Genomic DNA, 144,179 nt, shown 5'->3' on the forward strand with positions numbered 1-144,179 from the left:
TACTGAAGAACTCGAAAGCATCCAACTCGTACTCCGGTGAGGCAGAGCGGCGGTGGCTGCTTCCCCCCATCTCTGATAAGCAGCAGAAGAGACCAATTAGTACCAGGATTATACATCGACTAATTATACATCTGACCCAATTTATAAAACATGCGATGTATTCCACAATACAAAGAACAACTACCATTAATAGGTTGTTGTTTAGAAGGTTTCCCACATGTGTATCAGAGAACAAACATATGATCTAAGGTGAAACATTAGTGCCATGGTTAGTGGTAATTGGTAAATGCTATTTCTTTCTTTAGTCGATTTCATTTGCCTTGGTCTGAGAAAAAAATGCTACAGTTAGGAAATGCAAACATCAGATTAGAAATTATGTAGAATAGATAATCAACTTTGCTGATTCCTAATAATAGACTTATTGATTGACATTTAGGATCAGAATGCAACCAATGAAAAAAGAAAACAGAGGATCAGAGACAAGCCATGTCTTGCATTGTTTTCTATTTTTGTGTTTACGGAAGTACCTAATGGTATTTTTATGATGTTTTGCAGCTGGTGAAAACGTATGAAATTGCATTGTTTTGCAGCTGGTGAAAGAAGCACCTAATTGCATTAACACATGTCCAGTTCCAATAGAAATCTTGGGGTACATTCATGCTTGAGACCCATAACAGGAGCTTACTAGCATTAACACATGCATTAACACATGCATCAAGCACCAGCTGCATTGTTTTGCAGCTGGTGAAAGAAGCACCTAAACTACAATACCTTACATGTAAGCAGTGCAAAAGGAGATGAAGAAGATATCAGTTGCTAAACCCGACAACAATTGTTACACCGCTTTAATATCTCTCAACACTTTCTAGTAGCAACTAACAACCTGTATCATCACATAAGGTTTGCCCTATTGAAGTTTTGCACGATTTGGAATATATAACAGTTAATGATGTAATATGGCAATGAAGCAATTGCATTAAAAAAACTAAGACATGTGGAAGAGTGGACATTGTACCTGTCAAGGGAGAGGATTGCTCTGCGACACCACCACTTCTCAAACTTGGCCTTCACAACACACTACATAGACAGATGTAAACTAAAATATGAATTCCTTTGCACTGGGATCATAAAACAAAATATTTAGAACTGAATCATATAGTAATTAATCACAATCTACAGGGCTGCTGCACTCTAATCTTTGCAACAGAACAAAAAAATAACATTGTTTTAACCTAAACAGAAGTGCCAAATACTAAACAATGACCATTGTTGTTATACTAGTGAACTATCTGCTAGAGATTCTACACCCATACTGAAAGCAATGTACGAGGCTACGAGCTGCCACCTTTTTGGCGCACCAGGGAGCTGGAGTGGCTGGAGGTCGAGCTGGGCTGCTAGACGTCGACGGGGTGGATCTCGACTGCGAGGGAGTCAGTCCATGGTGATGGACTCGGCGCTGGACAGGTGGGAGGGAATGGGGAATGGTGGAGAGAGGGAGGAAGGAGGAAGGAGGAGAGGTATCTGGTCGCCGGAGGGGTCGGGGTCGGGGTCGGCGAAGGGGTCGCGGTCGGGATCCGAGCTCTTCCGGGTCCTCGCTCGCCGCGGTCGAAGGAGAGCAGGGGCCGGTGGCGGAGCACGGCAGGGGCAAGCGGGATGGGCGCGTCGGGGCCGCGCTCGCCGGCGTGCAGGCGCGGCGGACGGAGGGGGCGGAGCAAGGGGGCGGCGGCGTACGGTTGGGGTCGAGGAGTGGGGGATCTGGCGAGCGAGGGAGGGAGGGAGGCGACAGTGCGAGGGGAACAAGTATAAAAATTCTAATGGCGCACCTCCCCCTGGTGCGCCATAAGTACGTCGATTCTAATGGCGCACCTCCCCCTGGTGCGCCATTAGAATTTTGTTTTACTTACTAGCCCGACTGGTCACGTTATATCCCACCTAACCCTATCTCCATCAGAACACGCCCACTACCCCGACTGGTCAGCACGCAGCACACACACTAGGAGGTCCTGGGTTCGATTCCCAGGCTCCCCAATTATTTTTTATGCATTTAAAATGCTGTTTGATTTTATTTGTGTTTAAATATGTTCAAACTTGTTTAAATCATAACAGTAATATTTTTTAATAAAAACAGTACTAATTTTTATAAAAAATGCATTTAAAATGCTGTTTGATATTTATTTGTGTTTAAATATGTTGAAACTTGTTTAAATCATAACAGTAATATTTTTTATAAAAACAGCAATAATTTTTATAAAAACAGGGTGCGGGGGGCGCTCGGCGGCGGTGGAGCGGGGGAGGGTGCGGCGGGTCGTCGGGGGTTGCGGGGGGTGCTCTGTCCTTGTCGTTACCGGTGTAGGATTCCATCGTTACCCCGGAGTTCTGATAACCATCGCTCTTCATGTCCTTGTCCTCGGTGTAGAATGTGTAGCTGTTGAATGCGAGGCGGAGGTTGCGGCGCGCGCGGGCGAGGGCGAGGTTGGTGTCGGCCCTGCGGCGCTGCTTCGGCGAGAGTGGGGTGGGGTCGGAGGGGAGGATGGGGAGAGGGAGGCGGCGGGGGCGCGGATTGGGAGCGGACGGAGAGGAACTGGCGCGGGGGAGAGGGACGAAGGGGAACTGGCGAGGGAGAGGGAGGAATTAGCTATAGCATTCATTTGTGACGGTGGAGCAGGCCGGAGAGGGTGCAGGGGGTCGTCGGCGGCGGTGGAGCGGGCCGGGGAGGGTGCGGTGGGTCATCGGCGCCGGTGGAGCAGGGGAGCTAGGGTGCGGTGGGTCGTCGGCGGCGGTGGAGCGGGGGAGGGTGCGGTGGGTCGTCGGCGGCGGCGGTGGAGCAGGGAAGGGTGCGGTGGGTCGTCGGCGGCGGTGGAGCGGGGGAGGGTGCGAGGGGTCGGCGGCGGCGCCCGGTGGAGCGGGGTAGAGGGTGCGGGGGGTGCTCGGCGGCGAGGGGGGCCGGATCTGGCGAGGTGGGATAGCGATCGAGATGGAGGGGGATCGCTAGTAATGGTGCACTGTTCCCTGGTGTGCCATTAGTAGTTTTGCAAAAAAAAAAAAAAAAAAAAATATAGTAGTGGCGCACTATGTGGCTAGTGCGCCATTACTAGTTAGAACTAGTAATGGCGCACTGTGTCCTGGTGCGCCATTAGTATGTTTGGAAAAAAAATTAAATTTTTTTTTGTTACTAATGGCGCACCGTTTGTCTGGTGCGCCATTTGTGTTTTTCACACTAATGGCGCACCACATGTCTGGTGCGCCATTCCATCTATAGCCCTTTTCCTAGTAGTGGGTACACTATAGGTATCTCCGAAAGTGTCTGTTGGGTTGGCACGAATCCAGAATGGGATTTGTCACTCCGTGTGACGGAGAGGTATCTCTGGGCCCACTCGGTAATGCATCATCATAATGAGCTCAATGTGACTAATGAGTTATTCACGGGATCATGCGTTACGGAACGAGTAAAGAGACTTGCCGGTAACGAGATTGAACGAGGTATTGGGATACCGATGATCGAATCTCGGGCAAGTAACATACCGATTGACAAAGGGAATTGCATACGGGATTGATTGAATCCCCGACATCATGGTTCATCCGATGAGATCATCGTGGAACATGTGGGAGCCAATATGGGTATCCAGATCCCGCTATTGGTTATTGGCCGGAGAGGTGTCTCGGTCATGTCTGCATGGTTCCCGAACCCGTAGAGTCTACACACTTAAGGTTCGGTGACGCTAGAGTTGTTATGGGAAATAGTATGTGGTTAGCGAAGGTTGTTAGGAGTCCCGGATGAGATCCCGGACATCACGAGGAGTTCCGGAATGGTCCGGCGGTGAAGATCGATATATTGGACGAAGGGTATTGGAGTTCGGAAGTGTTCCGGGGGTACCAGGCTATGGCCAGCATGACCGAAAGGTGTTTCGGGAGGCCCGACAAGTGTTCGAGGGCCTCATGGGCCAAAGGGGAAGGGGCAAACCAGCCCACTAAGGGGTGGTGCGCCCCCCATACCCTTTCCCACGTTACTTGGGGAGGTGGGGCGCCTCCACCTGGCTTGGGAGGCAAGCCTCCACCTGCTTGGCCTGGGGGGCAAGTCTCCCTAGGATTTTCCCTAGGGAGATCCAATCTGCTTGGCCGCCGCCCCCTAGGGGAAACCCTAGGGCGCCTCCCCCTCTCCCCTTGCCCCTATATATAGTGGAGGGGTGGGAGGGCAGCTGTACCTCTTCCCTGGAGCAGCCCTCCCTCCTCATACACCTCCTCCTCCTCCTCCGTATTGCTTAGCGAAGCTCTACCGGAGAACCACGAGCTCCATTGCCACCACGCCGTCGTGCTGCTGGAGTTCTCCCTCAACTTCTCCTATCCCCTTGCTGTATCAAGAAGGAGGAGGCGTCCGCGGGCTGTACGTGTGTTGAACGCGGAGGCGCCGTCCGTTCGGCGCTAGATCGGATCTTCCGTGATTTGAATCGCTGCGAGTACGACTCCATCAACCGCGTTCTTGTAACGCTTCCGCTTAGCGATCTTCAAGGGTATGAAGATGCAATCCGTCTTTCTCGTTGCTAGCACCTCCTAGATTGATCTTGGTGACACGTAGGAAAATTTTGAATTATCGCTACGTTCCCCAACAGTGGTATCAGAGCTAGGTCTATGCGTAGATTCTATGCACGAGTAGAACACAAAGTAGTTGTGGGCGATGATTTGTTTAATTTGCTTGCCGTTACTAGTCTTATCTTGATTCGGCGGCATTGTGGGATGAAGCGGCCTGGACCGACCTTACACGTACTCTTACGTGAGACAGGTTCCACCGACTGACATGCACTTGATGCATAAGGTGGCTAGCGGGTGTCTGTCTCTCCCACTTTAGTCGGATCGGATTCGATGAAGAGGGTCCTTATGAAGGGTAAATAGCAATTGGCATATCACCGTTGTGGCTTTTGCGTAGGTAAGAAACGTTCTTGCTAGAAACCCATAGCAGTCACGTAAAACATGCAACAACAATTAGAGGATGTCTAACTTGTTTTTGCAGGGTATGCTATGTGATGTGATATGGCCAAAAGGATGTGATGAATTATATATATGTGATGTATGAGATTGATCATGTTCTTGTAATAGGAATCACGACTTGCATGTCCATGAGTATGACAACCGGCAGGAGCCATAGGAGTTGTCTTAATTTATTGTATGACCTGCGTGTCAATGAAAAACGCCATGTAATTACTTTACTTTATTCCTAACTGTTAGCCATAGTAGTAGAAGTAATAGTTGGCGAGACAACTTCATGATGACACGATGATGGAGATCATGGTGTCATGTCAGTGATGAAGGTGATCATGCCGCGCCTCGAAGATGGAGATCAAAGGCGCAAGATGATATTGGCCATATCATGTCACTTTATGATTTGCATGTGATGTTTGTCATGTTTACATCTTATTTGCTTAGAACGACGGTAGCATAAATAAGATGATCCCTCACTAAAATTTCAAGAGATGTGTTCCCCCTAACTGTGCACTGTTGCGAAGGTTCGTTGTTTCGAAGCACCATGTGATGATCGGGTGTGATAGATTCTAACGTTCGCATACAACGGGTGTAAGCCAGATTTACACATGCGAATCACTTAGGTTGACTTGACGAGCCTAGCATGTACAGACATGGCCTCGGAATGCAAGAGACCGAAAGGTCGAACATGAGTCGTATAGTAGATACGATCAACATGGAGATGTTCACCGTTGATGACTAGTCCGTCTCACGTAATGATCGGACACGGTCTAGTCGATTCGGATCATGTATCACTTAGATGACTAGAGGGATGTATATCTAAGTAGGAGTTCATTAAATAATCAGATGAACTTAATTATCATGAACATAGTCAAAAGGTCTTTGCAAATTATGTCATAGCTTACGCTTTAGTTGTACTGTTTAAAATATGTTCCTAGAGAAAATTTAGTTGAAATTTGATAGTAGCAATTATGCGGACTGGGTCCATATACTGAGGATTGTCCTCATTGCTGCACAAAAGGCTTATGTCCTTAATGCACCACTCGGTGTGTGAACCTCGAGCGTCGTCTGTGGATGTTGCGAACATCTGACATACACGTTTTGACGACTACGTGATAGTTCAGTGCGTAATGTTAAACGGTATAGAATTGAGGCACCGAAGACGTTTTGAAACGTCGCGAAACATATGAGATGTTTCAAGGGCTGAAATCGGGATTTCAGGCTTGTGCCCACGTCAAGAGGTGTGAGACCTCCGACAAGTTTCTTAAGCCTACAAACTAAGGGAGAAAAAGCTCAATCGTTGAGCATGTGCTCAGATTGTCTGAGTACTACAATCGCTTGAATCGAGTGGGAGTTGTCTTCCAGATGAGATAGTGATGGTTCTCGAAAGTCACTGCCACCAAGCTACTGGAGCTTCGTGATGAACTATAACATATCAGGGATAGATATGATGATCCTTGAGCTATTCGCGATGTTTGACACCGCGAAAGTGGAAATCAAGTAGGAGCATCAATTCTTGATGGTTAGTAAAACCACTAGTTTCAAGAAGGGCAAGGCAAGAAGGGATACTTCATGAAACGGCAAATCAGTTGCAGCTCTAGTTAAGAAACCCAAGGTTGAAGCCAAACCCGAGACTAAGTGCTTCTGAGATGAGGGGAACGGTCACTGAAGCAGAACTACCCTAGATACTTCGTAGATGAGAAGGCTGGCAAGGTCGACAGAAGTATATTGGATATACATTATATTAATGTGTACTTTACTAGTACTCCTAGTAGCACCAGGGTATTAGATACCGGTTTGGTTGCTAAGTGTTGGTAACTCGAAATAAAAGGCTACGGAATAAACGGAGACTAGCTAAAGGTGAGATGACGATATGTGTTGGAAGTGTTTCCAAGGTTGATGTGATCAAGCATCGCATGCTCCCTCTACCATCGAGATTGGTGTTAAACCTAAATAATTGTTATTTGGTGTTTGCGTTGAGCGTAGACATGATTGGATTATGTTTATCGCAATACGATAATTCATTTAAGGAGAATAATGGTTACTCTGTTTATTTGAGTAATACCTTCAATGGTCTTGCACCTAAAATGAATGGTTTATTGAATCTCGATCGTAGTGATACACATGTTCATGCCAAAAGATATAAGATAGTAATGATAGTACCACATACTTGTGGCACTGCCACTTGAGTCATATTGGTATAAAACGCATGAAGAAGCTCCATGTTGATGGATCTTTGGACTCACTCGCTTTTGAAAAGATTGAGACATGCGAACCATGTCTATTGGTAGATATGCATGAAGAAACTCCATACAGATGGATCGTTTGAACTCACTTGATTTTGAATCACTTGAGACATGCAAATCATACCACATGGGCAAGATGACTGAAAGGCCTTGTTTTCAGTAAGATGGAACAAGAAAGGAACTTGTTGGAAGTAATACATTTTGATGTGCGCAGTCCAATGAGTGCTGAGGCATGCAGTGGATATCGTTATGTTCTTACTTCACAGATGATTTGAGTAGATGCTGAGTGTATTTACTTGATGAAACACAAGTCTGAATTATTGAAAGGTTCAAGTAATTTCAGAGTGAAGTTGAAGATCGTCGTGACAAGAGGATGAAATGTCTATGATATGATCATAGAGATGAATATCTGAGTTACGAGTTTGGCACACAATTAAGAAATTGTGGAAATTGTTTCACGACTAATACCGCCTGGAACACCATAGTGTGATGGTGTGTCCGAACATCAGAACTGCACCCTATTGGATATGGTGCATACCATGATGTCTCTTATCGAATTACACTATCGTTTATGGGTTAGGCATTAGAGACAACCGCATTCACTTTAAATAGGGCACCACGCAATTCCGTTGAGACGACACCGTATGAACTATGGTTTAGAGAAACCGAAGCTGTCGTTTCTTAAAAGTTTGAGGCTGCGACGCTTATGTGAAAAAGTTTCAGGATGATAAGCTCGAACCCAAAGCGGATAAATGCATCTTCATAGAATACCCAAAACAGTTGGGTATACCTCCTATTTCAGATCTGCAAGCAAAAGCGATTGTTTCTAGAAACGAGTCTTTTCTCGAGGAAAAGTTTCTCTCGAAAGAATTGAGTGGGAGGATGGTGGTGTAGGGGAACGCAACAGAAAACGAAAATTTTCGGTATAGCGAGCACGCCCAGGACCACTATGGAGACTGCATACAAGGTTTGATCTAATCCGTACCGACTCGAAGCGCAGCGGAAGAAGAGTTGGTGTAGATCGTCGGTGCAGATCCCCGCAGCTAGGATTTACAACCTCCCAACCGCGAGGATGTACTCCCTCTCCGGACAGCTCTTGGGGAGGCGGTCGGACAGTCCCCCGGACGATGTCACGGACAGCCCTTCGGGAGGACCCTCGAAACTCAGACGGAGACTCGGACAGCCCTTCGGGAGGACACTCGAACAGCCCCTCGGGCAAAAGATCGAAACTAAAATCTCTCTACGGGGTTGCACACATACGGTGTCAGCTATCCTGCAGGGCTTCGCCGTCCAGAACTAGTTCCTGCCGGAACCCAGACAGCCTTACGGCTCTAGAAACTCTTTTCGTGGGAGGGAGAGAAGAAGCCAGATAATGCATGGCATGTGTATGAGAGCAAGGGATGAAGAGATGGCAGCCCCCACCTCCTCTATTTATAGGAAAACCAAGGGGTAGTGTGCCTCCACAAATTACCAAAAACCCCCATGCATTAGGTCACACATGAGGGTGTTAAGGACAAAATGGGATGCCATGTGGAGCTCCAAGGATCTCCACCACCCATGGCCGGCCACCCCTAGGGGCCCCCCCCAAATGGGGTTCCTTCCCTTGTAAGCCACTTCCTTCTAGAACTTTGACCAAGTCCAAAAAGGTGGCTCTCCAAAAATATCCCAAAAAGCACTTTCACTATTCACGACGACATTTTTCAGTGTCCGTTCGAACTGAAAATATTTATGTGGGCTCAGAACATTTCCAGTACCCACTAAAATAATTTTCAACGCGTTCCGAAACAATTCCGGTTTAGTGATTTTCATCTGCGAAACGCATCTGAAGTGGTTCCGGCAGCTCTGGAACATTTCCGGTTTTTATCTCAGAAAATTCCAAAAAGCTTCCAGAATGATTCTGGCACCCTCCAAGAATTATCAGGCATGTGCCAAAACCAATTTGACTTAACGGTATATCCCGAAACAACTTTTCGGTATCATCGAAACTTATCCGATGACCTCTCTCTGCGGTACGATTCCGCTGTCCGAAACCTTTCCGGTGTCCGAAACTTTTTCGGTGATTTTCTCTCATACTCCCTGTCTAGTATTCAGCAGATAGATGACCCTTAAGCGTGTGACCCTATAGGTTCGGTGAAGTATAGACATGACCCGGAACCCCTTCCGATCAATGATCAACATCGGAGCCGTGGACACCCATATTGACCCCTATACCCACACGAATGAATATTCGAGTGAACCTCCCGTTGCAGTGAGCTATTCCTTTTGCTTTGCGATATGTTACAAATACCTGAGGTGAGACATGTTGGCATACCCATGGATCAACAACTTGTCCACTATGCTAGTTACCTCGTTACCGGTATTGTTCTCTTTTCTCGTTATCGTGTTCCGGCATCCCCATGATCAAATCACAAAGTGTCTGGCCAGACGATGATGGATACCGTAACACCGAGAGGGCCCAGAGATATCTCTCCATCGTCGGAGGAGAAAATCCCAATCTTGAGCTATTAAGTTACTTGCCATACTTTTCCATGAACCCGTAAGCCGTCGTAATAGCCACCCATTTACGGATGACGTTTAACAAGCCCCAAAGTTCATGAAGCAAGCATGAAGGAACTCGATACTCTCATGGTCTAAGGAATTATGCAAACATTAAATTCTCTGTGTTATTAACCATAAACTTGTGACGAAAAGAATCTCATAGCATAACATCAATTTGGGTCGATTCAACACAAGTGTTCTACCAACATCGCGCCCTCAGAATTGCCAGCATAGACATGCCCATGATCAGGAAAACAGGATCATCATGCAATACATGAGCCAGTCTTAGAGGCAAGACTAGGAATACATTTTACCGTTTAGTATACCACATGTGCACATGAGTTTCCCTCCGAGCCTCGTGGATATTGCAGACTCGAGAATCATTGCAGTAATAGCATGGAAGCTAAACATTTATTACAAACTTTGGAGATACAAAATAACTGTTATTACTGCCTCTAGGGCATATCTCCTACAGGTGGAGACTTGATGAGGTTATTGAACCATGACTTCAACTAGTGTGTAGCAAGGCACAGGAAGTTATTCCTGTGGCACTTACACCAATTGAAGTGGAAGCTTATGATAGTGATCATGAAACTTCGGATCAAGTCACTACCAAACCTCGTAGGATGACAAGGATGCGTACTACTTCAGAGTGGTACGTAATCCTGTCTTGGAAGTCATGTTGCTAGACAACAATGAACCTACGAGCTATGCAGAAGCGATGGTGGGCCCGGATTCCGACAAATGGCTCGAGGCCATAAAATCCGAGAGAGGATCCATGTATAAAACAAAGTATAGACTTTGGAAGAACTACTTGATGGTCGTAAGGCTGTTGGGTGCAGATGGATTTTAAAAGGAAGACGGACAATGATGGTAAGTCTCACCATTAAGAAAGCTCGACTTGTCGTTAAGATGTTTTTCGACAAGTTCAAGGAGTTGACTACGATGAGATTTTCTCACTCGTAGCGATGCTAAGAGTCTGTTGGAATTATATTAGCAGTTACTGCATTATTTATGAAATCTTGCAGATAGGATGTCAAAAGAACCATTGTTTCCTCGACGATTTTCTTGAGGAAAGGTTGTATGTGATACAACCTGAAGGTTTTGTCAATCCTGAAATATGTTAACAAGTATGCAAAGCTCCAGCAATCCTTCTAAGGACTGGAGTAAGCATCTCGGAGATGGAATGTACGCTTTGATGAGATGATCAAAGATTTTGGTTTTATACAAAGTTTATGAGAAACTTGTATTTCCAAAGAAGTGAGTGGGAGCACTATAGAATTTTTGATGAGTATATGTTGTTAACATATTGTTGATCAGAAATGATGTAGAATTTCTGGAAAGCATACAGGGTTATTTGAAAAGTGTTTTTCAATGGAAAACCTGGATTAAGCTACTTGAACATTGAGCATCAAGATCAATAAGGATAGATCAAAAACGCTTAATAGTACTTTCAAATGAGTACATAACGTGACAAGATTTTGAAGGAGTTCAAAATAGATCAGCAAAGAAGGAGTTCTTGGCTATGTTACAAGGTGTGAGTATTGAGTAAGACTCAAGACCTGACCACGGCAGAAGAGAGAGCAAGGACGAAGGTCGTCCCCTATACTTTAGACGCGGGCTCTGTAGTATGCTATGCTGTGTACCGCACCTGAAGTGTGCCTTGCCATGAATTAGTCAAGGGGTACAAGAGTGATCCAGGAATGGATCACATGACAGCGGTCGAACTTATCCTTAGTAATTAGTGGACTAAGGAATTTTCTCGATTATGGAGGTGGTAAAAGAGTTCGTCGTAAGGGGTTACGTCGATACAAACTTTGACACTAATCCGGATGACTCTGAGTAGTAAACTGGATTCGTATAGTAGAGCAGTTATTTGGAATAGCTCCAAGTAGCGCGTGGTAGCTGCATCTACAAGATGACATAGAGATTTGTAAAGCACACACGGATCTGAATGTTGCAGACCCGTTGACTAGTAACCTCTCTCACAAGCGAGATATGAACAAACCCCATGGGTGTTGGATTCATTACAATCACATAGTGATGTGAACTAGATTATTGACTCTAGTGCAAGTGGGCGACCGTTGGAAATATGCCCTAGAGGCAATAATAAAATGGTTATTATTGTATTTCCTTGTTCATGATAATTGTCTATTGTTCATGCTATAATTGTATTAACTGGAAACCGTAATACATGTGTGAATACGTAGACCACAACATGTCCCTAGTAAGCCTCTAGTTGACTAGCTCGTTGATCAATAGATGGTTATGGTTTCCTGACCATGGACATTGGATGTCATTGATAACGGGATCACATCATTAGGAGAATGATGTGATGGACAAGAGCCAATCCTAAGCATAGCACAAGATCATGTAGTTCTAATGTCAAGTATCGTTTCCTTAGACCATGAGATTGTGCAACTCCCGGATACCGTAGGAATGCTTTGGGTGTACCAAACGTCACAACGTAACTGGGTGGCTATAAAGGTACACTACAGGTATCTCCGAAAGTGTCTGTTGGGTTGGCACGAATCGAGAATGGGATTTGTCACTCCGTGTGACGGAGAGGTATCTCTGGGCCCACTCGGTAATGCATCATCATAATGAGCTCAATGTGACTAATGAGTTAGTCACGGAACGAGTAAAGAGACTTGCCGATAACGAGATTGAACAAGGTATTGGGATACCGATGATCGAATCTCGGGCAAGTAACATACCGATTCACAAAGGGAATTGCATACGGGATTGATTGACTCCCCGACATCGTGGTTCATCCGATGAGATCATCGTGGAACCTGTGGGAGCCAATATGGGTATCCAGATCCCGCTATTGGTTATTGGCCGGAGAGGTGTCTCGGTCATGTCTGCATGGTTCCCGAACCCGTAGGGTCTACACACTTAAGGTTTGGTGACGCTAGAGTTGTTATGGGAAATAGTATGTGGTTACCGAAGGTTGTTCGGAGTCCCGGATGAGATCCCGGACATCACGAGGAGTTCCGGAATGGTCCGGCGGTGAAGATCGATACATTGGACGAAGGGTATTGGAGTCCGGAAGTGTTCCGGGGGTACCAGGCTATGGCCAGCATGACAGGTGTTTCGGGAGCCCCGGCAAGTGTTGGAGGGCCTCATGGGCCAAAGGGGAAGGGGCAAACCAGCCCACTAAGGGGTGGTGCGCCCCCCACACCCTTTCCCACGTTACTTGGGGAGGTGGGGCGCCTCCACCTGGCTTGCGAGGCAAGCCTCCACCTGCTTGGCTTGGGGGGCAAGTCTCCCTAGGATTTTCCCTAGGGAGATCCAATATGCTTGGCCGCCGCCCCTTAGGGGAAACCCTAGGGCGCCTCCCCCTCTCCCCTTGCCCCTATATATAGTGGAGGGGTGGGAGGGCAGCCGCACCTCTTCCCTGGCGCAGCCCTCCCTCCTCATACACCTCCTCCTCCTCCTCCGTAGTGCTTAGCGAAGCTCTGCCGGAGAACCACGAGCTCCATTGCCACCACGCCGTCGTGTTGCTGGAGTTCTCCCTCAACTTCTCCTCTCCCCTTGCTGGATCAAGAAGGAGGAGACGTCCCCTGGCTGTACGTGTGTTGAACGCGGAGGCGCCGTCCGTTCGGCGCTAGATCGGATCTTCCGCGATTTGAATCGCTGCGAGTACGACTCCATCAACCGCGTTCTTGTAACGCTTCCGCTTAGCGATCTTCAAGGGTATGAAGATGCACTCCCTCTCTCTCATTGCTAGCATCTCCTAGATTGATCTTGGTGACACGTAGGAAAATTTTGAATTATCGCTACGTTCCCCAACATGATGTGCATTACCGAGAGGGCCCAGAGATACCTCTCCGACAATCGGAGTGACAAATCCTAATCTCGATCTATGCCAACTCAACAAGTATCATCGGAGACACCTGTAGAGCACCTTTATAATCACCCAGTTACGTTGTGACGTTTGGTAGCACACAAAGTGTTCCTCCGGTATTCGGGAGTTGCATAATCTCATAGTCATAGGAACATGTATAAGTCATGAAGAAAGCAATAGCAATATACTAAACGATCGAGTGCTAAGCTAACGGAATGGGTCAAGTCAATCACATCATTCTCCAATGATGTGGTCTCATTAATAAAATGACAACTCATGTCTATGGCCTGGAAACTTAACCGTCTTTGATTCAACGAGCTAGTCAAGTAGAGGCATACTAGTGACACTCTGTTTGTCTATGTATTCACACATGTACTAAGTTTCCGGTTAATACAATTCTAGCATGAATAATAAACATTTATCATGATATAAGGAAATATAAATAACAACTTTATTATTGCCTCTAGGGCATATTTCCTTCATTCAATCGTTCTCTTCTTCATTTCTCCTGTCCTGTACACATAACTAGGCTTCCATATGCTATATAAATCCATATAAGAGCTTATACACTTACTCATTTTTTGCAACAAAAAAAAAATTGGGTATGCATTGCATGCCCTTGAATTAGCCTAGTTGTTTCCCTTCTTCATTATGCCTCACATGCCTATTGTTCTCTGATGCTCCTTCGTCATCCTTTGGACTTGTGCGATATTGATTTTGGAGATAACAAAAGATACCAAGTCATATACTTAGCAAATATGGCTTTGAGGATGAATCAGGGAGATGAAAAACAAAAGGTCTACAAGCGGACAAGCAGTGACCATGGGACAGAGGAAAGCATAAAAAGTTCCAACTAAGATTAGAGGCTGAGGTTATTATTTTCTTGCACAATATCCTTGGCAGACAAACAAGAGCCAACTTCAGTGTTTAGTTGATCTTTTTGGCTTGCACGATTTCTTGGCCCATTGAATAAAAGGCTGTTTCAATTGTTAGGGTTCAGTTTGTTTGTCGCTCTTTTTACAGTATGGAAAGTAAGTACTATGTGTTATTTATTCATTGGCATGCACGAAGCCCTGCATATGCTATTCCTGGATCAATAACTTGAGTTAGTAGCTATTAAGTAGTGGCACAATGGCCCATGAATGATGACGCCCTATCTTGGAAATATATGAAATAGTGAAATAAATTACAGGATGGGTAAGATGCCAACCAGTAGTCAACCCTAATTGTTTTTTACCCGGACGTGTAGGAATTTCTTGCAATATTGTACTTCTATAAAGTTTTCAAATAGTTATGTACAAAATGGAAAAACAGCCATCCCTAGTGAGATTTTTTTTAAATAAAAAGGCATAATGTATTAGAAATTGGAACATATGCAAGGGTACACTCTAATGCTGACTGTAAGGTGTTAAATTCAAATGTATTGCAGATTACTTATGAAAGGTGCAAAAGGTACATTGGTAAACAAAGTTCAGCAGGAATCACCATCGTAAACAAGTGTGGTGCCTACGCAATATGAATGAACATTGTCACATGATAAATGCACATATAAGAATACCAGGAAGATATTACAACATTGATACTCTAGAGCTACTTGATACTAAGGCCCTGTTCGGAGTCACTCCAGCTCCTAAAAATACGAGGAGCTGGAGCATCTGTTTCCCAGCTCCGTGCCTTTTGACTCCAGCTCTAGGAGCGGAGTGGTGGAGTGGCGGGTCTCCGAACAGGGCCTAAGAGAGCAAGTAATACACATGCTCGAACAAACCGTGGAAGGGAATATGAAAACATAACACGAACATGTAAGAGTTGCAATATTCGGGATGACTAGACTAACTTATAGGCTGAATCCCGATGAATAGATTCTTCATCAAAATAAGAACGCACATACAATTTCTTAGCAGTGAGCTAACATGTTCTCAAAAGAAGACAACTCAAGGTGATGCTACAGAGATGAATGATGAGGCCTTCAGGTGCCTGAAGCTAACTTGTTCTGGATCTAAATGCAGGCCAAGCATTAGACAAACCCGTTTTGGAGAAAAACATCGCTAGTCTAATGCGACCTCGATTAATATCAGATAGTTCACGGTCCTACTACTATTGAGTTTTGAAGAATAGAACTATCAACCACTTAAGAAGACAAACCATCACGTAGCTAACATATCAATCTCGTGACAAACTAACAATTGGCTTGAGAGTTGAGAGCACCCTACAATTGTTTCCATGTCAAATATAGAGTTGACTTGGACTATTTGGTTGGCGGATTTGGTATGTGCTCTTTTTGTATTTATCTTTCTTAGCATGTTAATGTTTATATGATCTCCCAGCATAATAAAGGTGCCTTTTGGTTCCTCCTTGCCCTCGTGACCCCCGCGGTTCCTCCACATTGTCATCACTCAGTGGTTTCCCGGTGTGGCGCGGTTCCTCCCTACGATCCACCTCGTCCATCCACCCAACCTGACCTCCGGCAGTCTGGCGTCCTCTCGACGGTGGAGCCTCATCCTAGCAAAGCCTCGTCCTCTCGGGCTGGTCATGGGGATGCTGATGGTGGTAGATTCGGGCCTCCCCTTGCCAGATCTGGCATGAGGCCGTTGGTGGCAGTTGTCGGTGGTGGAGCCACTACTATAGGCTAGTGCTATTAATCCCCCCTATCGCACACAAGAGAAAAAAATGTGTGTGATTGATGCATCACATACAATATATAAATAAAACTGTGTCGAAAACAAAAAATGTGTGCGAAGCTGGAATCGTCACAAGGGAGAGGAAGGAACTACCTGTTGATGGGCATGGCGAAGTCAGAAGCTAAGGGAGAGAGCAGATCGCTAGTGAGGTAGCTAACATGCGCCGAGCAAGACCTGAGAATAGGAATCCATGGAGGACTTGACCGCAACGCTAGAGGACTCCATGGAGTTCAAATTTGCACCAAGATCCGTGTTATATATATATATATATATATATATATATATATATATATATATATATATATATATATATATATATATATATATATATATATATATATATAATCACACGTTCCTGAGATCGTGAAACCCACCGGACCGATAAAAAAAAACACCACACCCCACCCGCTACCCCGATCCCCGCCTCCTCCCTCGATCCACTCCCCCCCGAATGCCAGATCTCGCCGCCGCCTCCTCCCCAAACCGCCGCCGGGGCCGCCTCCTTCCCCAACCGCAACCTCTGCTCCCCCGAGGTAAAAGAACAGAAAAAGATAAAAAAATCAATTGTGTGGCAGGATTGATCATAAACTAACATTATTACTATAGTAATATTGACAGGTACGTACCCCCTCAAGATGGAATATAAGTCTGTCATGCGAATTTAGGTCATCAATTAGCTAGCAAAACATATATAATATGCCACAAAAAATATATGTTAGAAACTTCATTCGATGAAGAATCTAAAAATATATGTTTTATGAAATACAACATATTTTTTGCTAATAAAGTAAAAGACCTAAGAACTAGTGTCCGGCTTATATTCCATTCAGAGGGAGTACATGATTAATGCATAAATTACATATGTTAAATCTCAATGGAAAAAACCAAACATCTCTCAGAGAAAACTATGTTTGCAAAGGGAAATTTTTGTAAATGTCATGATATTTAGCTCCAAATTTTTTAGCAAATCAAATAATATGTTCTAATGATAAAAGATGAATACTGGCTACGTACTTAACTTTGTAAAATTATAGCCCACGCGTTGTGCTGGCCACTTTGCTAGTTATCTTACTATCTCCAATTATGTTCCTGTCTTGTTGTGGATGCGAGTATATACTCTCAAATGTTAATATTTGATGTCACTGTGATATCAGAAAACTTTCATAAAGGTAATGCTACCATGTTAGCTTTGCAGGAACACCAAGGAAAGAAATAACACACTATCATTATTATATCTAGTGCATGAAGAGCCAAAACAACGTTGATATTTGTACAATGTTGCAAGCAAAAGGAAGTGGAAGGGGAGGCATTCGGAAAATTTGAAGCAAAGTTGCCTCCTCTACTGTTAAGAGGTAAGAAACAACTCACATGTGGTTTTATTCATGAAACCATTGCTACAACTCTTAGACCCTCTTTTCTTCCTATTTCTTGCCTATTATCAAGATTCTACCATCTAAATTTATACATAGATTGTTTGATGTGGAAGCCAAAAGGAAGGGGAAGGAGCACCCAAGAACAATAGGAATGGGAGGCATCGGAAAAACACAGAGCAAGATCTCTCCATTGTAAGGAGAGGAAATCTAGAAAGCTCACACTTTCCTCGATGTTCCCATTCATATTACTCTTGGACCCTCTCATTCTTCCTCTTCCCGGCCCACCCTCCACAACTAACTCCAGAAACATGAGAACTGGAAATTACATCTTGTGTTCTTGCACGGTAGCACTAGGGTATAAATAGATAGAAAGGTGCATAGTTGTTGGTGTAGGTCTGTATATGAGTTTAGCACACACTTACTACACGTCACGGCATGGGACAATAGTAAGTGATAGTGGGGCCATGGAATTGTTCTCAGGACACATGGAACTTGTGTTGTAATTGTGGACCATCACTTGTATTTGTAGCGAGTTGATCTTTTTCAACTGCTTACATATTATTGTATCAAAAAATCAAACAATTTAGCCAAGCCATGATGTGAGACTTTAGGAAAGGGAAAATATGAGGAGGCAACATTCATTATTCTTGTATGGGAAATGTAGATTGGCAAATCTGAGGTGGCGACCATTATCATTACATTGGCATCTGAAACACAAATACCCCATGTACTCTAATAACAATGATGCTCAATCTTTCTGTACACACTACCCAATAAATTGTTCAAAAAGCAAAACTCTATCGAATAGTTAACATGATAGAAAAACTGGACAACTAAGCAAAGTGTACTATCAGGAAGTATCATGTCCAAATAAAATCCCATGTAGGAACCTAAATTTCTGGTACTGTTTAATCCATGCTAAAATCTTTCATGCTTGTTCAGCATGCTTGAAGATAGGCATCTTCTCCTAATAAATTAGCCTAGAGAGAACATAAGAGCCAAATATGTCTTCCTGGTGCCTCTTAATTTTTTTGTGACGTATATAATTTCTTATTTGCACACACGGTGATGATAACAGTGTCACGACATTCCTTTATGTAGCTCGAGGACGTTGTGAGGGAAGTATTAATTATGTTTGGAGTTGAATGAAGTTAGATGATGTCAACCACGTGTTTTGACTTTCCTTTACATCATTGTATATCTCCTTTTTTTGGAAAAGGAAGAGTTTACTACACTGTAATATCTGCATCCAAAGCACATAGTGTAGATTATCTAACTTAATGGAATGTAAATAAGCTCATTTGTTTAGTAGGATTAATATTTTGGTACGACGGGTCCATTTGGAACTAATTAAGGAAGGTGAATGCAATTTATGACTTCTTTTGATGGGTTCACTTGACACTGTTATTGAAAACCCTTAGTACAAATATAAAGAGGTTGTGCATGTATATATGTAGGACAACGGAAAAATTAGAGAGCATATAAGAACAATATCAAAATTGGTTCACAGATACAGTCTAAGTCGGTTTGAATTCAAAGCAAGGACATTGTAGCTCATTTCTTTTAGTTTGGTGGTTTTGTTTTTGGAATTAATGAAGGAAGTTGGATCCTACTTACAACTGATTTCCATGGGTTTACTGAAAACCAGTATTGAACACCCTTAGCGCAAATGTAAAGATGTTGTGCATGTATATGTGCAAGCCAAAAGGAAGAGAAGGGACATATGTAAGAACATTATGAATGTGACATGCGCTAGTAAAAAACAATGTTATATCTCAATCCCAAATTTGAGTGGCGTAAAAAGAATTATAGTTTTTCTTGTATTTGTTTATTCTAAAATGTTTCTCTTTCTGACTACCTACTGAGACTCCTCATGACCATCAAAGTAGGATTTTTGTTTTCTTCTTATGTTTTGTAGGGAGGGTTGTTTGTTTTCTTCACCAAGTAAATTGTATAAGGAAAAAGTAAGAGGAAGGAGAACCTAAGATCCATAGGAATGGGAGGCACCAGAAACTTTAGACTAAGGCCCAGTTCTTTTGCAGGATTCTCCCAGAATCTGCCCCTCTCTAGCTTCTCCTAGAATCTTTGACCCCCTTTTGTTTTACAATCCTACCTAATTAGACCCTAATTGATAGGATTGTAAAACAAATGGGGCTCAAAGATTCTGGGAGAAATCTGGGTAGGGGTCAGATTCTTGGAGAATCTGGCAAAAGAACTGGGCCTAATTCTCCCCTCCAATAGATGAGAAGGCATCACAGTTGATTTTATTCATGTTCCATTCCTACACCTCTTAGGCCAGCTCCTTCCTCTTCCCAGCTCGCGCTGCTTGTGTACAACTACTAGATTTTCTAATTTGGAAGTCCGGACCATCGAATAATTTAGAAATTCGGGTACCACATATGGACATCCATTGTCCTAGTGCAGTATTGTGAACATTGAATTTCCCCGGATTAAAATACAAATGGATGTACCTAGAACTAACATACATCTAGATACATCCATTCCCCCGACAAGTATTTCCGGACGCAGGGAGTAGTATTTAGAAAGTTTAGTAGATATACTGTCTCACTTTGGTTTACATCCATAAATCTCAGCCATCTTCACTAGTAGAAAAAGGGTCATCTGTCCCGGTTGGTAAGGGCCTTTTGTCCCGGTTTTTGAACCGGGACTTCACTTCGACTCGCACGATCTTCGTGGTTTCCACCTCGGTCCTCTCGTATGGTAACTTCTTTGGAGTCTTCGGAGAAGGACCGAATCTGTATTGCCTCCCGCCTCTGGCTGTACTGCTAGACGCCGGCAGAGCAGACGGAGCGGCTGCGGCTGTCTTCTTTCCTTGCTTACGAGGCGGAGGAGAAGGACTACGATGCGCCGAAGCAGCCGGAGTGGCGGCGGGTCTCTTCCGCCCTTGCTGACGAGGCGCAGAAGGAGGAGGCTGGCTGCTTCGGCACGCCGGCGGAGGCGGAGTGCCGCCACGCGCCGGAGAAAGAGGCTGAGTGCCCTGATCACTCGCCGGAGGAGGAGGCGGAGTGCCGCCACGCGCCGGAGAAGGAGGCTGAGTGCCCTGATCACTCGCCGGAGGAGGAGGCGGAGTGCCCTTACTCGCCGGAGGCGTCCAGTTCGGAAGGTTGATGAGCTCCTTCCGCCAAAGGCATGGAGTCTTCAGAGTAGAACCCAGCCGAGTCTCCCCTTCATCGGTAGGGTGGTCAAGCTGGAGGTCCTCAAATCCCTCAGTTATTTTGTCCACTGTCACCCTAGCATATCCTTCTGGAATCGGACGACAGTGAAAAGTTGCGCCGGGTTCAGGAGGTCGAACAGAGCCGACAGCCGCCTTGACTTTGAAGTTCTCCCATCGCGTCATAAGGTGGCAATGTTGAGACTCCGTGATAGCATCCACGGGGTAGCTACCAGGAGCTGTCAAGACATGCTGCGGCTGAAGCAGCTCGGTGGAAGCCACACTGCTTCTCCGCTGAGATGGCGGGGTAGCTTCGGGGGTAGTTTCGGCAGGTCGATTGCTGCGAGGTACGTCTCGTTCCTCTAGCGCTTGAACCCTTTCGTGCAACTTCTGAATTTGGGTCTGCTCCACTTTTTTCCTCCTCTCCTGGCTTTTGTAACCGCCTGCGTCCGGAAAACCAGCCTTCCACGGAACGGAGCCTGGCGTGCCTCATGTCTGTCCAGGGTGCTCAGGATTCCTGAGGGCCATTGTGAGCTTGTCGTTCTCTCTGTCTGGAACGAACGTCCCTTGGTGCGCTACATCGATATAGTGCTGAAGCCTCTTGACTGATATTCTCATTTGCTCGTTCGTCCAAACGCACTTCCCTGATACAGGGTCCAAGGTTCCGCCAGCCCCGAAGAACCAAGTCCGGCAACGGTCTGGCCTGTTCATTGTCTCTGGTTCGATCCCTTTATCAAGCAGATCATTCTCATCCTTGGCCCACTTAGGCCGGGCTTTGAGGTAGCCACCTGACCCCGTGCGATGGTGAAGCTTCTTCTTCGTAGCATTTTTCTTGTTTGTCGCTGACAACTTCTTACTCTTTTCTGATGTCTTGTGGGCCATAAATGCGGGCCAGTAATCTCTGATCTTCTCATATTTGCCTATGAATTCTGGTGTCTCTTCTTTGTCGACAAACGTTTTCAGCTCATTCTTCCACCTCCTGAATAGGTCTGACATCTTCTTGAGAGCATGAGACTTGATTAATTGCTCTTTAACTGGCTTCTCCGGATCCTCCTCTGGCGGTAGGGTGAAATTTGCCTTCAACTCAGTCCAAAGATCACCTTTCTGCATATCATTGACATAAGACACCTCAGGGTCTTCCTTCTTAGGCTTATACCATTGGTGGATGCTGATCGAGATCTTGTCCCTAACAAGAACCCCGCACTGAGCAGCAAATGCTTCCTTTGTGTGGATGGGTTCAATCGGTTGGCCGTCGCGCGCGATTGCTGTGATCTCAAACCTTTCATCCGAGCGCAACTTTCTCTTCGGGCCTCGTCTCTTTACCGAAGTTGTGCTCGATCCGGAGGGCTAGAAAAAAGAAGAAAGACGAGAGTTAATTAATATGTGTACATACCAAAACAATGAATGCATCAATTAGCTAGTCAGCACAGGCTTAACTAATATATTTACCTGGCCGGACTCTGTTCGGTCACCGGAGCCGTCACCACGGGCTCCTTCTTGCACCAGCATTGGGTCACCGGAGCCATCATAATCATGTCTTTCCTCCTCCACTCTTCGATCACCGTAGCCTGCTTCTTCACCCTGTTCTTTCAGACCATCATTGTCGTTAAGATACGACAAGACATCACCTCCGGCTAAGATTATGTCCCCCAACACCTCTTCTGCTTCCTCATCTCGTCCGTGCTCCATTGTTTCTGCAAATATTACAACATGGCAATTATTACACAAACATGACAGCAGGTGGATATATTAGTGCAAACGTACACCTAGCTTATTCCGGGTTTGGGGTGGCCTCGGCAACGCTTCAAGGGTAGGGGCGCGGCGGGAGGGGGTAGGAGACCGACATCATTTTTTTCTAGGGTTTGGGTGTCCTCGAGAGTTTTGGTCGAGCGAGAGGGCCGGGGGGTGCTCCCGTGGTATAAGTTATCACGGTCGAAGTTATCCGGGAGGGGGTTATATCGACAACGACGACATACATACATGGGAAAATAATGTTATCGGGGAGGGGGCAGGTCGAACCCCCCTTCGTGTTGAAGTTATCGGGACACGGGGTATATCGACAACGACATATCCGATAAAAAAATAAGAAGATGAAGAAGAAATAAAAAGAGGAGAAGAAGATATTAATAGAGGAGAAGATTGAAGAAAAAAAAGAAGAAAAAGAAGAGGAGAAGAAGAAAGGAATAGAGGAGAAGAAGGGAAAATAGAATATTCTATTTTCCCTTCTTCTCCTCTATTCCTTTCTTCTTCTCCTCTTCTTTTTCTTCTTTTTTCTTCTTCTTATTTATTTCTCCTCTTCTTCCTTTCCTCTTCTTCTCCTTTCTTCCTCTTCTTATTTTCCTTTTTCCTCTCATTCTTTTTCTTCTTCTTCCTTTCCTAGCTAGATATATAAAACTTTTCTAAAAATGTAACTTTTGCATATATACATGGAAAAAAATGTTATCGGGGAGGGGGTATATCGACCACCCCCCTCGACCCTCTTTTCCTTCTTCTTCCTTCTTCCTTCTTCCTCTTTTCTTCTCCAACACAAAACACATCTCATCTCATCTCATTTCATCCAAAAATAATTCTTTGCATATGAACATACATACATTTACTTTTTTTCTTAAATGTTACATATGAACATTTTCTTAAATGAGCATATACAGCATATACAGAGCATTATACAGTGAACATACATACATACATACATCGTAAGAAAAAAAAATTGAAAAATAGGCCGGTGGTCGGCGACGACGACGATGGTTGGCGGTGGCGCGCGCTTACGGATGGCGTGCGGGGACGGCAACGAGAAGGAAAGGGGAGGAGGCAGGGGCTCACAGCGTGGGGAGGGGTCGAGGTCGCCGGCCAGAATCCGTGCGGCGCCGGACGAACGGCCTCGGGGATGAACGGGTCGCGGGAGCCGACGTGGTGCTTCCCCGCAGCGACGGCGACGACGGGCGCGGGCGACGGCGGGCGCGGGCGACCACGATGGCGTCGGCGGGGGCGGCGGGCGGCGTCGGGGCAGCCTGGCGGCGACGGGGCAGGGGCGACGACGGGGGCGCGCGGACGGCGTCGGGGCGGCGCGCGGACGGCGTCCGGGCGGCGGGCGGCGTCGGGGCAGCGGACGGCGTCGATCTGGGCAGCCTGGCGGCGTCGATGAGCTCGGCGTCGTCGGGGCAACTAGCGATGAGTTCGTCAAATTTTCCTAAGTGCTACTTATATACCCAGGCCTTTGGTCCCGGTTCATAGCAGCAACCCGGGACCAAAGACACCCTTTAGTCCCGGTTGGTGCCACCAACAGGGACCAAAGGCCTCTTTTCAGCAGCCCAAAGGGCGGGAAGCGGCGGCCTTTGGTCCCGGTTGGTGGCACCAACCGGGACCAAAGGCCCCCTTTAGTCCCGGTTGGTGCCACCAACCGGGACGGAAAGCCTTGCACAGCGGCGTGGTGGTGGGAGTTTAGTGCCACCTCGCTAGCTGAGAGAGAGCCGCAACTGTTTATAAGGTGCGGTGCGCCTGAGCTGTTGAGCTCCTCTCTAAAGCAGGCTTACGGGCCTAACCTCTCTCTACATGCCTGTGGGCCTACTGGGCCTTCTGCGGGCCTGAATCCTGGCCCATGGATGGGTTTCTAGTCGTATTCAGGCCGTGGTGGCCCAGTAGGTGGCATAATTTTTATTTTTTGCCTTTTTTGGTTTTCTTTTTGCTTTATTTTTTTTTGTTTCTACTTACAACAAAAAACTTATTTATTTTGTTTCAAAATACTTATTTATTTTACTTTATGAAAATTCTTTTTGCTATTAAAGTTTCTAACAAAAAATGTTCTTTATGAAAATTCTTTTTGCTTTCAATGATTTTGAACAGAAAATACTTCGATAACTTCAGTTGCATCAATTTTATATAATTTTAGTTTCAATAATACTAGAGGTTGCTTATAATGTTTTGAACAGAAAATACTTTGATAATTTTAGTTTCATAAATTTTATTTATGTTATTAAAGTTTATTTTATTCTGTTTCTACTTATATATTTTATTAAAGTTTATATTATTTTGTTTCTAATTACTTATTTATTTTATTTGTTATTTTTCATGCACAATTTTTCATGCATTTACTGATTATTTTGAGCTATAAGACCCTAAAATTGAAAAGCATTTCAAATAAACTCTGAAAAGGTTGAAAGTTGGCATGGTATCATCATTTTATCCACATAGCATGTGCAAGAAAGTTGAGAGGGTTACGGCAAAAACTGGATGCACTTCGTGTACAAAACGGACAATCTCTTTCGAAGTATCAGGATTTCATACGGAAACTCGTCTGTTACAAAGGGATTTCCTTTTTAAAAACTTATTTGAACTCCTGACTTTTTGTGTGTTCAAAATGCACCATCCAAAGCCACATCATCAATTTTCAACCCTTTCTGACTTCATTTGTTATTTTTCATGCATTTATTGATTATTTTGAGCTATAAGACCCTGAAATTGAAAAGCATCTCAAATGAACTCTGAAAAGGTTGAAATTTGGCATGGTATCATCATTTCATCCACATAGCATGTGCAAGAAAGTTGAGAGGGTTACGGCAAAAACTGGATGCACTTCATGTATAACACGGACAATGGTATCATACTCGTCTGTTACAAAGTTGGCATGGTATCATCATAATAGTTGCGGGGAAAGTCTTCACTTTTTCTTCGCTTGTGTCATTTGCTTATTGCGCCGTAACCATGGATAATCTTCATCATTTATCAGGATGCTTGGGTCAGCCTTGACTTTGAAGGGAGGAATTTCATGAAAGTTTTCATAATCTTCAGACATGTCTGTCTTGCCCTCCACTCCCACAATGTCCCTTTTTCCTAAAAGAACTATGTGGCGCTTTGGCTCATCGTATGATGTATTCGCTTTCTTATCTTTTCTTTCTCTAGGTCCGGTAGACATGTCCTTCACATAGATAACCTGTGCCACATCATTGGCTAGGACGAACGGTTCGTCAGTGTACCCAAGATTGTTCAGATCCACTGTTGTCATTCCTGAAAGGTTACTGAGTGGTATCCCTTGTTTGTCTGTCCTGAAAGGTTACTGAGAGCGGGCCAATCGTTGATGGTTACAAACAGCAACGCGTGCAGGTTAAATTCGTCCTGTTTGTGCTCATCCCACGTACGTACACCGTTTCCATTCCACAGCTGTAAAAGTTCTTCAACTAATGGCCTTAGGTACACATCAATGTCATTGCCGGGTTGCTTAGGGCCTTGGATGAGAACTGGCATCATAATGAACTTCCGCTTCATGCATATCCAAGGAGGAAGGTTATACATACATAGAGTCACGGGCCAGGTGCTGTGATTGCTGCTCTGCTCCCCGAAAGGATTAATGCCATCCGCGCTTAAACCAAACCATACGTTCCTTGGGTCACCTGCAAACTCAGCCCAGTACTTTCTCTTGATTTTTCTCCACTGCGACCCGTCAGCGGGTGCTCTCAACTTCCCGTCTTTCTTACGGTCCTCACTGTGCCATCGCATCAACTTGGCATGCTCTTCGTTTCTGAAAAGACGTTTCAACCGTGATATTATAGGAGCATACCACATCACCTTCGCAGTCAACATCACCAGGGTCATCTCGTCTGATCTTATACCGCAATGCACCGCATACCGGGCATGCGTTCAGATCCTTGTACGCACCGCGGTAGAGGATGCAGTCATTAGGGCATGCATGTATCTTCTGCACCTCCAATCCTAGAGGGCATACGACCTTCTTTGCTGCGTATGTACTGTCGGGCAATTCGTTATCCTTTGGAAGCTTCTTCTTCAATATTTTCAATACCTTCTTAAATCCTTTGTCAGGCACAGGATTCTCTGCCTTCCACTGCAGCAATTCTAGTACGGTACCGAGCTTTGTGTTGCCATCTTCGCAATTGGGGTACAACCCTTTTTTGTGATCCTCTAACATGCGATCGAACTTCAGCTTCTCCTTTTGACTTTCGCATTGCGTCCTTCCATCGACAATGACCCGGCGGAGATCATCATCATCGGGCACTGGTTCCTCTTGATCTTCAGTAGCTTCCCCCGTTGCAGCATCATTGGGCACATCGTCTGGTTCCTCTTGATCTTCAGCAGCTTCCCCCGTTGCAGCATCACCGTATTCAGGGGGCACATAGTTGTCATCGTCCTCTTCTTCTTCGCCGTCTCCCATCATAACCCCTATTTCTCCGTGCCTCGTCCAAACATTATAGTGTGGCATGAAACCCTTGTAAAGTAAGTGGGTGTGAAGGATTTTCCGGTCAGAGTAAGACTTCGTATTCCCACATTTAGGGCATGGACAACACATAAAACCATTCTGCTTGTTTGCCTCCGCCACTTCGAGAAAATCATGCACGCCCTTAATGTACTCGGAGGTGTGTCTGTCACCGTACATCCATTGCCGGTTCATCTGCGTGCATTATATATAATTAAGTGTGTCAAAAACCATTACAGAACATCATAAATAGATAATTAAGTGACCAAATTAATAGAAGTTCATCATCACATTAAAACCAAAGTACATACATAGTACTCATCTAACAACATATAGCTCTCCAGAGCATCTAATTAATTAAACCATACATTGAAACTATGTAAAATATTTCAATGCGAAAACAAATGCGATCATAATCGCAACCAAGGTAACAATTGATCCAACGGCATAATGATACCAAGCCTTTCTAATCTTCAAGCACATTGCATCCATCTTGATCTTGTGATCATCGACGACATCCGCAACATGCAACTCCAATATCATCTTCTCCTCCTCAATTTTTTTATTTTTTCCTTCAAGAAATTGTTTTCTTCTTCAACTAAATTTAACCTCTCGACAATAGGGTCGGTTGAAATTTCCGGTCCACATACCTCCTAGATAAATAAAATCTATGTCACGTTGGTCGGCATAATTTTCATAAACAATAAATGAACCAATAGTTATAAAAATAATATATACCACATCCGAATCATAGACAGGACGAGGGCCGACGGCGGCGGATACCAAAACCATCGCACTATATAATAACAATCAATAAAATAGTAAGAAAATTAGACAAGTATCTATCTAAAGTAAGAAATTTTTTTCTTTTAGAAAGAAGATAAGAACAAGAGGCTCACCATAGTGGTGCCGGTGACGAGATCGGCGCGGGCGATCGACGGCGGTGAAGACGGGAATGGGACGTGACGGGCCGCTAAACCTAGACAAATCTCGAGGAAAATGGAGCTTTGAGGTCGAGCTTCGAGAGGAGAAAGCTTAACTAGTGTAGCTCGGGCATTTCATCGAACACCTCATGTGCATAGGAGGTGAGCTAGAGCACCACAAAGCCCTCCCCTCGCCGGCCAGAGAAAAACAGAGCACTGGAGTGCTCTGCTCGCGGGCGAGGGGTATATATAGGAACCTCATTGGTCCCGGTTCGTGGCATGAATCGGGACTAAAGGGCAGCCTGTGGTCCCGGTTCAAGCCACCAACCGGGACCAATGATGGTGGGCCAGGAGCGAGGCCCATTGGTCCCGGTTTGTCCCACCAACCGGGACCAAAGGGGCCAGACGAACTGGGACCAATGCCCCCACGAGGCCCGGCAGGCCCCTGGCCTCACGAACCGGGACCAGTGCCCCCATTGGTCTCGGTTCTGGACTGAACCGGGACTAATGGGCTGACCCGGCCTGAACCAAAGCCCTCTTTTCTACTAGTGCTTGGTCATTTCACTGAAAATTAGCATGTAGAAAGGGTACGTAGTGTGAGACGCTATCTGATGGGGCTATACCACCGTAGACTGCTTTTCTTAATCGACGAAGTCATAGAGGAATTCATTTTGTTTTGCTCGACAGAAGCCCGCTATATAACTGGGGCAGCTCAATGGGTACATGTGACCGAAGAGCCCTATACAATGTAATAAGAATAACTCAAAGAAATGAAATATCTAAAAATTCAAAAATGATATTTCTGTGTCATTAATAAGGTAAATGGATATTTTTGCTTGCAATGCGTGTTCGATCACCACCTAGGCTGCCGCCGACTCAGCTCTTGGTCCCAGTGAGTCCTAGGCGGTGGTATGTATGATGATGGGGGCTCATTTTGACTGTTGACGCACACATTAGGTAATACTTCCTCCGTTCGGAATTACTTGTCTCGGAAATGGATGTATCTAGAACTAAAATACGTCTAGATACATTCATTTCTGCGACAAGTAATTCCGAACGGAGGGAGTATTTGTTGTGTGCGCTATCTCGATTCGGTGGAGAAAAAGAAGGCTGGGAACCAGATCCCTACTATGATAGTACTTCTTTAGCTTATATCTACGATTTGTGTTGCTGATTTCACCACATGACATGATTTTTTTACTCCACTAACTTTAGGAGATTGGCTAGGTGCGTCCACCGTTAGTGGAGTAAAATTTTACTCCACTAACTTTACTCGACGGTTCACTCTATTTTTTAGGAGATCGGCTAGAGATGCCCTAACCTGGAGTAGCAGTCATTCCTCCTCACTCACCCACTCCACGCGAAGGAGTAGCCGATATGGCAAGACCAGGGCGAATGTGTGTGAGGGGGGGGGGGGGCGTGGAAGTGGAATTCATGGGGTATGGTATATGGCGTTGCCACCATAGTTCTACATGGGCGGAGAAGGTGGCGGATTGACTTTGTGCCATGAGTTCCCTTCTTCATTTGTTCCTCTTTGTCTTTTACAGTTATAATGGGTTGTATCCATTTCTATGATTATATGTGATGCGCTTTCTGTTATTAAAGTCACTTCATTGTAATTGTTAATGTTCATGCCTTGGGTTAATTTCTGTTAAATCATCATAGGTCAAATTATTTATGAGAAACCATATGACGCAGTTTGATGGCAACTTGGCAAGTGTATCGAGTTATCGGTTGCATATGATTAACTATGAGACCAAGCATCGTACGGTGCATGTCCTTTTTCTAGAACACGCACCAAAATGATTGTTGTTTTATGATAAAGGAAGATGTCACGATGACACAAAGTATACAAAAAAGTCCAATAAAAACTGAAAAGAAACCTAAGTTATCCAAACAAATAGTGTAAGGACCAAAGCAATAGAACGAAAACAGAAGCACAACCAGAAACTAAAACTGATGCCACGAAGATGTCTATTTTCACTCCATTCACAACATTTTTTGCATCTATCTACTACCCCTATAAAAGCATGAGAGGGCAGATCCAAATCACAATCTCAGTCGTCTAATCACACAATCAGTGGTCTAAGATCTCCGTTAACGAAAAAATGAAGTCTTCGTTAACGCTAATCCACACGTCCTATTCGCCAACGGCCCGCCCGCTCGCAGCCACAGTTTTCCCCGCCTTTGCCCAGCCTCGCCCCCGCCCGCAGTCTCGCCTCCGCCTCCGCCTAGCGATTGTGACGAGTGACGACCACGAGAATCCCCTCGGCATCCCCGACGGCTGCACCCGCCGAGCCGTCCTCGGGATCATCCGCCTGGTCGAGCTCTCCAACCTACCAAGTCCGAAGCCCAGACCTAGCACCCGCAGCAGCATCACCTCATTCCACCTCCCGATTGAGGAAGACCGGCAAGAGGAGGCAGGGAGAGACGGGAATGGGAGGTCTGTCCCGTGGTAAAGGAAGAAGAAGGCGCGGGAGCCGACGCCCGCGGAGCGGCTGCTGGACCCCGCCGAGCTGGAGCGACTGCAGCAGGCGGCACGCGGGATGGGAACGGGTGGGTGCGGGCCAAGAAGTCCGGGGTGACGGACGAGGTGGTGGAGGACGTCCGCAGGGCGTGGGCCGGCGGCCAGGATCTCATCACCGGCTGGGTCATCTAGCCGCTCCGGCGGTGCATGGACAGAGCAAGGGAGATCCTTGAGGTAGGTACGTCTTGTTACCGGATCTTTGACGTGAGTGTTTAATTATTTGCGATTTGACGCAAGAGATGCTTCATAATTTGTTTTCAGTTTTGTCATCCATCTAATTGTGTATATATGTGGCAGGGAAATATGAAATCCTGATGTAAATGGTCATTAATCGGGACTGACAGTGCTGGATGCATGGGTGAGAGTGGAGGCCGCCTGAGGAAGATGACGCCACTGAAGGGGATGCAATTCATATTGCAGCCTATCAAATGGTAAAATCTCACCCCTTTCATTTTCTATCCTCTCAGATATCAATCTTCACCAGAATAAAGCATTGCGCTTTATTCTGATGACCATAATTTACCTTCAAAGCGCAGGAGGTGCCGTGGTCACCGTTCATGCCGTCCTCCAGCTGGGCCGTCGAGGACCTCCTGCAGTTCTCCATACGTGCACCGTTGAGGGCACCGAAGGTCTATCACAAATCAATCAGGTGAACTTTTAATTCGATCCGTGCGACACCTCTTATCCATACTTGCACCGTTGAACGCGGATTTATAAAGCACGGGCTTCTAGACACCTCTTATCCATACCCTTCAATATTGCTTTGAGATCCGTGCGACACAACTAACTTATAACACGATTTTTTCTCTTTTTTGTTCCTTCAAAACAAAACAACATATGAACTTCAAACTTTGCAGGACAACAAAACATTCTTACTATAATGTGAGAAAAAACTTTCAGATTTTTTTGTCCGACATAAATGTACAAAATGAGATTTTTTGAGTAAAAAACAATATTTTTTTCTATACATGATCCACGAAAAAATCTGAAAGTTTTTTCCCACATTCTAGTTAGAATGTTTTGTCGTCCTACAAAGTTTCAAGTTCATATGTTGTTCTATTTAGGAGAAACAAAAAAGACAAAAGTTGCTCGCACGAATCGCGATGTAAGAATGAATGGCTAGATAAGGGGGTGTAGGAAAGCCTGTGCTTTCTCAAATATTAACCTATTCTGCGCTTGGTTGTGAGTCAGAGATTTTTGATCTGCAATTTCATCTACCAACCAATCCTCCTCTGATACATACTAGGAACATTTTTTGGGACATGAAGAAGTTGCTATTCCGGAGTTTAAGTAATCATTTGATAATTCCTTTAGGAAATACATGTGATCTGAACATGAAAATCATTCTCATATATAGATATAGCAGGAAATGGGACTGATGTAAGAGTGTGTTTGTTTAGAGCAAGATTAGAATTTAACTACATGCATAAGTTTGGCTTGTTGAGAAATTTGAATTGACTATCCCTCATAAGGTGTATGGTCAGTGGTGCACGTGCAAATCAGATTAAATAAGAATCGTGGGGCTACAAGCAATCTAGAATTCTACCTTAGGGATTATCTTAGGTTTGCCGATTACTATACTGGAATGTGTAATTAGATATGACAGGTACATTAGAATTGTGCAGCAATCTTGTCTTACAAAGTAGGATCAAGAGCAATACTGAAGAACGAAGATGCAGACTTCCTACCACCAGATGCATTAAACTGGATGGTATCAAGAGGTAATAACATCCCCTTGATTAGAATTGCCTTATTTGTGCTATTTGGTCAGATTTATTTTGTTTCACGACAGAGAAATCATATACCTTTTGCTATTTTGGCACATAGATTTATTCTTATTTACTTGTGCAGTTTCGAATGATCCAACATATCTGCAGTCATCAAACTTGAAGACATACTGTTGAAGGCCTTATTTACAGGTTATTTGCACCGCCTCTCTTTCTTTGTCTGCCTTTTCTTTCCTCCAATAATAATAGTGAACAACTTTTTCCGGATCAGGTATTGCATTGTTACAAATGTATGCTGAAGCTACTCCTTGCAGCAAGGAAAAAGTCTTTACCTATTATCACAATTATCGGTTCTGATTCTGTTTTGTTGCGACCTGTACAAAGATTCCTAACTAATTTACATTAAATTGTAATATAAAAAAGAGGTAGTATTAATACGTTGGTTGGTATCAGTAATATTCAGTCACACAAAGCATTCTTGGAGTACGTGGGGGACAAAATATGCACTATAATGATAGACTTAAGCGCACTAAGAAAATCCAAAAGTTCATGTGTCACTATTACCTAAATTATTTACACTTTAGTCATACTGTTTGAAAAAATTATGTGTCAATTGCAGAATTTTTTATGTTTATTGTAAGATGCACATTCTTTTATTTATGGTTCTGGCTTCTTAGTTATAAAAGAAATTTACATCTTATAGTAAATGATATTTGTTCAGTTGATAACAAGATTCAAGGATAGTTAGTACAAGTTTTCTTCTAATGTACTTTTATTGATCCTTTCCTGGTAGTCTGTGTTAGATGTGTATAGTCCCTTTTTCGGTATATCCCCATTGTATAAGGGGTTTCTTACACTTTACCACACATGTATATGTAATGGCCTTTGGCCCTCAGTTAATACTAGTTGCTCATTATCCAACATGGTATCAGATGCTAGGCTAGCCCCTTTCTCCCGCATGATGCAACTCTGTGCGTCTTGTTCCTAGTCTACCTGGCTCCGGCCGTCCGGTCGCTGCATCTCTGGCCGTCTCCTCCCCAGTTCGGCCGCTGTCTCGTACGGCTACTGCCGCCTCCGTCCTGTTCGGCAGCGCCCCATCCACTACCGCTCCGCCCGGCCAACACCCACTCCGCCCGGCCGCCGCCGTCTGGCCCGCTCCGCCCGGCCACCGCCCCGTCCGGCCTGCTCCGCCCGGCCACCGCCCAGTCCGGCCCGTCTGGTCGCCGCTTAGTCTGCCCACCCAGTCCGGCCGCTGCGGCTGCTGCTTCGTTTGGCCCCGCGCGTGAGCTGCCCAGGCTGGCTGCTCCTGATCCGCAGCTCAGGCTGCTGGTGCTCGGTCCTGCCTCGCGAGTGAGCGCGAGCTCGCTTGCCGACCTCTCTCGATACAGATTAGGTCCTTGGGGCAGTTGACTTCCAAAAAAAAGAGAGTGTGTGGCAGAGATCTCATCATGTCTTCTTCGGGCTACGTCGCTGTTCCTCGGTGCTCGGTGATCTTCGATGGCACCAACTATGCTGAGTTTGCGGGTTTCATGCGTATCCACATGCGCAGACTTCTGCTGTGGGGCGTTTTCTCTGGCGAGGTCCCTTGTCCGCCATGCCCTGCTGCTCGAGTGGCTCCTACCCCGCCGGCACCGCCGGTTCTTGCTGCTGATGCATCTCAGACTGATCAGGATGCGGCCAAGGCTCTCGATGATGCAGCTGTGGATGCTTATGAAAAGCAGATGTCAGCTTATTAAGATGCTCTTTATGTCTACCGGGATGATCTGTCTGCTTACACTCAGTGGTGCAATGATGATGCTCGTGCTGCTGCTGTTCTCACTGCGAGTGTCCTCCCTCAGTTTGCCTCGGAGTTCATGGGTCTGGGCACCGTGGCCGCAATGTGGTCTTATCTCTGTCAGCGCTATCAGCCATCTGGTGATGCTCTCTACTTATCTGTGGTGCGTCAGGAGCACGCTCTTCAACAGGGTCACTCCTCTGTTGACGAGTTCTACATGCAGAGTTCTGCCATCTGGCGCCAGCTTGACTCTCTTCGGATAGTTGTTTGTGGATCTTGCCGTTGCTGCCAGACTATGCGGTCTGACTTGGAGTTTCAGCGTGTCCATGAGTTCTTATCTCGCCTCCGCTCCGAGTTTGAGCCTCGACGTGCTCACTTGCTTGCTCGTGATCGTGTTCCTATCTCGGAGGTCCTTGCTGAGCTTTGTGCTGAGGAGACCCACCTTCGTTCTGCTGGGTTGCTTGTGGTTCCTTTAGTGTTGGCTACCAGAGCTCCGGTGTCGTCTGCTCGTCTCACAGCTCCACCACTCCTGCGCACACCTTCAGGGGGGTGGGTCGCCCTCCTTATGTTGAGAAGGGCCGGTTGCGCCGTGACACCTTCTGTGACTACTACTCCAGACCAGGTCACCCCCAGTCTAATTATCGCCAGAAGCAGTGCAACCAAAGGCGCTCCTCTTCCAGTGGGACTCCTGTGTCGTCATCAACTCCGTCACTCACTGACCAGGACATTGTGCGCCTCAAGCGCCTTCTGGCTTCCTCTAGTTCTTCATCGACGGGCTCTGCTGCTGCTGTGACTGCTTTCACCACTTCATCACCGCCGGCATCTACACCGTCAGGTACATCTTCGTGGGTTCTGGACTCTGGAGCTTCCTTTCATATGTCCTCTGATTCTTCAGTACTGTCTTCTCTTCGCCCTCTTGATTCTCCTATTAATGTTCTTACTGCCGATGGCACATCTCTTCCTATTTCTAGTCGTGGTCTTCTTTCCACTCCGTCCTTTTTCGTTCCTAGTGTTTCTCATGTTCCTCGCCTTACCATGAATCTTTTCTCCGCTGCCCAACTTACTGATTCTGGTTGTCTTGTCATTCTTGATACCGACTCTTGCTCCATTCAGGATCGTCGCACCAAGGCTTTGGTTGGTGCTGGCCCCCGGCGCCATGAGTCAGAGGGCCTTTGGGAGGTTGACTGGCTTTGTGTTCCTTCCGCTGCCACCACTTCTGCCAGCTCTCATGCTCTTGCTGCCTCTTCGTCTGCGTCCTTCCAGCAGTGGCATCATCGCCTTGGTCACATCTGTGGCTCTCGCTTGTCATCTTTAGTGCGTCAGGGCCTCTTAGGGTCTATATCTGGAGATGTTTCTTTACATTATAATGGTTGTAGACTTGGCAAACAGACCCAGTTACCTTATCCTACCAGTGAGTCGGTCTCTCAGCATCCTTTTGACATAGTTCATTCTGATGTCTAGGGTCCTACTCCTTTTGATTCGAAAGGTGGTCATCGCTACTATGTGTTGTTTATTGATGATTTCTCTCGCTACACTTGGCTTTACTTCATGAAATCTCGTAGCGAGGTTCTCTCTATATACAAACGATTTGCTGCCATGGTTCACACCTAGTTTTCCACGCACATTCGTACTTTTTGTGCTGACTCCGCTGGAGAGTATATCTCCCAGCTGTTGCGTGGTTTTCTCGAGGAACAGGGTACTCTTGCCTAGTTCTCATGTCCTGGTGCTCATGCTCAGAATGGCGTTGCTGAACGTAAGCACCATCATCTGCTTGAGACGGCTCGTGCGCTGACGATTGCCGCTTCCCTTCCACCCCATTTTTGGGCTGAGGCTGTTTCTACATCCACCTATCTCATCAACACTCAGCCATCGACTGCTCTGTAGGGTGGTATTCCTATGGAGTGTCTCACTGGTCGTTCTCCTGACTACTCAGCTCTTCGTATGTTTGGATGTGTGTGCTATGTCCTTCTTGCCCCACGAGAACGCACCAAATTGACTGCTCATTCGGTTGAGTGTGTTTTCCTTGGCTATAGTGATGAGCACAAGGGCTATCGCTGCTGGGATTTTGTTGGTCGTCGCTTACGCATCTCACGTGATGTGACTTTTGACGAGTCTCGTTCTTACTACCCACGTCCTTCTTCCCCGAGCTTCCCTGTGGATGATATTTCCTTTCTTCTTCTCCCCGATACACCCTGCTATGTGCCTCCTGTTTCACCTCTTCCACCGGCACCTCTCATTCCTTCTCCCTCACCATCGACCCCCTCTTCTCCATCCCCCTCCTCTACCTCTCCATCGTCGTCTCCAGTCCGCCGCCCTCTCTCACCGTTTCCTCTCCACTATACTCGCTGCCCTCGCACCGAGGATGCTTCCCCTGATTCGCCTGGACGCGCCTTCCACCTCTGGTACACCTCCGTTCACGCCTCCCCTGGTTCATAACCTCCGTGCTCGGCCTCGCCCCCCGCCTGATCGCTATTCTCCTGATCGGGACGGTCTCTCTGTTATTGCTGAGCCCACTTCCTATCGGACTGCCATGACTCAGCCTGAGTGGTATCTTGCGATGGCCGAAGAGCTTGCTGCCCTTGAGCGCTCGGGCACATGGGATCTGGTTTCCCTCCCTTCCGGTGTTCGTTCCATCACCTGCAAGTGGGTCTACAAGATTAAGACTCGCACTGATGATTCTCTTAAGCGCTACAAAGCTCGTCTTGTGGCCCGTGGTTTTCAGCAGGAGTAGGGACGTGATTATGACGAGACATTCGCTCACGTGGCTCACATGACCATTGTCCGCACTCTCCTTGCTGCGGCTTCTGTTCGTCATTGGTCTATCTCTCAACTTGATGTCCAGAACGCTTTTCTCAATGGCGAGTTGCGTGAGGAGGTTTATATGCAGCCACCACCGGGGTACTATGCTCCTGATGGTATGGTCTTTAGACTTCGCCACTCCCTCTACGGTCTTAAACAGGCCCCTCGCGCCCGGTTTGAGCGTTTCGCCTCTGTGGTGACTGCCGCTAGTTTCTTGCCCAGTGATCATGATCCTGTGTTGTTTGTTCACACGTCTCCTCGTGGTCGGACTCTTCTCCTTCTCTATGTCGATGACATGATCATCACTGGTGACGACTCTGACTACATTGTCTTTGTTAAGGCTCGCCTTCGCGATCAGTTTCTCATGACTGATCTTGGTCCACTTCGCTATTTTCTTGGGATTGAGATCTCCTCGACCCCTGATGGCTTCTACATCTCCCAAGAAAAATATATTCAGGATCTTCTTGCTCGCGCTGCTCTCGGTGATGAGCGCACAATTGTGACTCCGATGGAGCTCAACGTTCAGCTTCGTGCCTCTGATGGTGACCCTCTTCCTAATCCCACTCGCTATCGTCACCTTGTTGGCAGCCTTGTCTATCTTGGTATTACGCGTCCTGACATCTCCTGTCCTGTCCACATCCTGAGTTAGTTTGTTTCAGCCCCACCTCTGTCCACTATAGTCACCTCCTCCGTGTTCTACGATATCTTCGTGGCACGATCTCTCAGCGCCTTTTCTTTCCCCGCTCCAGTTCTCTTGAGCTCCAGGCCTACTCTGATGCTACATGGGCTAGTGATCCCTCTGATCGACGCTCGCTGCCTGCTTACTGTGTCTTTCTTGGTGGCTCTCTTATTGCCTGGAAGACAAAGAAACAGACTGCAGTTTCTCGCTCGAGTACAGAGGCTGAGTTGCGAGCCATGGCTATGTTGACGGCTGAGGTGATCTGGTTACGGTGGTTCCTTGAGGATTTTGGTGTGTCGGCTACTACCTCGACTCCCTTACTGTCAGACAGTACCGGTGTTATCAATATTGCGCGTGACCCGGTGAAGCATGAGCTCACCAAGCACATCGGTGTGGATGCCCACTTTATGCATGCTGCTGTGCAGGATCAAACACTCGCTCTCCACTATGTGCCCTCTGAGTTACATTTGGCGGACTTCTTCACGAAGGCACAGACTCGAGCGCAGCATGGTTTCCTTCTCTCCAAACTCAGTGTTGTTGATCCACCATGAGTTTGAGGGGGGGGGGGTGTGGTGGTGTTAGATGTGTATAGTCCCTTTTCGGTATATCCCCATTGTATAAGGGGTTTCATACACTTTACCACACATGTATATGTAATGGCTTTTGGCCCTCAATGAATACTAGTTGCTCATTATCCAACAGTTGGCACCAACTGCCTCAATACTATTAGTACAGATTGATTGGTTAATTTATACAAGGAATGAATGTCTTTGCACAGCGTTGATGCTATTCGATTGATTTGCTACATGTAGGAGTCATGCCTGTCCAGTTATATTTTCATTCATCCGTTTTCCTGGATCAACACTCCTAAACACCAGGAGCTTCACTCCACCCTTAATCCTCTACGTCAAAGCCTTCTAGCCTCGATCACCCACCACTGTCAGGTTCAAGTGTTCTGAGGTGTAAGCACAAGCCTTATAAAGTATCAGTGTATAGGTCAATGCCGTATTTTTCACCACAAAAACATAAGTATTTAGTAGTTCCAGAAATTGAGACACGAGCAAAAATTGCTGCCTGGTAGGAGAATTATGCAGCTCTTTACTTGAAGTTTTTAATCTCGATGTCTTGCGCGAATGCTGAGCGGCTCGAACGGAAGGAAATTCGCCATTCCCAGACTGTGGCACTGCCAACGTCAATATTAGAACTGTTCTATACATGAGATTTATTTGTGTATATCTTCTATTCACAAATAAGGGCCACTTATCACTAGCAGTTTGAGGTAACTCCACTAATTAACTTCTATGTCTCCAATATTAGCCTGCAACTTAGCAACAAATGGCACAACTGTGAGGAGGCTATGTTATCCTCCCTGCTTACTATTTTGGTGATCACAGGGTATGTGGAACGCACCCCTTTGTCTACTTCTTTCCCTGGGAAGCGAAGATTTATGGTATTTAATGTCATGTGAACTGCATTTTGTTTTTTGTTAAGAGAATATTAGAAGTGGACTATTTTTTTGGACAAAAACGACGGGGAATCTTCTTATTGTGTAGATACAAACTATGGTAGTAAAAATACAAAAAAGTGACCCACAAGATCTAAGTAGTAACATGGAATATGTGTAAAATGTAAGACTGTTTTCCCCGAACTCCATGCCGACCAACTCCGCCCGGATGCCACATCCTAGACAACAGCAGCTACATGGCGTCCTAGGATTTAGATTCTGGTAATGGAAATCCCCATGTGCCTCCTCTGTTCTGAGTCATTGTTCTGGCACCATAAGTTTATAGTAAGCTCCCCTTGTAATGGTATCTCAAGTATATCATCAAAGTAGGTAAATTGTACTCCCTACTCTATTCTGAGTTACTTTGTTTGCAGTGGGGCTTCGGTATGTAAAACTCTTTCCAGGAATCACAAAGACATTGCAGCTAAAGTGCACCAGCGATGCCGGTGAATGGCATGAATACAAGGAGTAGATTGTCACTAATGGATTCATCTATAAGCTATGGCTTGTCAAGACTACAGTAGTAATTATAAGTAATCTAATACTAAAATTATTTGTAACAGTTGTATTTATTTCAAGTCATATAGATCATGGTTATAGAAAGAGAGAGAATATTTTCATGTAGTTTTCTGAAACTTCAAATATGGTGTCAAAACCAAGTGTGTGGCATAATTTAAGATTTCCTTGTATGGTTAGAAGATTCACGTGTTTCACTTTTTAGGACTCTAAAATGTGTTTTTGTTTTTCAGGCGTTTAATTTCTGCTAAATTTGGGTCGATCGATGCTTAGCAGAACTAGCTTATGAATTAAAGATCGGTTGATTTGGTAATTTTTATCTGGCTGGCAATCCCTGACAAGTGAACTTAATACTGCTTGCATGGTCTGCACACTTTATCTATGACTCAAAGTGAGTAAACTCTTCTTTGTTTCTTTTTCCTCACCAACTTAATGCAATAGATTTCCTCTGTCATTTCAGTGATTCAGATATTAAGTGATTCTTCCTACGGCAGTCTAAACCCTTCTTTGTTTCTTTTTCTTCACCAATTTGATGCAAGAGAGTTCCTCTTCCATTTATAGGGATTCAGAGGTTAAGTGATTCTTTCTGTTAGAATACAACTTGTAATAGGATTAGGACTCCTACTCGGTTTGTAATAGGGCTAGGTTAGGTGCGGCTTGGCTCTTATATATACCTCTTGTACTGGCACAATATTGCATCAACAATTATTCAATACAATTCTACATGGTATCAGACTTTCGATCCTAGGGTATGGCTAACCCGCCAGCCCCGCCACCGCCGCCGCCGCCCGGCTACTTCGAGCTGCGCGCCGCCATCGTTGCCGCCAAGGTCGCCGCGGCCATGGCCTTCTCCGCCTCTACCTCTACTCTAGCTTTAGCCCCACCAATACCCCCTTCCATCTCCTTCACCGACACCATCTCCGATATTAGCCCCTACATCCCCATAACCCTAGACCGTGCTGCTCACAACTACTACCATTGGCGTCACCTCTTCGACGTCCACCTTGGGCGATGCAATCTCCGCTCTCACGTTGCCGACGACTCTCTACCTCAACTTCATGATCCGCAATGGGTCAAGGATGATCTCGCCATTATTCAATGGATCTACATGCGAGTCTCCACAGAGATCTTCAGTCTCGTCTACTGTGACGGTGCCTCCGCCGCCGATCTATGGGAGGCCCTTCGTCAGCTCTTCCAGGACAACGTCGACACTCTCGCCAACAATCTCCACACCGAGCCTCGAAATACGGTGCAAGGTGATTCACCAGTCGGCGTCTACTGCCAACGCCTCAAGGCGATCGCGGATGAACTCCGCGAACTTGGTGATCTGATCGACGATCGACAGCTCATCAACGTCCTCCTCGTCGGCCTCAGCGAGCGGTTCGAGAAGCAGGCCTCCTTCATCCCTATGATGCGTCCGCGTCCCTCCTTCGCCGAGGTTCGCTCGATGCTCCAATGGGCCGATCGTGCCCTAACTACGAAGGACTCCTGTCCTCAGGTCTTCACTGCTTCTCCTCGCCCGCCTGCGTCGATGCCGCCACCGCCACCTCCACTAACAGCACCTCCTCAACCATCCGGCTGGCGTCCAAGTCCTAACTACCAGGGCAAAAACCCTAGGCCGCCGTAGTTCCGCACGGCGCCCGCTCCTGCCCCCCCCCCCGGCTCCACCAACTGCACCACTACCGCCCCCGGCTTCATCAACTGCACCACCACCGCCGCCCGGATGGCGCCCATCTCCTGATCCATGGACAGGGCTAGTCCAGGCGTGTCCTATGCCCTGGTCCGGCCCTACACCATATGGTGCCCCGCCTACCTATACCGGTGGCTGGCAGCCCGGTGCTCGCCCTCACACCGGCGCGCCCGTCCTCGCACCTCGACAGCCGACGGCCGCGTACCACGCTGCTCCCGCCTACGCGCCACCGATCTACAACACCAGTCCTTAGGCATCCTATGGCGCTCCATCCTCCACCTACATGCAGCAGTACAATGATGGTGCCTCTCTCTTTACGCCGATGCCGACCCTACTGCCGACGCCACCACACCCGCAAGCTCCCATGACTACACCGGCCTCTACTTCGACTTCGAGCTGGGACCAAGCTACTTTTCTACAAGCCATGAACAACTTTGCTGCACAAGGGAACTCAGGTACGGATTGGATTTTTGATTCTGGTGCTTCTCGTCATATGTCTACATCGAGTAATTTGCTTTCTTCTTGCACACCTTCGCCTTTTCCCTCCATTACTCTCGGTGATGGATCGTCTATTCCTATTTACTGTGTCGGTCAGGCTCAAATCCAATCCCCAACTAAGCCTTTGCTTCTTCATGATGTTCTTGTAGCTCCTGCTCTTATTAAAAATCTGATTTCTGTTCGCCGTTTCTGTTGAGTTTGACCCCTTTGGTTTGTCTGTGAAGGACTAGCCGACCAAGGCCGAGATCGCTCGATTCAATAGCTCCGGTGATTTATATTCTCTCCATGGTGCTCCGGTCGGTGCTCCTCCAACATCTATGGTGGCCTCTGTTGATCTATGGCACCAACGTCTCGGCCATCCCAATAAAAATGTGTTATCCACACTTCTTAGTGAATTTTCAATACCTTGTAATAGATATTCTCATAATTCTTCTATGTGTCAGTCATGTCAATTGGGCAAACATGTTTGCCCTCCCTTTAGTTCCTATCAATCCTCTAGTACTTTTCCTTTTGAATTACTTCATTGTGATCTCTGGACATCACCAATAGAAAGTGTATCTGGTTTTAAGTATTATCTCGTGATTCTTGATGATTTTACTCATTATGTTTGGACTTTTCCTTTACGAAACAAATCCGATGTTCATAATATATTCCTTAACTTTCAACGCTATGTCTCGGTCCACTTTTTCCTCCCTATAAGATCATACAATGTGATAATGGTCGTGACAACTTTAAAAATCGAAATTTCTTTCTACAATATGGAATTCTCTTATGTTTCTCCTGTCCTTATACCTCCCCTCAAAACGGCAAAGCCGAGCGTTCTCTTCGTACTCTTAATGATATCATTCGCACTGTGCTTATTCAATCTTCTATGCCGTCGATGTTCTGGGCAGAGGCACTCCACACGGCCACATATTTACTCAATATTCGTCCATCTAAAGTTAACCCACAAACTACTCCTTACTTCTCTTTATTTCTCTCTCATCCAAATTACTCTGACTTTCGCGTCTTCGGTTGTCTTTGTTTTCCAAACCCCTACTCCACTTCTCCTAACAAACTTTCCCCGCGCTCTATCCCGTGTGTCCATCTAGGTTTTTTTGACGAGCACAAGGGTTATCATTGTCTAGATATTGTTAGTGGTCGTGTTCATGTGTCTCGTCATGTAACATTTGCTGAAAACATTTTCCCCTTTTCCGAGCGTCAACAATTAGATTCCAACTCACCCGTGCCGTCCACTAGTCCCTCTCGTCGCAATCATCTTCCCTTTTTTCACCCGCCGACCAATCCAGTGAAACCAGCCGCAGTAGCAAATCCTGCCACCACCACTTCTGTCATCACCTCTGTCCCGGCAGAAGAAAACACATTACACTCTGACGTGGCAGACTTCCTGCAGCCGCAGTCTTCACCACCATCCCCCGCGTCCGCTTCCTCCGCTGCACCGGACGCGTCCACCACATCTTCCCCCACCCCTCCTGCTCGTGCTATTCCCGTTCCAGCTACTACTAACGATCATACCATGTGCACACGTGCCAAGTCCGGGTTTCGTTTACCTGCAAAAGATCGTCTCAATCTTCATGCATCTTTATCTCCTTCCTCTCTACCCAAATCTTACAAATCAGCTCTCCGAGATCCTAATTGGGCCGCAGCTATGAAAGATGAATATGATGCCCTTCTACAGAATAACACGTGCCAGTTAGTTCCTCGTCCTTCCAATACAAATATCGTTTCGGGAAAATGGGTTTTTCGCCATAAATTTAATTCTGATGGGAGTCTTGCACGTTATAAGGCTCGATGGGTATGTCGTGGTTACACTCAGCAACACGGCATCGATTATGATGAGACTTTCTCTCCAGTTGTCAAGCCGAGCACTATTCGCACTGTCCTTAGCATCGCCGTCTCTTCTTCCTGGCCAATTCATCAACTAGATGTCAAAAATGCTTTCCTTCATGGCTCTCTTCAAGAAACAGTCTATTGTCAACAACCTCTTGGCTTCGAACATTCCTCCTATCCTAATCATGCTTGTCTTCTTCAAAAATCTTTTTATGGTCTTAAACAAGCACCACGTGCCTGGTTCCAACGTTTTTCTACTTATGCTCAAATAATTGGTTTTACCCCTTCCCATACTTCACTCTTCACCTTTCATCACAACAACACTGCTTACCTTCTTTTATATGTTGATGATATTATCCTCACAGCTTCCTCACAACAATTTTTAGATCATATTATCTCTCTTCTTCGCCATGAATTCTCTATGACAGATTTAGGTCTTCTTCACCACTTCTTAGGTATTGCTGTTATCCGTAACTCCTCTGGTCTTTTCTTGTCTCAACGTCAGTACACTCTGGATCTTCTTTCTCGTGCTGGTATGCTTGATTGTCAAACTTCTCGTACCCCTGTTGATACAGGTTCCAAACTCTCTGCCGACGGTGATCCTTTCTCTGATCCTTCTCTTTATCGTAGTCTTACCGGTGCACTTCAGTATCTTACTCTCACTCGCCCTGAAATTTCTTTTGCTGTCCAACAAGCTTGTTTATACATGCATGATCCTCGTATTCCACACTACAGTCATGTCAAACGTATTCTTCGATATCTCAAAGGCACACTAGACTTAGGTCTTCATATCAACAAATCCTCTCCCACCTCCTTGACAGCTTACTCTGATGCAGACTGGGCTGGTTGTCCAAATACTCGTAGGTCCACATCCGGATTTTGTGTTTTTCTTGGTAACAGTTTGGTTTCTTGGTCCCCCAATGCTCGTCTGCTGAAGCTGAGTACCGCGCTGTGGGTCACGTGATTGCTGAAATGGTTTGGTTGCGCCAGTTGCTGTCGGAGCTGCACCGTCCTATTGAGCAAGCTACCATTGTTTACTGTGATAATATTTCAGCTGTCTACATGTCAGGGAATCCGGTTCAACACCGTCGCACCAAGCATATTGAGATCGACATTCATTTTGTTCGAGAGAAGGTGGCTCTCGGTCAAGTTTGCCTTCTCCACGTGCCTACTTCTGCTCAGTTCGCTGATATCTTTACTAAAGGCCTGGCGACTACTCCATTTCAAGACATTTGTTTCAGTCTCAACGTAGGCTGTCGTCGAGCCTACCGTTGACACTGCGGGGTGATGTTAGAATACAACTTGTAATAGGATTAGGACTCCTACTCGGTATGTAATAGGGCTAGGTCAGGTGCGGCTTGGCTCTTATATATACCTCTTGTACTGGCACAATATTGCATCAACAATTATTCAATACAATTCTACACTTTCTGCTGCAGTCGCTACAACATGTCATCTACCCCAAGCTAACATTTTCTAATCCAACTTCCGAGCTTTCTTGTTCATAATTAGATTATACAAGTGTGCTTGCTACATATTATTCTTTACGAAAGGGACATGCTTGTCATGAAGCAACATATTGTATCGGTATATGTGCTTGGTAGATATTATTTTTCTTTGTATACCTTCTGTCTTTTTATTTGAGAAGAAGTTGAGATGTTGTACTTGGACTAATGCATTGCATGTTTTATGTGTTTTAACCAGAGGCCAAAGGCACTTTAATATATGATTTGAGCTCTGAAACTATATAATTGTAACCAATGTTCGTTTATTCCTTTGAATACTTGTCCTTTTTCTCAGCTCTTGTTTTTTATTGTTCTCTGCTCGCAGCTTCAATAGTGAAATGAGATAATACAAAGCATGTTGTAAATTATAGCAGCTCTGTCCTTTTGTTGTAATGGGCTACTGGCTAATGCCTTCAGAGCATTGTAGCGAAAGTACAAGCATCAGATCACTTGGGCATGAAATAGTTCCAGAAACCAAAAGCCTGTTGTAAATTATAGCAGCTCTCTGTCTTTTTGTGTAATGCCTAATGCCTTCAGATCCTATTTGAATCACAGTAAAAATGTAGCGGAAATAGAAGTATCAGATCACCAGGGCATGAAAATGTTCAGTGTACCCCACTGTACTATTTTGTAATGCTTGAATGCTTATAATACAGATATTTGTTGTAACGTTTGAATGCTTCTCAATAGTACATGTGTGATTCCCTAGGGAAGGAAAGATGCCCTAGAGGCAATAATAAAGTTATTATTTATTTCCATATATCATGATAAATGTTTATTATTCATGCTAGAATTGTATTAACCGGAAACATAATACATGTGTGAATACATAGACAAACGGAGTGTAACTAGTATGCCTCTACTTGACTAGCTCGTTAATCAAAGATGGTTATGTTTCCTAGCCATAGACATAAGTTGTCATTTGATTAACGAGATCACCTCATTAGGAGAATGACGTGATTGACTTGACCCATTCCGTTAGCTTAGCACTCGATCATTTAGTATGTTGCTATTGCTTTCTTCATGACTTATACATGTTCCTATGACTATGAGATTATGCAACTCCGGTTTACCGGAGGAACACTTTGTGTGCTACCAAACGTCACAACGTAAATGGGTGATTATAAAGGTGCTCTACAGGTGTCTCCAAAGGTACTTGTTGGGTTGGCGTATTTCGAGATTAGGATTTGTCACTCCGATTGTCGGAGAGGTATCTCTGGGCCCACTTGGTAATGCACATCACTATAAGCCTTGCAAGCATTGTGACTAATGAGTTAGTTGCGGGATGATGTGTTACGGAACGAGTAAAGAGACTTGCCGGTAACGAGATTGAAGTAGGTATCGAGATACCGACGATCGAATCTCGGGCAAGTAACATACCGATGACAAAGGGAACAACGTATGTTGTTATGCGGTCTGACCGATAAAGATCTTCGTAGAATATGTGGGAGCCAATATGGGCATCCAGGTCCCGCTATTGGTTATTGACCGGAGACGTGTCTCGGTCATGTCTACATAGTGCTCGAACCCGTAGGGTCCGCACGCTTAACGTTACGATGACAGTTTTATTGAGTTTTGATGTACCGAAGGAGTTCGAAGTCCCGGATGAGATCGGGGACATGACGATGAGTCTTGAAATGGTCGAGACGTAAAGATCGATATATTGGACGACTATATTCGGACTTCGGAAAGGTTCCGAGTGATTCGGGTATTTTTCGGAGTACCGGAGAGTTACGGGAATACGTATTGGGCCTTATTGGGCCATACGGGAAAGAAGGAAAAGGTCCTCAAGGGTGGCCGCACCCCTCCCCTTGGTCTGGTCCGAATTGGACTAGGGAAGGGGGGCGCCCCCTTCCTTCCTTCTCTTTTTCCCTTCCTCTTTTCCTATTCCATATGGGAGGTGGAATCCTACTAGGACTAGGGAGTCCTAATAGGACTCCACACTTGGTGCGCCCCCTCCTAGGGCCGGCCTCCTCCTCTCTTGCTCCTTTATATACGGGGGCAGGGGGGCACCCCATAGACACAACAATTGATCCTTGAGATCTCTTAGCCATGTGCGGTGCCCCCCTCCACCATATTACACCTCGAGAATACCGTTGCGGAGCTTAGGCGAAGCCCTGCGTCGGTGGAACATCATCATCGTCACCACGCCATCGTGCTGACGAAACTCTCCCTCAACACTCGGCTGGATCGGAGTTCGAGGGACGTCATCGTGCTGAACGTGTGTAGAACTCGGAGGTGTCGTGCGTTCGGTACTTGATTGGTCGGATCGTGAAGACGTACGACTACATCAACCGCGTTGTGATAACGCTTCCGCTTTCGGTCTACGAGGGTACGTGGACAACACTCTCCCCTCTCGTTGCTATGCATCACCATGATCTTGCGTGTGCGTAGAATTTTTTTTGAAATTACTACGTTCCCCAACAGTGGCATCCGAGCCTAGTTTTATGCGTTGATGCTATGCACGAGTAGAACACAAGTGAGTTGTGGGCGATATAAGTCATACTGCTTACCAGCATGTCATACTTTGGTTCAGCGGTATTGTGAGATGAAGCGGCCCGGACCGACATTACGCGTACGCTTACGCGAGACTGGTTTCACCGTTGGGAGCACTCGTTGCTTAAAGGTGACTGGCGGGTGTCTGTCTCTGTCACTTTAGTTGAACCGAGTGTGGCTACGCTCAGTCCTTGCGAAGGTTAAAACAGCACCAACTTGACAAACTATCGTTGTGGTTTTGATGCGTAGGTAAGAACGGTTCTTGCTAAGCCCGTAGCAGCCACGTAAAACTTGCAAGAACAAAGTAGAGGACGTCTAACTTGTTTTTGCAGGGCATGTTGTGATGTGATATGGTCAAGACATGATGTGATATGATTTGTTGTACGAGATGATCATGTTTTGTAACCGAGTTATCGGCAACTTGCAGGAGCCATATGGTTGTCGCTTTATTGTATGAAATGCAATCGCCATGTAATAGTTTTACTTTATCACTAAGAGGTAGCGATAGTAGTAAAAGCAATAAGTTGGCGAGACGACAACAATACTACGATGGAGATCAAGGTGTCGCGCCGGTGACGATGGTGATCATGACGGTGCTTCGGAGATGGAGATCACAAGCACGGTGCTTCGGAGATGGAGATCACAAGCACGGTGCTTCGGAGATGGAGATCACAAGCACAAGATGATGATGGCCATATCATATCACTTATATTGATTGCATGTGATGTTAATCCTTTATGCATCTTATCTTGCTTTGTTTGACGGTAGCATTATGAGATGATCCTTCACTAAATTATCAAAGTATAAGTGTTCTCCCTGAGTATGCACCGTTGCGAAAGTTCTTCGTGCTGAGACACCACGTGATGATCGGGTGTGATAGGCTCTACGTTCAAATACAACGGGTGCAAAACAGTTGCACACGCGGAATACTCAGGTTAAACTTGACGAGCCTAGCATATAACAGATATGGCCTCGGAACACGGAGACCGAAAGGTCGAGCGTGAATCATATAGTAGATATGATCAACATAGTGATGTTCACCGTTGAAACTACTCCATCTCACGTGATGATCGGACATGGTTTAGTTGATATGGATCACGTGATCACTTAGAGGATTAGAGCGATGTCTATCTAAGTGGGAGTTCTTAAGTAATATGATTAATTGAACTTAAATTTATCATGAACTTAGTCCTGATAGTATTTTGCAAATTATGTTGTAGATCAATAGCTCGCGTTGTTGCTTCCCTGCTTTATTTTTGATATGTTCCTAGAGAAATATTATGTTGAAAAATGTTAGTAGCAAAGATGCGGATTGGATCCGTGATCTGAGGATTATCCTCATTGCTGCACAGAAAAATTATGTCCTTGATGCACCGCTAGGTGACAGACCTATTGCAGGAGCAGATGCAGACGTTATGAACGTTTGGCTAGCTCAATATGATGACTACTTGATAGTTTAGTGCACCATGCTTAACGGCTTAGAATCGGGACTTCAAAGACGTTTTGAACGTCATGGACCATATGAGATGTTCCAGGAGTTGAAGTTAATATTTCAAGCAAATACCCGAGTTGAGAGATATGAAGTCTCCAACAAGTTCTATAGCTAAAAGATGGAGGAGAATCGCTCAACTAGTGAGCATGTGCTCAGATTGTCTGGGTACTACAATCGCTTGAATCAAGTGGGAGTTTATCTTCCAGATAAAATAGTGATTGACAGAATTCTCTAGTCACCATCACCAAGTTAGTAGAACTTTGTGATGAACTATAGTATGCAAGGGATGACGAAAGTAATTCCTGAGCTCTTCGTGATGCTGAAATCGACGAAGGTAGAAATCAAGAAAAACTTCAAGTGTTGATGGTTGACGAGACCACTAGTTTCAAGAAAAGGGCAAAGGGATAGAAGGGGAACTTCAAGAAGAACGGCAAGCAAGTGGCTGCTCAAGTGAAGAAGCCTAAGTCTGGTCCTAAGCCTGAGACTAAGTGCTTCTACTTCAAAGGGACTGGTCACTAGAAGCAGAACTACCCCAACTATTTGGTGGATAAGAAGGATGGCAAAGTGAACAAAGGTATATTTGATATACAGATTATTGATGCGTACTTTACTAGTGTTTATAGCAACCCCTCGGTAATTGATACTGGTTCAGTTGCTAAGAGTAGTAACTCGAAACGGGAGTTGCAGAATAAACAGAGACTAGTAAAAGTGAACAAAGGTATATTTGATATACAGATTATTGATGTGTACTTTACTAGTGTTTATAGCAACCCCTCGGTAATTGATACTGGTTCAGTTGCTAAAGAGTAGTAACTCGAAAACGGGAGTTGCAGAATAAACAGAGACTAGTAAAAGGCGAGGTGACGATGTGTGTTGGAAGTAGTTCCAAGATTGATATGATTATCATCACACACTCCCTGTACTTTCGGGATTAGTGTTGAAACTAAATAAGTGTTATTTGGTGTTTGCGTTGAGCATGAATATGATTTGATCATGTTTATTGCAATACGGTTATTCATTTAAGTTAGAGAACAATTTTTGTTCTGTTTACATGAATAAAAACCTTCTATGGTCATACACACCAACGAAAATGGTTTGTTGGATCTCGATCATAGTGATACACATATTCATAATATTGAAGCCAAAAGATGCAAAGTTAATAATGATAGTGCAACTTATTTGCGGCACTGTCGTTTACGTCATATTGGTGTAAAGCGCATGAAGAAACTCCATACTGATGGGATTTTGGAATCACTTGATTATGAATCACTTGATGCTTGCGAACCGTGCCTCATGGGCAAGATGACTAAAACGCCGTTTTCCGGAACTATGGAGAGAGCAACAGATTTGTTGGAAATCATACATACAGATGTATGTGGTCCGATGAATATTGAGGCTCGTAGCAGGTATCATTATTTTCTGACCTTCACAGATGATTTGAGCAGATATGGGTATATCTACTTGATGAAACATAAGTCTGAAGCATTTGAAAAGTTCAAAGAATTTCAGAGTGAAGTAGAAAATCATCGTGACGAGAAAATAAGGTTTCTATGATTTGATCACGGAGACAAATATTTGAGTTACGAGTTTGGTCTTCAGTTAAAACAATGTGGAATAGTTTCACAAATTCGTGCCACCTGGAACACCACAGCATAATGGTGTGTCCGAACGTCATAACCGTACTTTATTGGATATAGTGCAATCTATGATGTCTCTAACCAATTTACCACTATCGTTTTGGGGTTATGCATTAGAGACAGCTACATTCACGTTACATAGGGCACAATCAAAATCCGTTGAGACGTCGCCTTATGAACTGAGGTTTAGCAAGAAACCGAAGTTGTCGTTTCTTAAAATTTTAGGGTTGCGATGCTTATGTGAAAAAAGTTTCATCCTGATAAGCTCAAACCCAAATCGGAGAAATGTGTCTTCATAGGATACCCAAAGGAGACAGTTGGGTACACCTTCTATCACAGATCCGAAGGCAAGACATTCGTTGCTAAAAATGGATCCTTTCTAGAGAAGGAGTTTCTCTCGAAAGAAGTGAGTGGGAGGAAAGTAGAACTTGATGAGGTAACTGTACCTGCTCCCTTATTGGAAAGTAGTTCATCACAGAAATCTGTTCCTGTGACTCCTACACCAATTTGTGAGGAAGTTAATGATGATGATCATTTAACTTCAGATCAAGTTACTACCAAACCTCGTAGGTAAACCAGAGTAAGATCCGCACCAGAGTGGTACGGTAATCCTGTTCTGGAGGTTATGTTACTAGACCATGACGAACCTACGAACTATGAAGAAGCGATGGTGAGCCCAGATTCCGCAAAATGGCTTGAGGCCATGAAATCTGAGATGGGATCCATGTATGAGAACAAAGTGTGGACTTTGGTTGACTTGCGCGATGATCGGCAAGCCATAGAAAATAAATGGTTCTTCAAGAGGAAGACGGACGCTGATAGTAGTGTCACTATCTACAAAGCTAGAATTGTCGCAAAAAGGTTTTCGACAAGTTCAAGATGTTGACTACGATGAGAGTTTCTCACTTGTATCCATGCTTAAGTCTGTCCGAACCATGTTAGCAATTGTCGCATTTTATGAAATCTGGCAAATGGACAAACAAAACTGCATTCCTTAATTGATTTATTAAAGAAGAGTTGTATATGATGCAACCAGAAGGTTTTGTCAATCCTAAAGGTGCTAACAAAATATGCAAGCTCCAGCGATCCATCTATGGACTGGTGCAAGCATCTCGGAGTAGGAATATACGCTTTGATAAGTTGATCAAAGGATATAGTTTTATACAGACTTGCGGTGAAGCCTGTATTTACAAGAAAGTGAGTGGGAGCACTACAACATTTCTGATAAGTATATGTAAGTGACATATTGTTGATAGGAAATAATGTAGAATTATTCTGCAAAGCATAAAGGAGTTTTTCAAAGAAAGACCTCGGTGAAGCTGCTTACATATTGAGCATCAAGATCTATGGAGATAGATCAAGACGTTTGATAAGTTTTTTCAATGAGTACATACCTTAACAAGATTTTGAAGTGGTTCAAAATGGAACAGTCAAAGAAAGAGTTTCTTGCCTGTGTTACAAGGTGTGAAATTGAGTAAGACTCAAAACCCGACCACGGCAGAAGATAGAAAAAATGAAAGTCATTCCCTATGCCTCGGCCATAGGTTCTATAAAGTATGCCATGCTGTGTACCAGATCTATTGTATACCCTACGCTGATTTTGGCAAGGGAGTACAATAGTGATCTAGGAGTAGATCACTGGACAGCAGTCAAAATTATCCTTACTGGAATAAGGATATGTTTCTCGATTATGGAAGTGACAAAAGGCTCGTCGTAAAAGGTTACGTCGATGCAAGTTTTGACACTAATCTAGATGACTCTAAGTCTCGGTCTAGATACATATTGAAAGTGGGAGCAATTAGCTAGAGTAGCTCCATGCAGAGCATTGTAGACATAGAAATTTGCAAAATACTTACGGATCTGAATGTGACAGACCCGTTGACTAAAATTATCTCACAAGCAAAACATGATCACACCTTAGTACTCTTTGGGTGTTAATCACATAGCGATGTGAACTAGATTACTGACTCTAGTAAACCCTTTGGGTGATGGTCACATGACGATGTGAACCATGGGTGTTAATCACATGGTGATGTGAACTATTCATGTTAAATCACATGGCGATGTGAACTAGATTATTGACTCTAGTGCAAGTGGGAGACTGAAGGAAATATGCCCTAGAGGCAATAATAAAGTTATTATTTATTTCCTTATATCATGATAAATGTTTATTATTCATGCTAGAATTGTATTAACCGGAAACATAATACATGTGTGAATACATAGACAAACGGAGTGTAACTAGTATGCCTCTACTTGACTAGCTCGTTAATCAAAGATGGTTATGTTTCCTAGCCATAGACATAAGTTGTCATTTGATTAACGAGATCACCTCATTAGGAGAATGACGTGATTGACTTGACCCATTCCGTTAGCTTAGCACTCGATCGTTTAGTATGTTGCTATTGCTTTCTTCATGACTTATACATGTTCCTATGACTATGAGATTATGCAACTCCGGTTTACCGGAGGAACACTTTGTGTGCTACCAAACGTCACAACGTAAATGGGTGATTATAAAGGTGCTCTACAGGTGTCTCCAAAGGTACTTGTTGGGTTGGCGTATTTCGAGATTAGGATTTGTCACTCCGATTGTCGGAGAGGTATCTCTGGGCCCACTTGGTAATGCACATCACTATAAGCCTTGCAAGCATTGTGACTAATGAGTTAGTTGCGGGATGATGTGTTACGGAACGAGTAAAGAGACTTGCCGGTAACGAGATTGAACTAGGTATCGAGATACCGACGATCGAATCTCGGGCAAGTAACATACCGATGACAAAGGGAACAACGTATGTTGTTATGCGGTCTGACCGATAAAGATCTTCGTAGAATATGTGGGAGCCAATATGGGCATCCAGGTCCCGCTATTGGTTATTGACCGGAGACGTGTCTCGGTCATGTCTACATAGTTCTCGAACCCGTAGGGTCCGCACGCTTAACGTTACGATGACAGTTTTATTGAGTTTTGATGTACCGAAGGAGTTCGGAGTCCCGGATGAGATCGGGGACATGACGAGGAGTCTCGAAATGGTCGAGACGTAAAGATCGATATATTGGACGACTATATTCGGACTTCGAAAAGGTTCCGAGTGATTCGGGTATTTTTCGGAGTACCGGAGAGTTACGGGAATACGTATTGGGCCTTATTGGGCCATACGGGAAAGAAGGAAAAGGGCATCAAGGGTGGCCGCACCCCTCCCCTTGGTCTGGTCCGAATTGGACTAGGGAAGGGGGGCGCCCCCTTCCTTCCTTCTCTTTTTCCCTTCCTCTTTTCCTATTCCATATGGGAGGTGGAATCCTACTAGGACTAGGGAGTCCTAATAGGACTCCACACTTGGTGCGCCCCCTCCTAGGGCCGGCCTCCTCCTCTCTTGCTCCTTTATATACGGGGGCAGGGGCACCCCATAGACACAACAATTGATCCTTGAGATCTCTTAGCCGTGTGCGGTGCCCCCCTCCACCATATTACACCTCGAGAAAACCGTTGCGGAGCTTAGGCGAAGCCCTGTATCGGTGGAACATCATCATCGTCACCACGCCGTCGTGCTGACGAAACTCTCCCTCAAACACTCGGCTGGATCGGAGTTCGAGGGACGTCATCGAGCTGAACGTGTGTAGAACTCGGAGGTGCCGTGCGTTCGGTACTTGATCGGTCGGATCGTGAAGACGTACGACTACATAAACCGCGTTGTGATAACGCTTCCGCTTTCGGTCTACGAGGGTACGTGGACAACACTCTCCCCTCTCGTTGCTATGCATCACCATGATCTTGCGTGTGCGTAGGAATTTTTTTGAAATTACTACGTTTCCCAACACTAACCTAATTAACAAGTAGATGAGATTAGAAGGAAAGGGAATTATGTATGGTGAGCGAGTAACAGGAGGGGATAGGAGAACAGAATAAAGCCAAGGTGAATGTAATTAATTAGATACTTATTTAATTATGTTTGCAAACAAGTAGATCCCATCAGCATTTGATCTCTCCAAATTGTTGCACATGTAGGATTGCAACACAAGTAACTACACGTGAATTGAAACTTACAAGATATGTGTATTCAAATTTTAAATTCTATTAAGACGTGCATTGGGGGACTCGCTACCACATTGAACGTTTTTGTTCGATCTGGAGTCACTACCACATTGAACGTTTTCGTTTGATCAATTTGATCGATGGTTTGCAGGGAACATTTAATCCTGAGAGCTACCTAGATCGAATGTCCGTTCGTTATTAGGGTCCAGAAGGTCGCATGCATGGAGTACTAGTAACATTATTCGTTAGTCTATCTAGTTTAGTTTTGTTAGATAAGAGGATCCTATGTAATCAACGTGGCCGAATCAATAATTAGTAAAATCTTGATTAGTTTGGATACAAGAGAGAAACAGAGTCTTTTGTAGTCAGATTTCCTATGTTTGGGTCGCCTCTAAAAGAGGCTGGGTACGACCGTGTAAGGCACAATTTTGTTCTGATCGGAGCTGAGGAAAATATCAGAAAAGTACCATGTTTGGGCATGCCAAATATCCGTGTTTGTTTGCTAATATCTGAGAGATTTAGTTGCTGCTACGCGCATGGTTCGATCTGATCGATTCCGTTCGTAAGTTGTATTCTTTGGTCTTCTTGCATATTGTGAATCCGAAGAATCCTTCTACTACTTTCGCATACGCTGGTGTTGTGACGACCGTTCGTCGACGTGTTCTTCCTATTTCATTGAGTAATGTTAAAGATCGTGCCAACAAAAGACTCAACGCCAAGTCAAGTCACATCACACAGGTAAGTGCTATTGATAAATTCCTATGGAAAATAATAAGCAAAGCATGTGCCATGTTTACTCCAAGGAACAATAGTTCCAACAAGAAATGAAATCTTGACAAGCAAATCAACACATTCATTTACGTTAGAACATGCTTAATTTAGAGGCATGTGAGGCATCAGGAAAACACAAAACAATCTTGGCCCCTAGATTTAGAGGCCAAGAAGTCTAGGCTTTCCTCCATGTTCTCATGCCCATTGCTTGAAAAAGGAACCTAAGTTATCACAAAAACAGTGAAAGGAACAAAGCAATAGAAGTAAAACAGAAGCCCAAACAGAACTAAAACTGAAGCCTCGAAGATGTATATTGTCACTCTGTTCACAACATTTTTGTCATAAGGGAGAGGAAGGAACACCTAAGAACAATAGGCATGAGAAGCATCGGGAAAATTCCAAAACAAATGTTGGACCCTAGTTGGACAGGGACACACTAGTTTAGGCCTTCCTCCATGTTCCCATGCCTAATGCTCTTAGATGGTCATTTTCTTCCTATTCCTGATTTCCCATCACTTCCCCATCATCTAAATCCAAATGCGCACATTTGTTAAAATAATTACACAAGCAACTAGGAAAAGGAAGGAATACCTAAGAACAATAGGCATGGGAGGCATCAGGAAAACACAAAACAATCTTTGCCCCTAAATTAAGAGACCAAGAAATCTAGGCTTTCCTCCATGTTCCCATGCCCACCGCTCTGAGATACTCATGGCTTCCTTTTCCCTACTATCTCTCAAGGCCTCATGATCTAAACTTTACAATTTATTAAGCATTCATCATGGAAACAGTTCCTCATGAGGTAAAATGAAGGGGAAGGACGAATGAGAACCTAAGAAAAATTGGAATGGTAGGCAAGGGGAAACACTGAGTAAGATATCCACCACTGTTTCTAGAGGTGTAGGTGGATAGCTCAGAGTTTCCTCCGTGTTCCTCTTCGCCTATTTCTTCCTCTTCCTAGCTCACATTGAAGGAATATTACACTGAAAGAAGCTTTAAGTTGTGAGGTATATATAGGCCTCTTATGAAGTGCTCTAGAGTGTAAACTGTGCTCAAACTTGTAAGCGAATGCTGAAATCAATGAAAACACATGCATATCTCCAATGTGCACCATAGTGTATCATTGAATGACACTGGGCCATCTAACATCTATTGCTAATATGGGCACATGGAGGGAGATCTTTTTCTCATGCATAGCTAAAGAGAAAGAGTTTTTCTTGACCCTGAACTTGCATTTACAACAAGTTGGAAGGTAATAAACCATATGGTCCTTCAGTATATTTTAAGAGGGCAACATAGACGAAGAGAGAATAATCCATGTGATGGAAATCACCAGAATCAAGAAAATAAATGTCAAAATTACAGACCAGTATGGAATGCTTTGAACTAGGCACTAGTACAAGAACCCCCAATTATCACCACGCGTAAGTGCCTACCAGCAGTGTTTGGCCGGCGCGCTGCTAGTACGACGCCGCTCATAACAGGATACTAGCAGTGCTCGGGCCGAACAGTGCTGGTAAGGTACAAACTAGCACCGTTTGACGAGCGCATGCCGCTGTTAGGTCTCGATCTAATAGAGTAGCAATGGTTTTCCGCAATGAGGGAAAGGAGGCTCTGCTTATTAGATCATACGCCGAGGCGGTTGCCCATTGGATCGTGCATGCATGCCTTGTGTAGGATGAGGCGTTCAACGACTCTTCTCGTTATTCTTGCCAAAGCTTTCTTTTGCTCTATCGTACGACGATGCCCCAGGTACCCGAACCTTCCTTCTTGGCAGCCCTTGCTAGCCGGGCATGCCTTGGCAGTCCGTGCCGGCCTCAGACCAAGTCATCAACATCATCACTGACACGTATCTAGCATGTGAGTATCCATCTCTATTTCTAGAGAGTTGGTCACGACGATGCCCCATCTGCGCCATCACACCTGTCCATCATCACAACAAAGGCAGCATGGGGTCCATCCATTTCATAGGACGTACTATGGTACTCACAAGAGAAAAGTACCTGGAATATGTCCGCTATACACCCATTGATGCAAACATGAAGCAGGTGCCCGACACGATCCAACCCGGCCCACGCAAACATTCGAATAATTTGCGAAGCCAGACAACTAAATTTAGACGACGCATGGGTTGATCGTTGCCCATGTCCTTCTTTGTCCGAGCAGAGCAACCCAATAGCCAAGTAGCACACCTCGACTCAAACCACACAGAAGACAAAGAATAAAGAACCGAGCGAACGATCAACCGATCAAGGAGAAGAGCACTATCAAAGGGCACACGCAGAACAAAACGATGGAGAGGCAGAACACAGTGTCCAAATGCGAGTCAGGCATTCCAAAACACGACATCCGGGCAGGGGCCGCAACGGTAGCAGACCGGATGCCAAAGGCAACTCCACTTCCGCAATGCAAGCACCAACATAGCGCAGGCTGACCACAAGCGTCATCCGGGAAGGCATCGTGAAGTAACACCCATTCCATCTTCACCGTGGGATTTCTGCAACCCGAGGTGGGTCCCGTGGCTGCAATCACTTTCTCGTCACGTGCCATCCCGTGTCCGGGCAGCGTGATCGTCATTGTTACGTCTAACTGCGTCGGCTGTACCCGGTGCTCATTGAGCTCTCTCATGGCCGTTGAATGTGAAAAATCAACACGGGCAACAAATCGAAAAGCTTCAGTTTTGTTCCAATGAACGCAAGCCGCAAATCTACTGCGCTGCGACTTACATTCATAGAACATGTAAAACTAATTACAACCATGAGCACATCGGAGACCATGAATAACAGTGTCCACGACCACTTCGACCTCCACTTGGATCCCACGGACACCATCAACGTTCCGGCCACCGGCACGGACACGGCCAACGCCACGGGCATGGCCCTGGGAATCCGCATGGGCATGGCCAATGCCCTCTATGAACACGTTTATGGCGTGGTGATGCTCATCCTCCAGCTCCAATAACCGCTGGGTAGGCTTCATGAGCAAGTCCACCTACACAGCCTCCACAATGGCCAGCTCCATCTCTGCCCACGAGCAAGCGAGAGGATCAACCTGGGGCTGTTCCACCGGCTATGCTATCGACGGGGAGGCAAAGAATGGATCTAAGAGTCGTGCGGTAGTGGACCAAGGAAGTACCCCACCAGACGCTGTGTTTATAGGCCAACGCCGCACCAATTAAAAGGCAAATGCAGAAGTGCCCGTCAAAAGGTGAGCCTACCCGCAGGCCAAAGAACCCGGCGCGAACCAGACAGTCACCATGCAAGAGACGCCCATGCTACAAACCTCACCCGCGGGCACGACAGGAACCGTGCAATGACGGTGGCCCTCGGCACGCTGGACGGTCCACCCATCATGAACCGCCCAACCGCAACGCCTGGGTCTGAGCCGTCCGAGTAGATCAGACGGCTCAGAGCACCCCCCCCCCCCCCCCCCCCCAAGTAGCCCCCACAGCACGCCATGGAGCAACGGACGGCTCGGAGGTGCTCTTCGCTCGCGGAGAGCCCATGGAGGCAATCCTACAAAAATCTGCAATATCTAACAGTCTATTTGATACAACAGTAAGTCACAACCAATTGATCTTATTAATAGAAATAGAAATTTGGGCCAATTACCCATCTTTGCCATCACGTAACATAAACATTTTCGTTTTTCTCATCCTCTGACAACAACCTTCAAAAAAATAAAAAATCTACAAAAAACCTTACCTATAAAAATATGCCTATTAAAATAAAATAAAAGTTTCGGGTTCCTTTTTGATGTGGCTCTGTGATCTGCAGGGGATGCCCTTATGATGTCCTTAATGCATGCAACCACCAACCTCTACTGATTCTCTACTTCCCACCCCATCACCTGCTGCCTTCGTTGATCTTCAGGAACTGCAAGGATCCGAGTTTTAATCTGGGAAAGTTGTGCTTCTGTTACCATGCAACCACACCTTCTATCCTCACCGTTCATTTTTGCGTCAAAGTTTGTGCACGCAAACTTCTATTTTTTTGTTTCTTTGAAATAAAAGAACATTTGAACTTAAACTTTGCAGATCAACATCACAATTGTACTACCATGTGCAGAAATGTTTTCAGAATTTTGGTGCAACAAAAATATTTTAAAACAATGAAATTTATTTGAAATTTTGAATTTATAAATTTATGTATGATCAAAAAATGAAACATTTTATGCACAAGACTGGCACTTGTGTATCATTGACCTGCAAAGTTTCAAGGTCAAATCAAGAAAGAGAAATTTTTATGTAAAGATAACACGGATCTTGGTGCATGTATGGCCTAGATAGAAGATGTAGCTACATGGGAGTATGGAAAATCCACTCTCGGTTATGGGGTTGCATGGCTGAGGCGAACTTGAACTCCATGGAGTCCTCCATCGTTGCGGCCAAGTCCCCCATGGAGTCCTATTCTTAGGTCTTCCTATGTACATGATAGCTACCTCGCCAGCGATCTGCTCTCCCCCTTAGCGTCTGACTTCGCCATACTGATCAACATATAGTGCATGCCATCAGCTTCATTGGATAGAGTCCTTGTAAGTATGATTTTAGTCAAGTTGTGTTCGACTATGATGTAGCCGAGATTAGGACTTGGTTTGTTTGGGGTTGCATAGGCTCTGACCCTAGCCCCAAAGCATTTGTTTGGACACTTGAACAATAATTTCCCCATTACTTTAGATTTTGTGTAGTAATAAAACCTAGGCTTGGAATAACTTTGTGACTTTGAAGATGAAGGAAATGAAATTAAGTAGAAGAAGTTCTTGAAACTTGGTTTAGTATTAAGGTTCTTCTTTGCTATTATTTAGTATTAAGGTCCCCCTTCTAGCCCCTAGCCCTAACCACTTTCTGATAGCAAAAGTATTCAAAACGAAAAGGAAATGTGAAATATGGTTTGATGGTTCTTCTCCAGTAACCACAAGGATATTAGTATGCTATATTTCATTTTCGGGGCCATTGCAGAAGTGATGGTATATAATTAGCTAATTATGCTATAAAGCCCATACTAAATACCAGAAAATGAAAAAAATCAATTTCTCCATAGGATTGATCATAAACTAACATTATTACTATAGTAGTATTAACAAGTACGTACCCCCTTAAGATGGGAATAGAAGTCTGTCATGCAAATTTAGTTCATCAATTAACTAGCAAAACATGTATGCTATGCCTCCAAAAACATATGTTAGAAACTTCATTTGACAAAGAATCTTAAATTATATGTTTTATGACATACAACAGATTTAATCAAATTGAAGACCTAAGAACCCATGTCAGATTCATATTTCCATTCAAAGGGAGTACATGATTAATGCATAAATTGTATATGTTAAATAGCATTGGAAAAAACCAGACATCTCTAAGACAAAACTATGTTTGCAAAGGGAAAATATTTAAAAATTTCATGATATTTGGATCCATTTTTTAGCAAATGAAATAATATATTCTAATTATAAAAGTTGAATACTACATATGTATTTAACTTTGTAAAATTCAAGCCAACGGCTAGCCACTTTGCTACTTATCTTAATATCTCACAATTATGCTCCGGCCTTGTTGTGAATGTGAGTTGTATACTCTCAAATTTTAATATTTCATGTAACCGTGAAAAAAATTCATTAAGGTAATGCCACCATATTACCTATGCAGACACATCAAGGAAAGAAAAAAACGCTATCATTATCATATTCAATGGATGAAACAACATTGGTATTTGTACACTATTGCAATCAAAAGGAAGAGGACAAGGAAGCATTGGGAAAAAATTGAAGTAAGAAAAAAAATCGCTTGTGGTTTCATCCATGACCCCATTGCTGCAAGTCTTAGACTCTCTTTTCTTCCTCTTCCTTGCCTAGCTACTATCATGATCCTAACAGCTAAATTTATACATAGACTATTTGCTTCCCGTATTTAAAGTAAATGTGCAAGCCAAAAGCAAGGGGAAGGAGCACCCAAGAATAATAGGAATGGGAGGCATCGGAAAAACACAGAGCCAAATCTCTCCTTTGTTGGGAGAGGGAATCTAGAAAGCTTATGCTTTCCTCGATGTTCCCATTCATACTACTCTTGGGCCCACTCATTCTTCCTCTTCCTGGGCCACCCTCGACAACAAACACGGGAAACTAGAGAACTCGAAACAACATCTTGAGTAGTTGCACGATAGCACTAGGGTATAAATAGATAGAGAGGTGCATATTTATTGGTGTAGGTATGTTATGAGGACTAGGGTCACCATTCATGAGCCATTGTGCCACTACTTAATAGCTATTAACTCAAGTTATTGATCCAGGAATAGCATATGCAGGGCTTCATGCATGCCGATGAATAAAAAACACCTAGTACTTACTTTCCATACTGCAAAAAAAGCGACAAACCAACTGAACCCTAATAGTTGAAACTACCTTTTATTCAATGGGCTAAGAAATCGTGCAAGCCAAAAAGATCAACTAAACACTGAAGTTGTCTCTTGTTTGTCTACCACGGATATTGTGCAAGAAAATAAGAGAAAATAATAACCTCAGCCTCTAATTTTATTTGGAACCTTTTATGCTTTCCTCTGTTCCCATGGTCACTGCTTGTCTGCTTGTAGACCCTTTGTTTTTCATCTCCCTGATTCATCCTCAAAGCCATATTTGCTAAGTATATGACTTGATATCTTTTGTTCTCTCCAAAATCAATATCGCATGTCCAAAGGATGAGGAAGGAGCATCAGAGAACAATAGGCATGTGAGGAATCATGAAGAAGGGAAACAACTAGGCTAATTCAAGGGCATGCAATGCATACCCAATGTTTTTTTGCAAAAATAAATAAGTGTATAAGCTCTTATATATTTATATGGCAAATGGAAGCCTAGTTATATGTACAGGAAAGGAGAAATGAAGAAGAGAACGATTGAAGCCGAGGAGACAACTCAGACTAGATGCCGATGTGTCCAGCTGATGTGCGATTCCGCTGATTGAACTGCCGCATCGTAAAACTAGGCTGCCACCTTCCAACAATTGATGAACCATCCACATCCACCGCAGTACGCACTCGGCAGTGACACAACATGCGATCGTATCCACTGTCTAGCAGGCAAGTCACAAACGGTGGGGTATGCAATTTCGCCCATCGTTTGATTTTAATTTAAGATTGTTATGTATGTTTATTTATTTAATTTAATTTAATATTCCTTTCTTGGAATTGTTAATCAAGAATAGATGTTTTCTTCATTCCTTAATATTTTTTATTAATATTTTTCTTTAATGAATTATGTGAGGAATAAGATATAACAAACAAAATGGGGTAACAATACTTAAATAATTGCTTGCTTCATTACTTGAGCGTAAGTTCTTCATGCAAGTAAAGGAAGATGCTATCATTTCTCGTTTTAAAATGGGCGATTGTAAAACTATATTATGATTCTTCTTGTTCTTGCAATGTAACTAAATTATTGGAGGCATTGTTGCTACAAAAAATAATGTATAATTTTATTGTCATTATTACGAATTTATTATATCTTACAAGGTTGTGCATAAACATTGTACTCCACATACCAACGTCGGAACTCCTAGCTCCGCCATTGGGAAAGAATTTTGGATTTCTCCATTTTCCCATGACCACATCCGGCTCTCAGACCCTCTTTTCCTCCTCTCCCTGACTCACTTCCACCGCTTTATCACCTGAAACATCATAGGCATTCGTACTTCCCACCTTCTCCTGTCAAAATATTTAGGCAAACCAAAAGGAAGAGGAAGAGTGCCTAAGATCGATAGGAATATGAGGCATCGGGAAAATACAAAGCAAATTTGTACCTCTGACACTAAAGGAGAAATCGAGCTCTAGAATTTCCTCTATGATCCTATTCCCAGTGCTCTTAGAGTTTCCCTCGTCCTCTTCTCGGCTCGTTCTTGAGCCCTTGAACTACACACCTTTAACAATAGACATCGTATACTATTGAACAATGTTCTGAAGTAGGCCTCTACTGCATTGCTCTATGATGCACAAATACTCTGTCAGTAAAGCAACTAAATTAATGCACCTAGCTACTGCATGTTGCACCATATAGCATTGGAGTCAATGATGTCAAGCACACATAATACTCATTGTAAAACAGTCTAACCCCGGGTGGTTCATTTATAAGAAGGGTAAGGAAAGCGAACCACTCTATTGGATTCTTATTAGGAGTTAGCAGGGAGAGTGGAGAACATGATACATCATATATGTGCACAAAATATCCACAAGCATCGCACTTCACGACCCGGTTGACAAGGAATCTCCAACTAACATCTCATGGATTTTCATTCTAATCACAAACAAGCATAGTGATATGACCATAGACCATACTAATCCATATACATTGCAGGTTGGAGCTTTTTGTATCGATCCCCCATCAACAATTCATATTGCTTCATGTGTGCAGTCAAGTTTATCGGGTCCTGGTGTTTTTAATGTGTGGAGTTTAATCCATAAGACTTTGATCTGATAGGTCCAAGAGGCAAAATTTTCGTTCGATCTGGAGTCTGTACCACATCAAACGTTTTTGTTCGATCAATTCGATGGTTCGCAAGGGACGTTTCGTTTGATCTGAGAGCTACCCGGATCAAATGTCTGTTCGTTATTGGGGTCCTGTAGTTTTTGGAGCCAGAAGGTCGCATGCTTGGAGTACTAGTCACATTATTCGTTAGTCTCTCTAGTTTTGTTAGGTAAGATAAGAGAATCCTATGTAATCAACATGGCCGAATCGTTAATTAGTAAAAATCTTGATTAGTTTGGATAGAAGAGAGAAGGAGAGTGTTTCGTTGTTGGTTTGCTTATGTTTGGGTCGCCTCTAGAAGAGGCTGGGTACGACCATGTAAGGCATGAATTTGTTCTAATCAGAGTTGAGAAAAATATCAGAAAGTACCATATTCGGGTACACCAAATATCTGTGTACATTTGCTACTGTCTGAGAGATTTAGTTGCTGCTATGCATGCGGTTCGTTCTGATCGATTCTGTTTGTAAGTTGTATTCTTTGGTCTTCTTGCATATTGTTTGATCCGAAGAATCGTTCTACTACTTTTATGTACGCTATTGTTGTGACGATCATTCGTCGACTTTCTTGCCATTTCATTGAGTAATGTGAAAGATCGGGCCAACAAAAGACTCAACACCAAGTCAAGTCACATCTGATATTGATAAGCAACGCAAGTGCCATGTTTAGTCCAAGGAACAAGAGTTCCAACAAGAAATCAAAACTTGACAAGCAAATCAACACATCTATTTATGTTAGAACATGCTTAATTTCGAGGCATGGGAGGCATTAGAAAAACACAAAACAATCTTGGCCCCTAAATTCAGGGGCCAAGAAGTCTAGGCCTTCCTCCATGTTCTCATCCCCATTGCTTGGAAAAGGAGCCTAAGTTATCACAAAAACAGTGAAATGAACAAAGCAGTAGAAGTAAAACAGAAGCACAACCAAAAACTAAAACTGACGCCACGAAGATGTACATGTCACTCCGTTCACAACATTTTTGCAGATCATAAGGGAGAGGAAGGAATACCTAAGAACAATAGGCTTGGGAGGCATCAGGAAAAGTCCAAAACAAATGTTGGACCCTAGTTGAACAGGGACGCACTAGTTTAGGCCTTTCTCCATGTTCACATGCCCAATGCTCTTAGATGCTCATTTTCCTCCTCTTGCTAATGTGCCATCAGTTCCCCATCATCTAAATCCAAATGCGCACATTTCTTAAAATAATTGCACAAGCAAATAGGAAAAGGATGGAATACCTCAGAACAATAGGCATGGGAGGCATCAGGAAAACACAAAACAATCTTTGCCAGCTAAATTAAGAGGCCATGTAATCTAGGCTTCCTCCATGTTACCATGCCCACCGCTCTAAGATACTCATGGCTTCCTTTTGCCTACTCACTCTCAAAGCCTCATGACCTAAACTTTACAATTTATGAAGCTTTTATCATGGAAACACCTCCTCATGAGGTAATACGAAGGGGAAGGAGAACCTAAGAACAATAGGAATGGGAGGCAAGGGGAAACACTGAGGCAGATATCCACCTCTGGTCAGGGGTTCCTCCGTGTTCCCATTCTCACCGCTCTTCGAATTCTTCCTCTTCCTAGCACACATTTAAGGAGTATTAGAGAGAAAGAACCTTGAACTTGTGAGGTATATATAGGCTTTTATGAAATACTCTAGAATGTAAACTATGCTCAACCTTGTGAGTGGAATACTTAAATCAATGAAAACACACACATATCTGCATGGTTCACCATGGTGTATCATTGAATAACACTGGGCCATGTAACATCTATTGTTAATATGGGCACATGGTGGGAGCATTTCGGGAGATCTTTTTCTCATGCATAGCTAAAGAGAGAGAAAATCCTTGACCCTGAACTTGCATTTACAACAAGTGGGAAGGTAATAAACCATGTGGTCCTTCAGTATATTTTACAAGAGCAAGGTGGACGAAGAGATAATAATCCATGTGATGAGAGATCACCAGAATCAAGCCAATAAATATCACAATTACGAACCAATATGGAATACCTTGAACTAGGCACTAGTACAGGACCCCCTAATTAGCAGCGTGTGTAATTGCCTACTAGCAGCGTTTGGCTGGTGCACTGCTAGTAGGACGCCATTAGTAACAGGATACTAGCAGCGCTCGGGCCCAACACAGCTGGTAAGGTAGAAACTAGCAGCATTCGACGATCGCACGCTGCTGTTAGGTCCTGATCTAGCAGCGTTCATTTTATGCAATGAGGGAAAGGAGGCTCTTCTTATTAGATCATACGCCGAGGCGGTCGCCTATAGGATCATGCTCGCCGGCCAGGCGTAGGATGAGACGGTCAACGACTCTTCTCATTCGTGACAAAGCTCTCTTTCGCTCTATCGTACGATGATGCCCCAGCTACCCGGACCTTCCGTCTAGGCAGCCCTTGCTAGCCAGACATGCAGTGGCAGTCCGTGCCGGCCTCACACCATTTCGTCAACATCATCACTGACACATATCTAGCATGTCATAGAATGTGAGGATCCATCTATATTTTTAAGTTGGTCATGACGGACGCCCCATCCGCGCCATCACACCTGTCCATCAACACAACAAAGGTAGCATGGGGTCCATCCATTCCATAGGATGTATCCCTGGTAGACTATGGTAAGCACAAGAGAAAAGTACCTGGTGCATGACTGCTACACACCCATGGATGCAAAAATGAAGTAGGTGCCCGACATGATCCAACCCGGCCCGCGCCAACATTCGAATAAACTGCGAAACCAGACAACCAAATTTTGACGATGCATGGGTTGATCGTTGCCCATGTGCTTGTTTGGCCAGCCAGAGCAACCCAATAACCCGACACAAACCACACAGAAGACAAGCAAAAAAGAACCGTGCATATAATCAACTTATCAAGGGAAAGAACACTATCAAAGGGTACTTGCAGAACACGTGCACAACAAAATGACAGAGTGGCGGAACGCCATGTCCAAATGTCGGTCAGGCATTCCAAAACACGACATCTGGACTGGGGCCGCAATGGTAGTAGACCGGATGGCAAAGGCACCTCCACTTCCCCAACACACGCACCAACACACGCAGGCTGACCACAAGGGTCATCCGGGAAGGTGTCGCGAAGGAACGCCCGTCCCATCTTCACCATGGAATCTCTGGAACCCGAGGTCGGTTCCGTAGCTGCAATCGCTTTCTCGTCACGTGCCATCATGTGTCCAGGTAGCGTGATCGTCATTGCTACGTCCGGCCGCATCCGCTGTATCGGGCACTCATTGAGATTGTTCGTGGTTGTTGAATGTATAAAATCAACACGGGCAACAAATCCATAAGCTTTGATTTTTTTCCAATAAAAGCAAGCGGGAAATCTGTCGCGCTGCGACTTACATTATATTCATAGAACAACTAAAACTAATTACAACCGTGAGCACGTCCACGGTGATGAATAACAATGGCACGACCAATGCGACCACCACTTTGACCCCACCGACACCATCAACGTCCCGGCCACTGGCACAGACACACCCATGGCCAACGCCACGGGCATGGCCCTGTGAATCCCCATGGGCACGGCCAGCTTCCTCTATGAACACGCTTATGGTGTGGTGATGCTTGTCCTTCAGCTCCGCTATCCCCTGGGGAAGCTCCCTCATGAACAAGCGCACCTGCGCAGCCTCCACAATGGCCAGCTCCATCTCTGTCCATGAGCCTAGGAGAGGATCAACCGGGGGCTGTTCCAAAGGGTACGCCATCGACGAAGAGGCAGAGAATGGATCAAAGAGTCCACCGGACGCTGCGTTTATAGGCCAATGTTGACACCAATTAAAAGGCAATTGTAGAACAGTGGTCCTTGGGAGATTGTGCGGCTTTAAAGGCCTTCGCTCGACCATGCCCTAGCCACCCTGCACTCTGATCACTTTGTTTCGCAAGCCTTTGTCATTGTCAGTTACCTAAGGTTGGCCATCAGCCCCCTGCGAATCTGTAAATCGGGGAGCAAAAAAAGGATGGTCCCCTATGCATTTCATTCTTTCTACCTGACCCCAGACGAAGAACCAACCAACATTCATAACCAGCTGGGGTTTGGTCGAATGCGCCTGTCTATGCGCCCGGAGTTTTAGTGCATGCAAATTTTATCGCGTGAAACACCTACTCTATTTCGAAGCCCCACAAGTTGGATGCTCCATATACGTCAGATAATGCATGCATGGGACAAAACAGATACTCACAAAATCCCGAGTAACAATCTGTGGGATCCGACCAACTAACGGTTTCTGGCCACGCTGTCCACCGCCACCACGACCCTCAGCTCCCCGTTTCCTCTGCAACCAACCACGGCAAGCACGCCGCCGATGCCATCTTTTCGCCGACGCCTCTCCTGCCTCCTCCTGTGCGCAGCAGCCCGAACACCCTTTGTCGCCACCCAACTCCTCCTCACCATCCCTCCACCCCTACCCCGTCTCTTCCAACTGATGCAAGTACGCCGCCGGTGCCTCTCATGCATCCTCCTCTGCCGCAGAGGTCCCGCTGCTCCCATTACCACCTCCTCGCCCTCCTCCTTGACATCTCCTCCTCCCCTTACCCGTTTCCTCCGACGCCGAACGCCACAAGTATGCCGCCAGCTATGCGCTGCTCATTCTTGACGGCGGTGCCGCCACATACTCTGCAAGCCGAAATTCAAATTTTCTGTCACCTGGAGTTCACTCTCCGCGCCCCAGGTCGAAGTCTCCAGAAATGAGTATTGCAACCCAATATAAATCAAACGTGTGTGTATGACGTGCTGAACGACGCAAAGGCCTGAGAGGACTTGGTGGTCAGAAGAACACAAAGGCTAGAGCAGTGGTGACGCATCACATAATTAAGGACGATGACCCGACAGCGGACCACGGCGCATGGAGCAAGATGCGTAATGCGCCATCCTCCTCATTTTGGGCATAGCTGCTGCCGCTGGAGCACACTGGGGAGCAAACTAGATAGGTGAAGTGGAGTGCGCACGAGAAAAAGGAGAACCGTGAAATTGTTTCACCGAAGAAGATGAGATGGTTCTTTTATTAGATAAACGGTACTCTTTGACTCATAGTGTCGCATCGAGGGATACAATCATAATGAGTACACACCCGGCCTCTTCATAACTAGGATGCACACAGCAAACCCAACACACACACACAAACCATCACGCCGGCAAAGAGCGGAGTCATACAAGACCAAAGCTATGCCCAAACAGATGGAGAAAAAACCAGAAGCAACAGAAACAATGATTGATGCTATACAGTAGTGACCATCAGCACCAACCATCTCTCGACAATTTTTGGTATTGGGTCTCCAACCACCATTCGTACATTTTATGCGGACTAAATTCATGTATGTACACTTGAACAATAATTTCCTCATTACTTTAGGTTTTGTGCAGTAATAACACCTAGGCTTTGGAATAACTTTGTGACTTTGAAGATGAAGGAAATGAAAGCAGAAGAACTTCTCGAAATTGGTTTAGTATAAAGGTTCTTCTCTGCTAACGTTTAGTATTCAGGTCCCCCATCTTGCCCCCAGCCCAACTCCTCTTTGGTAAGCTAAGTTTTCAGAACGAAAAGGAAATGGAAATTCTAGTTTGATGGTTCTTCTCCACTAACCACAATGATATTAGTACTCTATATTTCATTTTTGGGGCCATTGCAGGAGTGATTGTATATAATTAGCTAATTACGCGATAGCCCACACAAAAGACCAAAAAAAGATAAAACGTTCAATTATGCGGCAGGATTGATCATAAACTAACATCATTACTATAGTAATATTAACAAGTACGTACCTATCGCCTCCACACGGGAATATAAGTGTGTCATGCGAATTTTAGGTCATCAATTAACTAACAAAACATATATAATATACCACAAGAAATATATTTTAGAAACTTAATTCGATGAAGAATCTAAAATATATGTTTTATGAAATACAACATATTTTTTGCTAATCAAATCAAAGATCTGAGATCCCGTGGCAGACTTATATTCCGTTCTGAGGGAGTACATGATTAATGCATAAATTACATATGTTAGATCTCATGGGAATAACCAAACATCTCTTAGAGAAACCTATGTTTGTAATGGAATTTTTTTATTATAAATGTCATGATATTTGGCTCCAATTTTTGTGGCAAATCAAATAATATGTTCTGATGATAAAACATGAATACTCGCTATGTACTTAACTTTGTAAAATTATAGCCCATGCGTTGTGCTGGTCACTTTGCTAGTTATCTTAATATCTCATAATTATGCTGCTGCCTTTTTGTGAATGTGAGTATATACTCTCAAATGTTAATATTTGATATCACTGTGATATGTTAAAACCTTCATTAAGGTAATGCCACCATATTAGCTTTACAGGAACACCATGGAATGAAATAACACGCTACCATTATCATATCCAGTGCATGAAGAGCCAAAACAACATTGATATTTGTCCAATGTTGCAAGCAAAAGGAAGTGGAAGGGGAGGCATTCGGAAAATTTGAAGCAAAGGTGCCACCTCTAGTGTTAAGAGCACTGGGGGAGCTATGTACAATGCTAGAGGTGCCACAGCCCCCCCCCCCCCCCCCCCCCCCCCAGGTTTGACTAGTTTGTGAAGAAATTTTTTTGGGGATGGCTGAGATTCAAAAAATAGGGTATTTTTGCCCCTAAAAAGGTAAGAAACAACTCACTTGTGGTTTTATTCATGAAACCATTGCTGCACACTACAAGAATCCTGTTAATACATGACAGTTTTAGTCCGTCACAGACCTATGCAAAACTGTCATGCAAAGGTATGTGTGACGGATTTCAAATCCGTCATGTATATCGCATCATAATCTGACCACGTCACACTCCTTGACGGATCATCCAAAACCGTCACCGACCATGACGGATCTTGACCGTCATGGATGACATTGCAGTGCTCATAACGGCATTAACTTCTATGCCACATCATCAGCTGACAAGGATATGACATGGCAGCCCATGTAGTAATCAGCCCATCTATGTTTTGGCCCACTAAACTTCGGCCTGGTCCAACAATGGCGGCCCATATAGAAATCAACCCAATTATTATTTAAGCCCATTAATTTCAACGCCCACTAATTTCAGTCCAGGAGATCTCAAATTTTCCATGAAAATTTAAGCCAATAAGAATTTGACAAAAAGTATATGCTCATGTCATCAGAAAAGAAAATTACAACATATCCAAAAGTACACTTTATACAGGAGCGCAAATAAAAGACCCAAAAAACATTAATTTACAAGCATGTATTGGAGAACACTATGCTACTCTGCAGCCAGCACCACCCCCATCAACCAAGGCCACGCCACTCTTGTCAGGCTGCCACACACCAATTAGGGGTCATCCAACACTTATAGCAGCAAATCAACCCGTCCATGCCAAAATGTTGTCAAAACGCATGTCTTTGTTCTTGAAACTGCTCCCATACTAATATCTGCCACATGATGAAAAATATGTCAAGTTATAAAATATTACAACCAGTGGGTTAAACTACAAGTAGCTTGCTACACATTATCAAGTTATACATTTTTTTCACTCCCAGGATGCAAAAGTAGTGCAACAAATTAACAAAAGTCTGAAAAGGGACAACCGGTGGCAACAAAAAGGAATGATGAGCAAACATAGATCAATAGAGTTGGTAGTAAACTCTGTTGTGCTTAATTTACACTATCACTACAGTAAACTCGATAAGAAATGCAGCCCAGCTGAATATTGCACATTAATGAAAATTTCTAGGCATTGTTTCTCAAAAGGAAAAAAAGGAATGGACCAATTCCATGATGATTATGTCTTGATGGATTATGTGTCCTATCTGATATGATATTCCACATGAAAAAGATCTGGCATATGTGGCTTACGACTAATCTAGCTGAAAAGACATTTGTAAGATACTACTACTTCTAATAAAGGATTGGATCAAGTAGAAGTCACTCAATTTTTTTGTACTATTACACACATAAAAATAGTCCAACCAAAGATACAACAAATATTGTGTAGTATCACACTTCAATATGTTATGAACATTACATGCCCTTACATATTTAGCTAGGAACTACACAATTAGGACGTCCTAATATATTAGCATTGATATGTCATATCTCAACTAAATATCACACTCTTCACTTTTTTTGAGAAATAGGATTTTTCACAATGCTAGCTAATTATTTGCACAATATTACAAGTGTCTTCTGTTGAGTGAATCTGCAAGGTAACATAGAAACAGTTGATGGTGACATTATAGATAAAGTGAAGGCAATGTAATTATAGTAAATTGTTGTTTCGCCTTCCATACTATTTGTCATTGGTAGTAATCTCATTCAAAATGGCTTGAACAGAAAAAAGGGAAGTTAATCAAGCCACAAAGAAGATAATTTTTGGCATCCAAACGAAAAGATAAATGCAATACACAACGACTGACAATTTCTTAGTTCTGAGTGCTGGTACAGTGTCATGCTCATTTTGGTTCTGGTACAGATTTGACCTCAAAATCCTAGTGGCAGCCAAACCTGAAATTTGGATTCGGAATCTAGATTCAGCCAAATGAAATCTAGATAGATGTAATGAAATCAGGGGAGCCAAACGAGCTGGTAGTAGTTTTTCTCCCTTTTCAATAAGAAAATACTATTACAGTGACCTACATATATTTGTAAGACAATCTCACATACATATATGAATGTTTTACCATCTATCAGTTCTTTTTAATTCACACACCAAGCTAAACATCCGGTTAGCCATACTTCTACCTTATCAGGCTAAAAATCATCGTCAACTCTGGAGGTATTCCTGTAGCATTAAAAGGATGATTTTGGGCATCATGTCAGAGAAGGTTAATTCCAGTTTTGCAACTCTCGACACATGAACTGATCAGAAAAGTCACATCAACATAACCGCAGACACGGTTAACTACAATTTTTAAATCCATGCAAGTTAAATATGTCAAAACTACATTGAAATCCACATATATTATTTTCCTTTTAATGTGTATATATTTATGAAATCAAACAGACTAACACATGGATACTACGCTACAGATATATGATTACTTAGAATGATACATACTCTAAACAGCTTGCACATTCTGACAATGTGTGTGGTTTCTTGATATTTACACATTTTTATGGCATTCAAATTTATAGCTATTTCTAGTTAATAATTAGAGAGTGTTTCAGTTAATAATTAGTTTTTTTTTCTGAAGTACTATATACACACATCTGCAAAACAAGTCCATGCTGGCAAGATACAGAGTCGCGGCTGAGTTATATCTAACAAGCTTGAGTTTCTAGATTAACTCCAAAAAGATCTGTACCAAAGCAACAAGAAGACCGGTGCATGTCAGAAAAAATTAGCTATATCATAGAGAGTCGTAGTGTTAGAATTAGCTTACCTTGATTAAATTATGTGTAACAGTGCAAGAGCACCAGATCCACAAAACCATCGGTTACTAATCAAGCTCGCATGTTCATCTCAGCAACTGAATCCACCCCTAAACTGAATAAAAACATGATTCATATTCAGATTGCAAGTATCATCCAGATTTGGGTGTAAAGGCGGGAGAGGGGAGAAGCTCACCACGCTAGGAGGGCAGGACGCAGCCATCATTGAGCTCGTCCACGACTGGATGATAGGAGAACAAGGGGGGTGCTGGACTTCCTGCTCCACCTCCTCCAGCGAAGAAAGCCCATTGGGGACGACTGAATCAAGGAGGAGCATGCCATGTACGCCGCTGGATGGGTGCAGAAGGTAGGTTCAGGGGCTGGACGTGCTTGTGCTGTACCGGCGCCCCTCCTTGGAGGTCGAGAAGGAGGAGGAGCACTGGCATTCGCCGCGGCCGTCGTTGAGCAGGACAAGGCCCCCGTGGCCGCCCTCGTCCAGGACAGGCGTCTGCAGGGTGCGCCGCGTCCGTAGATCCTGCGGGCGGGGGTCCTCCAGGCTGCCCTGCTGGAGGTTGACCATCAGGAAGCGAGGTCGCGCGTGGGGCGCTGTAGACGACGGAGAAGAGCCGCCGGAGGTGCGTCGACGACGAAGGCGATGTCAGAGGCCGAAACCCTAGGACGGGTGTGGGTTTTGGGCGAGCGGTAGAGGCTGGGAAGGGAAAATCTTGCCGGAGGGGAGGATGGACCCAAGCGAGGCGAGCTCCGCGGTGTGCACCGCGCCGGCGGTAGCCGCCGGAATCGCCGGAATCGAGAGTGGGCAGTTGTGGCGGCGGCTGAGGGAACAGAGGATAGAATGGGGATTAGGGTTTAGATGGGTTTGGACTATGGGTTAAATAGGCTGGCCCCAAAATTTTGCCACCGGCTGCGTCGGCCACTTAAAATTTGTATGTCCACGCGCGCGCTCTCGAAATTTCTGGCGCGTCCTCCTTTTATTTTTAACTTTTGTTATACGGTTGACTATACATTGACATATGGGCCAACTAAAGAACGACACACGACACATCGGCGGGAGCCATCGGTGACGGTCCGGATGCTGTATAAAGAAAGAAAAAGACTAGACCAGCAAGTTGATCTGTGACAGTTTTCGTGACGGCCCATCGAGTCCATCATAAATGAGCTACCTTTTTCGGAGTACAGTCACATCCTGCTGATCCATGACGATTTCCATGACGGATAAGAGAACGTCACGAGAAATCCGTCATGTATTAACAGGTTTCTTGTCGTGGCAACTCTTAGACCCTCTTTTCTTCCTCATCCTTGCCTACAATCAAGATCCTACCATCTAAATTTATACATAAATTACTTGATGTGGAAGCCAAAAGTAAGGGGAAGGAGAACCCAAGAACAATAGGAATGGGAGGCATCGGAAAAACACAGAGCTAGATTTCTCCTTTGTAAGGAGAGGAAATCTAGAAAGCTTAGGCTTTCCTCGATGTTCCCATTCACACTACTCTTGGGCCCTCTCATTCTTCCTCTTCCTGGCCCACCCTCCATAACTAACTCCAGAAACATGAGAACTGGAAAGAGCATCTTGTGTTGTTGCATGGTAGCACTAGGGTATAAATAGATAGAGAGATGCATAGTTGTTGGTGTAGGTCTGTATATGAGTTAAGCACACACTTACTACACATCACGCCATTGGACACAATAGTATGTGATAGTGGGGGCATGTAATTTTTCTCAAGACACGTATAACTTGTGGTGTAATTGTGGACCATCACTTGTAGTTGTATGGAGCTGATCTTCTTCAACTGCTTATATATTAGTGTATCCAAAAATCCAGCAATTTAGCCAAGCCATGATGTGAGACTTTAGGAAAGGGAAAATATGAGGAGGCATAATTCATCATTCATGTATGGGAAATGTAGATTGTCACATCTGAGGTGATGACCATTATCAATACATTGGCTTCTGAAACACAAATACCCCATGTACTCTAATAACAGCGACACTCAATCTTTCTGTACACACTACCCAATAAAAATTGTTCGAAAAGCAAAACTCTACCCAATAATTAATATGAAAGAAAAAAACTAGACAACCAAGCAAAGTGTGCTATCAGGAAGTATCATGTCCAAATATAATATCCCATGTAGGCACATAAATTACTTGTACATAATCCATGCTAAAATCTTTCATGCTTGTTCAGCATGCTTGAAGATAGGCATCTTCTCCTAATAAATTGGGCCAAGAGAGAACATAAGAGCCAAATATGTCTTCCTAGTGCCACTTAATTTTCTCTTTTTTGTTACATACATGTTTTTCTTATTTACACACAACATGATGAAAACATTGTCACCACATTCCCTTGTGAAGCTCAAGGACGTATGAGGGAAGTATTCAATATGTAGGGAGTTAAATGAAGTTAAATAATGTGAACCACATGTTTTTTACTTTCCTTTACAACATTGTATATCTTCTTTTTTTGGAAAAGGAATAGTTTTACTACACCGTAATCTCTGTAGCCAAATCACAAAGTGTAGATTATTTTACTTAATGGCAGGTAAATAAGCTCAATCATTTAGTGAGATTAATATTTTGGCACTATGGGTCTATTTGGGACTAATTAAGGAAGGCGAATGCAATTTAGGACTTGTTTTCACGGGTTCACTTGAAACTGTTATTGGACACGCTTAGTACAAATTTAAAGAGGTTGTGCATGTATATGTGTAAGACACTGGAAAAATTAAAGAGTATCTAAGAACAATATGAAAATCGGTTCATAGATACAGTCTAAGTCGGTTTGAGTTCAAAGCAAGGACATTGTAGCTCATTTCCTTTAATTTGGTGGTTTTGTTTTTGGAAGTAATGAAGGAAGTTGGATGCTACCTACAACTGATTTCCGTGGGCTTACCCAAAACCAGTATTGAACCGTCTTAGCCCAAATGTAAACATGTTGTGCGTATATATGTGCAAGCCAAAAGGAAGATAAGGGGCATATCTAAGAACATTATGAATTTGACATGCATTAGGAAAAAACAATGTTCTATCTCAACCCCAAATTTTAGTGGAGGAAAAATAATTGTAGTTTTCCTGGTATTTGTTGATTTTGAAAAATTTCCTCTTTCTAACTCACTACTGAGACTCCTCATGACCATCGAAGTAGGATTTTTTCTTCTTATGTTTTCCAGGGAGGGTTATTTGATTTCTTCACCAAGTAAACTGTATGAGGAAAAAGTAAGAGGAAGGAGAACCTAAGATCCATATGAATGGCGGGCATCAGAAACTTCAGACTAATTCTCCCCTCCAATACTAGAGAAGGCATCATAGTTGATTTTCTTCATGTTCCATTCCTACACCTCTTAGACCAGCTCCTTCCTCTTCCCTGATGGCACTCCTTACCTACAGCTAGTAGATTTTCAAATTTGGAAGTCTGGACCATCAAACAATTTAGAGATTCTGGGTACCACATATCAACATCCATTGGCGTGGTGCAGTTCTGTGAACAATGAATTTTGTGTGGGGTAGTGCATTTATGGCATGCACAAATGAAATAAGGTTATATATGACCCCGCAAAAAGAAATAAGGTTATATATGGTACGATGCTTAATGAGAGAGCGCATTACACGTGATGTAGCTAGCATCTACTTAATAATATAGCTTCATCTAGTGGAATCCCCCTATGTATATTTTGGTAATTATATCTAATAAAGTTCTATATACCAATAATAATCTCTTGAAAAGTGTCTGGTACATACCTTAGGCTAAGACTGGAATCAAAGTGCGAGATATTTGTCTAGTTGTTTAGCTTCATGTTTTTTGTTCCATTTAGGAGAGAGGAAAATAGAAGGGGAGCCTTCACTAGTAGAAAACATGGCTTTGGTCCAAGCTCAATTAATCTACACATTAGTCCCGGTTGCATTACGAACCGGGACTAATGTGAGCATTAGTCCCTGTTCGAGCGACTAGGGCGCTAGGCAGGCATTAGTCCCGGTTCAAATGGGACCTTTAGTCCCGGTTTGAGCCACGAACCGGGACTAAAGGGTGCGATGCCCTTTAGTCCCGGTTCGTGGCTCCAACGAGGACTAAATGTTAGACCTTTAGTCCCGGTTCGAGACACGAACCGGGACTAAAGGGATTGAGGCTTTAGTCCTTTAGTCCCGGTTGGAGCCACGAACCGGGACTTAAGGGGTTCTGAAATTTGTTTTTTACTTTTCCATTTGTTTTCTGTGTTTAGTTTCTGTTTTAAATTGCTTATATCTTTTAGGATATTTGATGTTTTGGAGTGATTCTTTTTGCATTAGATTCAAAATTTTGTCTAGTTTCTGTTTGTGCCATTATTTTTCCAATTTGAATGATTTAAATATGAATGTGTTCAAATTTTCTTCAAACCCTAGATTGTGAGTAATTTGAGTTTAAAAATAGTTTTTAATTTAATTCTTTTTTCTCCTAGTCACATGTTAGATTGTTGTCACAATAAGATTTATTTCGTTATTTTTAGAATAATTTATATTACGATTTTAATTAAAATAGTATTGTTTTGCTTATATAGTTGTTTTAGTCCTTTAATTGTTGTTTTCAATTATTTTTAGTTAGTTCTTTCTGTAGATTTTAACATGTTGTAGTATGCTTCTGTTAGACAACAGTAGATGAAATTTTATAATTAAATAAACTTAATTTTGCTAAAGTTTTGTATTAATAGTTGTTTAGCCTTTAATAATAGTTTATAGAATTAGTTTTGCTATATTAAAAGTAATTATTTTTTCCACTCTAATAGAACGTGACTCTGTCTTGGTTAACCTTAGTTATGACTCTGGCTGGGTCAGTGCTAGCAGATGTAGTCGACGGTAGGATTGGATGGACACCATGTTGTAGTATGCTTCTGAAGGAAATATGCCCTAGAGGCAATAATAAAGTTGTTATTTTATATTTCCTTATATCATGATAAATGTTTATTATTCATGCAAGAATTGTATTAACCGGAAACTTGATACATGTGTGAATACATAGACAAAACACCGTGTCCCTAGTAAGCCTCTACTAGACTAGATTGTTAATCAAAGATGGTTAAGTTTCCTAACCATAGACATGTGTTGTCATTTGATGAACGGGATCACATCATTAGGAGAATGATGTGATGGACAAGACCCATCCGTTAGCTTAGCATGTTGATCATTCAGTTTTATTGCTATTGCTTTCTTCATGTCAAATACATATTCCTTCGACTATGAGACTATGCAACTCCCGGATACCGGAGGAATACCTTGTGTGCTATCGAACGTCACAACGTAACTGGGTGATTATAAAGATGCTCTATAGGTATCTCCGAAGGTGTTTGTTGGGTTGGCATAGATCGAGATTAGGATTTGTCACTTCAAGTATCAGAGAGGTAGCTCTGGGCCCTCTCGGTAATGCACATCATAATAAGCCTTGCAAGCAATGTGACTAATGAGTTAGTTGCAGGATGATGTATTACGGAATGAGTAAAGAGACTTGCCGGTAACGAGATTGAACTATGTATGAAGATACCGACGATCGAATCTCGGGCAAGTAACATACCGATGACAAAGGGAATAACGTATGTTGTCATTACGGTACGACCGATAAAGATCTTCGTAGAATATGTGGGAACCAATATGAGCATCCAGCTTCTGCTGTTGGTTATTGACCGGAGAGGTGTCTCGATCATATCTACATAGTTCTCGAACCCGTAGGATCCGCATGCTTAACGTTCGATGACGATTTTGTATTATATGAGTTATGTGATTTGGTGACCGAATGTTTTTCGGAGTCCCGGATGAAATCACGGACATGACGAGGAGTCTCAAAATGGCCAAGAGGTAAAGATTGATATATAGGACGATGGTATTCAGACACCGGAAGTGTTCCGGGAAGCACCGGGTACTTTTCGGGTCACCGAAAGGGGTTCCGGGCACCCCCGGCAAAAGATATGGGCCTTATGGGCCAAGAGGGGAAACACACCAGCCACAAAGGGGCTGGTGCGCCCCCCCCATATGGGCTGGCCAAATTGGAGATGGAAAGGGGAAGGAGGAAAGGAAAAAAGGAATAGGATTCGCCCTTCCCCCTCTTCCCTTCCTACTCCGAATAGGAATAGGAAAGGGGGGAGGCCAAATTAGGAGGTGCCCAAGTAGGATTCCTCCTACTTGGGGAGCCCCCTTGGATGCCTCTCTTCCCCTCCAACATATATATATGAGGGGGGCACCGCTAGAACACACACCAACAATTGTTTGCCGTGTGCGGCGCCCCCCTCCACAGTTTACGCCTCCGGTCATATCTTCGTAGTGCTTAGGCGAAGCCCTGCGTGGATCACTTCACCATCACCGTCACCAGCCGTTATGCTGACGAAACTCTTCCTCGACACTTTGCTGGATCAAGAGTTCGAGGGACGTCATCGAGCTGAACGTTTGTAGAACTCGGAGGTGCCGTACGTTCGGTGCTTGATCAGTCGGAACGAGAAGAAGTTTGACTACATTAACCGCGTTGTCAAACGCTTCCGCTTATGGTCTACGAGGGTACGTGGACACACTCTCCCCCTATCGTTGCTATGCGTCTCCTAGATAGATCTTGCATGAGCATAGATTTTTTTAAAATTGCATGCTACGTTCCCCAACAGTGGTATCAGAGCCAGGTCTATGCGTAGATGATATGCACGAGTAGAACACAAAGAGTAGTGGGCGGTGATAGTCATACTACTTAGCACTAATGTCTTATTTTGATTCGGCGGTATTGTTGGATGAAGCGGCCCGGACCAACCTTACATGCCCACGTTCATGAGACCGGTTCCACCGACAAACATGCACCTAGTTTTGCATAAAGGTGGCTGGCGGGTGTCTGTTTCTCCAACATTAGTTGAATCGAATTTGACTGCGGCCGATCCTTGTTGAAGGTTAAAACAACAAACTTGACGAAACGCAGTTGTGGTTTTGATGCGTAGGTAAGAACGGTTCTTACTAGAAGCCCGTAGCATCCATGTAAAACTTGCAATAACAAAGTAGAGGACGTCTAACTTGTTTTTGCAGGGCATGTTGTGATGTGATATGGTCAAGACATGATGTGATATACGTTATTGTATGAGATGACCATGTTTTGTAAAAGTTATCGGCAACTGGCAAGAGCCTTATGGTTGTCGCTTTATTGTATGAAATGCAAACACCATGTAATTGCTTTACTTTATCACTATGCGTTAGCGATAGTTGTAGAAGCAATAGTTGGCGAGACGACCACGACGCTACGATGGAGATCAAGGTGTTAAGCCGGTGACGATGTAGATCATGACGGTGCTTTGGAGATGGAGATCAAAGGAACAAGATGATGATGGCCATATCATGTCACATATTTTGATTGCATGTGATGTTTATCTTTTATGCATCTTATTTTTCTTAGTACGGCGGTAGCATTATAAGATGATTCTTCACTAAAATTTCAAGGTATAAGTGTTCTCCCTGAGTATGCACCGTTGCGAAAGTTCTTCGTGCTGAGACACCACGTGATGATCGGGTGTGATAGGCTCTACGTTCACATGCAACGGGTGCAAGACAGTTTTTCACATGCGGAATACTCGGGTTAAACTTGACGGGCCTAGCATGTACAGACATGGCCTCGGAACACTAGAGAACGAAAGGTCGAACCTTAATCATATAGTAGATTTGATCAACATAGAGATGTTCACCATTGAAGACTACTCCATCTCACGTGATGATCAGACATGGTCTAGTTGATTTGGATCACGTATCATTTAGATGAGTTGAGGGATGTCAATCTAAGTGGGAGTTCTTAAGTAATTTGATTAATTGAACTTTAATTTATCATGAACTTAGTCCTGATAGTATTTGCAAATTATGGTGTAGATCAATAGCTCGCGTTATAGCTCCCTGTGTTTTTTGATATGTTCCTAGAGAAAAATAAGATGAAAGATGATAGTAGCAATGATGCGGACTGGGTCCATGATCTGAGGATTATCCTCATTACTGCACAGAAGAATTATGTCCTTGATGCACCGCTAGGTGACAGACCTATTGCAGGAGCAGATGCAGACGTTATGAATGTTTGGCAAGCTCGATATGATGACTACTTGATAGTTTAGTGTGCCATGCTTTACGGCTTAGAACCGGGACTTCAAAAATGTTTTGAACACCACAGAGCATATGAGATGTTCCAAGAGTTGAAATTGGTATTTCAGACTCATGCCCATGTCGAGAGGTATGAGACCTCTGACAAGTACTTTGCCTACAAGATGGAGGAGAATAGCTCAACCAGTGAGCATGTATTCAGAATGTCTGAGTACAACAATCGCTTGAATCAAGTGGGAGTTAATCTTCCAGATAAGATAGTGATTGACAGAGTTCTCTAGTCACTATCACCAAGCTACTAGAACTTTGTGATGAACTATAATATGCAAGGGATGACGAAAACGATTCCCGAGCTCTTCGCGATGCTGAAATTGGCAAAGGTAGAAATCAAGAAAGAGCATCAAGTGTTGATTGTTGACAAGACCACTAGTTTCAAGTAAAAGGGCAAGGGAAAGAAAGGAAACTTCAAGAAGAATGGCAAGCAAGTTGCCACTACCATGAAGAAGCCCAAAGCTAGACCTAAGTCTGAAACTGAGTGCTTCTACTGCAAAGGGAATGGTCACTGGAAGTGGAACTACCCCAAATACTTGGCGGATAAGAAGGATGGCAAAGTGAACAAAGGTATATTTGATATATAGATTATTGATGTGTACCTTACTAGTGTTCGTAGTAGCCCCTGGGTATTTGATATCGGTTCAGTTGCTAAGATTAGTAACTCGAAACAGGAATTGCAGAATGAACAGAGACTAGTTAAGGGTGAGGTGACGATGTGTGTTGGAAGTGATTCCAAGGTTGATATGATCACCATCGCACACTCCCTCTACCTTCGGGATTAGTATTGAACCTAAAATAAATGTTATTTGGTGTTTGCGTTAAGCATGATATGATTAGATCATGTTTATTGCAATACGGTTATTCATTTAAGTAAGAGAATAATTGTTGTTCTATTTACATGAATAAAACCTTATGTGGTCATACACCCAAGGTGAATGGTTTATTGAATCTCGATCGTAGTGATACACATATTCATAATATTGATGCCAAATAGATGCAAAGCTAGTAATGATAGTGCAACATACTTGTGGCACTGCCGTTTAGGTCATATTGGTGTAAAGCACATGAAGAAACTCCATGCAGATGGATTTTTAGAATCACTTGATTATGAATCATTTGATACTTGCAAACCATGCCTCATGGGCAAGATGACTAAGACTCCGTTCTCCGGAAAAATGGAGCGAGCCACTGACTTACTGGAAATAATACATACTGATGTATGCGGTCCGATGAGTGTTGAGGCTCGCGGCGGGTATCGTTATTTTCTGACCTTCACATATGATTTGAGCAGATATGGGTATATCTACTTGATGAAACACAAGTCTGAAACATTTGAAAAGTTCAAAGAATTTCAGAGTGAAGTGGAGAATCATCGTAACAAGAAAAATAAAGTTTCTACGATCTGATCGCGGAGGCGAATATTTGAGTTACGAGTTTGGCCTTCATTTAAAACAATGTGGAATAGTTTCACAACTCATGCCACCTGGAACACCACACCATAATGGTGTGCCCGAACGTCGTAACCGTACTTTATTTGATATGGTGAGATCTATGATGTCTCTTACCAATTTACCACTATCGTTTTGGGGTTATGCATTAGAGACAGCTGCATTCACTTTAATAGGGCACCATCTAAATCAGTTGAGACGACACCGTATGAACTGTGGTTTGCCAAGAAACCTAAGCTGTCGTTTCTTAAATTTTGGGGTTATGATGCTTATGTGAAAAAGCTTCAGCCTGATAAGCTCGAACCCAAATCGGAGAAGTGCGTCTTCATAGAATAACCAAAAGAAACTATTGGGTACACCTTCTATCACAGATCCGAAGGCAAGATCTTTGTTGCTAAGAATGGATCCTTTCTAGAGAAGGAGTTTCTCTCGAAAGAAGTGAGTGGGAGGAAAGTAGAACTTGATAAGGTAATTGTACCTTCTCTCGAATTGGAAAATAGCTCATCACAGAAATCAGTTCCAGTGATGTCTACACCAACTAGAGAGGAAGCTAATGATAATGATCATGAAACTTCAGATCAAGTTACTACCGAACCTCATAGGTCAACCAGAGCACGTTCCGCACCTAAGTGGTACGGTAATCCTGTTCTGAAAGTCATGTTACTAGACCATGATGAACCTACGAACTATAAAGAAGCGATGATGAGCCCAGGTTCCGATAAGTGGCTTGAGGCCATGAAATCTGAGATAGGATCCATGTATGAGAACAAAGTATGGACTTTGGTGGACTTGCCCAATGATCCGTAAGGCATTGAGAATAAATGGATCTTCAAGAGGAAGATGGACACTGATGGTAGTGTTACTATCTACAAAGCTCGACTTGTCGCAAAAGGTTTTCGACAAGTTCAAGGTGTTGAATACGATGAGATTTTCTCACTCGTAGCGATGCTTAAGTTTGTCTGAATCATGTTAGCAATTGCCGCATTTTATGATTATGAAATCTGGCAAATGGACGTCAAGATTGCATTCTTTAATGGATTTCTTAAAGAAGAGTTGTATATGATGCAACCAGAAGGTTTTGTCGATCCTAAAGGTGCTAACAAAGTGTGCAAGCTCAAGTGATCCATCTATGGACTGGTGCAAGCACCTCGGAGTGGGAATATATGCTTTGATGAGGTGATCAAAGCATATGGTTTTATACATACTTTTGGAGAAGCCTGTATTTACAAGAAAGTGAGTGGGAGCTCTGTAGCATTTCTAATATTATATGTGGATGACATATTGTTGATTGAAAATGATACAGAATTTCTGGATAGCATAAAAGGATACTTGAATAAGTGTTTTTCAATGAAAGACCTCGGTGAAGCTGCTTATATATTGGGCATCAAGATCTATAGGGATAGATCGAGACGCTTAATAGGACTTTCACAAAGTATGTACCTTGGAATTTTTTTGAAGAAGTTCAAAATAGATCAGTCAAAGAAAGGGTTCTTGTCTGTGTTGCAAGGTGTGAAGTTGAGTAAGACTCAAAACCCGACCAAGGCAGAAAATAGAAGGAGAATGAAAGTCATTCCCTATGCCTCAGCCATAGGTTCTGTAAAGTATGCTATGCTATGTACCAGACCTATTGTGTACCTTGCCATGAGTTTGGCAAGGAGGTACGATAGTGATCCAGGAGTGGATCACTGGACAGCGGTCAAAGTTATCCTTAGTTACCTAAGAGGACTAAGGAAATATTTCTCGGTTATGGAGGTGATAAAGAGTTCGTCGTAAAGAGTTACGTCGATGAAAGATTTGACACTGATTCGGATGACTCTGGGTCTCAATCTGGATACATATTGAAAGTGGGAGCAATTAGCTAGAGTAGCTCCGTGTAGAGCATTGTAGACATAGAAATTTGCAAAATACATACGGATCTGAATGTGGCAGACCCGTTGTCTAAACTTCTCTCACAAGCATAACATGATCACACCTTAGTACTCTTGGGTGTTAATCACATGGCCATGTGAACTAGATTATTGACTCTAGTAAACCCTTTGGGTGTTGGCCACATGGCGATGTGAAGTATGGGTGTTAATCACATAACGATGTGAACTATTAATGTTTAATCACATGGCGATGTGAACTAGATTATTGACTCTAGTGCAAGTGGGAGACTGAATAAAATATGACCTAGAGGCAATAATAAAGTTGTTATTTTATATTTCCTTATATCATTGATAAATGTTTATTATTCATGCTAGAATTGTATTAACCGAAAACTTGATATATGTGTGAATACATAGACAAAACACCGTGTCCCTAGTAAGCCTCTACTAGACTAGCTCATTAATCAAAGATGGTTAAGTTTCCTAACCATAGACATGTGTTGTCATTTGATGAACGGGATCACATCATTAGGAGAATGATGTGATGGACAAGACCCATCCGTTAGTTTAGCATGTTAATCATTCAGTTTTATTGCTATTGCTTTCTTCATGTTAAATACATATTCCTTCGACTATGAGATTATGCAACTCCCGGATACCGGAGGAGTACCTTGTGTGCTATCAAACGTCACAACGTAACTGGGTGATTATAAAGATGCTTTACAGGTATCTCCGAGGGTGTTTGTTGGGTTGGCATAGATCGAGATTAGGATTTGTCACTCCGAGTATCGGAGAGGTATCTTTGGGCCCCCCTCGGTAATGCACATCATAATAAGCCTTGCTAGCAATGTGACTAATAAGTTAGTTGCGGGATGATGTATTACGGAACGAGTAAAGAGACTTGCCCGTAACGAGATTGAACTAGGTATGAAGATACCGACGATCGAATCTCGGGCAAGTAACATACCGATGACAAAGGGAATAACGTATGTTGTCATTACGGTACGACCGATAAAGATCTTCGTAGAATATGTTGGAACCAATATGAGCATCCAACTTCCGCTCTTGGTTATTGACCGGAGAGGTGTCTCGGTCATGTCTACATAGTTCTCGAACCCGTAGGGTCCGCACGCTTAACGTTCGATGACGATTTTGTATTATATGAGTTATGTGTTTGGTGACCGAATGTTGTTCGTAGTCATGGATGAGATCACGGACATGACGAGGAGTCTCGAAATGGTCGAGAGGTAAAGATTGATATATAGGACGATGGTATTTGGACACCAGAAGTGTTTCGGGAAGCACCGGGTACTTATCGGGTCACCGGAAGGGGTTCCAGGCAACCCCAGTAAAAGATATGGGCCTTATGGGCCAAGAGGGGAAACACACCAGCCACAAAGGGGCTGGTGCGCCCCCCGCCCCCCCATATGGGCTGGCCAAATTGGAGAAGGAAAGGGGAAGGAGGAAAGGAAAAAGGGAATAGGATTCCCCCTTCCCACTCTTCCCTTCCTACTCCAAATAGGAATAGGAAATGGGGGAGGCCGAATTGGGAGGTGCACAAGTAGGATTCCTCCTACTTGGGGGTTGGGGCGCCCCCTTGGCTGACTCTCCTACCCTCCAACCTATATATATGAGGGGGGAGGCACTGCTAGAACACACACCAACAATTGTTAGCCGTGTGCGGCGCCCCCCTCCACAGTTTACGCCTCCGGTCATATCTTCTTAGTGCTTAGGCGAAGCCCTGCGTGGATCACTTCACCATCACCGTCACCACGCCGTCGTGCTGACGAAACTCTCCCTCGACACTTTGCTGGATCAAGAGTTCGAGGGACGTCATCGAGTTGAACGTGTGTAGAACTCGTAGGTGTCGTACGTTCGGTGCTTGATTGGTCGGAACGAGAAGAAGTTCGACTACATCATCCGCGTTGTCAAACGCTTCCGCTTTCGGTCTACGAGGGTACGTGGGCACACTCTCCCCCTATCGTTGCTATGCATCTCCTAGATAGATCTTGCATGAGCGTAGGATTTTTTTTTTCAAATTGCATGCTACGTTCCCCAACAGCTTCTGTTGGACACCATCAAACACTACCCCCCCCCCTTATCGCCATTTTAGTTTTGAAAAAAAAAGAAAATGATAAAAACTTCAAAAAATAAAATCCTTCGATGTAGTTATGTTACTACATCTACTAGTTAGGAAAATTAAAAAGCATAAAGTTCGACTTGTTTTGCAAAAAAGTGTTATGCAAAAGTAAAACGGCTATAACTTTTGCATACAATGTCAAAAGAATGTATAATATATCAAAATGTTCAGCACGAAAATCCGGTTCCGAGTTCGACGGCCAAAGGCCGTTTTGCCAATTTTTAGAATCCTCAAATTTTGAAAGGAAAAAATGTTATCCTCAAATTTAAGTTTTTTTTGAATTTTTGGTCAAACTCTGTCAAATGATGGTCAAACTAGTTATTCAAGAAATATTAGTGTTACTAATTAATTATTCTTTTTTAGAATAATAGTTTTAAACTCAAACGGTGCTTCATGCTCAAGTTCAACTCCTAAGGGTTAATAGGAAAACAGCAAGTGTAGACTTGGAAACTAGGGAGAATAGAACTCGGAAGTTAAACGTGCTTAGGCTGGGGTAGTGAGAGGATGGGTGACTAGCCGGGAAGTTAGATGATTTGGAATGAGTGGTACATACTTGAGCAGTGATGAGGGGTGATTAGAGATTAAATTGTCAAATAATTCAAAAATTTGAAAATCGGTAAAAAATTCAAAAAAACATTTTTTTTAATTTTAACCAAACTTTAAAAAAATTCCTTTAGTCCAGGCTGGTAACACCAACCGGGACTAAAGGTGGAGCTCCAAAAACCGGCCACGTGGAGCTCCTTTAGTCCCGGTTCATAAGCAAACCGGGACTAAAGGTTCTGAGCTTTAGTCCCGACCCTTTAGTCCCGGTTCTAGAACCGGGACTAAAGGCCCTCTGGAACCGAGACTAAAGGCCCGTTTTCTACTAGTTCTTGGCGCAGTGGTAAAGCTGTTGCCTTGTGACTATGAAGTCACGGGTTCAAGTCCTGGAAATAGCCTCCTACAGAAATGTAGGGAAAGGCTGCGTACTATAGACCCAAAGTGGTCGGACCCTTACCCGGACCCTGCGCAAGCGGGAGCTACATGTACCGGGCTGCCCTTTTTTAAGCTGAGAGGAAAATACCTCTAAATCTTCGCATTTCACTAAAAATTAGTATTTAGAAAGTTTAGTAGATATATCATCTCACTTTGGTTTACATCCATAAAACTCAGGCATCCTGGTCATTTCACTAAAAAATAGCATATAGAAAGTGTAGTGTGGGACACTATCTGTTGTGGGCATACCATCGTGGACTGCTTTTCTTAATGGCCAAAGTCATAGAGGAATTCATTTTGTTTTGCTTGACAGAAGCCTACTCTATAATTTGGGCATCTCAATGGGTACCTGAGACCCGCAAAGCCCGATACAATGAAATAAGAATAAATCAAAGAAAAGAAATCTCTAGAATTTTTTTGAAATAATAATTCTATTACCCAAAATAGGTAAGTGGATATTTTTGCTCGCCATGCATGTTCTATCACCACCTAGGCTGCCGCCGACTCAGCTCTTGGTCCCACTGAGTCTTAGGTGGTGGTAAGTATGATGATGGTGACTCATTTTGGCTTTGGACGCGCGCACGCATTAGATAATGCTTGGTGTGCGCGCTATCCGATTCAGTGGAGAAAAAGAAGGCAGGGAACATACTAGGAGACTCCTTCTTTAGCTTATATCTACCATTTCCGTTGCTGATTTCGCCATACATGACATGATTTGTTGCCAAAATCATATGATATCCATTGTTCATGTATATTTATTTTTTATTGAAAATCATTGTTCACGTATATGCTTACTATCTCTTAGGTTAAATATAGCTTAATCATTACACATCAGGTTTTATCACTATTACCCATTCAATGGGAGTTGTCTACTACATTTTGGCATGCTGAGACCAAGTGTAGTATACCAAAATATGAAACTAAGTTGTATGTTAACACTTGGTTAATTGTTTTATTTTGCAAGTCAAAAGGTAGAGGAAGGAGCGCCTAAGAACGGTAGGCGTGAGAGGCATTGGGAAAACTTAGAAACATATATTGCCACCCAATTTTTGAGGGAAACACTAGTCTAGGCTTTCCTCTATGTTCCCATGCGCAATGCTCTTAGGTACTCATTTTCTTCCTCTTTCTTAATTACTAACACTACTAGGAAAAGGGCTATAGACAATATGCACACTAATGACGCACCAGACATGTGATGCGCTACTACTATATAGCAGTGGCGCACCGTGCTAACAAAATTATTTTTTTTCTTTTTTCCAAAAATACTAATGGCGCACCACAAACATGGTGCGCCACTACTAACAAAATTATTTTTTTTCTTTTTTTCAAAAATAGTAATGACGCACCGTGGCACAGTGCGGCATTACCAGTGTTAACTAGTAATGGCGCACCAGTCACCCCATGCGCCATTGCTAACCCTTCCCCCCACTAAAAATTCTTCTATCTTCCCCGTCTCTCTCACCCGACCCGCCCACCCCGACCCGTACTGCGCCGCCCCGCCCCCCCCCCCCCCCGCACCCCGCCGCCTCCCCCGCTCCGACCCTCGCCCCAGTGGCGACGAGCCCTTCCGCCCCCACCATCACCGTCCCGTTCGAGGTGAGGCCCTCGCCCGGCCGCCCTGCCCGGCCGCCCGGTCCTCCCCACCCCAAGGTCAGGGGCTCAACCATCAAGTTCCTCTCCCACCCCAAGGTCAGGGGCAAGCGGCTAGGGTTTCGCCCGCGTTGCCTCCCACCTCCCGTCCCCGCCCAGGCCGCCATGTTCCAGCTAGGCTCCGCCCCCGGGAAGGGCTTCTGGGCGCGGCACCGGTGGAAGTTGCTCCTCTCGCTAGGCGTCGCCGGCGCCGGCTACGCGGCCTACCGCTTCTACGACGCGCACCAGAAGCAGCTCGTCTGGGTGGAGCAGCGCCGAGGAGGAGCGCGCCGCCGACGAGATCAACAAGAATCAGTGAGCACACAAACCCAAACCACCACCAGATTTGTTTTTCTTGTGTATGTATTGGTGGGTGATGCAGGGTACCCTGTGATGTGCTGCTTATAGCAATATCGTCTTAGCGCTAGCAAACTACAGTAGTTCTGTGATGCAGAGGACCTCGGATACAACCACGCTGCCATTTGCTATGCACTACCTACGTTCGCGGATAATGGAGGAGCTGGATACTTCGCACCTGACCGAGAGGCTGCTGCAAGGGTAATCTTGCTTGCATTTTAGTGTCTGCATACGTTTGATAATCTTCCTTGTATCAAGCATGAAGATTTCGATGCTGGATTTCTGCCTATGTTCCTGTATGTCCCATTTTGTGGGTGCTTTTTTTTTGTTGAATTTGTAACTCGGTATTTAGATTCTTAGTTATGTGTTCTGACTATTGAATATTGATAACCATAAGTAGCCTGATTGGAGTTGGGAAGAAACTCCTGTAAATATTTAGAAGGAGTTGGGTTTTCTAAATATTTCTAATTTCAGGTGGAGCGGGCTGGACGACGCTGAAGTAGTCATCTTCGTCGGCCCCGTCACTGCGTACGCATACTCCTTCAATTTTTCCCTCCTACTGGTACATATTCTTCCCAAGTTCCACTCCATTGCTAATTCTGAAATTTTGTTTGCTTAATTCGAATCTGAATTTATTTTCCTTGATTAGATATCTAACATTGCATTCTAATTATTTCATGTTGCTGCTTGCATCACTTTTTCAGGTGTTGTGATCTGGAGAAGCTCAAGTAGTCATCTTCGTCCATCACGTCACTGCATACGCATACGCCTCTGATTTTTGACTCCTGGTACATACTCTTCCCAAGTTCCCCTTGGTGGCTAATTCTGTATTTTTTTGCTTAATTCAAATCTGAATTAATAATTCAGATTTTTTGTTTCCTTGATTGAAATCTGAATTAAATTTTGCTTCATTGCTATGTAACACTGCCTTCTAATCCGAAAAATCTGACAGATATCACAACACTCATATGCTTATAAAGCACATGTTTCATAATAACTAGATGAACTACATACATGCTCTCCTTTTTATTGATTAGTTGGTTTAGCCCCTAAACTATCTTATATTATCTAAAAGAAGGCAGGCATAATTAGTTTTCCTGCAATTTTTGTTAGTTCTCTGTATTGTTTTTGTTGATTTTTTATCTATTCTTCTATATCCACTCATACAGTAGCAGTACGTATGTACAATATTTTGGAATGCAGCTCAAAGGAATAGGAACGTTTCCCGCAAAAAAAGGAATAGGACTGTGCTCCTCCCAAAAGACAAAAGCAAGAGTAAGTATTGCTTCTCACATCCTATAGAAAAAATAATCTCACAAATCACTTTTTCCCTTGAAATATTTACGGTAGCAAATATTCATCTAATGCAGCAATGCAGACAATAAAAATCCAGCACCAACAATGAATAGCCGGAGTAAACAAAACAAGCAGACCAAATCGTGTCGGCCCTCGAGGAAGGGTTGCAGTGTCGAGGAGCAGCAGGCATGTAAATCTGACTGCAATTCATGTATGTCTCTTCCTATTTATCTGTTGTTCAACTGTGTTATTTGTTTACTACGACAGATTTGAGTAATTGTCGGTCATGTAGCTAATGTAGGCGCAGCTTCATGAACGTCTGCCAAGGTTCTTAGTGAGGGCTTCCTCTAAGATGCTTTCAGATTTTTGATTATCTAGCATATATATGCAGTGAAGATGTCTCTGAATAGGATACATGGTGTTCATGTTCTGTTAGATAATTTTATTCTTGTGTAGTTTGATTTAAAAGATGATAGGTCAGAATGACAGAATGTGATTAGTTTTGCTTTTGCTGCTGCTACACATGATTTTACTTTTGTTTTTGATTGTTTCTTCTTCAGTTTCTTAAGGCTAGAACACTACAGTGATTGATTATGCACCTGAAGGATTAATGAAGCTGCTTGGACTGAATTTCTCTTTAAAATACATGGTGCTTGTTTGGGATGATTGGGCAAAAATAGTTGGGAATTGGTTTTTTATTATATGCAAAGCTTCAAGCCTTGGGGTCTTGCTGACATTAGTTGTTTCAAGTTCAGACCTTTTTCACCGCTGACTATACTCTCTCAAGTTCAGGTCACGGTGGATGGTTTGAGAGGAGGGAGGCAGAGCAGAGACAAACGGCGCATTCCGTCATGCATGTGTGTGGATTTGTATCATCCTACTACTGTGTTGCTTTGTTTTACAGTAATAAATAAAGAGATGAATCAGATTTTCTTTGGTTCGTTAGCAAAATTTTACACATCAAGTATTTGATCTCAGATCTTCTATTTCGGTTTGGTATATGAGCCTTTTGCCCATAGACTAACATGTCCCTTAACCTGTCTGCTTGGTGATACTTTTCTGTATCAGCAAGTAGTTACGGATTGAACAACCAGTTACTGATTATGCCTTATCTCAATGCATACTAACTTTCTATGAGTACCTGGTTTGCTGCAGCCCTTTTGCCCATAGACTAATATATGCACTTTCTTTTAGAATTGAGCATACCCTGCTTGTCATTAGCACTCTCGTTACAACATCTACATCTCTCTTTACACAAGATTACCTGTTTCTTACTTTCCAGTAATGATCATCCTCATCCACCCATACGTCGTCTAGACAATTATTAGAGCATTTCTTTCACAACGTAAAGCATCGGCAAAAAACATCAAAATATAGCGTACTAACTTGGCGTTGGTTTCCTTATCTACTGTTCCGTACATATATAACCAATGTCTTTGAGTGACCTTTTTTTATTATCTGATATTGCATACTTCGATATCGCCTGTTGATGTGCCTTCGAATGTAAACGTCTAACTACTTTATCATCCCCAACATCCAGGGTGCGTAGACAGGACTGATGTTGCTCAAATGCGAGCATATGTGCCCGTGTTGAAGGAGTTTTGCCCTCTGTCTATGACTCAAGTGTCAATGATGCCTCTCCATATTATCGCTACCATGTCTTATTTGTTTTGGTTGCTCAGCAAATGTTTTGCTGTACAAGAATTAGACGACACTGGACCTGTATAATTATGGGCTACTCATGCAGTTTATTATTTAAGTTTCGAATGATGTTATCTGTTTCTATTATGCATGCTTTCACATAAATGTTTCCATCAAACATTCCCTGTGATCATATCTCCAGAACTTACAAGGATTTCCCAATGGATCCTGTACACATTCCACCAATGCTTATTCCTTTCTTTCTAATAGGATTGTAAATATTCTGTGTACCAATCTGCCCCTAAATATATTTATGTTCACTCTCACAATAGATGCCTTACTCTCGCCCCTTGCGCCATCGGCGCAACGTGTCATCTAGTATTATCAAAAGGTAAATGCCCTTATTATTCAGCTCTGTCAGATAAATACTCGTCGAAAGTGGGCTCCTATCAAAATTCATTTCCATTATAATCTTACTCATACAATATTCACACCATGTAATTCTGGAAATATATGCTCATATCTAGTTCTGCATAAAAAATGACAGTATTGACATGTTATAAATAGTTTGTTTGTCTTTTTGTTTATTTTGTTACATTTTGCAGGGATAAAGTGAAGAAAAAGAAGAAAAGATTACTAGAAGATTAGTTTTAGGATTTTCTTTTATTTCCTTGCAATTTTCCTTTTATTGGAAACTTGTAAAGACATTGTAATATTCTTACTATAATAAAAATTATGATTCTATTTCATTTTTTGTTTTTAAATTATTTTTCCTTATAGGTTGTTTTCTGTAAATTTAGATTTTTTTTGTTATCCAAATACATTACTAGTGGCGCATTTAAGCCCTTATTAGTGACGCACCTTCCTTTATTACTAGTGGCGCACCTATAAGGTTATTAGTGGCGCATCTGGAGGGAATACCAGTGAAGCACCGAATGGTATACTAATGGCGCACCACATGGTGCGCCATTAGTATCTGGTATACTAATGGCATACCTGTGGTGCGTCATTAGTATTTAATACTAGTGGCGTGGTACTAGTGGCGCATCAGTAGTGCGCCACTAGTAGGCCTTTTCCTAGTAGTGTAGCCTTTACTTCCCCATCATCTATATGTGCATAACATTTTCTAATATAGTTATGCAAGCTGAAAGGAAGAGGAAGGAGCACTTAAGAACAATAGGAAAGAGATACATTGGGAAAACACCAACACAAATCTTGATACCCTGAGTATAGAGGGAAGAAGAGTCGAGCTATCCTCCATGGTATGACACCCACTACTCTTAAATACCCTCCTTTTTACTCCCTCCGTTCCTAAATACTTGTCTTTCTAGGCATTTCAACAAGTGACTACATACGGAGTAAAATGAGTGAATCTACACTCTAAAATATGTTTACATACATCCGTATGTGATATTCATTTAAAATGCCTAGAAAGACAAGTATTTAGGAACGGAGGGAGTATTTTCCTAACTCACTCTCGCAGCCACATCACGTAACAAACGATCACTACGAGATTGTGAGTAGTAAACTGAGTGGGAGAGGACGGAGCGCCTAAAAACGACGGGAATGGGAGGGCCCAGGAAGCAGTGAGAAAAATCCACGTCCAGTTCTAGAGGTATGGATGGATAGCTCATGATTCCTCCATGTTCCCATGTCTACTGCTCTTAGAGTATATCTTTCTTCCTCTTCCTGGCGGGCCTAGAGGCATATTCCGATTCTTAGAAACCTTCCCGAATAAGAAGCTTGAACTAATGATTATGCTTGAAGTGTTTTGAGATTTATATATAGTCCTCTTATGAAGTGCATGGCACACCATCGTGCGTATCAGTCAATGAATGTGCACCACCTGAAGATCATGACATTTTTTCCTTATGTGCATTGAAATAAATAAATAACATGTCCAGGCCATGAATGTGCATTTTATAGAAATTGGAAAGGAAAAACAAAGCATGCATTATTCAGTGTCTTCATAAAAATCAAGGTGGATGAATATAGTGTAAGAGGGATACAGAGGAGATTGGTGGAATTGATGTATTGCTTAAGCCTCATCGGCATATATACAGATGTGCATGACCTTCTTGGAGCACAAGACGTGCTACAATAAATTCTACGCTATCGTATGTTTCCTAAATAATCATGATACTCACAATCCCTCGCAGTCATAATTGTAGCGACGCATACGGTGAGACTAGAGAAGAATAAGAAGGTTGTAAGCCGATAGACATCCCCCTCCCCCCACAGTCAGAACTGACGATGCATCGCAAAAGTTGTGGCTGGAGTGAAAACTGACGAGGTTGCTCAAGCAAGGCAGTGGTCCATTGTGCTGATGTCGAGGTATCTGAGAGGGCGAAGCGGTGTAGCCGATGTCGATATAGACGTGCGAGGGACGCCGTGGTCGATGTCGAGTTGGGGGTGGCCAGTGTCGAGATGGTTGATCAGGAGCCGTGGGCGCAAGGGAGCGCCATGTAGTTAGGGGCGCAGTGGTGCGCCACAAAGAAGAAGGTGTTGACGAGGCATAGCGCTGTGTTTGCCAAGCCTGAGGACACGTCGTGGACGAAGGCACGCGTCGCTGTTGCCAGCACTGGGCATGCGTATACGGGAAGAAGCCGGTGTTGATGAGGTGCCGCACCAGGTTTGCCAAGCCCGGGGACACCTCATGGACGAAGGCACGCGTCAGTGGTGCCAACACCGACATGCGTCGACGGGGACCTGCACGAGTGGTACGCCATGTTGGAGAAACCAACAGAGGAGGACTCGACGATGGTTGCGGCGCAAATCAGCGTGGGGGTAGAAATGTGCTGATGTTGCCCGCAATTGCCAGGGTAGATGAAATGGTCGGGAAAGATGACGGTGACGCTGGCGATGAGCTTGTGTTGGATGAAGACCAAGATGTGGTCGGCGATGTGGTCGGTGGAACCAGAGGTAGCCCATGAAGGAAGCCATGTCGGTCTCCTATAGAAGCATGGTGGTAGTGCTCAAAGTAGGCGAGGAAGAACCCAACAGCGTGAAGAAGACTGTGTGCGCATGGTGGCATTCCCACGCCTAGCGAGGCAGTGCGGCGCATACCACATAGGCATCCACGCGCAGGGACGACGTAATGGACCATGTGCCGCAGCGCTACAACCCGAAGGGGTGACGCAGCGGGAGCACGCATGTCGGGTGACGGCGAGGAAGACCACGGGTGGTGGTGGACACCGCGTGCAACACTACAGCAATGCACGTATCGGTTTAGCCATAGGGATGGCCTCGAGGTGGCGGCGTGGACTGCGTGCCACAGCGCTACAGCCCGAAGGAGCGATGTAGCGATAGCGCGCGGGTAGGTGCAGCTACGGGAGAACCATAGGGTGGCGCAGCAGCAACCCATTGCTCGATCGGTTGAGGGGTGCTTTGTACTCAGGGATGATCTTCACAGGACCTGTGGAGGCGCGTGTAACCTACTGATCAGGTCGGTCGCACATCGCGTATGGAGCGGATCGCGGGGCGGGCATGCGATGAGTTTGATCGCGCGTGAGGTCGGGGACACTGCTCGGTGACGAGATCAAAGTCGCGGAGGGTGGAAGCGGGGTGGTGGAAGATTCTGAGCTGAACAAGGCGGCAACGGCCGGCTGGGAATGACGCGCGGACGAGCGCATATAGTGCCGGCGCCCCAACGGACAACGCAACACCAACGCCCGAGCGGCCAGGCTTGAGCAGCCACCACAACGTTGTGCGTGATAAGGCCATATGTACGCGGAGGAGGCAGGAGGTGATGGAGAAGTCCCGATCAGAGCAGGGCGGTGACGGCTTGCCCAGAGCGATGGGCCGGTAGACGCGCGGAGGACAACTGGTATGGGTCGTCACGACGCGTGAGGCTACCGTATCGAAGAAGAGGTGGTGGTGTCGACCGTGTCGGAGTAGAGCCGCGTGAGGGTCAATGGCAGCGGCAGGTAATGCAAACCAATTTCAGATCGGAAAACCAAAAAAACACCGATCAAGATGACTGGCGGGAGAGAGAAAAACCTAGATCAAAGGATCGGGAGAGAGAAAAACCTAGAACAAAGAGCTTTTACTTCTCTATAACTTCCAATTTGTAATTGAGATGCCCAAGATTTTGATAGAAAGCTGAGTTACAAACTAACCTAGCCACCATAAATGATGCAATGAAGAAGCACATTGTTATGCCCTTTAAACTTGTAAAATTTTGATGTGTTATCTTCTCATATTTTTCTGACCTAATTGTGCACCTTATTAATCTGCAAGTGTGTTTGAATTTACGGAAGATAACACAAAAAAATTCGTGCATTCACTAATACATCGAAACAACAAACATGTGCAGGTATAAAGTAATTGTCAAAACATACATGAAATATCTTTTGTCTCATAACTTTTCTCGATTTGGTGACCAGTTGAACATGATCTGTTGTTGGCTTCAACTTAGGCAGCCCTCTTAAACTATTGGATACTAGACCTAGAAGTAGAATAGTGGCACTATTTGCATTATGTATGTAATGTATGCACTTGGCAGTGAGAAAGTGTTGTTCACATATAGTTTTCGCATGATAAAGTTCTTCGATCAATCTTCACTGCCAAACATACTTAACAATTATCCAAAGTGTGTCCTATTGAAATTGTAGTTACAATTCGTTGTACATGCGCTTCAATGTGTACATGATTTTTAAAAATTTCTAAAGGTGTTCCACATGATCGTGAACTAATTTTCATGAACCTTTACAGTTGGGAACTTGTGTCCATTGACTTCAGTTACATATACGATACAATGATGATATTGACACCAACCATAATATAAGGCTACATGTGGTAGATATTGTTTGTTACACAATAGCTCAATCTGCTCTAGATTTTTTTAGTTGAGTTAGTTCTCTATTTTTAAATGTTTTGTCCTAGACCGCACAATAATTCTAGGGTTCTCTCAAGATTAATTATCAAAAGATTGATATATTAGTGAGTGGTCGTCTTTTTTAATGTCTGATTGTTAAAAGTAGTAGATTGAACAATATTAATTGAGATCACATCAGAGTCATACAATATTGATTCCAAAATGGAGCCCTTCTAATTGTTGAAACGTGCTTGCAGCTGGATTGAAGCTTGGTATCTAACCCTAAATGAGCTTCCTTTGAGAAATATCTTACCGAATCGGGCGATGCTAGGTGTCACTTCTACCGAGCGCTAACCTGGCATCGCCTACACACCTTAGTCGCTTGACCTTGAGTTGGGCCAGCCCACGTTTGATGCTCGCAAACGGTTCATCAACCTATGGCGTTGATTTTTTTTCTTTATGTATCCTAACGCATGTTTAACTTTTCACATAAATTTTATAAAGTATTTAAAATGTTTGTATTGAAGGAATGTTCATGAAATTTAGAAATGTTCATGAGTTTGAAAAAATCACGAAATTGAAAAATGTTCAGGTATTAAAGAAATGATCATCAACTTGGAAAAGGGTTCACAACTTTCGAAATGTTCATGAATTTAAAAATAATCGTGAGTTCATAAAATGTTCATTTATTTGAAAAAATGTTTGTGAATTCAAAGAAGTCATGAATTTTAAAATATGTCCAATTGAAAAAATGTTGAAGAATTCAAGAATTTTTACAAATTTGAAAAATGTTTGCGGATTTCATGAAAAGTTCACAGATTTAAAATAAAAAGGGAGAAGGGAAAGTAAAAGGGAAAACACAGAAAGGAGGTAAAAAGAAAAAAGAAAAAGAAAAGGACCCCAAAGGAAAACCTCAAAAAGAGGGGGAAAGATACGAAAATGCCTTACGGTGGACGAGCACTCTGCGGACCATATCCTGCCCATCCGTTATGCTAACTGATCAGATCCCTCCCGGTATTTACGAGTTCTGTCCCCCCAACAGCCTCGTCAAAGCCTGTATCCCGGCAGCTATAGGTAGCTAGCTTTATTGACAAAGAATCTAGCTGCTGGAACACACGTGATGAGTACGGCACCATTTCAATTTACCCTCTGCCACCAAGAACAGTTCGATGTGACGTGACCTTGTGCCCAATTGACCCCTCACGAGAGCACATAGAATAATAATCCGCCAATAAGACCAATTTGTTAGTCAGTGTAATGCACAGAGAGTATGATATTAACAGTCTATTAAGTCCACTAAACACCTATTAATCTCGTACAGACTGCTTTAAAGTAATTTATTATTGTGACGCTCGTCCAGATATTTTTATAACTCTCAATATTATCAAATATTTTTCTGGTCACAAATTATCTTAAACTCTATACTGTCACCTTATAATTTCATTAGGTAGACTTATAGGTGTTCTTCGATTTTATCCATAAAATAATACTACTATATTGTCTGTTAGTACCATCTGCTTGTCAGGGCCATTTACCTAAACTAGGATTAAACTGTTTTTATATGACCGTTAGAAGTTTCTGCACAGTTGGGGCTCTGAACAAGAATTGGTCTCGCACAGTTTGTTAGGTTAATGTATTACTCTCCCGAAAATAAAAGATTAATGTATTATTGTGCCACCCGTTGTATAATTTTTTGTATTACCAAATTTTGTTCTTTTGCAACAAACCATCTTTGAGCCTAGTCTGTAAGAAGGTAAAAATGTCTTTTGGTGGACTTTTGAGAAAAACAATATTTCCACAGCGCAAAAAAAAGAAATCAATTTTTTTTGTACATACACAAATGCATATACAACACATTCAACATAATTTAATAACAATGTACTTTCATGTGGGACGTAAACAAATAAAAACAAATATGTCAATAAAAGTGGGTCAATTTTTTTGTTGTTGGACCAAGATTTTTTTTTGTACAGCTTGCAAGTCATAATATTTTTTGAACAAATTTTCACAGGTTCCATCGTGAATATGTATAAGTTTTCAAAGTTGTTTTTTTGAAACTTGACAAATATGATTTTTGAATCATTTGAAAAAAGGATCAAATGCACCGTCCACGATACTGTTTTTAGATTTTATCAATCTGTTTTTTATCCGGCACATTAAACTAATCAAGTAGATTTGATTAGTGACCCTGACTAATTTCTTTTTAGATCCACTAGACGCGAGAGATGCGCACTGTGCATGATGAAACATTAGCAGGGTCTCCTTTTGTCACGTCAGGCAAAAAGTTTCTGCATTGTGGCCCACACCACCCCATCAAGCTAGCAGTACATCGGCAGGTCACCAACTCCTTCTTCCCTGCGCATGTGCACGTACAGATCCACGCGAGGATACACTTGTGCCAAGCTTGTACGCCTATGCCACCTACACCCTGCTTCTAGGAAACTAGTACGGGGGACAGGGAAGTGATGTTTGAGCATCTCGAGGAATCGTTCTATGGCTAGGATACAGTCCACACAAGCCGGCGTCCACCAGAAAGTCGCTTCCAGATAAGCAAAGTAATTAACCGGATGGAAGGTTCCAGAACCTTCTCCAGATCGGATGGAAAGTTCTGCCTAAAACAACTTAATGCCTTTCTAATTGGCAGCCCATGTGTGCGCTCACTGTGTTTCACTACATACTGCTCACAGTGGGTGATATATAGCAGCCATGTATCGAATTTCAGTCCCACAATCCCACCACCTTCGAATTTTGATGGGGCATCCCCCTAAAAGGACAAAGGCTGGACATCCACTTCGATTTTGTCGGACATCCCCCTAAAATGAGCATAGAGTAACTCGGAGGCATCTTCGAGACTTGGGTGCTTCGTATTCCCAATTATTATTTTTAAGTTTTAGGCTTGTCTTAAGTGAGACTTCATTATGTTTGACCGAGTCTATTTAAAAATATATCAACATTTATAACACCAAAGTTGCTTTTCATCACATGCACTTTTTGTGTTTGATATAGCTCAGCACTCATGCCGAATGGTTCATTAGATCCATTTTAACGTAGAACAATAGTGGAACTTCGATTATTTTGTTTTGGAACCGAAGGAGTACATGACATCTGTTCACGCACTACATCCACAACCAGCAAAACACAGGCACAGGGACAGCAGGCATCACATCAGAATCGGGACGACAGGGAAGGGAACCAAAAGGAAGATCACCTCCTTCTTTTCCTAGTGTCCCATGTTTGTAATGTCCAGTCCAATCCATTTACAATGTGTGCTCGGTAGCATCCTGAGGCTGAGGTGGAAAGAAGGCGTGCGTGTTATCATCATATCGCCGGGATCTGGCTCAGGCGCTCAGCTTCGCCATGGCTGCAGCGACACCTCCTGGCCACAGTAGCTGGCGGAATGGCCGCTGCTAGGAAGGAGACGTCTAAAGGCATCTTCAACACCGACCGTCAAACCACCCGCATTGTTCGAATTGCGCAGTGCAGATGTATTTTACCATTCAACGCAGACCTTTATTGGTCTGCAGGCCGGTCAGAACGTGTTTTTTCCCACAAACCGGAGACAAACTTGGGGTGGTGTGGGGTTGCGAGCGTCTGGACCACTGTCGCGCTCGCGTCTACTAATATGGGCCACTAAAAACTCCTTTCCTGCGTCCGCGTGCTTTCCCGCCCAAAGCCAACTGCCCGCATTCATGCCGGCCTAGAGCGGACGCGACAATTCACTTGAGCTGGCATTGAAACGGCTCGCCGGCTGAGAGCGCCGCCCGGTGTTCGCCCGCTGCACACGTCTTCTCTCCGCATTGAAACGACATAAGTCTTCCCGCCTACCTCCATTAAATCGGCGCGTGTGTCGAGGATCATACTCCGGCACCCGAGCGCCACACGTCCGTTCCTGTGCCGGGGAGCATTAAACACCTCTCCGGCTGGCTCCTCGCACCCGCCCGCTATATAAACGTGTCCAGGCACTGGGCAAGAACCACACCTCACCTCTGCTCTCTCTCCCACCTCCTTCTTGTACAACACCCGCCATTGCCTCTGGCGAACGGAAGGAGTTATCTGGCATTGCATCTGCCTAGGTTGCCCGGCGAGCCAGCCTGATACAGGTTGGCTTGCTGGCAAACCCTCCGGATTCGGCACCACTCGCCATCGCCACCCCCTCGTCGCTCGTCCGGGCTAGACAACGTCGTCTCTTTGCAAATCCATTGTGAGCAACGGCGGCAACGCGTCAGGCAGGTGAGGAAATAGGCCATGTCGGCGAAGGCCGGCATGGACAGCGAGGAAAAGCAGATCATGAGAGGTCGCCACCACTTGGGTCCCACGAAGGCCACTGCCACCACATCGTCGGGTTACATAACCGGTGTGTTGCCCGGTGAGCTAGGGCATAGACAACGGCAACCGTCTTTCCCCGCAAAAAAACCATTCCTGATTCGTGCTTCACGGAAGCAGAGGGAGGCTATTCTTCCCCTTTCGCTGAAGCATATCCCTCCAGGGCATCCGACAGTCCGATGAGTTGCCTGCCAGACATAGGGAAGACATGTCGTGGGAGTGGCGATCCACCGAAGCCGGCCGTAGACTATTTTTACCACACCACGGTATAGTTAGTTAAAATATGCCCGAAATGTAAATGTTTTCGTCCGGTTTGAATGGAAATCATTCGGTTTGCATTTAATTTGTCCGGTTTATTTGAAGACGATTTCAAATGTATGCAGATAGGATTGGATGGCTGGCTCCTGCACCGTGTCCATGTACTGATCCCACTGTTTGCGGATGGATACGGTGTTTAGTTTGCATGTCAACTTCGAAGATGTCCTATGTCCGTAAAGCGTCCAAACGGGCTAGCTGCTAGTGGCTTGCTGCTATAGGACCACCGGCCAGATGTGGCTCTTGTTCTTCAGAGTTCATCACAATATGTTGCTGCTGATGCCACATTTATGCACATTTGGCCAACACTTGCTCATCAGATCACCAACTCAAGATGAAGCAGGCTTATCGATTACTCCCTCCGTTTCAAAATAGATGACCTAACTTTGTATTAACTTTATAATAAAGTTAGTATAAAGTTGGATCATTTATTTTAGAACGGATGGAGTAACACACAGGTACCAACACGAGACGAAGCCCAGAGTAGCTTTGCCTTCAGTTTGAGCATGGTAGCCTGAACTTTGATAGCCTGTCACAAAAACATGAAAAATGCTTGCAGGGTTGAACTGATCTGAGTGAGTGGTGATGCTTCTGCTCTAAAGAAAGCGTATTTCTTCGTTCATCGACAAGAGCAATTTTGATTCACCACTGTGTGGTAAGGGCATTTCTAACCAATCCCCTAAAAATCTATAGAGTAAAATTTGGATTTTACTCATTTAAACTGCATGCCGGAGTCCCAAATCGGTTAGAGGAGTAAACAATTTACTCCTCGGCAAAAACCTTGGCCCGCGGCGCCTAAAAATACTCATTCCCCTCCCGGCCGAGTAAACTACCCCCAACCTCCAGCCCGCGCGGCGCTATCCTTCCCGTCGCCGGCTATCCACATGCCACCATCACAGCCGATGACTGCAACTTCGGCCACCGCAGCCGATGCATCGCCACCACAAACAACCTACGCGCCGCCGCTTGCAACGAAGAAAAGATTGGGGATAATCCGGTCCACCACACCGGTTGCCACCGCCGATAGCAAGGTCGGTGGTGTGGCCACTGCCTCTCCGACGACGGTCTGCCGCCCTCCCGCTGCTCTGGCCGACGCCAAGCGTGCTAGGAAACCGACGGCGTCCGCGTCGGTCCTCGCCGAGGCGGTGTCGATGATGAAGTAAAAATCCACTCCGGCCCCTTGCCCCCGTCTGTTGGCTCGTGCTCCTTCTCCAGCCACCCCTACAGCCACTGCTCCGGCTCGTCCAGCCGCCGCAGCTGGCAACAAGGGACACACCCGACAACTGCTTGATGAAATGCCTACTAGGTAACCAAATTCTTTTTCCTTTCGGCCTATGCATTTTCCGGTGATTGTTGGCGGTCGATGGATGATGTAGTTTATTGATGTTGTTGCCATAGTGCGGAGATGAACACGGCCGAATTCTTGGCGTCTTTGAAGCCGTTTCACACGCTTGTCCTTGAGGATCTCAATTATGATTCGGTGCTCGATCATCAAGTGACCTAACAGAGAAGGCCAAAGAGGAGGTGGCCGAAGAGGAAGACACTACTAGGAAAAACCTTATACACATAATCTTACCATTAGCGCCTGTTAAAAGAAAGCGCTACTGCTACTTACCCATAGCGCGTGCACGTGAACCGCACTACAGATACGGGTGTAGCAGTAGCGCTTTTTCTGGGGAAAGCGCTACTACTAAAATTCCCACTACTAAGCCGGTAGGCTACGAATAGCAGTAGCGATCTTCGGCAAACCGCGCTACCGCTAAGATTATTGTAGCAGCGCATTTTCTGGAAAAAGTGCTACTGCTAATGAAAATAAAATAAAATGAAAAACAAATAGAAAAGTAAATGAAAATGAAAGAAATAGAAAAAGGAAAAAGGAAAAAATAAAATTTAAGGAAAAATAAAAGAGAAAGAAAAATAAAGGAGAAAGGCATAGGCGTCTGTTCAGAACAGGCGCTATAGATAATATAGCAGCAGCGCGTTTTGTAGACCCCCGCTATAGAAAGGGAAAAGGAAAAAAAAGAAAAGGAAAATAAATAGCTATAGCAGTAGCATTTTTTGCCTACCAGCGCTACCACTACATTTGACTTAACCCCCGCGCGGTCCCCCCCCCCAAATCCCTCGCCCCACTTCGCCATCGCCCCACTTCGCCGCCGTCTCCTGCTGACGTCGACGCCCCCGGAGCCACCAGAGCCGCGCGCCGTCGACGCCACCGGAGCCGCGCGGCCTCATCAACGCCACCGGAGCCGCCCTCGCCGCCACCGGAGCCACCCTCGACACCCCTGCCTCCTTCGCCACCACTGCCTCCCTCGCCGTCAATGGAGACGCCCATGCCTCCCTCGCCACCACCGGAGCCATCCTGTGTAAGCCCCCACCCCTCCTCTCTCTCTCTCTCTCTTATGCATAGCACAAACATTGGCCAAAGAACTAGCTAGCTAGGTTACTAGTTTAATTAGGTTAATTATCTAGGTTAGTGCAAAAATTTAGTTAGGGCTTTGACAGAGAACTAGTTAGGTTAACTAGTTTAATTAGGTTAATTATCTAGGTTAGTGCAAAAATTAGTTAGGGCTTTGGCAGAGAACTAGCTAGGTTAACTAGTTTAATTAGGTTAATCATCTAAGTTAACTAGCTAGGTTAACTAACTAGGTTAACTAGCTAGGCTCATTAGGTTCGTTAGGTTAACAAGCTAGGTTAACTAGGTTGGTTAGGTTAGCGCAAAAAATTAGTTTAGAGCAAAATTTTAGTTAGGGCACTAGGTTTAACTAGGGCAGTAGGGTTTAGAGCAAAAGTTATTTGGACTATGGACCTGAATCTGGTCCAAATTTCATTCAATTGAAATTTGAATTATTTGGACTACGGAAATTTTGGTGAGGTCAGAAGGGTTAGAGAAAATGGAGTTCGTTTGCAATTTAATTGGGTTCTATCCTAGGCAGAGAAGGGTTAGAGAAAATAATGTGCGTCTATTTGTGAGAGGGGAATAGCTAGAACAGAATTTGGGTTCTGTCCTAGGCAGAGAAGTGTTTGGTGAGGTCATTTTGCAAAGGTTTTTGATTTTTGAAAAGACCACTATTTCTCAAGGAAAAGAATTTAGGCAAGTTTTATTTTAAAGACGATCCCTTCCTAGACTTTTAGCTTTTAACAAAAAACAAAAGCATTTAGCTAAAAATAAAAAACAGTAGCTATGGCATTTAGCTATAAACAAAAAACAAAATTGATGTTATATGATATATGTCATTGATGTTCATTTGTATATTCCATTATTGTTGATTATATCTTTTCATAGAAGTGGTCATGTTATATCTTTTCATTGAAGTGGTTGATTGTGTCCAAGTGGCCTTTTGTTGTTTGGAGGGAATGATTCCGAGTGGCCTATGTTTTGCCGGAATGTTGATTCATTTCCGTTCCAGCAAATTTCAGGCGCTCTATTTGTCCAGTTTGTAGCAAAGGTCATGCCGAAATTTTCCGTGAATTTCGGCATGACTTGTGCTACAAACTAGGACATATCGAGTGCCCGGGATTTGCCGCAACGGGAATGAATCAACATTCCTGCAAAACATTGGCCTTTTTGTGTCATTATTCATTTTATTAGGTCTAGAATTAATTGACTAGATTTAATCGTAGGAAACATGGCTAGCAACGATGAAGGACAGGGTTCTGGTGATTGCAACGTCTACGTGGCGACAGACGCCTATTTGAACCTTCTCAATGAGCAACGGTTGTTGCAGGGCCCACCTGCCACATCCGAGACTGAGACCGACACCGGCGCCGAGACCGAGACTGGCGAAGCCGTTATAGAACCGAAACCAAAGAGGAAACGACGCCCAAACCAGCTCATCATTACTAGACTGGTGGTCACGAAGGTGGACGACGGAAATTTTGAGTCAAAAGAGCCTGCAGAAGCACGTGCGTGCTACGACAATCAAATAGGTTGCATCCTACGGGCAACCGCCACCATCAACGATGAAAAACTAACGAAGATACCAAATATGAAGGAGTCCCTCCTAACTAAGCTGCACCAGGTATTGTTCCCGGGCCGGGAAGAAATCTAATATACTGATCCACATAAAGACCCGGCAACGAAGAAGATAAACAAACGCACCATGGGAAAGTGATGGATTCTATGTCCTCCACCACATGCTGGAGTGCAGACGGGATCAGCAGAACCTTCGCATGTCACCTAGATCCGGCGATGCTCATATTCTGCAATGGGCAAAGAACCTAGGAGATATCTCGGATCATCGACTCCAAGCTGAGTTCTATCACATCCAGCGTGAACTTGCCCAAATCATCATGAAGGAGGTCCTCGAAAAAACAGGGTTGTTCTACGAAGGAGGGCAAATGTCGCGGGAAGACGTCTGAACAGGCGTAGCCGCTCTGCGTCTCGACCTGAAGCCTTTCACTTTGCTCGGGGACTATCTCCCTGACTTGGATGGAGCGCACGACATGTTGGAGTGATTGACGATATATGACAATGTGTCCGTTTAGTCCATACTTTCTCTATGACGAAACTTTGAGTTATGCACGACGAAACATTATTTGTGATGTAATTAAACCGTCCTCCTCAACTAGCGAAGATCACTCTAGTTAGGGCATTTTGGTTACGATGAACTTTGTTATTTATGCTTATCATATGTTGCTTCTATTTTTTCCAAGTATGTCTCTTTCTGTTGCTCAACTATATATGTTGCATATCATTGACTCATGTGACGATGCAGGTGCATAGATCATCGATGGCGAAGAAAGTGCTATGCCAGGAGTATACGACGAGTGGCCGGAGTGTCAGGCCCAGGTGTACTGGTTTCCGAGCGACAGCCAGTAGTTAGTTTAGGTTCACTCTAGTGTGAGAGAGGGATACGAACCGACGCCTGAAGAAGTACTACATTATGTATGATGAGACATGTCATGTAACTTGTATAGCTATATCGTGATTATGATGTGACGGCATGATTTGTGTTGGATGATATGATGAGACTATTATGTGTATGATATGATGAGCATATTGCATGTTTATGGTATGATTAGAATATATTTTTGACTGGGGGTATGATTAGAATATTGTATAAAACATGTACAAAAACATCACAAATACATAGCAAAAAAATATATATGAGAAAATATAGTAGTATCGCTCTTTAGCGCTGGACAGGAAGACGCTACTGCTAAAGCACTTAGCAGTAGTGTTGGCGTGGAAAGCGCTACTGCTAAGTAGGTATAGCAGTAGCGCGTGTCAACCCGTGCTACTGCTAAACTTTAGCTGTAGCACCATATCAGTTGCGCGGGCATCCGCGCTACTGATACACCAAAAACCCGCGCTACTGTTAGGCTTTTCCCTAGTAGTGAGAACTTGAAGAGATGGACGAAGTAGAAGAGGTTGATGGTCCAATGGAGACCGAGACTCAGGCGAGCGTGAAGAGGGTAAGGACTCACAACTACAACCAAGTTGAAGACATTGCTTTGTGTGATGCCTGGATGAACATCTCCATGGATGCAACGGTTGGAAGGGATCAATCCAAGGACCCTTTTTTGGGGAGAATTACGGAGTACTAAAAAACTCCGTGGATTCCACATCAAGCCGCACCCAAGGTTCACCTGGGCATCGTTGGGGGACCATCCAAGATCAATGCAACCGATGGTCCGGTTGTATTGATCAAGTGAACCATGGACCACCAAACGGTATGCCGGTCACGGAGTTTGGCCCTATCATTCAAGAGCTCTTCAAACGAACAAACAATAAGTTCAGTCACAAGCCATTCGCATTGTATCATTGCTACAAAATGCTTTGTACCAATAGAAGTGGATTCGGGGACTTGCGGAGACCACTCCAAATAGATCAAGATAGATCATACCCGTTGAGGATGATGACAAGGATTATGAAGAATCGAACAAGAGACTAGATGGCAACAAGATTGCAAAAGAGAGAAAGAGGAGTGGTGCATTTGGTGACACATACAAAGAATATCTTGGGGTCATGATTGAGGCCAAGGAAGTGTTGGCGGCTGAACGCAAAGAAGAGAAGACGGAGAGATGGAATGAACTCAACATGTTGGAGGATGAGAAAAGAAAAGGAAATCCAAGTTGGCATCCGAAGAGAGGAGGTTGAAGGCGGACGAGCGTAGGCTTGCACTTGAGGAAGAGAGGCTCTGGGATGCCAAGAAAGCGAAAGATCGTGCTATCATGTTCATGAGCCCAACCATAATGGATGATACCGCAAGCAAATATTGGGAGCTCACTCGTGGAGAGATCTTGACCCAAACGGAGGTCTCTCTTTGGAATGGTGGTGGTGGTGGCCGAGAGGATGGCGGCCGAGAGGATGGTTGCCTTGTGTATGGTGGTGGCAGTGGTGATTTTGGGTTCATGCATGCCATTGGTTGGGCTCGATCCACACATAAAGCAAGACATGTTGTGGTGATTTTGGATAAAACTTGATCGGTAAAGTGATGCATGTTGGATGAAATATGCTTGTTAATGGTTTATATATTATGCATGTTTATCTTCAAATATTTGAATAATTGATGTATGTTTATGCAATTGTTTGAAGTTCATGCGGCTAGGCTAAAGGAAGTGAGGATTTTTTTTACTCCACTAAGTTTAGGAGGTTAAATTATTTGTCAGGAACCATATGACACAGTTTTACGGCAATTTTTCAAGTGTATCAAGTTATCGGTTGCATATGAGTAACTCTGAGACCAAGCATTGTACACTACTTTGTCCTTTTTCTATAACACGCACTCAAATGGTTGTTGTTTTATTAGAGGAAGATGCCAAGATGACACAAAGTATACAAGAAATCCCAATCAAAACTAAAAAGGAACCTAAGTTATCCAAATAAACAGTGAAAGGACCAAAGCAATAGAACTAAAACAGAAGCACAACCAGAAACTAAACCTGATGCCACAAAGATGTCTATTGTCACTCCATTCACAATAATTTTGCATATCATAAGGGAGAGGGAGGAACACTGATACGTCTCCATCGTATCTACTTTTCCAAACACTTTTGCCCTTGTTCTGGACTCTAACTTGCATGATTTGAATGGAACTAACCCGGACTGACGCTGTTTTCAGCATACTTTCCATGGTGTTATTTATGTGCAGAAACAAAAGTTCTCGGAATGACCTGAAACTCCACGGAACATCTATTTGGAAAATAAGAAAAATACCTGAAGAAAAATCCACGTCAGGGGGCCCACACCCTGTCCACGAGGGTGGAGGGCGCGCCTGCCCCCCTAGGGTGCGCCCCCCTACCTCGTGGGCCTCCTGGAGCTCCTCCGACCTCAACTCCAACTCTATATATTTGCTTTCGGGGAGAAAAAAATCAGAGAGAAGGATTCATCGCGTTTTACGATACGGAGCCGCCGCCAAGCCCTAAAACCTCTCGGGAGGGCTGATCTGGAGTCCGTTCGGGGCTCCGGAGAGGGGAATCCGTCGCCATCGTCTCCATCAACCATCCTCCATCACCAATTTCATGATGCTCACCGCCGTGCGTGAGTAATTCCATCGTAGACTTGCTGGGCGGTGATGGGTTGGATGACATCTATCATGTAATCGAGTTAGTTTTGTTAGGGTTTGATCCCTAGTATCCACTATGTTCTGAGATTGATGTTGCTATGACTTTGCTATGCTTAATGCTTGTCACTAGGGCCCGAGTGCCATGATTTCAGATCTGAACCTATTATGTTTTCATGAATATATGTGAGTTCTTGATCCTATCTTGCAAGTCTATAGTCACCTACTATGTGTTATGATCCGGCAACCCCGAAGTGACAATAATCGGGACCTCTCCCGGTGATGACCATAGTTTGAGGAGTTCATGTATTCACTATGTGCTAATGCTTTGTTCCGGTACTCTATTAAAAGGAGGCCTTAATATCCCTTAGTTTCCATTAGGACCCCGCTGCCACGGGAGGGTAGGACAAAAGATGCCATGCAAGTTCTTTTCCATAAGCACGTATGACTATATTCGGAATACATGCCTACATTACATTCATGAATTGGAGCTAGTTCTGTGTCACCCTATGTTATGATTGTTACATGATGAACCGCATCCGGCATAATTCTCCATCACCGATCCAATGCCTACGAGCTTTTCACCTATTGTTCTTCGCTTATTTATTTTTCTGTTGCTACTGTTACAATCACTACAAAACACCAAAAATATTACTTTTGCTACCGCTACTTTTGTTACCGTTACCACTACTATCATATTACTTTGCTACTAAATACTTTGCTGCAGATATTAAGTTATCCAGGTGTGGTTGAATTGACAACTCAACTGCTAATACTTGAGAATATTCTTTGGCTCCCCTTGTGTCGAATCAATAAATTTGGGTTGAATACTCTACCCTCGAAAACTGTTGCGATCCCCTATACTTGTGGGTTATCAAGACTATTTTCTGGCGCCGTTGCCGGGGAGCATAGCTCTATTCTTTGAGTCACTTGGGATTTATATCTGCTGGTCACTATGAAGAACTTGAAAGACGCTAAGACAACAATTTATCCCTCAACTACGAGGGGAGGTAAGGAACTGCCATCTAGCTCTACACTTGATTCACCTTCTGTTTTGAATAAGCTTGCGACACCTAAACCTGCTTCTGCTATTCGTTCTGATATGTCGCATGTTATTGATGATGCCACTTCTGCTATGCATGATACTTATGATGAGACTACTTCTATGCTTGATACTACTGTGCCACTTAGTGAATTTCTTGATGAACAAATTGCTAGGGCTAGAGAGAAAGAAAATATTGAAACTGATTATATTGATGAAAGTGATGATGAAGACTTGCCTGTTATTCCCGAGGGTTATGTTTTTGATAAAGAAGCTACTTTAGCTATTTTAGCTTGCAAAGATAGATACGAACTCAAGAGGTTATTAGCTAAATGGAAGCAGCAATCTCTTAATGCTAGAATGAAACCTAGCTCTGCATTTGCTACTTCACCTATCTGTGTTACTGATAAGTATTATGAATTCTCTGTTGATCCTAATATAATTAATTTGGTTGAATCTGACCCTTTTCTAGCTATGAATCTGAAATTGTTGTGGCACATCTTACGAAATTGAATAATATAGCCACCCTGTTCACTAATATTGAGAGATCTCGCTACCTATATATCCTTAAAATATTTCCGTTCTCATTAAAGGGTGATGCTAAGATATGGTTTAATTCTCTTGATCCTGGTTGTGTGCGTAGTCCCCAGGATATGATTTATTACTTCTCTGCTAAATATTTCCCTGCTCATAAGAAACAAGCTTCTTTGAGGGAAATATACAATTTTGTGCAAATTGAAGAAGAGAGTATCCCACAAGCTTGGGGGAGGCTTCTCAAGTTACTTAATGCTTTGCCTGATCATCCTCTTAAGAAAAATGAAATACTTGATATTTTTTATAATGGACTAACCGATGCTTCCAGAGATTACCTGGATAGTTGTGCTGGTTCTGTTTTCAGGGAAAGAACACCGGATGAAGCTGAAATTCTATTGAATAATATGTTGACAAATGAAAATAATTGGACTCTTCCTGAGCCAGCTCCTGAGCCAATTCCTGAGCCTATTCCTAAACCAACTCCGAAGAAGAGAGGTGTTCTATTTCTCAGTCCTGAAGATATGCAAGAGGCAAAGAAATCTATGAAAGAAAAGGGTATTAAAGCTGAAGATGTTAAGAATTTACCTCCTATTGAAGCAATACATGGTCTTAATTTACCGCCTGTTGAAGAAGCATATGATCTTAATCCTTTACCTATTGTAAGAAACTCATGGTCTTGATAACCCGACACAGGTAGTAAAGCTAAATTCTCTCTATAGATTTGATGAAGGTGATATTACTCACTATAAGTCTACTAGACAATGCTTAGAAGAGTTTGATAATTTTATTGTCAAACAAGAAAACTTCAATGCTTATTTTGGTAGACAATTGAAATACAATTCCGATACGCTTGAACACTTGGGTGATTATATGGCTAATGTTAAAGGTGAATTTAAACTCATTAGTAAACATGCTTCTATGGTTACCACTCAAGTAGAACAAGTACTTAAGGCTCAAAATGATTTGCTCAATGAAATGAATAGTAAGAAAAATGATTATGCTGTTAGAGTGGCTACTAGAACCGGTAGAATGACTCAGGAACCTTTGTATCCTGAAGGCCACCCTAAGAGAATTGAGCAAGATACCCAGAGAAATAATATTGATGCTGAAAGATCGTGGATGTCGCCTGGGGGGGGGGGCTGAATAGGCGCTTCAAAATAATTACGGTTGAGGCTTGAACAAATGCGGAATAAACTTAGTGGTTAATTTGTCAAGCACAAAACCTACAACAACTAGGCTCACCTATGTGCACCAACAACTTATGCTAAGCAAGAAAAACTACTTAGGTGATAGCAAGATATATGACAAGAAACAATATGGCTATCACAAAGTAAAGTGCATAAGTAAAGGGCTCGGGTAAGAGATAACCGAGGCACGCGGAGACGACGATGTATCTCGAAGTTCACACCCTTGCGGATGCTAATCTCCGTTTGGAGCGGTGTGGAGGCACAATGCTCCCCAAGAAGCCACTAGGGCCACCGTAATCTCCTCACACCCTCGCACAATGCAAGATGACGTGATTCCACTAAGGGACCCTTGAGGGTGGTCACCGAACCCGTACAAATGGCAACCCTTGGGGGCGGTCACCGAACCCGTACACTTTGGCAACCCTTGGGGGCGGTCACCGGAACCCGTCAAATTGCTCGGGGCGATCTCCACAACCTAATTGGAGACCCCGACGCTTGCCTGGAGCTTTACACCACAATGATTGAGCTCCAAACACCACCAACCGTCTAGGGCGCCCAAGCACCCAAGAGGAACAAGCTCAAGGGTACCAAGCACCCAAGAGTAATAAGCTTCTCAACTTGTAACTTCCACGTATCACCGTGGAGAACTCAAACCGATGCACCAAATGCAATGGCAAGGGCACACGGAGTGCCGAAGTCCTTCTCTCTCAAATCCCACCGAAGCAACTAATGCTAGGGAGGAAAATAAGAGGAAGAACAAGAAGGAGAACACCAAGAACTCCAAGATCTAGATCCAAGGGGTTCCCCTCACATAGAGGAGAAAGTGATTGGTGGAAATGTGGATCTAGATCTCCTCTCTCTTTTCCCTCAAAAACTAGGAAGAATCCATGGAGGGATTGAGAGTTAGCAAGCTCGAAGAAGGTCAGCAATGGGGGAAGAACACGAGCTCAAAGGATAAGGTTCATTGGAAGAAGACCCCCTTTTATAGGTGGGGAAAAATCCAACCGTTATGGTCACAGCCCGCACCGAGCGGTACTACCGCTACAAGGAGCGGTACTACCGCTAGGGCGGTAGTAGCCCTTTGAAACACAACAGCGAGGAGGCAAAAAATTCAGAAGAACCGTCGGAGCGGTAGTACCGCTTGACCTCACGGTACTACCGCTAGGGTTAGCGGTACTACTGCTAAGGGTAGCGGTACTACTACTTGCGAGCGGTACTAAAAAATTACATCTGTGCCTACCACCGCTGGACTTGTGACGAGTTTTTGGTCCCGAGCGGAAGTAGCCATGGAACTAGCCGTGGAAGCACTGCTCCAAGCGGTAGTACCGCTCCCAAGAGCGGTAGTAATGCTCCCAAGAGCGGTAGTAAAAAATCACATCCGCTCCTGTCCGCGGTAGTACCGCTGCAGCCTTTTCAGAACACCAAAACTGACACAACTTCTGCAAACGGACTCCGAATTCGACGAAACCAAGTTGTTGGAAAGCTAGCGACAAGGGCTAACACAATCTTGATAGAAATACCAATAAGAAGCAAATGAGAAAAGGCCCAAAAGAAAATGGTGAGAACTCTTCCTCGGATAAGACCGGTAAAACCTCCAACATCGAAAACATCATAGAAGACGCATGCAAACTCCGTTTTCAATGAACTCAAGCTTGTCATCAAGATGACCATAAGCTCTAAGACTCACAAAGAGAACCAAACAAGAACCAAGAAACATGATGCAAGGATGCAATGGTTTGAGCTCTTGACGAACGATACGATCAAGCTACTCACTTGAGAGCCCCCCTTGATAGTACGGCTATCGATCCTATAACCCGGTCTCCCAACTACCACCATGAGACCGGTAAAATAGAAAACCTATCAAGGGCAAACCTTTGCCTTGCACATGGTCCACTTGAGCTAGATGATGACGATCTTGACTCCCTCAAGTTGGACCACCTTTCTTGATTGCGTTGGCTCGATGAAGAGTAGATGATTACTCCCCCATAGTCCACTATGGGTGAGCCACTCTTCGGCACATCTTCAAAAGTCCATTGTCACCACAATGGACGGCAAGCTTCAAGCACTTGATCTCTTCGTGATGCTCCACTTGAACTTGCACACGGCAATCTTGATGACGATCACCACTTGATGTCATCCTCTCCATGGGTTGAGTGATATCTTCCTCTTGACGCAAGCCCATGAACACGTACCTAACCACACATAGAACTCTCACATAGACCATGGGTTAGTACACAAAGCACAATGGACAATGGTTACCATACCATGGGATCACTTGATCCCTCTCGGTACATCTTCTACGCTTTGTGAGTTGATCAACTTGATTCACTCTTGACTTAGTCTTGATCAACCTAGAATCTTTACAACTCTCTTCATTTGGATGATGTCTTGAAGGTAAACATGAATGATCACACAATATTCTTCTTCAAGATATGCTTGCAATAAGCTCAACTCTCACATGACCAATATTTGGATAATTCCTTAATAGCACCTTGTTCAACACAAACTCTCCTTGAAACCAACACATGTACTCCAAGAAAAGCCTATGGACAAAACCTTAAAATATAACTCAAGGCAACCATTACTCCATAGATATTATCGTCAATTACCAAAACCAAACATGGGGGCACCACATGTTCTTTCAATCTCCCCCATTTTGGTAATTGATGACAATCACTTTCAAGAGAGTTTATATAAGGAATTATGCATCACCATGCAATGCAACAACCAATGATGCATGAGTAAGAGATGAAAATGCTTAGGAACAAAACCAAAGCAAGAGGAGAGAATTCTCTAAACTTCTCCACAAAACTCTGTGAAACTTCTCCCCCATTGGCATCGATTGCCAAAATGGGAGAAAAGCTTAGAAGGCCAATATAAATTGTGTTCCTCCATAATTTGTGTATTTCCCAACAAGAGAGTGGAATGCGATACACAAGTTTGACGGTAAATACTAGGAGGAAAACAAACTATATTTAGGCCCAAAGTTTACAAAAGAAAGATATACCACAAAGACATAAGAAAGCGAGAAACAAGCAAACAAGCAATCAAAAGATACCAATTGAAGCAAGCAATCAACGGATATCAATTGAGCCAACTAGACCAATGATCCTACGTGCCACATGAATGAAATAAATTATGATATGAGCAAAGGAGTGTTCTAGAGAAACTAGAGAAGCTCCCCATGATTTGTGCACAGTTTAGTTTTGTAACTGGATACAACGAGCACAAAATAGGATCGTCACTCCCCCAAGATCAATAGAACCTCACGACAAGTGCAAGAGAGCAACAGAGTGTTCTAAAGACACTAGTGAAGCTCTCCATGATTTGTGCACTTCTTACAATATTTGCATTAGGATACCGAGTGCACAAAATAGGATCATCACTCCCCGAAAATCAATAGAAACTCACAACAAGTGCAAGTGAGCATATAGGAAACAAAGCCTAGCACTTGCAACAAACAAATGGTAGAGCAACATATAAAAGAGGCAACTTAAGAGTAGGCTCAACCAAAATGATGTGTGTGAGTCATGGCAAAGCACTTGATAAGACTAATGTACGAATGAGCATTAAGCATCAACATAGTCTTGGATAGTGGAGATACAAGGTGCATGACATGTCCTCCCCACACACACCAAGCAAAAGGGTTCACAAGCACACTAAAAATGCAAAATGAATAACCAACACTTGTGAAAACCCATGGTGAAGATAGAAGATGAAAGCCTCATCAAGACGAGGGATACCAATTAAGATGTCAAAAGCCTCGTAGAGATAAGCATGAGGAAAATAATCTTCACCACACAGGAGTGCATCAAGATGCAACGAGATAAGACATGCACTCAAGGCAAAAGCTTTCACGGAGCCACCAAAGAAATAACAAGAAAGACAAGGTGGACGTGAAAGAAAGGATATCATCTAGAGATGTAATTTCTCTCAAGTGTATAAGGTTCTAGGTAGACGAGATCATGATGATATATATATCTACAAAGAAGGATGTACACCCGAAATAGTTACAACACGAAGGAACAAGATATACAAAAGGAAGTCATAGATATACCAATAAGATATTTGCTTGGAAGCATAGCACATGGCTAGATATGGTCTTATTGTACATAAATGATTTCCTACCACACAACCATCAAAGACATCACAACTAGCAACAAGAGATCATTGTTGGGATGCTTTGAGAAAGGAAACAAGTATCACAAGAGAGAATGAATAACATGCCATGATACAACCTACACAAGGTTGATGCAAGAAATGTGTGCATGAAGTATATGAAGATACTTGTTACCGAGTTAACATTGGAAGGATGTAGTAGATACCAATTGAAGGTACAAAGTAGTTCATTGATCATCCTAGCTTGACTCCAAAAAGCACATGGTGACAACACCTTCCTTGTGAGTGAGCCGAGCATCCAATGCATCTCCAATTGTTCCTAGAACAACAACACAAACAAAATGGTACCCAAACTCATTGGGACCAAAGAGTTAGAAACACCAACAATACATAGGACAAACTCCACATAAATATGTGCATATAGATATGGAAATGAAATTCATGCACATCTCATCCAATTTGAGACTTGGTGGAGTTTCCCCTATATATTGGGTCAAAGAGAGAAAGCATGCCACGGAAACTACATGAAGTTAATATGCATGCTCAAGACTTTCAAGAACCGATACCAAAATACAAGGAAATACGAAGTGAAAAGAATACCAAATGGAGAAATCATCACTTGGAAGATACCATTATAAGATACATCAAGGAATGAGATATCCATTGGAACCCACAAAATGATATCAAACTCCCAAAAGAGAGGATGGTTCCAAACAAACCAAGCTCTCTACAAAGTTTCATGATGGCACAAGTACCAAAAAGAAACGGCTTGCCGTCCACCAACACACACTTAAAATGGATCGCAAGTTTAGTGTTTTATAGAAAATAGGATAGCTCCCCCACGAGTTGTGCATTATAGAGAATTTGCATTTGAATACAAAATGCACAAGGTAGGATCACCACGTTCATTATATCAAGGAAAACACTAGACAAGATCAAGAAAACAACAAGATCCTCAAGTGGCATGGAAGGCAATGGGAGTTGACACAAACTTGGCAAGAGATAAGGCAAATAAAAAGCAAACGCCAACGTGAAGATGATCAATAATTTCTACCACACATAAGTGAGTACCAATTGTCAAAAGACAAGAAGTATTTGGAAATAATTCCCGGTGGTAGATAGTAAGGATATCCGACATCATCTTCACACCAAACACAAGCAAATTGCAACTTGTAGAGCTAACATGCCACGTAGGAACAAGATAATTTACAATATCAATTCTAGGTGACAATATCTCAAATGTACACATTTTCTAGGCTAGTAATATACATAGCATATTACTCCCCCATAATGTGATACCAATTAAAGAAAACTTAACAAGAGGCAAAAAGAGGATCCAACAAGAGATAATTAATGGACTATTTAGAATTTGAATTTCTCATGAGAAGACATACCACATAGTGACTAGATAAGCTTGAAATATCAATACTAGGTGGTATTCCTCATGTAAACACATTTATGGGACCGTGAGGTGCACAAAGCACATCACTCCCCCAAAATGGGATGTTCCATTAATCTCTCACAAGAGCCAACTAACATACAAACAAGATGCGCAAAGGCTCAACGCACTACACACACGTACATGATGTGCTCAAGATAAGCAAATTGGAGGCACAACATATACAACCACATGCAAGGAACAAAACCAAAACATGCAAAGGGGCAAGTAACTTTCGATGTAAACAATTTAAGTACAAGTTACCGGAAGGAGGCACATTGGATCTAGAATAGAAACTTGATAACCCAATTGACATGGCTTGAGACAATAAGAATGATGAAGTCCCCTTAAATCTTCATAATGTAGCCAAGTCTCCAATGCCCTCCAACAACACCTATTGATCAAGTTTGAGCTAGTTGGTCCCCAACCAAGTTGGGTCCTAAGAGGTTAGTCACAATAGGCTTGGCTACCCAAATGGTTCTTTTCTTGACACCACTTTGAGCACCAACAAATTTGGCAAACACATGGCCAACATTATCCTTCCCAAGAGAATAGATATCATCAATAATAATTGGGTTGGATAAGTTACCACTAGTGCATGAAGAGGCGAGGTGACCTTTCTCACGACATAAGTAGCAACGTCTACTCTTCACTTTCCTCTCACTTGATTTCTCAACTTGAGAAGCATTAGCTTGAGGATTCTTGGGAATAGGACTTTCTTCAACTTGTGGTTGAGCATGAGATCGAACTTGTGGCCGCTTCCCTTGTTGCTTGTCACTAATGGCCTTCTTCTTCAATGGGCAAGATCTAACATGATGCCCTTCTACTTTGCACTTGAAGCAAACAATCTTGGCCGAATTCTTGACTTGTTCTTGGCCCTTCTTTTTGTTCATCTTGGACTTCTTCTTCTTGTTGGAGTTGAATCCAAGTCCACCTTTGTCATTGGGGGATTTTTGCACTCTCAAGATGTTGTTGAGTGTAAATTTCCCTTCATGACTCTTTTCCAAGTCTTTCTTCAAAGAAGTGACTTGGGCCTTGAGCTCTTTGACTTCCTCTTCATGGTTAGTCTCAACACAAGCACTAGAGGAAGTATAAGCTTCATCGTTAGAGCAACAAGGCAAGGAAAGCAATTCATCACAAGATGTACCAACGTTATGCATGGATGAATTGTGAGGACTAGCACAAGGCAATATAGCATTTTGACTAAAAGTAGTGCTAGTGTCCACATGAGGCTCACTAGATGTTACCTTAGCAATCATGGCCTCATGAGCTATCTTTAGCACATTATGGGATACTAGAAGATCATCATGAGAGCTTGAGAGCTTTTCATGGCTTTCTTCCAATTTCCCATAATTGCTAGATAGCAACTCAAGTTGAGCCCGTAGCTCAACGTTCTCCTTTAAAATGGATGCTTCACAAGAAATAGAGTTAGTAGCACAAGCATCATCATTAACAACAAGAGGAGAAGGCAACTTGGCAAGCTCTTTTAAATAAGAAGCTTCAAGTTGAGCATGAGACTCGGTGAGCTTGATGAGCTCACCCTTGATGACCCTTGAGCCATTTTCGAGGTGCTCAAAATCCTCAAGGAGTCTAGCATGAGCAACTTCAAGCTTAGCATTTTTAGTTTCAAAAACATTGGCCACCTCAAGAGCTCTATCATGAGATTCCTTCACTCCAGATAACTCTAGAGCAAAAGCCTCCTCAAGAGATTCCTTGGTGGTTTGTTCAAGTTCAAGAGCTTCAGAGAGGTCCGCAATCTCATTAGCGTAATCACGCTCATGACCTTCTATTTTATCAATGGTGACCTCATGCTCCTCAAGACGAGATTCCAACGCATCAATATATTTCTTGCCCTCAATAGCAATAGACATGATTTCCATGAAGTTGGAACGAGCAATTTTATTCTTAAGAAGAGCTTTAAAAATTATTTCCCCCTTAACTTTTAAGGAGGCAACATCATCATTCTCTTCATCATAATCGACATCATCATCACTCTTGCCATCATCAATATTATCACAAGATATATTGGGATTCAAAGTGGGAGATACCTTTGAAGCCTTGGCCATAAGGCAAAAAGCAATAGATGATGATGTGGGCTCCCTTGAAGCACCATTGAAGACCACATCTTGTTCCATGGAGTGTTGGGTTTCCTCTACTTTGTTAGCACAACAACTCGAGGAAATACATGCATTTTTATCATGCCAACAAGACATAGCAATCATATCATCATGAGATTTAGTCAAGCAATTTGTACATGATATGCAAGGACTAATAACACAAGCATGTGAAACATTTGGAGTGCTAGAGTCCAAAGATGAAGCATCGCAACAAGAAAGTGATGAAGGATTATCAAAACTAAGCCCACTATCATCATTGCAATGAACACCACTACTCACCATGTCATTACCTTGTGGCAAACCACATGTAGGTGAAGTAGAAGAAGTTGAGAACACAACACGACCGGAGGTGGAGGGAGAACAATCATCCCCACAAAACTTGGACACGCCATATTTATCTTGAAGCTTTGTCCACAACTCATGAGCATCCCGGAAAGGCATGAGTTGAAACATAACTACATTGCTCAAAGCATCGAAAAGCATATTAGAAGCTTGAGCATTGAGATAAGAGTTTTTCTCATCCTCTAAAGATAATCTTTGGGGATCTTTTGGAGGAGAAAAACCCATATCTACAATTCGCTCTGAATTTGGGTCCATGACCCTAAAGAGATTAAGCATGCGAATTACCCAAACATCAAAATTTGTGCCATCGAAACTAAGTGTGCCACAGAATCCTAATCCTCTAGTCGACATCTTTACTCTCTAGGCGGTTAAGCCTAACAAAGAGAGACGAGGCTCTGATACAAATTGAAAGATCGTGGATGTCGCCTAGAGGGGGGTGAATAGGCGCTTTAAAATAATTACGTTGAGGCTTGAACAAATGCGGAATAAACTTAGTGGTTAATTTGTCAAGCACAAAACCTACAACAACTAGGCTCACCTATGTGCACCAACAACTTATGCTAAGCAAGAAAAACTACTTAGGTGATAGCAAGATATATGACAAGAAACAATATGGCTATCACAAAGTAAAGTGCATAAGTAAAGGGCTCGGGTAAGAGATAACCGAGGCACGCGGAGACGACGATGTATCTCGAAGTTCACACCCTTGCGGATGCTAATCTCCGTTTGGAGCGGTGTGGAGGCACAATGCTCCCCAAGAAGCCACTAGGGCCACCGTAATCTCCTCACGCCCTCGCACAATGCAAGATGCCGTGATTCCACTAAGGGTCCCTTGAGGGCGGTCACCGATGTAACACCCCGGATGTAACTTTCCATATTTGTAACTCCAACTCTTGCCATTTTCGGCTATGTGTTATGATATTCCCTTGGTGGTCGGGTTTTGTTTTTCGTTTTTGCATTTTGTTCATGTCATGCATCTCATATCATGTCATCATGTGCATCTCATTTGCATACGTGTTCGTCTCATGCATCCGAGGTTTTTCCCCGTTGTCCATTTTGCAATCCGGCACTCCCACATGCACCGGCGCACCCCTCTTGTCTCTTTTCGTGAGCGGGTGTTAAACGTTCTCGGAATGGACTGAGGTTTGTCAAGTTGCCTTGGTATACCACCAGTAGACCACCTGTCAAGTTTCGTTCCATTTGGAGGTCGTTTGATGCTCCAACGGTTAACCGGGTAACTGCAAAGTCCTTTTGGGTGTTGCAGCAAACCCCCCCCCAAACATTCCAATAACCCCTCTATGTCCCCTCCATGTTCTCGGTCGATCGATCACGATCGCGTGGGCGAAAACCGTGCCTCATTTGGACTCTCCTAACTCCCTATGCCTATATAAACACCTCCCCCTCCGAAATCCGGGTCCAAACCCTAGCCACGCTCCCTCCGCGCGCCGGACACGTCCGCCCGGCGCCGGACGAACCCGCCGCCGCAGCCCGCACCAACCGCGAGCCGCCATGTGGCGCCCCCTCCGCCCGTACGCCGCCGGCCCGTGAGGCCTGCGACCGGCCCCCGCCGCCCGTCTCGCCGCCGCCCGGGTCGCCCGCGCCCACGCGCGCCAGCGCCTCCCCGCTCCCGAGGCTGCCCCGCCGCCCGTCGCCGCCGCCCGTGCCCGCCGACCGCCGCCGTCGCCTCCGCCCGCATTGACGCCGGCGCGCCCGCACTCGTCGCCGGCCGCCGCCGCCTCCCCGTCCCCGTCCGGCGCCTCCTACCTCTCCCTCGAGCTCCTCCGACCGCTGCCTCGGCGTCCATGCGCCGACGAGCTCCTGATCCAGATCCGAGACGGTTGACTCCCCCCTGAAATTCTCCAAGTCCCGAAGTTTTTGCATAATATTGCTATGTTCATCGCATCATATCTCCGTGCACATAGCTCCGTTTCGTGCGTGTAATATATCGAAATGTTCGCCTCAAGATGCTCTTCATTTTGTTACATTGTGCCATGCTCGTTTGAGTCCATCTTGATGCCCAAATCTTTGGTGGAAGAATGCTATATGATGTTTTCTGCTGTTACTTATCAGAACTTGGTGATTTGTTATTTTTGTTGCAATTGATGTGTGCATCTTATGGGCATGAGCTCTACAGGTGTTTTGATCTATGCCATGCCATCTTTACAGAGGTGTATGCCATGTATTTTTGTAGTCTATGTGGTGACCAGCACAAGCATGCAAACTAGGCTTCGTGATGTTTCTGTTTTCAGGGAGTTAGGATTTTCACCAACTCTGTTACTGCTGTTATTTTGTTGCCATGTATCCATGTGTCTATAGTGAGATCCATGCTTATTTTGAGTATGGTCAGTAAGGATGTTTTGTAGATATAGTTGTGCTCTATCCATCCATGCCCTTATTTGCAATTATGGAGTGCCCTAGCATGACTCAAACTTGCTCTACTTTTGCTATAAAATATTCCTGGCAGATTGTTAACATGATATTCAATTTTGCCAAGGTTGTTGTAGTTGATCCTTTCATGCTATGTATTTTCTCTTGCCATCGATAGCATCATAAACATGCGATATTGCTGTAGGTATGCTTGTTTTGTCATGAATTGCTTTGTGGTGAGTAAATCAAGCTCACCAAGATGCCCTTATAATTTCTGTTACTGCCATGCTCTGTTTTCTGCTAAGTCTGAAACCTGTTAACGAAACTTGCTATGTTTACATGGTTTCCATCATATCTTCTGATCCTTTTTGACTCATGGTCATTTAGAGACTTTTGTTCTATGCATTTAGTAGATTTATGTCATGCCTTGTTTTGCTATGTTAAGTTCCTTTAGCATGTGTTTTGCTTGCTCTGAACATTGTTACCTGATGTTGTTTCTGCCATGTCCAGTAATTTCACCAAGTCTGTGAACCTGATATCTTTTGCACTTTTGCCATGCTTGTTTGAACCTGTTACTCTGTGATCTAGCCGTAGCTCAGTGTTCTTCTTTTGTCAAGCATCTCCTGTAGATTACTGCCATATGCTTTGTTGCTATGTTGGGTTGCTGTAGCATAGTTACTTGATGTATTCTAAGTGCTATCATGCTGTTAATCGCAGAATCGTGTCATTCTTGTTTTGCTTGCCATTTGCAAACCGTGCATCCGTTTCCGATGATCTTTATATCGATTTCGACTGAAATCATCTCATCTTTCCAATGGCATACTTGGTTTGCCAAGTTACTGCCTTGTTCATTCTTTTTCTTCCGGAGCACGCATATGCATCGCATACCATATCTCGCATATCATGCATGTTTTGCATCATGTTGCTTGTGCATTTCCCGTGATTGATTGTGGTTCCATTGCTTGTGTTCTTGCTGTGGGTAGAGCTGGGAGACGAGTTTGTGAACGAGGAACCTTTTGAGTACGCTTACGAGGATCAAGCTTTCGACAACTCTGAGAACCTTGCAGGCAAGATGACCATACCCTCGAAATCACTTCTATCTTTGCTTTGCTAGTTATTTGTTCTATTGCTATGCTGCGCTACCTACCACTTGCTATATCATGCCTCCCATATTTGCCATGTCAAGCCTCTAACCATCCTTCCGTAGCAAATCGTTGTTTGGCTAAGTTACCGCTTTTACTCAGCCCTTCTTATAGCGTTGCTAGTTGCAGGTGAAGTTGAAGTTGGTTTCATGTTGGAACATGGATATTTTGGAATATCACAATATCTCTTATATAATTAATGCATCTATATATTTGGTAAAGGGTGGAAGGCTCGGCCTTATGCCTGGTGTTTTGTTCCACTCTTGCCGCCCTAGTTTCCGTCATACCGGTATTATGTTCCTTGAGTTTGCGTTCCTTACGCAGTTTGGTGATTTATGGGACCCCCTTGACAGTTCGCCTTGAATAAAACTCCTCCAGCAAGGCCCAACCTTGGTTTTACCATTTGCCACCTAAGCCTCTTTCCCTTGGGTTTTCGCGAGCCCGAGGGTCATCTTTATTTAAACCCCCGGGCCAGTGTTCCTCTGAGTGCTGGTCCAAACTAGAGCACCGTGCGGGACCGTCCCTTGGCAACTTGGGTTACGTTGGTACCTGTACGCTTCGCTTATCCGGTGTGCCCTGAGAACGAGATATGTGCAGCTCCTATCGGGATTTGTTGGCACATTCGGGTGGCTTTGCTGGTCTTGTTTTACCATTGTCGAAATGTCTTGTAAACCGGGATTCTGAGACTGATCGGGTCTTCCTGGGAGAAGGTTTATCCTTCGTTGACCGTGAGAGCTTATAATGGGCTAAGTTGGGACACCCCTGCAAGGTATTATCTTTCGAAAGCCGTGCCCGCGGTTATGAGGCAGATGGGAATTTGTTAATGTCCGGTTGTAGAGAACTTGACACTTGACTTAATTAAAATACATCAACCGTGTGTGTAGCCGTGATGGTCTCTTCTCGGCGGAGTCCGGGAAGTGAACACGGTTGGAGTTATGCATGAACGTAAGTAGTTTCAGGATCACTTCTTGATCATTTCTAGCTTCGCGACCGTTGCGTTGCTTCTCTTCTCGCTTTTATTTGCGTATGTTAGCCACCATATATGCTTAGTGCCTGCTGCAGCTCCACCTCATTACACCATCCTTTCCTATAAGCTTAAATAGTCTTGATCTCGCGGGTGTGAGATTGCTGAGTCCTCGTGACACACAGATTCTACCAAAACAGTTGTAGGTGCCGACGATGCCAGTGCAGATGACGCAACCGTGCTCAAGTGGGAGTTCGACGAGGAACGTGGTCGTTACTATGTTTCTTTTCCTGATGATCAGTAGTGGAGCCCAGTTGGGACGATCGGGGATCTAGCATTTGGGGTTATCTTATTTTCAGTTGGATTTGACCATAGTCGGTCTATGTGTGGATTTTGGATGATGTATGAATTAATTTATGTATTGTCTGAAGTGGCGATTGTAAGCCAACTCTCCTTATCCCATTCTTGTTCATTACATGGGATTGTGTGAAGATAACCCTTCTTGCGACAATACCACAATGCGGTTATGCCTCTAAGTCGTGCCTCGACACGTGGGAGATATAGCCGCATCGTGGGCGTTACAACCGAACCCGTACAAATGGCAACCCTTGGGGGCGGTCACTGAACCAGTACACTTTGGCAACCCTTGGGGGCGGTCACCGGAACCCGTCAAATTGCTCGGGGCGATCTCCACAACCTAATTGGAGACCCCGACGCTTGCCCGGAGCTTTACACCACAATGATTGAGCTTCGAACACCACCAACCGTCTAGGGCGCCCAAGCACCCAAAAGGAACAAGCTCAAGGGTACCAAGCACCCAAGAGTCATAAGCTTCTCAACTTGTAACTTCCACCTATCACCGTGGAGAACTCAAACCGATGCACGAAATGCAATGGCAAGGGCACACGGAGTGCCGAAGTCCTTCTCTCTCAAATCCCACCGAAGCAACTAATGCTTGGGAGGAAAATGAGAGGAAGAACAAGAAGGAGAACACCAAGAACTCCAAGATCTAGATCCAAGGGGTTCCCCTCACATAGAGGAGAAAGTGATTGGTGGAAATGTGGATCTAGATCTCCTCCCTATTTTCCCTAAAAAACTAGCAAGAATCCATGGAGGGATTGAGAGTTAGCAAGCTCGAAGAAGGTCAACAATGGGGGAAGAACATGAGCTCAAAGGATAAGGTTCATTGGGGAAGAAGACCCCCTTTTATAGGTGGGAAAAAATCCAACCGTTAAGGTCACAGCCCGCACCGAGCGGTACTACCAGCGAGGAGGTAAAAAAGCCAGAAGAACTGTCGGAGCAGTAGTACCGCTTGACCTCACAGTGCTACCGCTAGGGGTAGCAGTACGACTGCTAAGGGTAGCAGTACTAAAAAATTACATCCGTGCCTACCACCGTTGGACTTGTGACGAGTTTTTGGTCCCGAGCGGAAGTAGCCATGGAAGTAGCCGCGGTAGTACTGCTCCAAGCGGTAGTACCGCTCCCAAGAGCGGTAGTCAAAAATTACATCCGCTCCTGTCCACGGTAGTACCGCTGCAGCCTTTTCAGAACACCAAAACTGACACAACTTCTGCAAACGGACTCCGAATTCAACGAAACCAAGTTTGTTGGAAAGCTAGCGACAAGGGCTAACACAATCTTAATAGAAATACCAATAAGAAGCAAATGAGAAAAGGCCCAAAATAAAATGGTGAGAACCCTTCCTCGGATAAGACCGGTAAAACCTCCAACATCGAAAACATCATAGAAGACGCATGCAAACTCCGTTTTCGATGAACTCAAGCTTATCATCAAGATGACCATAAGCTATAAGACTCACAAAGAGAACCAAACAAGAACCAAGAAACATGATGCAAGGATGCAATGGTTTGAGCTCTCGACGAACGATGCGATCAAGCTACTCACTTGAGAGCCCCCCTTGATAATACGGCTATCGATCCTATAACCCGGTCTCCCAACTACTACCATGATACCGGTAAAATATAAAACCTATCAAGGGCAAACCTTTGCCTTGCACATGGTCCACTTGAGCTAGATGATGACGATCTTGACTCCCTCAAGTTGGACCACCTTTCTTGATTGCGTTGGCTCGATGAAGAGTAGATGATTACTCCCCCATAGTCCACTATGGGTGAGCCACTCTTCGGCACATATTCACAAGTCCATTGTCACCACAATGGACGGCAAGCTTCAAGCACTTGATCTCTTCGTGATGCTCCACTTGAACTTGCACACGGCAATCTTGATGACGATCACCACTTGATGTCATCCTCTCCATGGGTTGAGTGATATCTTCCTCTTGACGCAAGCCCATGAACACGTACCTAACCCCACATAGAACTCTCACATAGACCATGGGTTAGTACACAAAGCACAATGGACAATGGTTACCATACCATGGGATCACTTGATCCCTCTCGGTACATCTTCTACGCTTTGTGAGTTGATCAACTTGATTCACTCTTGACTTAGTCTTGATCAACCTAGAATCTTTCCAACTCTTTTCATTTGGATGATGTCTTGAAGGTAAACATGAATGATCACAATCTTCTTCTTCAAGACATGCTTGCAATAAGCTCAACTCTCAAATGACCAATCTTTGGATAATTCCTTAATAGCACCTTGGTCAACACAAACTCTCCTTGAAACCAACACATGTACTCCAAGAAAAGCCTATGGACAAAACCTTCAAATATAACTCAAGGCAACCATTAGTCCATAGAGATTTTCGTCAATTACCAAAACCAAACATGGGGGCACCACATGTTCTTTCAGATGCACCTAGTCCTTCTAAAAAGAAGAAAAAGAAAAATGATAGGACTTTGAATGCTTCTAGTGAACCTGTTGCTGAACCACCTAAGAATCCAAATGATATTTCTATTTCTGATGCTGAAACACAATCTGGTAATGAACATGAACCCAATGATAATGTTAATGATGATGCTCAACCTAGTAATGACAATGATGTAGAAACTGAATCTGCTGTTGATCTTGATAACCCACAATCAAAGAATCAACGTTATGATAAGAGAGACTTTGTTGCTAGGAAACATGGTAAAGAAAGGGAGCCATGGGTTCAGAAACCCATGCCTTTTCCTCCCAAACCATCCAAGAAAAAGGACGATGAAGATTTTGAGCGCTTTGCTGAAATGATTAGACCTATCTTTTTGCGTATGCGATTAACTGATATGCTCAAAATGAATCCTTATGCTAAGTACATGAAAGATATTGTTACAAATAAAAGAAAGATACCGGAAGCTGAAATTTCCACCATGCATGCTAATTACACTTTTAAGGGTGGAATACCAAAGAAACTTGGAGATCCAGGAGTACCTACTATACCATGCTCCATTAAAAGAAACTATGTTAAAACTGCTTTATGTGATCTTGGAGCCGGTGTTAGTGTTATGCCTCTCTCTTTATATCATAGACTTGATTTGAATAAGTTGACACCTACTGAAATATCTTTGCAAATGGCTGATAAATCAACTGCTATACCTGTCGGTATTTGTGAGGATGTGCCTGTTGTACTTGCAAACGTTACTATTTTAACGGACTTTGTTATTCTTGATATTCCCGAGGACGATAGTATGTCTATTATTCTTGGAAGACCCTTTTTGAATACTGCAGGGGCTGTTATTGATTGCAACAAAGGCAATGTCACTTTTCATGTTAATGGTAATGAGCATACGGTACACTTTCCTAGGAAACAACCTCAAGTCCACAGTATCAATTCTATTGGAAAATTTCCATCGATTATTTTTGGAGGTTTTGAATTTCCTCTTCCTACTGTCAAGAAGAAATATGATATTCTTATTATAGGGGATGTGCATATCCCCGTTGAGGTAACATAGTGATATTCGAAATTTCTCCGGTCCCATGTTATTCGGAATGAGTTTGTTAACAAGACTTGATCAACCTTGTTAGTGGATTCCTTTTGATGAGCATGAGATGGATGAAACTAGAGGGCACAACCTTCTGTACCCTCTTTCTACTTTCTGTTATTTAGTTGAAATAAAGTAAAAAATAGTATTTTTCTGTCTGTTTTCTGATTTATCCATGCAATATAAAAATACCCCGAAAATAAAAGTTCTCCAAATGCCCTGAAAATGGAATATGATTTTTTCTAGAATTTTTGAGAATATCTGGCAGTGAGAACACAGCAGGAGGGGCAAGCACCTGGCCACGAGGGTGGAGGGCGCGCCCTACCCCCCTGGGCGCGCCCCCCTGCCTCGTGGGCCCACGGTGGCCCCCTCCACTTATTCCTGTACCCACACGCTCCTTCTTCCTCCCACAAACACCAATATCCAGCTCAAGCACGAGTTCTAGCTCATTTTGCTGCGATTTTCAATCTCCTTGCTCAAAGCTCCTCTCACAAAACTGCTTGGGGAGATTGTTCCTTGGTATGTGACTCCTCCATTGGTCCAATTAGTTTTTGTTCTAGTGCTCTATTCATTGCAAATTTGTGCTGCCTAGGTGACCATGTTCTTGAGCTTGCATTTCAAATTTATATGGTTCCAAGTAGTTCAAATGCATGATATAGTCTCTAGGCACTTGTAGGAGTAGTTGCTATCAATTTTGTGGATTTTGGTTCACTTTTGTTTGAAGTTACTAAAAATTTCAGAAATTTTTCAGAGGAAGAAATATGCTTAGGAAAATGTTTCAAGGTGGTTCTTCAAGGAAGCAAGGACCCAGGCTTGCAATGCGTGATGCTGACGAGGAGCCACCAAGGGACGCTCCAGTGCGGCCTTGTGAATGGCCTTCAGAAAACTTTATGGATCGAGCGGGAATCAAGGAAGAATTTAACGCATATTTGCGTAACGCTAATCTTGTGAGCTTCGAGGCAGAGAAGTGCTGCCAATACCACTATCTCACTAGTTCATTTGTGAGGAGATTTGAATTTTCATCTTCATGTAATTCTCCAACCGTCCTGTTTGATATTTATGAAAAATCTTATACCATGGACTTAGAGGATTTTACTGCTGCTTGCAAACTTCCACAATGGGGTAGTGCTAGTGAACCCCGTAAATCTGAATTTAGAAATTTTCTTGCTAGTATAACTGTGGGGGAATCTAGAGATATAGCACAAGCTACCATAGGGAGCATTCATTTTCCTACTATACATTTTTTTTGCTCTGTTCATAGGTAGGTGCATAAATGGTAAAGATGAAGCATGTCACATGTGTGTCCCTGATCTCAATATTCTTAGGAATGCTGTATTAGGAGACAAAACTTATAACTTGGGAGCCATTGTTGCACGTAGGTTGCACCATAATAGATTTAACGGAGATTTCTTTGGAGGAATTTATGCAACCCGCATAGCAGATTTTCTTGGTGTGGACATTCGTGAGGATGATACTGAGTTGCCTCCTACTTATTTAGACTATAATGCTATGGTCCACCACCAATTTATCGAGAGGAATGAATCACCTCTCCGGTATCGCTTAATCTTTGACAAACGTCGTGCTGTCCGTATTACTCTCCCTGCTCCTGCCTTCTTTGATTATCAGGCAAAAGGAAGATATGTTATTACCAGAGAGGAGGCAGATGAGTACGAGAGGAAGGCGGAGGCAGCTCGCCGGCACGCTGCAGCTCAGAAGGCAATAACTGCCACAGCTTAGTATGACCCTGGTAACAACTATGGATATCCGCCAGGCCATCCTTGACAATAAACCAACTTAGGCCAAAAGCCTAAGCTTGGGGGAGTACGTATTTCCCACCGACATTACATTTATGTTCACACACACTCATTGCTAGATGTCAGTGCTCATACTTTTTCACTGTAATATCCATGCTAGTTTATTTTCTTTTTCTTGCTTTCTTCTTGTGTTTGTTAAACCTTAAGAAAAAACCAAAAAAATATTTTAGTGTAGCTTTTAGTTAGTTTACTTTTCTTGCTGTAGTAGTAATAATTAAAAAGAAAACCCAAAAAGATTTCTTGTTCTCCTTTTGCTTGTTGGGAGCTTTCCCGTGTAAATAGTTTTATTTCTTTTCTTTTCTTTGGGGGTCGTTAGGAGAAGACCATGATTAAATTGTTCAAGTGGCTCTTATATGCATTATTGTTGATTTAACCAAGAGCCCATATTACCTTGTCTTCTCCTGTTTATTGAATGCTCGCATATTCCAGCTTAGTCCAATGCACGTGCACTCTTATTATTATTCACATCGTTCGGTCGTGCAAGTGAAAGGCAATTATGACGATATATGAGGGACTAATTGAGATGAGAGACGCTGGTATGAACTCGACCTCTCTTGTTTTTGTAAATATGATGAGTTCATCGTTCCTGATTCAGCCTATTATGAATAAACATGCTTGATTAGCTATGAGTTATAATGGTTTACCTTGCGTGCCAACATGCTATTAAAATGGTTGTGATGTGGTATAGTGGGGTGGTATCCTCCTTTGAATGATTTAAGTGACTTGACTTGGCACATGTTCACACATGTAGTTGAAACAAATCAACATAGCCTTCACGATATTTATGCTCATGGTGGATTATATCCTACTCATGCTTGTACTCAATGTTTATTAATTTTAATGCATGTTCATGATTGTTGTCGCTCTCTAGTTGGTCGCTTCCCAGTCTTTTGCTAGCCTTCACTTGTACTAAGCGGGAATACTGCTTGTGCATCCAATCCCTTAAACCCCAAAGTTATTCCATATGAGTCCACTATACCTTCCTATATGTGGTATCTACCTGCCGTTCCAAGTAAATTTGTGTGTGCCAAACTCCAAACCTTCAAATAAACATTCTGTTTTGTATGATCGAATAGCTCATGTATCAACTAGGGTTGTCCGTATCTTCCATGCTAGGCGGGTTATTCTCAAGAGGAGTGGACTCCGCTCCTCACTCACGAGAAAATGGCTGGTCATCGGGATGCCCAGTCCCATGCTTTATGCAAACTAAATAAAAATAATTGCAAACAAAACTCCCCCGGGACTGTTGCTAGTTGGAGACACTCGTTGTTTCGAGCAAGTCATGGATTGATGCTTGTTGGTGGAGGGGGAGTATAAACTTTACCATTCTGTTTGGGAGCCGCCTATAATGTGTGTAGCATGGAAGATATTGCCATCTCTTGGTTGTTATGTTGACAATGAAAGTATGCCGCTCAAAATATTATTTATCTCTATTTCAAAACCGAGCTCTGGCACCTCTACAAATCCCTGCTTCCCTCTGCGAAGGGCCTATCTATTTATTTTTATGTTGAGTCATCACCCTCTTATTAAAAAGCACTAGCTGGAGAGCGCTGCTGTCATTTGCATCCATTACTATTAATTTATATTGGGTATGACTATGATTGGATCTCTTTTACCATGAATTACAATGTCTAGTCCGTCCTTGATCTTTAAAGGTGCTCTGCATTTATGTTATGCGGTCTCAGAAAGGGCTAGCGAGATACCATCTTGTTATATCATATTATGATTGTTTTGAGAAAGTGTTGTCATCCGAGATTTATTATTATGGCTCGCTAGTTGATTATGCCATTGATATGAGTAAACATGAGACCTAAGAGTTATTGTGAATGTGGTTAGTCATAATCTTTGCTGAAAACTTGAATGCTGGCTTTACATATTTACAACAACAAGAGCAAACAGAGTTTGTAAAAGTTTTTCTTTATCACTTTCAGTTTATCAACTGATTGCTTGAGGACAAGCAAAGGTTTAAGCTTGGGGGAGTTGATACGTCTCCGTCGTATCTACTTTTCCAAACACTTTTGCCCTTGTTTTGGACTCTAACTTGCATGATTTGAATGGAACTAACCCGGACTGACACTGTTTTCAGCAGACTTTCCATGGTGTTATTTATGTCCAGAAACAAAAGTTCTCGGAATGACCTGAAACTCCATGGAACATCTATTTGGAAATAAGAAAAATACCAGAAGAAAAATCCACGTCAGGGGGCCCACACCCTGTCCACGAGGGTGGAGGGCGCGCCCCCCTACCTCATGGGCCCCCTGGAGCTCCTCCGACCTCAACTCCAAATCAGAGAGAAGGATTCATCGCGCTTTACGATACGGAGCCGCCGCCAAGCCCTAAAACCTCTCGGGAGGGCTGATCTGGAGTCCGTTCGGGGCTCCGGAGAGGCGAATCTGTCGCCATCATCTTCATCAACCATCCTCCATCACCAATTTCATGATGCTCACCGCCGTGCGTGAGTAATTCCATCGTAGGCTTGTTGGACGGTGATGGGTTGGATGAGATCTATCATGTAATCGAGTTAGTTTTGTTAGGGTTTGATCCCTAGTATCCACTATGTTCTGAGATTGATGTTGCTATGACTTTGCTCTTCTTAATGCTTGTCACTAGGGCCCGAGTGCCATGATTTCAGATCTGAACCTATTATGTTTTTCATGAATATATGTGAGTTCTTGATCCTATCTTGCAAGTCTATAGTCACCTACTATGTGTTATGATCCGGCAACCCCGAAGTGACAATAATCGTGACCACTCCCGGTGATGACCATAGTTTGAGGAGTTCATGTATTCACTATGTGCTAATGCTTTGTTCCGGTACTCTATTAAAAGGAGGCCTTAATATCCCTTAGTTTCCATTAGGACCCCGCTGCCACGGGAGGGTAGGACAAAAGATGTCATGCAAGTTATTTTCCATAAGCACGTATGACTATATTCGGAATACATGCCTACATTACATTGATGAATTGGAGCTAGTTCTGTGTCACCCTATGTTATGATTGTTACATGATGAACCGCATCCAGCATAATTCTCCATCACCGATCCAACGCCTACGAGCTTTTCACCTATTGTTCTTCGCTTATTTACTTTTCCGTTGCTACTGTTACAATCACTACAAAACACCAAAAATATTACTTTTGCTACCGCTACTTTCGTTACCGTTACCACTACTATCATATTACTTTGCTACTAAATACTTTGTTGCAGATACTAAGTTATCCAGGTGTGGTTGAATTGACAAATCAACTGCTAATACTTGAGAATATTCTTTGGCTCCCCTTGTGTCGAATCAATAAATTTGGGTTGAATACTCTACCCTCGAAAACTGTTGCGATCCCCTATACTTGTGGGTTATCAAACACCTAAGAACAATAGGCATGGGAGGCATCGGGAAATTTCCAAAACAAATGTTCGACCCTAGTTGCACAGGGACACACTAGTTTAGGCCTTCCTCCATGTTCCCATGCCCAATGCTCTTAGATGCTCATTTTCCTCCTCTTCCTGATTTGCCATCATGTCCCCACCATCTAAACCTAAATGCGCACATTTGTTAAAATAATTGCAGAAGAAAATAGGAAAAGGGAAGTAATACCTAAGAACAATAGGCATGGGAGGCATGAGGAAAACACAAAACAATCTTCGCCCCTAAATTAAGAGGCCAGGAAGGTTAGGCTTTACTCCATGTTCCCATGCCCACCACTCTGAGATACTCATGGCTTCCTTTTCCCTACTCGCTCTCAAGTCCTCATGACCTAAACTTTAGAATGTAAGCTTTCAGCATGGAAACACTTCTGTGAGCTAAAAGGAAGGGAAGGAAAACCTAAGAACAATGGGAATGGGAGGCAAGGGGAAAAAGCTGAGGCTAATATCCACCTCTATTTCTAGCTGTGCAGACGGATAGCTTAGGGTTTCCTCCATGTTCCCATTCTCACCACTCTTAGACTGTTTCTTCCTTGTCCTAACTCACCTTTAAGGAGTACGATTCTAAAAATCACATAGAAAGAAGCTTGAACTTGTGAGTTATATAGGCCTCTTACGAAGGGCTCTAGAGTGTAAATTGTGTTGAATCTTGTGGGCAGAATGTTGAAATCAATGAAAAAACATGCATATTTTCATCTTGCACCATAGTGTATAAGTGGATGACACTGGGCCCTAGAACATCTATTGCTAATATGGGCACGTGGAGGGAGGATAGGGGAGATCTTTTTCTCATGCAACTACTATAGAGAAAAAGATTTGTCCTTGACGATGAACTTGCATTTATAAGTGGAAAGGCAATAAACCATATAGTCCTTTCGTATATTTGTGAGAACAAGGTGAATGAAGCGAGAATAGTCCATGTGAAGGAAGATCACTAGAACCAAGCAAATAAATGACACAATTACATACCATTATGGTATGCCTTGAACTAGGGAACATATCATTGTATCAAATGATTGTCGATAAATTGCATGAGATTTATTTCCTTCTGAAAACTTCACAGTTGTCTTGATTGGTTGAGCAACATATGATGTTGACTTTAGATAAGACATTCTTCTTCAATTGTTGATGCTAGATCTAGAAGTGATAAGATAGCACTAATGCATTTATGTACAATATGCACTTAGTACTGACAATGATAAAAGTGTTATCATTTTATAGTTTTCCGCATATGCTAGAATTTCTTAATCCATCTTTATTGCCAAATATACCTAATAGCAATTCAAAGCTTGGAAAATTTTGATATCGTACATTCTTACTGCGGTTCACTCATTTTGTGCCATTGCATGGTACAAGATTTTTCTCCTATATTCCGGCAACAAAACTAATTAGTATTGTTGTGCTAATAACTAGACTAATTTATTATGCACCTTTACAATTAGGAATCATGTATTGACTCACACATGCATATGTTATATATATCTGATGATTTGGTGCCAACTGTAGTATATGCATGCATGTGGTATATGCTTTTAGATGAGCCAGATATTCTGTTTTAGGGAATACGCAAATATGTGTATCATTTCATTCAATTGATGGAATAATTTTACAGTGTAGCCAATATGCTTTACATCCGCACGTTAACAGACTAGGAAAGATAATGCAGAAATAGCACATACCAACTGAATGCCAACCAAAGATTCAAAGAAAACTATATATTTGACATGGAAACAATTGTAGGGTGCTCTCTTTTCTCAAGACCAATTGCCCATTTATCACAAGATTGATGAGTTAAGCACACACCTACTACATGGTGCACCATGGGACACAACATTTAGTAATAGTGGGGCCATGGAACTTGAGTGCTTTGTTCTCGATACACATGGAACATGTGTTGTAATTGTAGATCAACACTTGTCATTGTAGGGAGTTTATCTTCTTCAATTGCTTATATATATCAGCATATCCAAAAACCCAACAGTTTAGCCCAGCCATGATGTGATGATTTAGGAAATGTGAAAGAAAAAGAAGCAACATTCATCATTCATGTAATAAAATGTAGACTGTCACATGTAAGGTAACTACCATGTTCATTAGATTGGCACCTGGAAGACGAATACCCATGTACTGCAATAGCAGTGATGCTCGATCTTTCTTTACCCACTACCCAATAATTACCGGGAAAGGAAAAAAATAGACAACCAAGCAAACTATACTACCAGGAAGTATCATGTTCACATACAATCCCCTGTAGGAAAATAAATTTCTTGTACTGTATAATCCATGCTAAACTCTTTCTTGTCTGTTCAGCGTGCTTGAAGCTAGGCATATTCTTTTAATAATCTTTCCATAGAGAGAAAATCAAAGCCAAATATGTCTTCCTATGCCACTTAATTTCCTTTTCTATTACTTATATGTTTTTATTTGCACACACCATGATGACTGTAGTGTCGAGGTATTCCTTTCCAAAGCTGAAGGATGTTTTGAAGGTAGTATTCAACATGCAGGTAGTTAAATGAAGTTAGATAATGTCAACCATGTGTTTTGACTCTCCTTTCTAGCAATTTATATCTTCTATTTTTATAAAAGGGAGAGTTTTAGTACACCGTAGACTTTGCATCCAAAGCACACACGTGTATATTATTGTAGCTAATGGACTATAAATATGCTTCTTTGTGTGATGTCAATAAGTTAATTTTGGGACTATGGATCCATTTGAAACTAATGAAGGAAGGTGAACACAATTTAGGACTTGTTTACGTGGGTTTTATATAAAACTGTTATCGAACACCCTTGGCAAAAATTTAAAGAGGTTGTGCATGTATATGTGCAAGCCAAAGGAAAGAGGTAAAGAGCATCCACGGACAATAAGAATGCTGGTTCTTATATACGGCCTGAGTCGGTTTGAGTTCAGAGCGTGGAAAGTGTTCTACATTTCTTTTAGTCTGGTAGTTATAGTCTTGGAACTAATGAAGAACGGTGGACACTACTTACAACTGTTTTCATGGGTTTACTCAAAACCATCATTGAACAACCTTATCACAGATTTAAAGACGGTGTGCATGTATATGTGCAAGTCAAAAGGAAGAGAAGGAGCATCTAAGAACATTATCAATGTGACATGCAGTAGGAAAAATACAATGCTATATATCAACTCCAAATTGTAGTGAGGAAAAAGAATTATAGTTTTCCTCGTGTTCGTTAATTGTAAAAATTTCCTCCTTCTGACTCACTATTGAGACCCCTCATGAGCATCCATGTAGGATTGTTTGTTTTCTTTTTTCTTTTTGGTTTTGAGGAGGATTTTTTTTTTCACAAACTAAATTATACGAGCAAAAAGTAAGAGGAAGGAGAACCTAAGATCCATAGGAATGGGAGGCATCAGAAACTCCAGACCATTTCTCCCCTCAACTAGTAGAGGAGGCATTACAGTTGATTTTCTTCATGTTCCCATTCCTACAACTCTTAGAGCCGCTTCTTTCTCTTCCCTGCCCGTGCTCCTTGTGTACCACTACAAGATTTTCTGATTTGGAAGTCTGGATCATCAAACAATTTATAGAGATATTTGGTGTACCACATACGGACATCCATTGTCCTAGAGTAATGTAACAATTAAGTTCACGTTGGGTGGTGCATTGAGGACATGCAGAAATGCGAGTTGGTTATATATGGTATTTGTTATTTGTTAGAGATATTACAACTGCGCAGTTTTTTAGCCCTCTCAGACCACTAGCCAATTTCAGCCGTTGGATCCACCGTATTGAACATTTTCAGCTGCCTGGTACTCTTCCAATCCTTCACAGAGCACTACACATCATAGGCCGATGCTCCCACAATGATTTCAGCGAGCTGCTATTTAATTTGGCCTAATGGGCTCACGTGTGTACATTCTTCTCCGTTCACTAGATTGGTAGAGGATCCTAAAGAAAATAGATAGGTAAAGGAAAACAACAGTGCACTTGTTTTGTCCACCCAAGTGCAGCCTTTGAGTGACGCGAGCAATAGGGTCACCTTGCTGAATTACGCCACGGGATGTTTGCGGGGAAGTGAAAAGTCGGTTGCCGATTGGAGTCCACTCGCCGTCGATTGACTGATTGAGGAAGTGAATCGCACACCATTAATGTCGATCGATGTGCACCACTCGCAGGTCAATTATCATGCCGATCCATGCTTTTCCTGTACCCCATGCGCGTGCATATAATCTCCTCTGTCCCGCCGGCTGCTCCTTCCCCACTCCTCCTTACTTCCACCGAACCTTCTCAGGCAAGCATTATTGAACCTTAATTCTTCTTCTAGTTCCGTCACTTTTCCCTTGTTCCTACCTCCACTCTTTCCCCCAAATCTTCAATGCTTTTTTTTATTGATGGTGTTCTTTCTACTTCCAAACGGACGTAGGTTCTCTAGCTAAATTCTGCTCGAATGTCTGGTTTGACGCTGATGCAATGCTTGCAACTTTAGTGATTTTGTTTCCTGAGAATATGATGTTTGAATGCCCACATCTCCAAATTACCTGAATTACTAATGGCTACATTGTGAGATTATATTCTAGTTGCTCAAAATGCGTGTTGTTATGAAAGCATTTGGACGCCGATAACACCCACATGTATGGGCGTTAAGGGGTCTGCCCACACATTTTGTGTGGTGTTTAAGAGGATCAGCCCACACGCCTACGTGTGGGCAAAACAAATAATGCCCACACGCCTCCTTTTTTTCTTCGCGGTCTCTCTCACACGCCTACGTGTGGGCAAAATAGATAACGCCCACACGCCCGTACGTCAGGCCTTCTACCTCTTGGTCCCGCACGCCCCGCGTGCCAGTCACCACGCGCCCCGCAGTTGCCATGGTCCGGACCCTCTTCCATGTTCGTTTAACTGCAGTTGCCATGTCGTTGAACTACAGTTGCCATGGTTGCTCAACTGCAGTTGCCATCTTAGGTCAAGTGCCAGATGCCATTTTTGGACAACTGCAGCTGTTGTCATGTATGGTCTGATTTACTATAGTTGCCATGATTTGAAAACTTTAGGGGTTGCCACCTACTAACACTAGGCAGTTGTCATGTATGGTCTGGTTTACTACAGTTGACATGATTTGAAAACTTTAGGAGTTGCCACCTACTAACACTAGGCAGTTGTCGTGTAGCGCTACAAAGAGACATGGCAAAATAAGGTAAAGAGAGAGTTGCCATCTTCTTACAAGCACACTAGGGCAGTTCCCCTGTACCCTTGCAAAACACATGGCAACTGACATGTTCGAGTAAAAGAGATAGTTGCCATCTGTTTACAAGCACACTAGGGCAGCAACTGGCAGCTTTGCGTGTGGGAGAGGAGACGGGCGTGTGGGCGAGCTGATAAATGCCCACACACCAGCCCCTGTGCGTGAGTGAAAATTGACGTGTGGGCGAACTGCTAAACGCCCACACACCGGTCCCTCCGTGTGGTGAAAACGGATGTGTGGGCGACCGGATGAATGCCCACAGCCCAGTCCTACATGACACCACAAATATGTCAAGATTTGTGCAACTACAAACGGACGTGGATCCACGCGTGTGGGCGAGATGCAAATGCCCACACGTGTGTGCGTTAGGATTTCCGTTTACTTTTTGTGTGAATGTTGGGAAGGTTTAGTGCAGGGTTAAGCAAGGTATGTACGCCACATCTAAGGCCTTGATTGGATTATCGTATTTCAAATAGATACCCAAGTAAAATATACCCATGTAAAGAAAATCGAATGGACTTTTGATACACACTTGGTTGATCGTTTTTGGGCTGTAACATACCCATAAAGAAAACGGTTCGCTTAATTACACCTGCGATCGGCCGGTATCCAATAGACCTCCCAACCAGTTGTTTTTTCCCATTCAGACTCCTATCGAGCCCCTGTAAAATACTGGTTTGGTCTGTGAGGTGGTGGAATACACCGGTATGGATTTCACAAACGCAACAATTTGCTTGGCTTCCAGGCGGGGGCTAATTCTTCTACACCGCTCGTTCTGTGTGTGTTTGTGCATGCATGCTGCTTGATCAAATGTTTATAGACACAACAATTTGTTAGCTTTAGCATCCCCCAAGGCCCATTATCTTGTTTGATTGCTTCATGTACTCTTATGAGCAGTAGCTAATTTTATTGAAGACATGTTGTTGTTTTTTTACCCCTTGCCATTGCCATTTCTGTGTAACTATTTGTTATGTTTATTCGAGATGGTAAAATGGTTTCCTATGAACGAAATATACTTAGCACAGTTTTGCATCTTCCATGTTCAGTTAGTGTTAGGGATGGGTATAAAAAGTTAAAAACCGAGAAACAGATCACCAAACTGACACGGAACTGAAAGAACAGAATTCTCTTGCCAAATATTAATGTAGTCGTCAATACTAAAAACATCCAAAAGACATTTGAGTGCTATGGTTTTGTGGTTCTTGTTGACTGATTATAATAGACCTGCAATTTGTGATACTCTGGTACAATTTTGGCTTCCAAAATTCCCAAAGTTTCTGCCAGAAACATAGTAAATAATGTTTTGGGTATTTAAAATTGGAGTTTTGACCTCAAACTTTTTGTAGTCTTCTCATGCCCTAATGCAGCTACCCTATTGATCCTAGCCGTAAGATTGTCCACTTGGCCCCTAGAGGAATTTATTTTCAAAACTGGGCAGCAGCAAACTTGCACCATGTCAGTGAAGTTGACTTGATCCAAATGAGGTAAAACTTTCTCAGATCCTATAAAATCCCTAGGGACGCGTCCATGCAAAATTTCAGCTCCAGCCCTGAACTCTAGGCTCTAAATGATGCTCATGCCGACGATGGCAGTGGTGTTCATGTTCGTCAGAGCGGCAAAGCTGCTGAGACGGCGCTCTGTTGCTCCAGTGCTCACACTGTTGCACTGCACTCACCGTCTCACGACCAAGCACTCATGGACGTACCCCTAGCCACCCTCATGACCCCCTCCTTCCCTCACCGTCCCCATCGACGCCGTGAACGCCGCTTCAAGCATGTGTCGGTATAGACCCCATCATCTCCATAGTGGAAAAACCACCAGGCACAACCTAGAATACCTACCTACCACCGCCTTGGCCACCATTGCCTCCAGGAACGGCTTCGCCCTCTTCAGTGCCATGACCCGAGCAGTCGGTCGCCATGTCCATAACCTCACCAATAAAAGATGACCTCACACTGCCTCTCAAAGCACCCAACTCATCTCCCCGACCTCAATCAAGGACTTGCATTTCCACCCAATCGAGCTTAGCATCACCAAAGGATTCACCTCGGGTAGCTCCCTCTACTCGACTCCTCTGGTCGACTAAATTGAGGCTGAGACCTCTGTCTTCACCTGGAGCCTAATGCAAGCCACCACACTTGCTTTTATCTCCTATGTAGAGCGCAGGGTTGAAGATCTCTAGCGCCACCGCCGAAGACGAGTCAGTGATCTGCTGATCGGAGGGATAGTCATCGATTTACTTGAGGAGATACTTTTTGAAACGGCTTCAGGAGATACTTGACCCGTCAAGCTAAATACTTGATAGAGTCCTGACTGAGGGGATAATTGATATCACGGAAAAGTTGGTAAATCCAGTCACTCTCTCTTAATGTAAGGTTAGAGTCCCTACTGGTTATGAAGGTGGTCTTAGGGTCTATGTTGGCAAAGCATCTCCGCAAAAGATGTTTGATTGCATGGATACAGTGTACAACCTCTGCAGAGTCAAAACTATTCGATTAGCCGTGTCCAATGAATGGATGGAGTTGGGATAAAGTCACACTTTCAATCTAAGCCAACTCTGAGTTATAAACAAGACTTTAAAGTAAAAAATCTCCACCCTAAGTTGTACCAAGAAGTGGTGGGACCATTACTTTTGCTTCCTGTTCAGTTATGACACATTTGATGACTTGATTTGAAGTTGCTTTTTTGTGTGGGCTATCGATCCTACCTGGCTAGTTTACATATCATTGTACATGGTCTCATCTCCTTGCACAATGTCATTAAGGCCCCGTTCGCTTCATAGGATTTGTGGAGGAATTTTAAAGGAACACTATCCATGGAGGTTTTCTTCCCTTTGTAGCGTTCGGAACGCAGGAAAAGTGTACAGTAAAGTAGAGGAAATATGCTCTTACAGTGCCGATTCCAAAGGAATCCAAACATCCACCTGGAGCTCATTTTTCTCGCGGAAGACCGAGGTGAGGCACTCTGTCCGTCGCTCATCAGCGGATTTAAAAAATGGATGTGTGACATGGTGACGTGAGTGATAGAGATAAAGCTGCGTTGCTTCATTAAAAAAAAGGCTGAATACTATTGTTTGCACAGCGCTGCCCCATGGTTTTTACAGTGCTCTACTGAACACTCATTCTAAGAATTTTCCGGTGTTTTTTGTTCCGCCGTCTTGCACATGCGTTCCTTTTTGGTTCCTACGTTTTCTCTTACTCTTGTGGTTTGTTTTCCTTTGAACCGAACAAAGCCTCAATCTTAGTGTCGGAGAAGGTCTTAGTTCCATCAATGTTGGTGTGGAATTGTCCAGGTGTAGTTTGTTTTGTTGATCCCACTGAATCTGAAGTGTCTCAGGATGGTGGTTCTTACTAAAATCTCTATATATTGTTGTCCCGTTGAATCTCTGGCGTCTAAGGATGTCCGACTCAATGGTTACTTTTCCTATCTTGCATTGTTCCCCGCTTGCCAGTTATTTTACATTGATCCCGGCTTGCCGGTTAATTTATGCACTGAGTTATGCCGCATATCACTTGATCTGATCGGCTATACTCTTTCTTTTTGTAACGTACTTTTATTTGGAGATGGTGTTTATTGTGGTCAGACTGCTTTATTTTGGGATTCAACTGCTATCTTGTTTGCTTGGTTTTGTTTTCTTGCCAGTACATTTAATGGACTCACCTGCCGTGTTGATTTGGCCAGATCCAGAGGATTATCCCTATGCTAGTGGAGATGTCGTTGAGTTCGCGGACTAGGATGTGTCCTAGCAGTACCCTTCCGTGTTGGAGTCTCACTACTGTTTACACTTCCGTTTCCACTTAGTTTTTACTACTTTTATCAAGGCTTGTTACATCTAAATAATGTATAGATGCTGATGCACTAAGTCTGCCTTTTCAGCCGCCTCTCTGTTGTTGTAATATTTGAACCTCTTGGTCTTGTACCTTTAATATATGATGGTTTGGTATATCTGTGTTCAAGTCATGAATGTATCCAGAGGATGTGATCTTTGGCTGGCATGCGTCACCACCTTTTCTTTTAATTGGTGTGTGAAACGCCATAGCCTGTTTTTTTAATGGATGAAGCCATATATAGTCGGCTCCATTTTGTTTTTCTTGACAGAAGCCTACACCATAAATCCATAATTGGGGCAGCCCAATGGGTACGTGATACCCAAAGAGCCCTATACCATGTAATAAAAAAACAAAGAAAGAGATCTCTGAATATTTCGAAAATGATAATTTTATTTTCCAAATAGCTAAATGAATATATATTTTTGTCGTCACGCGTGTTCAACCACCGCCGACTCGGCTCTCGGCCCTAGTGAGTTCTAGGTGGAGGTTCGTATCATGTCGATGGCCTCATTTGGCTGCCGCGTGCATTAATGACAAGTGCTAGGTGTGTGTGCACCATCTTGATTCAGTGCAGAAAAAGAAGGCGGGGAACCGGATCCCTACTATGAGAGCTCTTCTTTTGCTTATCTACCATTTGCATTGCTGATTCCCACCATACATGACAGTATTTATTGCCAAATTCACATTATATCTATTGTTCATGTACATGATTAGTATCCCATAGGTTAAATCTAGTTCACTCATCGTATGCCAGGCTTTCTAACAGTAATCACCATCTTACCCAGTTCAATGGTTGTTGTCTACTGCATTTTGGCACGCTGAGACCAAGCGTAGTATACCAAACCATCAAGGCACTAAGCTATCTATATACACCTGCTTAAGTATTTTGTTTTGCAAGTCAAAAGGAAGAGGAAGGAACGCCTAAGAACAACAGGCATGAGAGGCATGGGGAAAACTTGGAAACATATATTTCCACCC

The sequence above is a fragment of the Triticum aestivum genome, chromosome 5D (genome assembly GCF_018294505.1).
Source record: "Triticum aestivum cultivar Chinese Spring chromosome 5D, IWGSC CS RefSeq v2.1, whole genome shotgun sequence".
Classification (NCBI taxonomy): domain Eukaryota; kingdom Viridiplantae; phylum Streptophyta; class Magnoliopsida; order Poales; family Poaceae; genus Triticum; species Triticum aestivum.